General features: G+C 45.2%; 3 protein-coding genes and 1 non-coding gene across 4 annotated transcripts; 3 read left to right on the top strand and 1 right to left on the bottom strand.

The window, feature by feature from the left end:
• The first annotated feature begins 8,192 nt into the window (after positions 1–8,192).
• TRNAE-CUC (transfer RNA glutamic acid (anticodon CUC)) lies at positions 8,193–8,264 on the top strand. Its single transcript has one exon. It is a non-coding gene; the product is annotated as a tRNA-Glu (tRNA).
• A 1,523-nt stretch (positions 8,265–9,787) lies between these two features.
• On the top strand, positions 9,788–58,466 carry DNAJC5 (DnaJ heat shock protein family (Hsp40) member C5). Its single transcript, XM_028735477.2, has 6 exons — positions 9,788–9,973; positions 31,813–31,903; positions 46,246–46,363; positions 49,886–50,099; positions 51,851–52,022; positions 53,550–58,466. Exons 3-6 carry the CDS (start codon positions 46,257–46,259, stop codon positions 53,645–53,647), a joined length of 591 nt encoding a protein of 196 aa, XP_028591310.1. The 5' UTR covers positions 9,788–9,973; positions 31,813–31,903; positions 46,246–46,256; the 3' UTR covers positions 53,648–58,466.
• An 88-nt stretch (positions 58,467–58,554) lies between these two features.
• LOC114599774 (tripartite motif-containing protein 54-like) lies at positions 58,555–97,038 on the top strand. The gene is made up of 11 exons (XM_028735475.2): positions 58,555–62,488; positions 71,403–71,563; positions 76,159–76,324; positions 78,893–78,988; positions 81,133–81,366; positions 86,698–86,720; positions 87,857–87,981; positions 89,614–89,870; positions 92,224–92,466; positions 94,919–95,040; positions 96,770–97,038. The coding sequence occupies exons 1-10, from the start codon at positions 62,321–62,323 to the stop codon at positions 95,021–95,023; spliced, it is 1,578 nt and encodes a 525-aa protein (XP_028591308.2). The 5' UTR covers positions 58,555–62,320; the 3' UTR covers positions 95,024–95,040; positions 96,770–97,038.
• Positions 97,039–97,182: 144 nt separating this feature from the next.
• On the bottom strand, positions 97,183–102,577 carry LOC114599775 (uncharacterized). The gene is made up of 2 exons (XM_028735476.2): positions 102,437–102,577; positions 97,183–98,667 (listed from the first exon to the last, which is right to left on the bottom strand). Exon 2 carries the CDS (start codon positions 98,651–98,653, stop codon positions 98,216–98,218), a length of 438 nt encoding a protein of 145 aa, XP_028591309.1. The 5' UTR covers positions 98,654–98,667; positions 102,437–102,577; the 3' UTR covers positions 97,183–98,215.
• Positions 102,578–120,597: the final 18,020 nt, after the last annotated feature.

Below are 120,597 nucleotides of genomic sequence, written 5' to 3'. Positions count from 1 at the left end.
GATTTCCAGCATCTGCGCATGCACAGGCGCAATTTCTGGCACCACGGAAACGAGTCCCCGTGCCGCACTGTTGGTTTAGCACCGCGTGCGGGGACTCGCCAAGTGGGTGGCTTGGTTCGGGGGTGGCTTGGGGGCCTTTAAAACGACCCCCGTGGGCCACTTGTGCCCACAGGCCTTAGGTTCCCAATCCCTGTACAACGCTGTTGGGAACCAGCAGGGAGATGAGCACACAAGCATCTTCTCTAAGGGAAAAACAGTCAAATCTCTTAGTCTTTAAACAGTATTAGCTAGAGGCCACTTAAATGCATTTGACCATTTAATGTTGGACGATCAGAACAATGCTGTAGCAATGAGAAACAGCAACCATATTTACACCTGATGTTTGCACAGAAGGCCTGTTGCAAACCACCTGTACCTTTTGCATTTCATAGCTTTCTGACTCACCTGTGCATACTGCCTCTCCTATTTATCCTGCTGCCCCCCCCCCCCACTTCAAAGCTGAAGATATTTGTGTAATACAATCTGCCAACTGAGGATAACTCTTTATGCGTTGAATTTCTATACCACGCTTCATCCAAAGATCACAGGCTGGTTTACAATATAAAAACACAAAAATGCATACCATAACAAGAACAAAACCCTCCCCCCCCCCTTGCACACTTTAAAAGGCCGTAGATTTTTTAATTAGCCAAGTGTCTGGGAGAAGAGGAACGTTTTTGTCTGGTGTCTAAAGATACGTAACAAAGGTGCCAGGCATACAAATTAGCAACTGCAGAAAAGGACCGTTCTCTTGTTGCCACCCACTGGACCTCTGGTGGAGGAGGCACATGAAGAAGGGCCTCGGATGATGACCACAGGGTCTGGGTCGGTTCATATGGGGAGAGGCGGTCCTTGAGGTATCGTGGTCCTGAGCTGCTTAAGGCTGGTGGCGCTGTGGGTTAAACCACAGAGCCTAGGACTTGCCGATCAGAGGGTTGGCGGTTCAAATCCCGATGACGGGGTGAGCTCCCGTTGCTCGGTGCCTGCTCCTGCCAACCTAGCAGTTCAAAAGAACGTCAAAGTGCAAGTAGATAAATGGGTACCGCTCCGGCAGGAAGGTAAACGGCGTTTCCGTGCACTGCTTTGGTCCGCCAGAAGCGGCTTACTCATGCTGGCCACATGACCCGGAAGCTGTACACCGGCTCCCTTGGCCAGTAAAGTGAGATGAGCGCCGCAACCCCAGAGTCGGCCACAACTGGACCTAGTGGTCAGGGGTCCCTTTACCCTTTAGGTCAATGTCAGCACTTTGAATTGGGCCCTGAAATTTAATTGCTAGCCAGTGCAGTTGGGCCAGCATAGGTGTAATCTGCTCAAAAGAAGAAGAAGAAATATGCTCAAATCATCTTGCCCTGCAACCTGGCTGCTGAATTCTGCACCGGCTGAAGCTTCTGAACCATCTTCAGAGGCAGCCTTAAGTTTAACTTGTTGCTGTAATCCGTCCTAGTGGTTAGCAGAACATAGACAAACTATGGTTAGTTTGAACATGCAAGCATCATAAACAACAGTTTGAAGTTTGCTCAGGCAAACCATAGTTAAAACTAGCAACTTTTCTCCCATACCATAACATTCTGTGCTTAGTTGAAAATACGGGAAGCAGGTCCAATGTATCTTGTAGTGAGGTTCAAGGAGGAGGGGGTGTTAACCCATTATCTCTCCTGAAGTGCTAAAACTATGGACTGCCTACTTGGCACGAAACCAGTCTGTTACCCAAACAATGAATTGGATGCCAGAGTATTTAAAGGGCACAAGAATCACTGTTGCGCTTGGGTTCTACTTGAGGGGTTTCTCATGGGCACCTTGTTGGCCACTGTGAGAATAGGATGGTACACGAGGTAGTCTTTGAGCCTGATCCACCAGGGCTTTTACATCCTTAACTGTTTCGAAACATTTGCATTTGCAGAAAGGGAAGCAGGCAGTGAAAGCTAATTTTGCAATTAGCCTTTTTAACAGCCGAGGCTTTGAGGTTTAATCCCTGGCATGTTGGGTACAGATTGTTAGAACTTGTCCAGTAAAAGCACCTGTTCGCTGCAGCTGGAGAGTGGTTAAGTGCCTTGTTGATACTGCAGTGTGGATTTCCTTCAGATGAGAAAATTTCCTTTGGAAATGTGTGTTATCAGCATTATGATACAGACAAGAGATCAGTTTGGAATTCTCTTTCTGCACAGTGAACCAGGACTTGCTGAGATGAGTCACCGGGACAACAAAGAGAAAACAGCAAAAAGGTTTGCGTCCTCTGCCTCCTCTCTCTGATGCTCAAGGGACAATGCGATGCAGAATGCAAGACAATTAAAAACATCATGAAACGTGGAAAGCAGTCTGACTGGCTTCCTTGGCTCCTGAGATACTGTCACAAGCAGACACTTCAAGTAGCTGCTGTCTTAAGCTTGGGAAGGATTTTGCCTGTAAATTTAGGCACTGACCTTGAGTTCACTCTATATTAGAATTCTGGGTCCCACAGCAAAGCTAACTTGCCACACTGATCCAGGGTGCATAAAAGAAAATATGCAAGGTTTACTGAATTAAACAGGACTCACATGGTTAGGACTGCACTGTTAGATGACTTTAAACATGGTTGGACAAACTGATGGAGAATTGGTCTAGTTGTGCCATCATCACCACCATTTTTAATTTGTATACCGTCTTCCTATCTTACAATACTCAAGGCGGTTTGCAAGCTGAAGAAACAAAAAATGCACATCTTATAACAATCTAATGCAATACAAAAATGTGATAATAAAACAAAACTTTAAAATAAGCAACCTACATCAAAAAAGTAACATTCAACAATCATTAGGATAGTATATAATAATAATAATATCAACATAAAAAATGCAACATTAAAATGCATCCTCATTTCAGCAGAAACACAAAAACTTTTTTGGAGATGAAAACGTAAAGTCTTCACCAAGGCTAAATATCCAGACTGGTCCTACATGGACCAGAAAAAAAGCCAGGGAATCCCCAAATAGGAGTTCCATCACAGAAGTAAAAAGGAAAAAAGAAAGAGGGGGAGGGGATCAAGTTAATTCCAAGCTAAAAGCCAGGCAGAACAACTCTGTCTTACAGGCCCTGCAGAAAGAAATCAGATCCCGCAGGGTCCTGGTCTCATGAGACAGAGCGTTCCACCAGGCCGGGGCCAGTGTTGAGAAGGCCCTGGCTCTGGTTGAGGCTAATCTAACTTCCTTAGGGCCCGGGACCTCTAAGGTGTTGCTATTTATGGACCTTAAGGTCTTCTGCGGGGCATATTGGGAGAGGCGGTCCCGTAGGTACGAGGGTCCTAGGCCGTGAAGGGCTTTAAAGGTCAAAACCAGCACCTTAAATCTGACCCTGTACTCCACCGGAAGCCAGTGCAGCTGGAAAAGCACTGGAAAAGCTCTGCTCCCATGGCAGAGACCCCGTGAGGAGCCTCACTGCATAAAATAATACAATACAAATTGAGAAGCAGAGACCAGAGACTAGAGGGTGAAGCAAGGCAGGTGGAAGGTGGCCTTGCCTGAGGAAGTCTCTCCCCTCACAATTCTTCCCTCAAGACCAGCTCCGTCAAATAGAATGTCCATGTACAGCCAGGACAGCCAACATGTCCAAAGGCTCACCAAACCTTTGCATCTGCATTCAAAACTCATTTTTACAAATGAGAACAAATCTGAGGCATAATTGTCTTAACGGCTGAGGGTAATTAAAGCAGTTTGAATGGTTAAGGTATCTGTCTCAAGTATGTTTTAGAATAGAATAGAATAGAATAGAATAGAATAGAATAGAATAGAATAGAATAGAATAGAATAGAATAGAATTTATTATTTATACCCCGTCCATCTGGCTGGGTTTTCCCAGCCACTCTGGGCGGCTTCCAACAGAGTATTAAAATACAGTGGTCTGTTAAACATTAAAAGCTTCCCTAAAGAGGGCTGCCTTCAGATGTCTTCTAAAAGTCTGGTTTAAGTCTGGTTCTAAAAGTCTGGTTGTTTTAGACAAGGAAAGTACCGGTATATAGCCACAAATATTTCTTGCAGATGTTCTGCCTTGTGGCTTATTTGGAGCTGATGCCTTGGGCTCCTTTGGGAGAAAGGGTGAGATATAATTTTAATACATAGAATAATAAATAATGTGGTGCCCTTCAGATGTTGCTGGACTCTGATTGCGTCGGGCCTCAGCCGGCATAGCCAATGGCTCAAGGATGCTCACAGCTGTCACTCAAGAGCAGCTAGAGGCTGCCATGCTGACTACATTCGATGTGCAGAGACAGCATAGATGTGTGGACACATAAAAGGCAGCCAGCCTCCTCATGCCCTGTTTGTAATTGCCTGGGTCCCTCTGCACGACTGCATTTGGAGATGGCGTGCCAGACGAGACAAGGCTTTGATCTCTTCCAGCAGGACTGTTTCATATGATAAAGTAGCTCAGCAAGAGATGCTCTCATTAAGCAATGGGTGGGAGGGAAGGAGACACGCAGCCCGGAGAGGTGTCATCCTTATGGCTTTTCGTGCGGCGGAGATTTTGCATTCCAGAACATCCTGTCTCCTCTTCTTTACTAGATAAGATCCCAATTCCTGGACATCTTGGGAGGAGCATAATTAGCCAAAAACAAATCTGCAACTAATTCTGATTTTAGCTGCCTGCATGAAAAGTTGGCCCTAGGGCGAAGGAATGTAAATGGTGCCCCTTAAATCTCAAGTTCCTATTGCAATGCTCTTATGATATTTTTGAAGGCTAATGACATCACAACCTGAACTGCTAATTGAAAGAAAATTGGGAGCTTCCAAAAAGAGGCCAAACTAATTTGCTGTCATAACAAAACTGGTTGGCCTTATGTTCATAAGAGAAAGCAGTACTTTTCGAAAAAAGTGTGCAGGAGAGATCAGAAAGAGAAAAGCTGCTAGCCCCCATAACACTATAATCCAGGGACATCCAGGGTTGGATTTAGATGAAGAGAGACCCTAGGCTACTCCACCTGTGAGGCCCCGCCCCAATCCCCCACCCTCACGACTAGAAGAAAATGGAAATGTTATAAACAAAATTTAGTGAAGCCACGGATGATGATGGGTATTTAAAATTCTGCAATTCACAATTTCTCCTCTAAAGGACATCAGAAAACTTCATCAAAATTGGTTTGTCTAAGTTTGTCACTTTCAATGTGCAGAATGCTCAGTGTGCACAACATCTCTTGAGACATTGTGGCCCTTAATTCATTTTTAATTCTTTTGAGTCTTGAAAAACCCCTCTCTCCTGAGCAGTTAGTGACCATAAAGCTAAGAAATAGCCGCAAGATTGCTTCCACATTAGGAAAGGCCACCTGAATTTTTTCCTTGTATATAATTTGATAAAGGTCTGTATGAGACAGAGAGTGCTCTGCTGTAAGCCTATGGCTTTGTCTCACGTACAGGTGAAAGTGCAAAGTTAAATAAGTTTCAGGTCCATATCTTCTGGGTATGCTTCCATCAACAGTTCAACACCTTGCTGAATTTATTGTTTAGATGCTTTCAGAATAGCAAGAATGGAAACCAATTGTGCAGCATCACTGTACACGGCACTTCTTTTTAAATCGGCTGCAAGTGCATCTAATATAGAAATATAGGAATAAAGGATTTTATCCTAAACTTATCTCTTAAAGAAAGTGCATCTAAGGCCCTAGGCTTCAGTCTACTTAGCCTATACGTAAATCCAGCACTGGGGACATCCATTGAAGCTGGGTGCTGGAAGATTCAGGAGAAATAAACAAAAGTACTTATTCGCGTAGCGCATAGGTAAACTATTGTTAACGGAGAAATCTGAGGGCTCCCTTGGACAAAAAACAAGGACACCAGCCAGGAATACCAGAGCAAAACAGCAGCCAGTAGGCTTGGTCTTTATTGAAGATGGTCGCGACAGGACTCCCACCTGCCACAAGGTGGAACAAGATGGAAGCCCCGAACAAAAGAGAACCCAAACTTTTATTAACTGCTAATCCCCATGTTACACCCCCCCAAACTACATCACTCATACATCATGAAAGGGGAGGTCTGGTGGCAGTAATCTGAGCATCCTGGACCCTGCCCCATGGTTCTCCTTGCCCTCCACCAAACACCCATGAGCGTAACAAAAGAGATATTTACATTTCCCTGTTTCCCAGCCAAGTTAATCACACCCTTTTGTCTTCATCTGGGTTTGGTATTTCTGGAATGGCTACCTGTCTGGAACTCAGGTATCAAGATGCCAGGAATTATCACTCAGGCAGAGGGGCTGCTGAGTAGCTGAGGTCACATGTCTATGAATTTATGAAGTTTTCCAATGAGCCAGTACAGAGATACATTTATCAGTGAATTTTTACATTTGGTATCGTGCAGCAAAGGCCCTTTGAATAGATAGGAAGAAACTGTGATGAAGTGTTTTGTGGGGACAAATAACAGAAGTCACAAAAGTGATTGTGCTGATTTTGGTAGTGGGCTGCATGTGCAGGATATCTGCTGGAGGGGCACCCCCCCAACCTATACATAAATTCCTGCAACACTATGGAACTCACTCCCACCAGAGGCAGTTATAGCCACCAGCTTGAATTGCTTTAAAAGAGAATTAGATAAATTTGTAGAGGAGAGGCAACGCTTCTGAATGCCAGTTGTGGCAGCCACAGGAGGAAAGAGGTCTCTTGCGCTTGGGTCTTCCTTGTGGGTTTTCCACAGGCACCCGGTTGGCCACTGTGAGAACAGGAAACTCACAGCACAATCGTAAGCACTCAGAAGTCCAATTGAGCTCAAAAGGGGATTTCTAAGTATGCTTAGAAGTGCCACTGATTTTCATGCAATGACGATACGATATGATACTGTTATGTACTGAACAATAGGATCCAAAATGAAGCAGTCTGATTGGTCCCAGAACAATAGGATTCAGAATGCAGCAGTCTGATTGGTCCTAGAACAATGCAGCAGTATGATTGGTCCGCAGGAGCCACCCAATCCAGATGGAAGTGAATCCACAACCTGATTGGCCTACAGGAGAATCCCGGAATTAGCCAATCACATGCAGAGCATTGTGTAAATAATGTATATAAAGCAGATACTTTGGGGGAACTTTCATTCCTCCTCACCACTATGAGCTAAATAAAGAGCATGAAATCCACTCTCGACTCCGAGTATATTTCAGATATGATACAATAATCTTTATTGTCATTGTCCCATACAGAACAACGAAATTGAAAAAAAAAATCTACATCAGACATTCAAAAACCAACAAGCCTGCTATCCCAGCTATCCCAGCCTGGTTAGGTCCCTATAAACTCCGATACCCCATAATTAAATACAGTATAGTCCCATAGAGACTACCTTGCACTGCGTTTAAAACCCAAATCGCATTTGAATAGAAACTGTTTCTCAGGCAGCTAGTCCTAGTCTTTATAACCCTGGACCTTCTTCCAGAAGGCAGAAGCTGAAAGAGATAATTTCCGGGGTGCGCACTGTCCTGCAGCTTTCTTATGGCACCTGGAAGCGTAGATTTGATCCAAGGTGGGAAGAGTGCACCCAAATTATCCTCTCCGCAGTCTTTACAACCCTGGACAGCATTGTTTTTTCAGTGGCATTGTGTCGTACAGTGCACCATGCAGCCTACCTTACAAGGCTGTTGTCAAGATTACAAATATATTTGTAATGGTTGGACCATTAATCCTAATAAAAAAGAATGAGAAAGGCAAATGCTAAACACTGCTATGATTTTGATTAGCCTAGTCCAACAATGGCACCTCTCCAGATCCATGCTGGAAGGGCAATTGAATAGAATCATAGAATTATTGATATAGAAGGGAGTCATCTAAGCAACCGCCCCCCTGCAAAGCAAGAATCTCAACCGTGGTCTCCCATCCAATTTGAAACTACATTGGACCCTGCTTAGCTTTGACAAATGTGCTAGCTGTTCTTGTTTATTGCAGCAGGTTTGTCTCTTTACTGCTTTTGGCAATAATGTATCTGTTTAATTATTTGGTGGTGCTCACTGACTGCGTCCCAGTGGCCACGAGGTTCCTGGGGCCACGGCTGATGAATCCACGCATTCCAGAGGTCATGCGGTTGCAATATTTTTACTTGGAGCAGAGTGCACAATCCATATTTACTTTTCATTTCCAGGCTGGGGGAGGGGGGAAACTGACGTCATTTCACGAACATAAGCATGTCAGCCAACCTTTCTTTCAGCCTTCCCTGGTGGTCTAGTGGTTAGGATTCGGCGCTCTCACCGCCGCGGCCCGGGTTCGATTCCCGGTCAGGGAATGACATTTTTTAATTGGAAAAATTATTCTTAAATCCAGGTACATTTACAAAGGGCGGGGAGCTCGCTTTGATTTTAGCATTTGCCTTCTGCCCTAGCTGCTTTTCATTTCCTGAATGCAATACTTTGCAGGCCAGCCGCTTTTGCTTTCTTTTTTTGCATTTGGAAGTGTGCACCATCCGCTCGATGCACGCGCCCTGCTCTTTCCAAGGGAGGCCGCCGCCGCCGCCGGCTGCACCCTTCAAGCTCGCTCCGCGGCCGCGCGCACGCTTAAGAAGATTGCCGCCGCCGCCGCCATGAACGAGGCCGGCGAGCGCGCTTTGCAAAGGGGAAGCCCGCCCCGCGCGCCTCTGCAGCGCCAGGCTGCGATCCCGCGCCTCGTTGCTCCCGAGCAAGCCCGGCCGGACTCGGCGGACCTTGCTCCCGAGTAAACATGCCTAGTAAGGATCATTAGAAGCGGGGTGCCGGTGTGGGGGTCCCCGATCGAGGATGCGCGCTGCAAGGAGATGCTTCGGGGCAAAGATTTGCAAGAAGTGGGGCTACTACGCACGCCGCACATTGCACGGGGCGCGCCGAGACATTGCCTCCACCGGCCTCCTCCAGAAAAGCGCCTCCTTGCAATAATTAAATTATTATTATTGCAATTATTAAATTATTATTATTATTATTGCAATTATTAAATTATTATTATTGCAATTTGCGCGCGCTCGGGCACCCCGCATCGCATTCCGCACCTGAACGCGAACACGCCCACCCCTCTGATTTGTGCCGGCAACTTTACTCAAGCTTACACCTGACGTCTACTCAGAAGTAAAACAAAACAAAATACCCCATTGAGTATGTGTGCAATATGACACCCAAGTCAGAGGGTCTCCGGGACTGACGCCCCACCTTTCCTTGGGATTGCGGGTGGTTTAGGATTTCCAAGAAAATTAAAACCGACGGTTGTAGTATAATTATTATGATTATTATTAGCATGCACTGCGTCCCCCCTTCATTGATTTATTTGCAAAGCGCACGACCCCTCCTCCTCTTCCTGGAGATTCCTGCATTGCAGGGGGGGGGGGGTTGGACCAGACGACCCTCGGGGTGGTTGGGATCCAGCCCCCCCCCTTTCCCAGCTCCACAAGTTTTACGATTCCCAACTCCTTCCTCCCCACTCCTCTTTCCAATTTTTGCTGCATGCCCTCCCTTCCCCTCCTCTATTTTTCTCTCCCGGAGAACCAGACAGGCCTCCCTGCTGCCGGAGAAAGGGACGCGGACGGATTGACAGGCAGGCGCGCCCCCGCGCCCCCGCGCGCTCCCTTTCCCCGAGCCTCGCCTGCGCCAGGGCTGTCTTCCCCTGCGCGAGGGAGGGAGGGGGGACGGGAAGGTGAGGGAGGGAGAGCGCGCGCGCACGCGCACGCACGCACGCACGGAGCCAGGCGTACGGGAGCGAGCCCCCCGCGCGGAGCCTCCGGAACAGCCCGGCGCGTGCCCGAGCCTCCTCCTCCTCCTCCTCCTCCTCCGCGAGCGCGCACGCTGCTGGCTCGGGTCGGCGTCGTCGTCGTTCTGCTCTCTCTCGCCGGCCGCCGTCTCTCTCTCTCTGCTCGGTGCTGCTGCCGCCGCTGCCGGCCCCCTTCTCCCCCCGAGGAAGGAAGCTGCGCAGGATCCGACCCCCCGAGCCCAGCCGGCCGGGAGACGCCGACGGAGGAGGCGGAGGATCCGGCAGGTGAGGAGGGCGCAGCGGAGGCGGCGGCGGCGGCCCAGGCGGGGGAGGAGGAGGAGGAGGGAAGCGGCGGATTTTCTGTCAGCGCCTCACGGTCGGAGGAGGAGGAGGGAGGCCGTGAGGCGCGAGGGAGAAGCCATTGCGGGAGGGGCTCGGGGTCTCTGTGGCGCATTGGGTGGGGGAGCTGTGGGGAGGGGGGGCGTCGAAGAGGGGCGTGTGAGGAAATGGAGGGTGGGGGGGGATGACGAGGAATTGGGAGGGGTCGTTGAGGTTGGGGGGCAAGGGGTGACTGGGGAGGTGGGGGGTAAGGAGGAATGGAAGGGGAGTCATGGTGTGTTTGAGGGTGGGGGGAATGGGGAGGAATTGGGGGGTCGTTGAGGGTGGGGGGCAAGGGGCGACTGAGGGTGGGGGGGAATGAAGAAGGTTTGTGGGTGGGTGGGGGGGTAAGGAGGAATGGAAGGTGAGGAGTCATGGAGGGGTGTGTTTGAGGGTGGGGGCAATGAGGAGGAATTGGGAGGGGTCGTTGAGGGTGGGGGGGTGAGGAGGAATTGAGGGGAATCATGGAGGGTGGGGGGGATGAGGAGTGTGTGAAATGGGGAGGGGAGTGAGCGAAAGAGAGGGGAATCAGGGGAGAAATTGAGGCCCACCCCAGAGGTGGGGGGGGGGGTTGTGGGAAGAGGGAGAAGAAGATGGGTGTGTGTGTTTTTGGGGGGTGGGATGGAGTCAGATTGTGGTGGGTCAGAGGAGTGCAAGGAGGTGGGGTGGGGAATGGGGGTCGTTCATCCAGGGAAGTGGGGAGGGGAGAAGAAGGGATGAGGTGGGTTTGGGAAGGGCTGGCAAGAGAGGAGGAAGGGGAGATGGGGAGGGGAATTGGGGGGTCGCGTTTGCGCTGAGGAGGCCGGTGCAGTTGAAGGGCAGAGAGAGGGCTGCTGGTCGGGGTGGGGATGACAGAGGAAAGGGAGGCTGGAATTAGGTGGCTGTGGGCAGATCATGTATAGGGCCGTTGGTTGTTTGTGAAAGAGAAAGTGTTGGGGTCGGAAGCTTCTGTTTCTTCCTGCATGACATAACATCCTCTCTACGCCCCCCCTCCCTCGCCAGAGTCTGCCTGGTGATGAGGACAGCCCTGTTAATGCTGATGGACAGATTGCCAAGAAAAAGGCCTCAAGTCATTGGGAAGAAACTACTAGGGGGGCAAAAGAAAGCGAGGCTGGGCTCCTCCTGGGCTCTATTGCAAATGTATGTGTCTGCATGCATGTGCTCCTCCACATAATGTGGAGAATGGGGTTGGGTAGTTCCTGCAGGGGAGAGCTGGTGGTTTATTCTTGGGAACCTCTTTCATCCAAGGTAGGCTGGGGGAACTCCTCATCCCTTCACTGACGTACATATACTTTGTGCCAAGGGAAAGCTATTATCATAGGTCCCTTCTCATGCAGTTCCAAGATAATTAAAGGTTAAAAAGCTCACAGATTATATAAATAATGGTCTTAGATTTAGGATTGCTGTGTATTCACTGTGATTGATAATGGCAAGTGACATGGGTGGGAGAGAATCAAGAGGTCCTGTCTCCCTAATAGATGATTCCACAGAATCATTGAACATTTGAGTTTTTATGACGTGATGCATTAACTGCATCCGTGAAATGAGTTTGAGAGTTGAATTTGCGTTCTCCCTTGTCTGGTTTTGACTGGTGGCCACCAAATATTTTAGCCTACCCCACAGATAGTGCCTTTAAATGTTGCTGGATGAAATGAGCAAGGGCCGTGAGTCAGAGCAACACTTAGTTGTCTCTTCTGTGCTTTATCAATACCTTGCAGTCGTAGACATGGTGGAACAATTCATTTGACGTATTACTGGAGCATGTTATGTGGCTGGAGCCAGTTTTCCCCCTGAGGAAGAGGTGAAAGCCATCCATGCCAGCTGCTGGCGCTGTGACACAGAAGGGGCTTTAGAAGCTTTCACATCTTGCTTGCATTTTATCCACTGAAGTATCAGTTTGCAGTTAATGTGTACTGCTAGCTTTTGCTGTAGGTCTCTGCATTTTGTGCTGTGTCTCAGGCTGCGAGCTCTGTAGTATAATGTGTATTCAAGGGTAAAAGACAAAGTCAGTACATCATTTTGAACTAGTGTGAGATGAAATCTGCCTTATCTGTTCAAGCTGTTTTATTGCTTTAATTTTCTCCTTGGACTCTGAAAAGGTGAGGTTGCCTTTCATTTATGACACAGCAGTTGGTCACTGAAGCAAAGCAATGTAAGATAGAACTAGATTGGTCATCTACTGATGAGCTTGGCAACTATATAGCATTAAAGAAATTAAGCTCTGATTTGGGATGAGAATCAGAAAGGAGCTAATGGTTGTATTTATGCATTTTCAAGTCATGTAAAACTTGGCATCCGCCTTTAAGCTCAATGTTGGACCTAGGAGCTACTTTTAAATGATTTCTGAATACATGTCTTTTTCTGTTCCCTTTTCTTTAAAAGAGAAACAAAACAGAAAACCTCACAAATGTAAAGGTTAGGGAAGTAGCCAATGTGGAGCCCTCCAGAAATTGTTGGGCTATATTTCTCATCAGCCCAAACCAGTTTGGCCAGTAGTTCAGGCTGATGAGAGTTGTAGTATCTCAAAGGCACCACATCAGCTACCCCTGGGTTAGACTGTGCTCATTTGTGGGTCACAGGCCTCCAATTGGAGGCCAGTGCTGACAAACAGAATATTTGAGTGCAAGTGAATATTGCTAGTGATGCATGATTCATTTCTTTTACAGACACTCATAAAGCCAATTCAATTAACAAATGGTTATAGCACATTTTAATTTATTCTGTGCCTACTGAAAAGGGAGAATAAAATTGAGGAAGAAGCAGGGTGGGAAGTGAAGGTGTTGCTCTTAAATTTGCATCAACAGGATATGCTTTAATTCAGTAAACTGAAGCCATAGCTAAATTAATTTGCCCTTAATGGGAAAACCTTTGTGGGCTTCTGGGAGGTGGTGGGGGACTTATTCTGCACTTCTCTACAGTGTGGCATTTTCATTTGCAACTAAATTGCTTTACCACATTAAGCTCTGTAACTTCCCTTCCTTTCAAAATTGGGCCAGTTTGGAAATCAGTTGGGCAAGAAAATATGTACAAAATTGTAGGCAGCTCCTCAACTTTATTTGGTTCTCTGCTTCTCCAATGAAATGTTGGATTGTGGATGGAGTGGTGACCATTTGCGCATTAAGTCATGCTATTCTTGTGAGCGGAAGCTTCTCAGTTGCACAGCTGCTGGTTCCCAGTGATCTGGCTGCTTTATCACCAGCCTCTCTTATCTACCCATGTGTTGTCTGGTAAACTGAGACTATTCTATTGTATTTTGGAAACAGAGAGAGCTCTCATGCATACATATGACATATTTCCCTGTGCTATAGAAATGTAATCTGTGGGTAAATAAGAATCCAGGAAATATAACGTGTCAATTTCCTGCTGCCGTGGCCGCAGAAATTATTTCTGGTTTCCTGTCTTCAGTTATATATGTCATGGTTAATGGAAGCTGATGGCTCACACATGCCTTTGTCAATACGGAACAGAAGACTGATAACTGGTGCCTGAAAGAGAAGGGTAAGCCTTTCTAACACAGAGATGTCACAGGCTTTCAGTTCCATGTTTTTGAGGGTAGGGAAGAACATAGTTACTGGGCAAGAAAAGAATCTGATGCAAAACAGAAGTCAATGCCAGAACTAGAGAGTTAGAGATGGAAGCATGGAAGTGTCTTCCAATAAAAACACAGATTGGGTCGAGTAACCAGGGTACCATTTTTGGCTTTCTCACCAGTCTGTATACCTCAGGGATGTCTATCTATGCATGTGTACTCTATATTATTCAGATGTTGGCAGCCAATCATAAAATCACAGATCCTTAAACTGTGTAGCAGGCCCCCCTGATGGAGTGTGGGAGTAGGGGGCTGCTTTGTCTGTGGGAGTTAATATTATTATTTGTTAGGTTTTTATCCTGCCCTTCCATCCAGGGTTGGGGACGTCTGGAAATACGCATGTGCATTCTCTTCTTTCTTCCAGTTTGATCTCCTGGTTGGGACATAGCTAAGCAAGAGACTTGACAGGAAGCAGCAGACCTATTGGGGGAATGTTGTAGCTGGTGAATCCACCCCGAGGTACCACTGTAATCAGAGCCCTGCTGGATCAGCCGGGTGACCCATCTCATCCTGCATCCTGTACTCAAAGTGGCTCAACCAGATGCCTATGGACAGCACAAAAGCATGACTTGAGTACAGTGGTACCTCAGGTTACATACGCTTCAGGTTACAGACGCTTCAGGTTACAGACTCCGCTAACGCAGAAATAGTACCTCGGGTTAAGAACTTTGCTTCAGGATGAGAACAGAAATCTTGCTCTGGCGGCGCAGCAGCAGTAGGAGGCCCCATTAGCTAAAGTGGTGCTTCAGGTTAAGAACAGTTTCAGGTTAAGAACAGACCTCCGGAACGAATTAAGTACTTAACCCGAGGTACCACTGTATTCTACCCACTTGGGGTTCCCCAAACTGGTATTCAGAAGCATACTGTGACAGTAAAGGTTGAACATGGTCAGCATTTCCCAGCTTAGTGTGGAGGTGAATGTTATATGGGAAACATGAGGATTACCATCCTCAGTGATGATGATGTGGGGAGATTTGCAGGGGGAGTATCTGCCAGTTCTTATCCTTCTGGTCCGTGGTATACCTTCCCTAGGATGAGAATGAGTGATTTGCCCAGCTAAACTCGTACTGGAACTAAGCCAAACTGAGTGTGTGGGGGACAGTTTGGGGAACATTTGCAGGTGAGTAGTGGCGGCTAGGGGAAAAAAAGGCACATTTCACCCACTGTTCCCTATATCCCCATTATTTTAACAAATGTGGGTTGGGCAACAGGTGTTTGCGCAGTTCTGATTTTACGCAGTTTGTTCACTTGTTCATATGGTTAGGAAGTTGTTAATAAATTTAAGCTAAACCCAGCTTCCTCTGATTTAAACTGCTTGTTGCTTGTGCTGTCTTTCTTTTTAACATTGTTTTAACTTTTTTTAAAATTGGCAATATGCACCCTATACCTTTTCTCTAGGCTTAAAAATCCCCTGCTATTTGTCTTCTAATTTACAGCTTAGATTAGGCTTCAGTTTATATGTCGCCTTTCCAGAAGGAAATTGTGTTCCTGGCAGATCACACTATGCAAGCTAAAGAAATTGCAAAGCAGAAAAATAGTTAACAAGCATTTCTGACTTTATATTTATTTCTATCAACATGTATTTAAATCAAAGTTAAAGACACAACAGCACAAACTCTGCATACATATTCAAATTAAACTATGCAAATGCTTTTATAATGCATGTTTTCTCAAAGTTATTTTCGGATTGTCACTGTCCGTGCAAAAAATCCATCCAAAACAGTAGTCAAAATGAGTAAAAAGTAGGTCTGTTGCTTCCTGACTTGAACACATGTGATGACACTTCAATTCTCAGGAGTTATAGTGGCCGTTAACTTTTGTGCCATAGCATCCCATTTTTGACTAATTTTGATTTTATTAAATGGTACCTGAGAATATTTTCATTCTTATCAGTGCAATATCTTTGCAAGCTGCCCTAAGAGATTTGATTCATTAGTTTACAGTAGCATTTAATTGTGGTCCGGTGGGTTAATTGCCTTCTCTTATCTCTTAGATAACTCATAAGAGCAACCCCCCCCCCCCAAAAAAAAAACTTCCTAGTATGCTCCAGAAACAAAATGCATGCCAAGACCATTTAGGAACAGATGCTGGTTGTGTCTTATGGAAAGACTTGCTGTATAATAGTCATAAATTGGGGTGGGACTAAATATGACATTGTTCACTGGTGTGCTGCTGAAAATGACAGCCCCATGTTGAGTTTCTCTCACCACCTGTTATGTGTTGCCATACCTACGTGTTATGGAAAAGGTGTCACACGCAGCACTTACCCTTCTGTTCTGTGTGTTTCCTGTGTGTGTTGTTGCAACTACTTCCAGTCTAAACAGGCTGTTGAGTACATCAGAACATTTATTATTATTGTTTTTAAAAATTACATTTGGATATTTTCGTTTTGATGTTTGGAGCAGCATCTTGAAATTGAGGATGGTAAGCTGGTAACATCAAATCTCTGACTGCAGTCTTATAAGATTATTTACTCCAAAAAATGCAAATAGCTATTAACACATTTACCTCTGACATAGCTGATCGTGAAATGCTGACTTGCTGAATAAAGTAATTTTCTAAGTCATGTCTTGAGGCATCTGCAAATGTATCCATGGAAATGGTTGGTTGTTGGTTGCTTTTAGCTAATGACAAAAAGATGAAGTAAAGAATCAGAGTTTTTGTTACTTAAACTGTCAAACCAGTAGTTCTTTTTAAATTATGTATGCCAGTTAATCCATTTTATGCTCATTATTTTTGCTCACTTTTTGAGTAGTCTATAAAGAAGTCCAGGAGTTGGAAAGCACAAACACATTCTTGGTATGTTTAATTGAATCATGGTGGCATTTACTGTTGCATTCAGATTCAAAGCATTTGTGCCTCTGGAGCTCCATTTACTGTCTCTGCCATACTCACACAATGGCTTCTGACCTTGGGCTTGTGACCCACTAGTGCATTAGGACCAAGCTATGAAATTTCTTATAAAATGTAGAATTTGCAAGCAGTTTGTTGACCTGCTGGGGAATCTTTTGTAGGAGAAGGTGATGTAGGAGACATATAACTGCTTGGCAATATGTTCTCTTTGCAGTGGTGGTGCATGGAATGTCAGTTTTACACGCTTAGTAATTAGGATGAGAATTACGTTTCTCAACCATAGGTAGGTAGCCGTGTTGGTCTGCCGTAGTCGAAACAAAATGAAAAGATTCCTTCCAGTAGCACCTTAGAGGCCAACTAAGTTTGTTATTGGTATGAGCTTTCATGTGCATGCACACTTCTTCAAAGCTCATACCAATAACAAACTTAGTTGGTCTCTAAGGAAGGTATTTTAAAATTTTGTTTCTCAACTATGTAATACATTAATTTGCTTAAACTGTGAAACTTGACTCACCAGCAATCTCCAACATTGTTTTCTTTTTCATACCTTATGGGTTTCACCTGTACTTAATGTAGAAAGACTGTTTCAGTTAAGCCTGCGGAAACCTGTGTTCAGAAAACGTAGGGAATTCTCAATGCATATTAGTATACTCCTCTGGGAGCTGTCCAGCATGGAAAAATGAAATCTTGAGCTTGGTTTCCTTACGAGTGATAGACTCGTAATCTGGGGAACCGGGTTTGCCTCTCCGCTCCTCCACATGCAGCTGCTGAGTGACCTTGGACTAGTCGCACTTCTTTGAAGTCTCTCAGCCCCACTCACCTCACAGAGCGTTTGTCGTGGGGGAGGAAGGGAAAGGAGAATGTTAGCCGCTTTGAGACTCCTTTGGGTAGTGATAAAGCGGGATATCAAATCCAAATTCCTCCTCCTCCTCCTCCTCCTCCTCTTCTCTCTGAAGTGGAGTTTTAGGGTACCCAGACTCAAGAGTTACTGGATTCTACTCCTGATGGCCCCTTTATCTTTGAAAAATCAGCTTTGGGTGTGTGTGATGAAATAGGAGGGCAGAGAGGAGGTGTATAACCCATTCCCTACCTGCTGTGTTTCTTCTCCAGGTCACCCGCTCCCAGTCACATTTCCCTTGCAGGATATCAAATAGGTTTTGGGGGCAGTAAGCAGATGTTTGGAGCCTAGCTTGAAGGGTGGCCAGATTGGTGGGTGATTCAGAGCAGAAAAGTGGGTGGAGAAAAGATTAGTCTCTCTCCCCCCCCTCCCCTTGCTATTTCTCTGCTAGGCATGACTTCCTCATGGAGATCCTTTTTTGGGTGTTGGTGGTAGGAAACAGCCGTTATAATGAGTTACAAGCAAACATTTGTAATATGTAGCTCTGTCCTTTTCCAGACATGGACAGCCTTTTGAAAAGGTTTCCATTGAGAGGTGTGGATAAGACCCTATTACATTGAAATTAAAAAATTCACAGAGCAGGTTCAGAGTTAGTGTCAATTCTTGCTCTTCTCTCTTGCTTATCAGTGTGTTACCCCAGATTTGTTAGCCTTGGGGAAACAGGTTATTAAGGGAGGTTGGTGTTTTTCCTTGTTTGCTACATGCTCTCAGTACAGTGGGTACCTCGGGTTAAGAACTTAATTTGTTCTGGAGGTCCGTTCTTAACCTGAAACCGTTCTTAACCTGAAGCACCACTTTAGCTAATGGGCCCTCCCGCTGCTGCCACCTTGCCACCGCGCAATTTCAGTTCTCATCCTGAAGCAAAGTTCTTAACCCGAGGTACTATTTCTGGGTTAGCGGAGTCTGTAACCTGAAGCGTCTGTAACCTGAAGCATCTGTAACCCGAGGTACCGCTGTACAGTGTTGAGGATGCTAGCTTGAATACAATGCGTTGAGGAAGCAGGGCAGGAACAAGCCATACTTGTAGAGATAAATTTGAAAATGTGGTGGCAAACTTGCTGATATGTTAGTCTACATCTGTACTGGATTGGCTTTTAAGATTTTTTTAAATCACTTGTTTGCTGCTCTGGGCTCCTTTCGGAGGAAAAGTGGGATATCAATTTAATAAATAAATAAAACACCAAAAGCAAGGAACAGAGTAACAAAAAGAAGTATGTAGTCCATCTTTGAAGATTCTCATTATTTGTCTTTTTATCTTTCCCCGCCCCCCCAAAGGCTCATTTATGATTTCCGACAGTTGTGCGTAACTATATCAGATTTAAAGATCTTGTAGAAATGAGACATGTCCCAGTTTTCTTCGCCAGCTGCCAATTGAATGAAAGCAACAGGAAATCTGCTTGTTTTGTATACTTCACAGAATTGTAGAGTTAGTTGGAAGGGATCCCAAGGATCATCAAGTCCAGCACCCTGCAGAACCAGCAAAAATGACAGATAGACTAAGAAAAAAAGACAACAGAGACTTTGAAAAAGATTGGGAACCATTCATATTATATTTGCAGAAACAAAGAAAGCCAATAGACTTGATGGCAGGATTTAAATAAACATCCACATTATCAGCATCAGAAAATGTTTAGAAGATAGTGAAATAGGATGGTGTATTTACTTTTATTTTTATGTTTTTAGGTTTGATTTTATGTTATTAATAACTTTTTCTGTTGAGAGATAGCAAAGTGGGTGAAAATAGAAGAAAACCAGAAGCGGAAGTTGGGGGAAGCCTTGGAGGGGAGGGAGGGAGGGAGGAATATATAGTAAATGTTAAGAATTTGAGATGTATGTAATGAATGAAAAAGAAAAATGAATAAAATAAAATTTTTAAAAAGTCCAGCACCCTGCAATGCAGGAATCTCATCCATGTCAAATAGCCATCCAACCTCTGCTTTAAAACCTCCCAGGAAACAGAGTCTGCCACTTTCTGAGGAAGTCCATTCCATTGTCAAACGGCTCTTAGCCATCAGAACATTCCTCATGTTTAGTTGGAATTTCCTTTCTTTTAACTTGAAGCCATTGATTTGGGTCCTACCCTCTGGAGCAGAAGAAAACAAAGCTTGTTCCATCTTCCTTGTGACAGCGCTTTAGATATATTATCTTAGTCACCCTCCTCTAGACATGTTCAAGTTTATCAGTATCCTCACATTGTGGACACAGTACAAGTGTGGAGAACTGAGACTAGCCTTTATTTTTTTCAAATATGAAAGAAGGTCCTGTCTCTCCCACATGGTGTTATGGTTAATTTACAAACTAAAACCCTGTTGGTGAAATGTTGGCTTCCTGTTTCCTGTTGTACATGCTTTTTGTGTGTGGGGTGTGTGTGTTAGTAACATGTTTAAGGATGCCAAATGCAGGACTAACACTGTCTCGCTTATGTAACATAGTCTTTAATTCCAAAACTTTCCCAGATAAAATATCTTGCATAGTTGCCAGTCTAGTTACTAACGGGTTGCTAAAAAGCAAGTAAGCTAAAAATGGCCCATGAATCACCAGCTGTCCGAAGACCTGACAACCTGCTGAATGAAGCACTTTTGGGGAAATGAGCACCAAGGAGGGAGATGTCCTAGCATGGATATAGTCTGAGAACTGCTGCCGTAGAATATCGGTAGAATTGAGTTCACAGGCGATACTGTAATAGCACTTGCAAGGATGCTGATAAGATTGTGCCTAATAGTATAGTAGGTGCTTAAGGCATCCTAGCACTGAAGAATTTAAAAACTGCCAGTCTCAAAGCTTTAGACAGCCAGCTGAAATGAAAGTGATATTTCATAATTTAATTAAGATTTTGAGACCTCAATTTATCTTCAAGCTTTTAAATTTTGGACTAGACAGCTTTTGTATTCTGAATCCCATCAAATTTTGAATTGGAAGGTTTCATTTTAGCTTTCTTTCATAGTCACCACTCCTTTTTCTTAATTCACATTTTAATCTTATTTTGGTGGTGTTGCATAAACCCCTTGTCCAAAGCACTATGAGGTACTTGTAACTGGTCAGACATGAAAGTTCACTATAGGCACAGTTACTTCACACTTTGATACCGTGCATTAACTATAGCGTAAGTGGAAAAATAAACGAAATAAACTGTTTTAGAGTTGCAGTACTCCTGTCACTCAGGTAATTGATGCTTGTCTGAAACCTGGTAGTTTGTGTTTATTAAAAGCCTGGCAACAGTTATTCTTGCAGGCATAATGCTGAACTGTGGTTTATTTTTCTTGACTGCTGTTTATTCAATTTCTTACTTACCACATCAGGCCTCGGAGCAGGGTACAGCAATTTAAAATTCAATATTTAAAATCGTCTAAAATGAATTATAGCCACAAGAATAGGGTAGGCCCAAAAAATCTATATTTCAGGTATCAAGGCCAGATTAGATGTTTATTATACCTCAATAGAAAACCTAGGTTAAGGACTGCTTCCAAGTACCTCCCTTGAAGTGAATCTTCATGAAGTAATTAAGCATCTGCTTCATTGAGGGAAGTATGAAAAACTGTTGCCCCACTTACCCAGCCTCTATGCTTGCAGGTGACAAGTTTCATGGTTGACTTTTGTATGCTCTCAAGGGCAAGACTTAGCTCAGTAAAGTAACCAATGGCTTCCATGACCCAACTTGGATATAATGATAAACTGCAGTTTCGTGCTATGTGAGGGAGCCTTGGGCTTGCTCCTGTCTTTGGGGACTGGAAGAACCTGCTTCCTGTTTTTCCTCTAACCTCTGTTTATTGTTATAGCTGGAAAGGACAAACTATGGCCAGCTTTAATGGTGGTTTATTAAAAGAAGGAAGGATTGAAACTGATTTATGGTCTTGGCTTGTAATAAACTATTGCTTAATGCAGGGGTAGAAACTGTCAAGGAGTTCTACTCATTATTGATTCAGAGCAGAACTCCGATGTATAGTTAGCAGAGTAAAAACTTAAACTTGTTGCAGGATTCCCAAAAAAATAGACCAGAGGCAATTAATTTCATCCAGCAGAGCTTTACTGCTACTGAAGGCAAATGAGAATAATGGTCACAAATCCAATACATTCAGGATTGGCACTGTCCTTAAGAAATCCAGCTGCAGCAGATTTATCTTAAACTTAAATAACTTATTATGTCTACAGAACACCACACCAGAAGGAAAAGAGATAGAAAGAGAAAGTGAAACCCAGGCTCCTTCTGGCCTTATTATCATAGTCAGCAGGACCTTGCCGGAAAGAGATAACAGAACCAGCTTAAGCCAGCTGTACTCAGTTTCTCCAAAGGAGTAACCCAAACATCACGAACCTTCTGCTTGTTTCTTTCACACACAAAGCTTCCAGAACCTTCTTGAATTAATTAGAATAGGAAAGATTTCTACACATCAGATCAATACCTCCTGTACTAAGAAATGCAAACTAACAGGAACTTGTGGCGCTCCATAGGTTCTTGGATGCTCAGCTTCCATCAGGTCCTGCCAGCATGGATACTGGTTAGGTGTGATAGGAGTCCCTATATGTCCTCTCCAAAATACATTGTAAGTTTGGAGTCATCCAGGGTTAAGGCAACATCCAGGGTATTGGTACCATGGTTAAGTGTAACATTTGTACTGAGCTTCAGTGTTCCCTAGAAAATGCTGTATCCAGCGTGCTCATAAATCAGCAATGTATTATGTTAAGTACCCAAGGGAATATTGTTGCTACCACTTTCAAAATTCCTAAGGTGATATTTATTTATTTTACATATAGAGAGAAAGAAACTAAAAATAAGACTAAGTTGGCTATTACTGTTAATCTTACTTGACAGAAATTTGAAATATATTTGATCCCTAACATGGGCATTTCTGAATTCTCTGCTAACTTTTTCTGAGTGCAGCCATGTATTTAATGGTGTTTGTGTTTGTGTGGGGCCAGGCTGGAATAATCTCCGGGTTGTCCAGAAACTTGAAATATTTCCTCAGCCCTGCAGCCCTTGTTTTTTTGTTAAGCCTGGGTGGAGCGCTCTAAACCTGAATACAGTAGAACCTCTTCTTACGACCGCCTCTACTTGGGCCCAATCCAAGTTGTGACCACGGCCAACCTCGGAAGTAAATACCGGGTTTGCCGTGATTCACGCACACGCAGAAACTGCTTCTGCCATTTGCGCATGCGCAGAAGCGATTGCCGGATCGACTTACGGACGGACCTCCGGAACTGATTATGTCCATAAGTAAAGGTTCCACTGTACTCTGTTTCTAAGCCAAAGGAATGGAATAAAATGAAAGGAAAGAATATCTCTGTTGGCAGTACATGCAGTGCAGGACACTTTATCTCATTTATGAGCTTGCATTGCCTGGAAGTATTTGACCACAATGTACACTTTTCTTACTGGCATTGTAAAACTTGATGAAACTTGAAGTAGCAAAAAAAGCACAGCTAAGGTTAGAATCTTTTGAATGCCACACCCTTACAAAAATGCATGACCATTGCACTGTAGTGTGTGATTCAGTTTCCCTTGTGCAGAAGAAACTAAAACAGCTGGCAGGATGGGAACTGAGCTCCTCTTTCTCTGTGTGTACTTTGCCTAGACACATTCCTGCCTAAACACCCTCCTTCCCTTCTACCCAGTGCCACTTCAATTCACCTTCCTTTGTTTTGCAGTTGGAATGATGATCCAAGCTTTACCTCCTTGTATCCTGTCTTGACATGTCAAAATATACCGGTACCTTCTGACTTACGGCAGGACTAGAGATTCATGAACAGTTTGCTGTTTGTTTGGTTGGTTTTTTAAAAAAAGTTAATAGCACTTTGGGAAGTTCCAAATCGGATTGAAACAGTGGAGATGCGGGAGGAGTGTGAGTTTAACCCTCCCCTTCCAGTCATTTTACCAATTAAAATATATCCTCCCCAAGCTGCTGTTTGCCCCATGGCAGGTCACTTGGTGCGGACTGTGCCCCATTGATTGAGGAGAAAGCTATTTAGCACACAAACTGATAGCAATATAATATCTAAAATAGATGGTGTCCAACGCTTACCCTCCCATGAGATAAGCACTGGGGTAAACATTCAACTCAGTGGTCTTGTTCTTCTCAGTGACATGTAAGAAATTCTCAATTGTATTGTTCTCATAGGCAATACCAGGAACCAGAAGGAAAAAACCCTCTTGCACTCTGCGAAGAGTTTGACGTCTTCTAAACATAGTCTTTGAATCCTTTACTCTCAACCGCCTTCAGTCCCTATTTAGCATTAAGTGACTCCTCACTCTTTATTTCCGGAGCTGCCATCAAGTTTGACAGCATAACCTCATTCATAGTCTTATAGGAATACCCATTCTTCCTTGCAGGCCTGCACTCTATTCACTAAGGCTTAGTGACTAAGCAACTGATCTCCCACCATTCCAAATAAAGTTGGCTGGTTGAGATTCACCTTTGAGCAGCAACACTTTCATCTACCCCAGAGTATTTTGGGACTGACCCTCTTACAAACATGGGGTCCTTTTTATAGGTTGTGTGACAAGTAGTATTTGATACAGCTCCATACTTCTGTGTCATCCTTTTTAAAAGTCAGGATATGCTGGTGGTCTTTCCAACATCCTGTGATGAAGAATTCAATGAATTAAGCATGTGTTGTTTTCTGTCTTGAACCTCCCACAGGAACTTCTGTGTCCTTATCTGTCCTTTGCCTAGAGCTGGACCATCAAGGGATCAGTCACGTCATATTTTTCTTCTTGCAGATCTTATTTAGTGGTTTTATCTGTTTAAAGTAGTCATCCCCTTATGGTAGAGTAGAGAAGTTCCTGGTTGTAGAACAGAGGCAGACAGGCTTAAGGCTGCAGGACCTACTCTGCTTTTTTTTACTAGAATCCTGAGTTACATCCATGGGGGCATGGTACATAAAATATAAAATGTATGTTAAAGTTACTTATAAAAGTCAGAAGCTAAAAGCAAGTTAAACTAAAAACATATAAGTAAAACCAACAGTTTCAAATATATAATAAAATTGCATATTAAAATGCACGCCAGAATCACTTGTTAGCAACATGTGCTAACATGGTTGCTGTTCTGAAATCTCTCCCTTGGTCTTTTGCAGGTGGCTATAAGGAAACATTGCACATTAAATAGTATGATTCACACTTCCACCTAGCATCCTTGCCCTTTGTAAACAGCCTCCTTTCTCAAAAAACCAGCAAACCAAACTTAAGGAGTGTGTTTTTCTTTCACTCTTGTCTGGTGCATCTATAATAAAGGTAAAAGGTAAAGGTACCCCTGCCTGTACGGGCCAGTCTTGACAGACTCTAGGGTTGTGCGCCCATCTCACTCAAGAGGCCGGGGGCCAGCGCTGTCCGGAGACACTTCCGGGTCACGTGGCCAGCGTGACATTGCTGCTCTGGCGAGCCAGAGCCGCACACGGAAACGCCGTTTACCTTCCCGCTAGTAAGCGGTCCCTATTTATCTACTTGCACCCGGGGGTGCTTTAGAACTGCTAGGTTGGCAGGCGCTGGGACCGAGCAACAGGAGCGCACCCCGCTGCGGGGATTCGAACCGCCGACCTTTCGATCGGCAAGCCCTAGGCGCTGAGGCTTTTACCCACAGCGCCACCCGCGTGCATATAAATCATTGGCCCTACGTGTGCCTGAGATTCCGGGATTTTGAAGGTGTCCTAGTGAGTTAGAGGAAAAAGGGGGGTGGGGAAACTTCTAAGTTTTCCAAAAATGAAAACGTTGACTGCCATTTTAGTTGCTGGAGCTTATTCTTACCTTCACCGGAAGGGTCCCAAAACCCATTGGAACAGATTTTCGAGGGTGCATGGGAACGGGGAGCACAGAGGAGGGTGAAGTTCCATCGTAGAAGCAGACGTCTGCTTCCTTGTTTGCAGCTCATTGTCAGGAGATTTTGCTTCAAGACACTGTACACAGCCAGTTCTATTAATCACACCTTTGAAAAGGAAAAACCATCAACTACAGTATACATTGCTTTGCGTAGGCCCTGGCTGGATGTTTCCTTTGCTACTACATTTGGAAAGACTGCTCCGGTATTAGTGTAGCTTACCCACACTGGAGGCGCATCCTCTTGCGCACTTGACACCCTGCCAGGCCTCTCACTGCTGCCCGTGGTGCGCAGTCTCATGAAGTCACTCTGACTCTGCTGCTGCTGCTGCTGTCACAGCTTCTGAGCTCTGCTCTTAGCGCTCTCGTTTCACATTCATAATCTGGTATTCTAGGGCAGAATAAAGCATTAGGCTTTTTATGCGAGCAGGCGGGTTTCAGGATCACGTCAGTCAAATAGCTCTTGAGCAGCAGGCGCCTATCTGCTGTTTAGCTGATAGAATAAACAGTATATTGCTAATGTATTTTGACATGTTCGCATTGTAGTGGAGGTTTCAGCTTTAGATTTTATATATAATTCATATTTAGGTCAAATAACAACAGTTCTTCGTGTCTTTGTAGCTATAGTTGTTTCTTACCTTCCATCTTTAGGCTATTCCAAGTGGGTTTCTGCCGACTCTTTCTTTCTCAGTACATAGAAGTACTTTATTTCTTTTTCTCCTGACAGGATACTTTCCTTCGGAAGGATATGAACCATCTATGTTACCTTGGCACTGTTTTTTCATAACGTGGACTGTTTACATATTTAACTAGGTCCCAGCTTTTTTTGGATATTTAGCTACACTGTTTGAGGTGATAATATTCTGCCTTAACTCTTGCACAGTTTTGATATATTAAAAACTAGCCAGCATCCACTCAAAGCCACCTGCATGATATTAATGCCTGTCATTGCTGGGAGGCAACTGATGTTCGTTTTCTTTAGTTCCGTTTCTGCTTGCTTTTTATATTAGAATCCTAATGTAGTTTTTTTAAAAAAAATAAGAAATAAGTTTGTGTTTTTCTTTTAATAACTTTTCCCAAAAGAAAGGCTTCATTGGTTCTTTCATTTAACCAATTCAGTAATTTAGTCTGTGAAATGGAAGCATCCGGAGGTGCCACCATGGTTTGGCTACTGGATGGTGTCTGTAGCCAAACCATGGTGGCACCTCCGGATGCTGCACCCCCCTGCAATCCCTACACAGATCTGGCTGACACAGGCCACAAAACCACAGCTCGCCCCTATACACGAAGCCAAGCCAGAGCACAACTAAGTGCAGTACAGCCATCTTCTCAGAAAAACTCTTCACAAAGTTCAAGAGGTCAAGACACAAAGGCTTTAGCAACTAATCCACACCTAATGACCCACCTAAGTGGTACTCAGGATATCACTCAAGAAATCACTCAAGATATCCCTCAAGCAATTAAGGAACAAAAGAAGAAAAGGCACACTAGCCTGGGAACTTCCTCTCTGCCCAGAACCTCCTCAACAGTATTTATAGGAACTCAAACACTGAGATCCTGCTCTGTTCCAGTAACAAGAAGCCGAAAGCACCAGCCTGAAGATGACGAGTGAGACCTCGTCGAAACGTCGCCTAGACACCCCAACTTTTACACGGGAAGACACCCGAGGACACCAAAACCTGCATTCCTGTACCCGTGAAAATCTACGAAAGCATATATATATATATATATATATATATATATATATATATATATATTTCTACTGCGTCAGACCAACACGGCTACTTTAATTTATTTAACATCTTAATTTTGGTAGGGTCATATAAGAGTTTGAATGCTACTTGCTATGGTAACTGCTTTTCTGCCTTTGGTGAAAGCCCCCCCCCCAGGGGGGGTGAAGGGTGTTTGGGTTACTACTGAATCACTTCAGAGTGTGCATAAGGAGGGAGATTTTCATGCACAGCATGAGAGGTAACTAAACTCTCCACCTTGCATTGTTCGCTCCCTCAATGTTTTTTACCAGTATTTTCAGGGGGGTGGTGAGTTCACTCCTGAAAGGAGAGGCAATAGCTGTTTCAGGGGCAAAGTGCACTTGGAGGAGTCCCACCCCACCCCATGGTGTGGTTTAAATCATTCCGCCCCCAAAACATGACTCTGTGATGCCCCTCTTATGTCTACTTGTACTCAATATCAGTGTGTCATATGGACATGGAGTACAAGGTCACAGGCCTTTATAAGAAGTTGGTCAATTAGACTTAAATGGCTAAATTTTAATCCACTAAGCTTATTAGAGCAACAACATTTGGGCAGCGGTAGTTAAACTTGCCACAGGAGTCTGTGTAACCTGTGAAACAAGGTTAATGATGATGGTTAAAAATATTTCTTAGTGTGAGCTAGTTGGGGGCCATAATTAAGCTGGAAAATTGTGTGCATGTGTATGTACTAGATTGCTCCAATTAGGTGATGGAAACCTTTTACCTAATAAAAATGAGTTTAAACAACTCTGGATCCTTAGCTTCTCATAGTGTGTTTCTAGGCCAAGAGACCCACTAAACACACAGATTGGTCATGTTCATATATCACACTAAGCTGTACTATGGCTTAGTGTCTATGTACGCTGTTTCCTGTGAAGAAAGCAACAGCCATTTTGCTCATCTCTGGACTTTATAGGTTGGACTGGCAAATAATCCAAGGGTAGGCATACTGTGTCATCTGAACCCAGGATTGCCGTTAAATTATTTCCTCCTAAACCATGATTTGTAGCCAAGGTTGAGGAGGAGAAACTTTAAACGCAATCCTGGGTTTGCACAGCACTGTAAGCTAAATCTTAGTTGAGTTACCATCCTGTTCTGAACTAAAAATTCTGGGGGGAGCAAAGCAACTGCGGACTCTTTGTGGGGAGCCAGTGTGTTTATATGGTCATGATAAGACACACTCTCACACTTACTATGATGTGAAGACCTGGCCATTGCCTTTTCCCATGTGGATTTCTCAAAAGAGCTCAGCAACAGAGCACCCAGAAAGGAGTAAGGATGATTTGAATCAACCAAACAAATCTTTCTGTGTTGTGTCTCTCTCCATGTTATGATTTGACAGTACTTGATATGATTCAACAGTGTTATTTTCTCTGGGTGAAGGCAAGGTGGTTTAGGCTTGATACAAAGCTCCAAGGTCTGCTGAAAAATAGTTTTGAGGCAAACATTGCTCACTTGGGATCTATTCTGAAAGAGGTCGGCTAGCTGATGATGCTAGCAGTTTGCTTCTGATGCTGATGAACATGTCCATAATTTAAAACCTGGCATGCTGAAATTGGCTGTAGACCTGTCCAATATTTCCACTATACAGTGGTGCCCCGCAAGACGAATGCCTCGCAAGACGGAAAACCCGCTAGACGAAAGGGTTTTCCGTTTTTGAGTTGCTTCGCAAGACGAATTTCCCTATGGGCTTGCTTCGCAAGACGAAACGTCTTGCTAGTCTTGCGATTTTTTTCCGCTCCCCCCCTTTTTCTAAGCCGCTAAGCCACTAATAGCCTTTTAGCAGCTAAGCCGCTAAGCCTTTAATAGCTGCTAAACCGCTAATAGCGCTAATCTGCTAAACCGCTAATAGGGTTGCTTCGCAAGATGAAAAAACCGCTAGACGAAGAGAATCGCGGAATGGATTCTTTTCGTCTTGCGAGGCACCACTGTACAACAAGTTTGGGTCCTTGAAACAGGAAGGACAGCATTGCTAACTGGAATACTGGTATGCTGCTGATACCAGGTTACATCTCTGAATTTCATCTGAATCAGGAGAGACTATCCAAGTCCTAAGCTGGTGTCTGGGGGCAGTGACTGGCTTCATTAGGGCCAATAAACGGGGCAACAAAGTAGGATCACATAATGCCAATCTTGAAAGCATGGTACAGTGGTACCTTGGGTTACATACACTTCAGGTTACAGACTCCACTAACCCAGAAATAGTACCTCGGGTTAAGAACTTTGCTTCAGGATGAGAACAGAAATGGCGCGGCGGCAGCAGGAGGTCCCATTAGCTAAAGTGGTGCTTCAGGTTAAGAACAGTTTCAGGTTAAGAACAGACCTCTGGAACAAATTAAGTACATAACCAGAAGTACTACTGTACTGGTTGCCTCTGAGCTATTGGTTCCTGTTCAAGGTATTAGTATTAAAAGCCCTGGACAACTTAGAGCCTTAGTACTTATAGAAGCATCTTTTCCAATACTTGTTGACTTGTGCCTTAAGATCTGTGATGGAGGCCTTATTCATAGCCCCACCATTGGGCATGGCCTATTAAGTCACCGCCGCAGGGAACACCCTGACTTTGGACCTCTCCCCCTGTAGAATTGTGTTTATCTCCTATGGAGATGTAATTTCATTGACAGTTTAAAATGTACCTGTTTGCCTGGACCTTTGGCAAGGATGATTGGGGCTGATGACCTATTATTCATTGCTTTTTGTACTGCATATATAAACTCTCCTACTGATACCCACATAAAAATGCTTCTTAACAGTATTTTAATTAGATTGTTTTTATCTAATTTTGTACCACTCTGGGCTCCTATGGGAGGAGATGCAGGGTAAAAAATACAATAAAATACTTTCAGGTTTCAAAATTTATTATAGCAACTATTTAATGTTGTCATTGGGTTGTATCTATTGTTAGTCATACTTCGAGTAGATCCATTGAAATAAGTGGATGTGATTAACTTGGGACCACTAACTTTAATGTGTCTACTTGTGAGTAGAATTTAGTTTCCCCTCCATCTGTTAATAGCATCAGGCATAGCTGACAACAAATCAATCAGTGATTTAAAGGCCAAGTGTTGCTTTTAGCAACCTAAGATGACAATAATTTTTTCTGCATACCTACTGCCCCTCTAGCATATGAAGATATTTTATTAATTTCAAGGCAAGTAATATGAGTTTAAAGAAAAAAATGTGATTGTAGAACCTGCAGTTTTAGTGCAGTCAGAAATTCTGTGCAAATGGAGGAACTGAAGAAAAGTAGATTTCAAAGCATTAACGCTGAATTGTGATTTTTCTCCTCTCATTTGGATGTGTGTGGAGGGGAGGGACCAATCTCTTCACTGTATAAAATGCAGTTTATGAAAATATAGTCAGAGTATTTGAAACAACAAAAAGATTATTCAGTAAACACAGAGCTTTATTTTAATCCAAACCTCTGTCAGTAGGCTGGGATCCGAGACCGTTCCATCCTAGCAGGGAGGCTATGTGCTCCTTCCTTGCTGACATGTGCATGATGGTAAATAGACAAAAAACTGACATAAAAAAGGCCAATAGAAACCAGTAGGAGACCATTATAACCTCCCAGGAACACTGTTACCGACCTTAAGGTGGCTATTCTTGAGCACAGATACTTCAAAGGGAGACTCCAGTGTGAAACTCCTGAAATACAACTGATAATGAATTTCAGTTTAATCACCTGTGATCTGAATAGGAATAAATAGCCTTTTATCTCACTAAGGTGTTCATTATCTTACCAATTTCAAGATGTCAATGGGCACAGTCATGATTTTACATAAATACATGTAAGCTGTAACCTAAATGACAGTCTTGAGTTTCCTTCTTATCTCGCTACTAACATTTATTGTCCTTTACACCCATTTGCTGCCATTAAAAAAAATAATCTAGTTTTATTCCTTTTTAATTTTAGCTGGATGCCTAATTAATTACATCATCATGCATTCTCAACCATGAAAACAGAGAGAGAGAGCTGTCTGTGGCTCTGACAACCCACAGCATTGTTTTCTACAGTGAAACTAATGCATGGAACCTCATTGCACATTACAGATTTCACCACAAAACCTCATGGTGTATTACCTTTTGATGTAATTTGTTAACCAGCCATTTAATCTAAGTGTAACCAGAACAATGAAACACCATGGTGGATCTGCAGCAGCACAACCGGGCACCTTCAACTGCCCCAGCTGCAACAAAACTACAGCCACAGCAGGTGCTGCGACCTTTCAGCAGTTTGACTTCACCCCCAAAGGTGCACCCCTCTGCTGTCTACCGAGACAGACAGATGCCAACCACCAGAACAATGGGATACACTTGTTTTTTCTTGAAATGCCTTTTTCTTTAGGGTTATTTGTAAGAGTATTTCACGTGGCAAAGGCCAAAGGTTCTTGCCAAACCCTTTTAGTTCATGCTTTAAAATCTTTCATGGGATTTTGCTGAAAGGTTGCAGTCATTTCGCTCATCTGCTTGTTTTAATCAATTGCACAAATTAGCAGCTGCCGAACGGTATCACTGACCATATCGGAGTCTAGTGTTGTAAGAGGCTTCACATCAATGGGAAGTCCAAGTCACCCATCATTCCTAGTTGCCTGTAGAAATTTGCCTGCATTAGCTATGCAAACTGCAGTTCTTGGAGATTATATTTTTCTGTCAATGAGTAAAGTCATAAAACTGTCTTCTGGATCATTTAAATCAGTTATTATTAAGCAAGAAAAAATTAGATTAGTGTGGTTATAAACATTTGACATTGTTAAATATTCTCTGCCCCATCTCTGTTCTCCCAACGCACAGTGTACTATTAGCAATCTGATATATTGTTGTTTACCTGTGCTTTGTCCTTAGGAGAATCCTGTTCTGGAACCTGAAGGCTGAATTTTTAGGATCCCACATCTAGGATCTAGCTCGGCTGTTTCATAAGGACGGATTTGTTAAGGCAAGTGAAGCCTCTTAACCTCTGTTAAGAGTTTGAAAATCTCAGCTCTCTGGCAGATGATGTGGCAGGAGCAGAAAGCAGTTTGGTTCCCTTCAAATGCAGCAGGTAGAGAGATTCCATCATTGCTTTGTGGGAGTTGGTAGAAGTGGAGGATGAGAATTCTTTCTAGTTAGCACTAGTTGCAAGGACTGCATCTTGGATTAGCCTTATAAAGATATTGTACACGAGTTGAACTACTCTTGAAAATTGCCAGATTTTAACTTTTATTCTTAATTAACATTAAGCTGGTAGGCTGTATGTTTGATCCTGCACTGGCACTACAGGTTGGGAAAAAGCAATAGTTAGTAATCTGTCATATTATTGAGTCATTTTATTGATTAAATAGTTGACTGAAAGAGAAACAACCCTTTTAATTTCATTCTTGTAGCCATCCCTGTTTCAAAAGTTCAGGGTGGGCAACTGCAGTTTTACATAAGAGATTGAGTTGCATTGCCAGAGAGCTCTTATTCCTCAAAGGTGCAGTAAAAGAATATATTACAATAACAAAATGTGCATTGCAAAGTTAGGTTTTAATAGTAATGTGAGGTGAGAATATTCTCTGGAGAATGAGAATATTCTCGAGAATATTCTTTGCTAGAAAATTCTCCGGACAATATTCTCCACAAACTGTAAATTCTAATGTAAGAACCAGTTTTACAACCCACATTTTAAAAATCTAGTAAATAATAAGTCAAGCTGTGATATTGCCAGTGTAAGTAATGAATAATGATTTTTTTTGATCCAGTTATATTACTGGGCATTGTGTCATTCACCATTGGTAGTTCTGAAATGTGAGCTATATAATTTGATGAACATTTGAATTCATATGTATTTCAACTATCCATAATAGCCTCTCCCCCACATTTTGGTGTGACCTTATTCTTAGCAATTCTGTACCCTTGGCCATACAGTATGATTTTTTTTTACAGAAAGTAGCTTTCATGCTTTGCACATTTATAGTACCTAGGCCTGTACAATTATGTGTAGCATCATGTAAGGTGGCCTTGATTTAAACAGTTGACGTTTCTATATTTTTATTTAGTGTCAGTAACTGGTTTTTGTAGTGCCATTCAATGGTACAATATTCTCATTAATCGAGAATATTCTTGAGAATATTCTACAAAAGATTATTCTTGAGAATTTAACATCACTAGGTTTTAAATAGAATGATGATGATGATGATGATGATTTATTATTTATACCCCGCTTGTCTGGCTGGGTTTCCCCAGCCACTCTGGGCGGCTTCCAACGAAAGACTAAAAATACATTATAAACACCAGTCATTAAAAACTTCCATAACTAGATAAGACTAAGGAGTTCTGACATCTAATGTGACCTGAGTTCTGGAACAATAACCTTTGAATGCACAGGATTTAACAGGTGCTGGTGTGCAAGACTCATCCCTTGTTTCCACAACTACCATATTTTTCGCTCCATAAGATGTACCTGACCATATGATGCACCTAGTTTTAAGAGGAGGAAAACAAGAAAAAAACATTCTGAATCAAATGTTATACTAAACTGTTTAATAAACTACCGGTATATCAGAATAATATTTCAACCATGTAAAGTGAACAGCAGTCAACAGTGGCATTAAGAACCATAATCACTGTCATTAACAAATGAAGACAGACTTTATCCCCTAGTAAGGGGGGCAGGCAGTGGAAATATATGAGCTTCCCACATTGAGTCCCTTAGATCTAAGGACTGTATGGTATGGCCCTACACAATTATTTTAATAAAGTCAAAAGAAGTAGGACTTTCTTCCTTTTGGTTCATTGCAGAGAGCACTGGGGGCTTTCATATGAGGGAGGAATGAGGGATAAATCTGATTCAATTTCCATTTAAAGTTAAACCTACCTAATTCACACCTTTGTACACAACACAAGGACCAAACCACAGCCGCCCTTCAAATTTCACGCTTCTGCAAAGGAAGGCACTACTGTCCCGGCGAGACCAGTGGTGGAGGGAGGGTCTTGCGTGGCGGCACATCGCCTGTGGGGATGTGGTACGTTGCCCACAAGAGTATCATCCCAAGGGGGTGGCACTTGCACACCCATCCCAATGGGGTGGCTGAGTGCGGGGGCAGAGGGATTACAGAGGTCCCGCTGTGCTTGCTTTACACCTATGTAAGCGGCTCCTGTCCTGCTTTGCTGCTTTAAAGTGAGCTGTGGAGGAGGGACGGACAGGAACCATAGCTCCTCCGTGCAGCATTCGCTTCATAAGACACACAGACATTTTCCCTTACTTTTTAGGAGAAAAAAGTGTCTTATGGAGCGAAAAATATGGTAGTTGTCATGCATGCAGTTTGAGAAATCTGTAATGGAGTGCAAAGCTAGTTTTGAAGGGTAGTATGCTGCATTGGCATCTAAGTTCTCAAGAGTGATAGAGCAATAGAGAGTGACATGCACAACTAACTAATAGACATTGAAATAAGAGTCTAATAAAGTCAGGGTCCCTTCTAGTTTACCATTGATTAACATAGGCCTTTAGATGCTTTACCTATGGGCTCTTTTTCTCTCTTAACTCAAGCCCCCACCAGCCGTGGATCAGTATATGCTATCTTTTAGCTATGTCTATTAGCTATCTTTTAGCTAATGTATCTATGAGCTTTGCCTATTAGCTATCTTTTAGCTATGTCTGCAGAAATGATTTCAGGGAGGTCTAATGCACATCTGTCCCATGCAATTCACACATGATTGACTTCGAAACTACACTGGCCTTTTACCTGTTATCTCGAATGAGGGCATCTGGGACCTCTGTGGACTATTTCAGCCTGTACAGCTCAATGAACAGAGTTGGCACGGGTTTGTCCTGTGCTCTTTTTTAAAGGAATTGATGCAGCACTGTTGTGCTAAACTGGGAAGTGTGCCATACCAGTTTGCCCTTGGTGATCCCTCTGTAATGCTTCTTTAAAGAATCGGGCATACCTTCTGACATGGTTGATTTGGGCCTGGGAGCCGTTTCCCCCTCGGAATAATTCCTGGATGGTTGAGCCATGTACTTTCTTTGCTGGCTTCTTATTCATAGCCACCTGTGCATTTACAGGGAGCACTTTGTGCAGCATAATTCTGTATACCAGAGATTAGTGTGCTGCTATTTATGTGTGTAGCTACAAAACGAGCCACAAGGGATGCTAGCATTTTAAAAGTCGTTGGCATTTTATAAGAATATGCTATACCAGCAGAAATTAACAAAGCTATTACTTTGAGAGGTGAGAACGGAATCCCCTTCAGTCTCACAACCTTTCCTGCATGTATAGGCCAGCAGTTCTGCTTGCTGTGGCAAATGTTCCATCATACTCAGATGAGTGTAATGAACCCCTCCTCTTCTTCAGCTTTGGTGGTTGGGAGGAGAATGGTACAAGGGAATGCTGAGGCTACTGCTGAGCTGTCAAGGCACTTGAAACACCTCAGGGACATATGACAGAGCTTGCCATGCCCATAGCTCTCATGCAGGCCATCTTCCCATCATTATTAATCTCCATCTGCTTGTTTCCATCTATTGCATTTTGGTCGCTCCTTGTTTTGTAGGAGCACATGATTCTGCCTTACTCCGATTCATTTATCCCAATTGATCTAATCCAGTACAATCTGCTGTGGGGGTGGGCTGTTGTTTTCATTTGCTACTATTTTATGTATTTTTTGTGCCTCCATATTGTAAACCATCCTGTAATCCTCGGATGAAGGGTGGTATAGAAATTTAATACATCAAATAAAATAAATAAATTACTGATAGCAAGCTCTCAAGGTCTTAGGTAGAGAGATCTGTTTTGTTGCTTAGTTGAAAATGCTGGGGACTCAGCCTACGTCTTTTATGCATGCCAGTCATGTGCTGGGCCACTGAGCCATGGCTTCCACCCAAGGTAGCCCTTTCCCAATTACCCATTTCATTCTCTTCATTCTTTCCCAGTGCTTTTTTTCTAAATAAAATGTTTAGGGGTACTCTCATTTTCCTACTCATATTGAAATGCTGCCCCTCAAAGAGGCCAAACTTAGATTCACAAAAGGTTTAGGGATATGCTTACCCCTGTGTCCCCCCAGGAAAAAAGCACTGGTCCTCCTTGTATCTGACCTTCTCCCTATGCCGTATGAGCCCCACAGTTGATTTACCATCTTCCTTCTTGCTTCTTTTCTCTCTCCCCACCCCTATCATTAGTCAACTACTCTTCCCTGGCCAGTTCCCATATCTTTGGTCTTTAGCTACTTCCCCTTCCATTGCTAGCCATCCTTCTCACTCTACACCTGCCCTTTTCTCTCTCTCCCCCATCATTGACAAACCAATGTCAGTTGTGGGTACTTCTCCATTTTAGTTGTCACACACTCATTCTGGGCTTGGGGTACTAACCTTTTGGCACTGTCATCTCCAGTCAGTCTTTGCCTTTTGTTTCTGTGGTTCCTTTCCACATGGTCCGTGTCATAGCCTTCAGCCCTATAATCTTGCTGGGGCTTCATCACTTCTGAGCTACAGTTGTGCTGCCTCTCCTTTGCAGCCACCGATGTTCATTGCTCCTTCAAAATTTCTTTGGCTCTTCTGTTGCTTGTTCCATTTTGTGATGTCAACCAATTCATTGTGATATCAGAGCTCCCATTAAGTAGTTGACAGGTCTTTCAGCTTCATAAGAAAGGAAGTGTTTCACCCAACAGGCTTCTTAGCAGTTGGCAATGTTGAGGATGGTCACTGAATTGAAGTTCATTGATTTCACGTAGGTTTGTATTCTTATCATCAAGTGAGTGTGCATCTCTTGTGAACAAAGCCTCATGCAGGAACCGAAAATGCATTGTGGAATGGGCTTGTGTGTCTCTGCAGATCTAGTGCTGGCTGCTGTTGGAAGACAAGGGACTTGGGCAGGTGGGTGGTAGATATTTTGATGTTGCAGGAGGGTGAGAGTTGGCAACATGCAAAATGCCAAGTCCTGTAAGGCCATGTTGAAAATAAAGTCTCAAAAGATTTATTGTATTTGCAAGGTTTTGAAGCCACGTGCTACTAGAAAATACCAAAGTGGTGTACAGAAAAGAGAAAGTGCATAGCATAAAAGCAATATCAAAACAACATACAGGCGATAAAACTGCTGCCAGTGGACCAAATAAATAAATAATTGGAACGGATTTCCAAACTGATATTCCTAGATGGAATTCGGTTGATGCACCACACTATCAGTTTTGTAGGATTCGGTCATACTAAGTGGGCAAGCCTGGTACACAATGCACTGAAATAACATCAGCTTGGGGGGCTTTGTGCCACATACGCACCTGTCCATAAAGCTAAAGATGTCGCTAGTCTCAGACCACACGTTTGTGCAAAAGGGTAGGGAGACGTTACTGGACAGCTTTGAGATTGGACCATAGCCCAAGAATTGATGCATTTGACATAAAGAGATATTAAATTATTATTATTTACTGCATTTATAGCCCACATTTTTCTCTAAGGAGCTCAGGGGGGTGTACATGGCTGGCCCCCTCCCCAGTTACTGGCCCAAAGTCACCCAGTGAGCATTGTGGCTGAGCGGGGATTTGAACCCTGGTCACCCGGGTCCTAGCCCAACATTCTAACACTATACTGCATTGGCTCTATATTGAAGATCCCAGTGGCTGAAGATTTCAATCCATTGCCTAATTTCATGTCAGTGTGTAGGTGTTCTAGAGGTGGGCCTGGTCAATTGGCTTTGCAAATTCAGAGGAAGAAGTTTATCAGGCTCCTCATGTGCTGTACAAGCTGCACATAGAGGCCTGAATGTTCACAATCTGGGCATATTTGGCCTTCTTTTGCCTTAGCACTTTAGAAGACTAATGAAGTATGTCAGCTTGCTGGCTTCAGAGATGTGTTTTCATTGCCAAGGCAGAGTAAGCAACTTGGGATCAGTCACTCTTGCTAAGCCGCTTCAATTTGTTTAGTTAGACATGGGAAATACTCTTAAAATCAGCTGTAAAAGGAGGACTATTGTAAATGACAAAGCATATGTACCTTGCAGTTTCCTTACAGAGTTCTATGTTGGTGCTGATGTTCTGTCTCACAGATACTAATATATATCAGAGATTTTGAAGGTGTTGGATTGTTACTTTACAGTCATACCTTCTTATTTTCTTGAGGGGGCCGCATGAAAACAAGACTGACAGCTTTGTCCTTTTTTTTCTTTCCTCCCGCAGCGACCAAATTAGCTAGCATTGTGCAGTGTGATTCCACCATGAGGCTGGGTATTAAAATGAAGGCACAGATGTTCGCTGATAAAGGAGGGACTCTGAGTCACTGTAGTGATTCAATGAGCAGAGACGTTTGTTAATCTAAATTAAGTCTGACATGATACACTTAAACATTGGTTAAGATACATGAAAACAATGAAAGTAATGAAGAAATGTGGAGCATGATGGGGTTTAGCATATGTGCATGTCTGTTCCCCTCACCCCACTGCAATAGTACTAACTATAAACCCTTAGTGCTTGGTTTGTAGACGGTTAAGAGTGATGCTGTTTTAATCCAGGAGATTACCTTTCTTCATAGCCTTTGGAGAGAAACCACTTCAAGGGAACCCTCCCTGCCTCGAATGCATAACAGATGGCTGGTGAGTGTGTAGCAAGGCATGCTCTTTAAAGGTACAGAACATAAGTGGGACCCATGAAATAGGGCTACCCAAAAGGAAAAGATAGAGTGATATGGTGGTTCTCCAGAATATAAAATCTGAACACATTAGATAACCCATTACCCGTGAAAAGCAAACTTCTAAGTTTTCCATTACAGTCATACCTCTTGTTACATTTGCTTCAGGTTAAATCTTTTCAGGTTGCATCCCGCGGCAACCCAGAAGTACTGGAAAGGGTTACTTCTGGGTTTCGCCGCATGCGCAGACGTTCAAAATGACGTCACGCACATGCCCAGAAGCGGCAAATTGCAACCAGCACCTGCGCAGACGCGGGTTGCATTCTGCTCATGTTGCAAACGGGGCTCCGGAACAGATCCCGTTCGCAACCAGAGGTACCACTGTATATGGAAAATCTTTTGTCATCTCACATTTAAATTAGTTTTGCTTCCATTCTTGCACCTAACTTTTTTTTTTTAATGCTAGACCATCACGTTCAAAGCAGAATGAGGCTAAAACTACATGTTTGTTTGTAGATTTGGGGGTTCTGGAAGTTTATTGTTTGTAGCAAGGCAGAGATTTGCAGAAGAAAACTGGTGAGGCTAGGTTTAGATAATCAAACAAGCCATGGTGTTATAATAATAATAATAATAATAATAAATTTTATTTATATCCCGCCCTCCCCAGCCGAAGCCGGGCTCAGGGCGGCTAACAACACTAAAACAGTACAACATTATAAATACATTCTAAAAATTAATTAAAATACAAATTGATGGCAACCATAGACTAAAGCTTTGTAGAGATTGCCAAAGGAGGGAGTCAGGCTGCGCCCTGACCAAAGGCCTGGTGGAACAGCTCTGTCTTACAGGCCCTGCGAAAAGATGTCAAGTCCTGCAGGGCCCTTGTCTCTTGCGACAGGGCATTCCACCAGGTTGGAGCCGCAGTCGAAAAAGCTCTGGCTCTAGTTGAGGCCAGCCTAACCTCTCTGTGGCCTGGGACCTTCAAGATGTTTTTATTTGAAGACCGTAAGTTCCTCTGTGGGGCATACCAGGAGAGGCGGTCCCGTAGGTACGAGGGTCCTAGGCCGTATAGGGCTTTAAAGGTTAAAACCAGCACCTTAACCATGCCAATCTGTCCACTATCTGCAGAATCATGAGAGCTGCTGTGTTGAGATACGTGTTGCTTCTCCAGGTTACATTTGCTAATGGGATAAGATAGCTTTCATGCATTGAGAAATCCTCTGAGCAATGCTGGTGTAAGCCCATATTATTGGACCTTCCTATTTAACCGCTGTCTGAAACTGAAGGTGCCTAGATTCTAAAGTACCCCTGTCAGATTGACTAAAGTAGGTAGTTAGGTTTTGTCAGATTAGCATCATGTTGTGACAAGTTGAAAATACATTGCGGTATGACTGCTGATATTAATATCCTGTAGCAGTGGTGGCCAAACTTGGCCCTCCAGCTGTTTTTGGACTACAACTCCCATCATCCCTAGCTAACAGGACCACTGGCCAGGGATGATGGGAATTGTAGTCCCAAAACAGCTGGAGGGCCAAGTTTGGCCACCACTGTCCTATAGAAAACAACTGCAAGGGGAAAGATTTTATCCAGAAACGAGGACTGTTTGTTAATGGAAACAAAGTCTACCAGTTGAGAAACAAGGAAGGGACAGGACTCTTCTATAACTCTCAAAAATCCTTGTGGGTGCTCAGTGCTTAGAATTATAGAATTGCAGAGTTGGAATGCAGGATCTTGTCCACAGCAGTCCCTGGGGTGGGTTCAGACCACCAACCTTCTAGTTAACAGCCAGATCTATTGACCCATTGTGCCATGTTCTGTTCAATACAAAGGATATTCTTAGTGCTAATTAATTGTTTAGTAGTTACATTTTCTCAAGTATTGCCCACATATTCTCATGTTCTCTTTACCGGCATAAGAGCCAAAAACTTCATTTTTAAAATCTTAATATCCTTAAGATGCCAAATTGAGTTCTAGCTCCTATACTTTTGCAAGCACCCAGCAAAATACTTCGTCCACCCTACACAACAGTGAAAGTGTTAAAGTGTAAAGAGGACTGTCAGTGCCATCCAGCAAGGGAAAGAATTTGGTTTCTGAATTTCAGTTAATCTCAGATGAACATGCAGGGAATTTCATGCTGATGCAGCTCTGTGTTTTCATCCTGCGTTGCATTTGGGCCTTGGAGCTCAAGGCATAACTGCTTAATTTAAATAATATAAGGCATCTCAGTCAGAACTCTCAGAGCACAATGTTGTTGCAGTGCAAATGAAATTTAGCATTGAATGTGAATGTATTGGATACTCTGGCTTGTATCTAAGAAAGTCATAGAGCACTTGAAAACAATGAACTTAAGATGGTCATGTCCATTGATTTTAGTGGGTTCACTCTGAGCTCATAAATTAAACCCAGGTGCCCCTGTTTCAGTGGGTCTGCTGCATTTGAACAGTTGTGTTGCTGTAGAAAGTGCAGAAGTGGATTTCAGGCAGATATGCAAACCATCCTTACAGCTGGGATCATTATGCCCACTGAGTCACATAGCTTTCCCCCATCTTAACATGGCTGGGGGGGGGGGAAGGATTTGCAAAATATCTGCTGTTTTATTCTAGCTGTTGCAAGTCTTATTTCCTTGACACACTCACACACCCCGCGAAATTTCTTTACCCACCACCAGGATGGGAGCATGGTTTGCCTCTGGTATGCAATGCATCTAGTTCTTTGGAATCTTTGGAAGAGCCAGCCTTGAGAACCAAATAATGCTCAGTTTTGCTTTGTTTTTATAAGCATCTTTTGTTGAGACTAGATAGGCCCGTGCCACCAAAGAGAGAGAGAGAGAGAGAGAGAGAGAGAGAGAGTTAAGCTGGCTGAGAGCCACGTGCTTTAAAAATACCTCCTCCAAAGGCCTATTTAATCTAGTGTGGGCTAGCTGAAATGACCTAATCCAAAAATAGCCAGCAGCCTGTCTTTTCCCAACGTGTCTGCTGCTGAAGAATGGCAGCTCTTCGTTTTGTTAGCGGCATTGTTGTGTTGGACTTGGGCTTGATTTTGAGGGGTTTGGATGTGAAAATGTGAACCGAGGAGAAAACCCAAGCATAGGTTTTTTTTAAGTGCCTGTGTAAATCAATTTGCCTTTTTACTATAATGCCTCCAAAGGCTGAATTACATCCGGTGAATGTTGATAACATTGTGCTTGTCATCAAGGTATTAACTGGATTCTTTGGTTGGTTTTAAGCATTAATGTTCATGGAATCATAAGAGAACAACATTCATAGTGATCACATCACTTTGGTGCTCTTTCAACTGGGCTGGCTACCAATTTACTTCTGGGCTCACTCTGAAGCTCTTACTTTAACCTTTAAGGCCCTAAGCAGTCTGAGTCCATGATACCTTAAAGACTGCCTTCTTTTATATGAACCTGTCCAGGTGCTCCATTTTCAAGTGATGCTTTGTGGATGGTCTCCCTGCTGTCCAGTGTTTGAGATGCAGGCCATGGTCTTTTGCAGCCTTCCACACTCCACTGGGAGCCGGTAAACAATTTTTTCCACCCGGGCTCCACCGTAACCAGCAACCTCTCTCATCAACGCTGAGCTAGGCAAGCGTATTGGCAAGTCAGCTATAGCAGTGGCTCGCCCCTTCAGAAGGGTAAGGGAGTATGTGATGCTAATGACCAATACCAAGATGAAGGTCTACCAGGCTTGCATGTTGAGCATGCTATTTTATGGTAGTGAGATGTAGGCAGCTTGCACCTGCCAGGAGCAACGCCTTCCACATGCACTGCGTCAGGGAGGTTTGGGGCATCACATGGCAGGACAGAGTTTCAAACAAAGATGTGCTCTCCCAGCATATTCTATCTCAGCGATGTCTACGCTCGCTTGGTCATGTCCGCAGAATGGAAGAGGGCAGGATCCCCAAGGACATGCTGGTAGCTTTTGATAGCCATCTCCTCCATGAAGTTGGTGCCTCCCGTGGGAGCAAGTTCCAGAGTTTAACTGTGCTGCATAAAGAAGTTCTTTCTTTTATGTACTGCCAGTTATGTGGGTAGTAAAAAAGGTAGCTGAGAATCATTTTGCATTTCGATCATGCATTGGAATGTTTTAACATAGCATTTCCCAAATCTGTATGTGTGTACACACCCACCCACCCACCCACACATTATGTGTGTGGGTGTGTGTTTGTTTATGCTTCACTTCTTGGCCCTAAAAAGCCCCCTCCCATGATCAACGATAAAATACCAGAAACAGTAATATAATTAAATTAAATTTGAGATGGGGAGAGAGAATCCACACCAAAAGGGCAGACAAAATTAAAATGAACTTACCTCAGACAAAGGCAACCCAATGAGATGGGCAGGTTACAAATAAAATCATCATCATCATCAAGCACAGCTAGCACACAGTGACGCTGGCGGGGCCTTTTGAGAGTTGTAGTCTAAAACATCTGGAGAGCATCAGGTTGAGAAAGACAATGCTAACCTTTGGCGAGCATTGTGTCTAAGTGCATCTGGCGCGGCAGCATGAAGATCCAGCTCAGTATCAACAGTTAGTTTTGTAACTGGATAGCAAAGAGGTCAAGAAAGAGGTTAATTTATCTGTGAAGTGCTAAAGGAGTCTACGATAGAATCTGTAGAAATTGTTATATCTGGCTTCTGTCCTCAGGTTTATTGTCATGGAAGGTGTAAGAACTTATGAGTGTTTTGTTGTGGATGGCAGGAGGACGTTGTCATTTATTACCTTGAGGTTGTAAGAAGAATTATCTCTATTGTGCAGTCAGGTGACAATCCCGTATTACACTTCTAAACCTGTGGAATGCGTCCCAGCCAAACGGGACAGCTCGAAATGTCAGATGGGTTCTGCAGAATTTGAGTTTGCTTTTCAGACTCTATGAACATGCATGGCAGACTGCTTGGTCTGCTGTGAGTTTTGGAGCCTTGAGCCGTCTGACACTTCTTCTCTTACCTGACAACATGAACAACGTTTGTGGGTTTTGTTGCCCCTTAACCATTTGGACCCTGCGTGCTTAAAATTTTGACACCTCTTTTGGCTGTCATATAATACAGGCTCCTGAAGGTGGTGCTTAAAATATATTCTAATTATTGCCTTACCAGATGGCAGCAAGGCTTCACGTGTTTCTCACTGTGTCTCAACAGAAACTTACTTGCCTCACTCTAAAGTAAAGATTTTTTATTCTAGGTTTTAAAGTAATTGCCCATGTAGCAGCTTCTACCTGGTTTCCAATTTGCCATCTGGCTCCAACATATTCTGTGAACTGGAATTCTTTATCTGGGTGCCATGTGACCGGTGCTATAGTCTGGCAGAATTAAGTCAGGCCCTCAGTGCTGTTTTGAAAGAAAAAGTACCCTTCAAAAGCATTGAGCATTTCCTTTTCTTAATTGCTCTTTGCCATTATATATGATTATAATTATGTCCATCTTTAGAACATTGTACATAATACTGGCTATCCCACACTGAAATGATTAATCATTATTATATGGCCAGTGACATGGATTTTTGGAAAATATTCCTCTGCACACTGTGGTGTAATTTGCATTGGAACAATTTCTGATGCCCTGTTTACTTGTTTTTAGTAAAACTGCCAAGCTTGCCTATAATCTATTTGTGGTTCAACGCCATCCATAGTCACTGATGAACTTACAAAATAGAAAGTTTCCCCTGGGAAAATAAAGGACTGATTTTTTACCCCATTCTTTGTCACTGATCATGGCTGAGAGGAAGAAGGTGCTGAAAGGAGCGAATTAAGTGATGGGGTGGGCGGGTTTGTTCCATGAATATAGGTTGGTTGAGACACTATGGCTCTAAGCCTTCGAGAGAAGAGAAATGTTTGAGACCATGAGAAGTATGGACAGAAATGGATTCTCAAAATGTAAACGCCTGGAGTGCATCGACTGGAATGGAGAAGCAGCAGGTCTAAGACAATGAAGTGAATACTTCACGGAACATGTAACTTAACTAAAGGAATTCACTACCATAGGATGATATTGTGATCATTACCATAAAAAGAAAAAAAAATGTTTTGATTATTAAGCATGATGGTCATACCCTCCAAGTTCAGGAATAATATCTCTTGATTACCCATTGCAGGGAAATATCAGTAATGGTTAGATATAGTCATCATAAGATTTTTGTGAGCTTTTCTGGGCAGCATACTGTACTAGGTGGACCCATTATGCTAACTGGGTCCTTATTAGCTCCCCAGACCCCATTTGGCATTGATCTGCATCTAAAGCTAGACTACGAAGTGTTGCTTGGATTCTAACGGGCATTTTTAAGGTTACCAAAAACACATTGCTTATGTTCTGCGAGAGTTTTCTGTGACCCCTTTGTTGTGTACAGTGGTGCCCCGCAAGACGAATGCCTCGCAAGACGGAAAACCCGCTAGACGAAAGGGTTTTCCGTTTTGGAGGTGCTTCGCAAAACGAATTTCCTATGGGCTTGCTTCGCAAGACGAAAATATCTTGCGAGTTCCTGCAGGGTTTTTTTTCCTCCCCCCCCCCCTTTTCCCAAGCCGCTAAGCCGCTTATCAGCTGATCCGCTGAGCCGCTAAGCCGCTTAACAGCTGATCGCTAAGCCGCTTATCAGCTGATCCGCTAAGCCGCTTATCAGCTGATCCGCTAAGCCGCTAATAGCGCTAAGCCGCTAATGGGCTTGCTTCGCAAGACGAAGAGACTCGCGGAACGGATTCTTTTCGTCTTGCGAGGCACCACTGTACAGTTTTGATGGGCGGTTAATAGCTATACATAAACAGCAATTACGAACTGTGATATGGGATTTTTTGCTCCTCAAGTAGTGCAGGGGTCAAAGAAATAGTAGACTGGTTCACACACTGTGGCTAAGCGTGAACAAGCAAGCCTGTTCGGTACTCAGAGCAAAAATTGGTGCTCCTTTGCTGCTCCCCCATTTCTGCTGCTGCTGTGCAACTAGGAATTAAGTCATGGTTTGGCTTAGTGCTGCGTCCTAACCTGGTTTCGTGGGTTGCCTCACTTCAGACAAGCCACGAGGTGAAAGTAAAGTTTTCTCTTGGCTAATAATAATAATTTATTATTTATATCCCACCCATCTGGCTGGGTTTCCCCAGCCACTCTGGGCGGCTTTCAACAGAATATTAAAATACAATAGTCTATTAAACATTAAAAGCTTCCCTAAACAGGGCTGCCTTCAGATGTCTTCTAAAAGCCTGGCTTGCCACTCATGGTTTGTTTGGGGGAGAAAAACCACAAGTCCGGTTCAAACAGAATGCTTCACCAAACCATCACTTAGCTCTGTAGAGCAACAGCAGCAAAACTGTGGGTAGTGATTTTTGTTCTCAAGTTCCGGCGTGTTTGCTTGTCAATGCTTAGCCACAGTTTGGTGTAGTGTTACGTGCGAACTGGGCATAGGCATATCTTCAGAGATGTTAGATGCTTTTCTAAAGTTACCCTCTACAAAAGGGGGTTGGAAGAAGCTTGAGATTATAAACCAATTTTATCTTCTTTGTATCACGCCGTTCCTTCTGGAAGCTTAGAGTGGCATATATGGGTTTTCCTGACTGTTACTCTCAACACTCTTGTGAGTTTGGTCAGGCTGGGAGATGGTGATTTCCCCAAGGACACCAAATGAGTTTCATGACTGAGCAGGGCTATGAACCCTGGTACACCACCTAGTGTGAAATCCAGCACTCGGCCCAATTATGATTTTTGTCCTAAACTCTTTTCTCCCCAGGTTAGCTCAAGATGGGAGACCAGAGGCAACGCTCATTGTCTACGTCTGGGGAATCATTGTACCATGTTCTAGGACTGGACAAGAACGCCACCTCAGATGATATTAAAAAGTCATACAGGTAAGGAGGCCAAGAGCTCGCTCTGAACATAGCATACATTCTAACACAGCCAGCTTGCCTCATGATTATCGTTCCGAGGTGATTCTATTTACTCGTACTCTGTTTGGGTTATCTGAAACATAGATAACTACGGTTTCTATCTGGAAAAACCCCACAAAACATGGTAATAGGAATCTAACCCTTGTTCAAAGTAGTTGAGTAGAAGAAATCAGACAAATTTATATACTCCTTTTACACAGTACACTATTTGCTCTAGCTGTATCTTGTGATGATTTTTGAGATAAGTAGAACCAGAGATTGGTTCAGTTATATTTTCAGAACTTCACCTCTTTCAGTCATAGGTCATACCACTGAGTAATAAAATCTCTCCTAAAGTTTGGAACATAATAGGGCTTGAATCATGATCTACAGTTTTCTTGTCAGTCCACATAATGCTGCTTTTATAAAGTTGTGTCTTCATCACAGCTATTTTACTGGGCAGCAATGGAAAAAGGAAGGTCCAGTGACTCAGTGATGAGTCTTGTCTTGGGAATAAATCTTAGCTGTAGAGATCAGTCTGCTTTTCGCACCAAACTTTTAATCACATTTTTTTAAATAAAAAAACCCAAAACTTTTTATGCTCTTGCTTCAAAATTTTTGGGAACAGTGGAAGATAAAAGTCCATAGGCTAAATAGATGTGCTGGTGAACCAGCAGTAGTCTTCTAGGCATGCGTCTTCTTTACTCCACTTTTCCCAGGGAAAGCCACAGTTTACTGCTGAATTGGAACAAACGTCAATTGAGTTTTCTGCAGATTGACATATGTTTCAATTCAGCAGTAAACAGTGTTTTTTTCCTGGGGAAAGCAGCAGGCCAAAAGGAAAATCTCTCGGACCCATGTCTAGAAATCATGAGAAGAACAAGAAATCTCAGGACAAAGAAAGGGAAGCGAGGATGAGCACAGAGGTGAGTTCAGGGGGCATACTAGTGATAAACTGCAATGAACTGAATTAGACACTAGGGGTCAGCAGTAAACCTTTTCACAATGATAAGTGATTTAGTGAGCAAGCTACTTTTCCTGAGTTTGCACTAACTCAGGGCGGAAACGCTGGGTTCCAAATAATAAACTTTAATTGTATTCCCACTATTTCTCAGAACAGAAGCAAACAATAGGAGATTTGTGGAGATTCTGGCTGCAGGTATTCTTTTGTGAACAGAAATTTGTGGAAATGTATGTTAGCCTTCATTGTAACATCAATATAATGCATCTTCCTATGTTCTGCACCACAGTGAATCTTCCCTTTTTTTTTGGAAAAAAATTATATTATTCCTCGCCGTAAATGGGTAGCTGTGCATCTGTCTGGAAATATTAGTCTTTTGTTCCTCTTGATGTGGAAGAGTCAACCGGCAACTGCTTTGGGCAAACATCTGCTTGAAGTTGTATCTCTCTCATGTGACTTTTGAGACAAGGCGCTCTTTGCAGGATATTTATGTGCAGAAATTGACAGTCTCTACAGAGTAGCAGCTACTTGTCGTTTTCTAATGGGCTTTTGCTCTTCATATAAACCAGCCCTACATTGACTATGTTGGATGCTTTCTGCCATTACGGACTAAATGTGGGCACAAACAATTTTCCTTTTTTTGACTCGAGCAGCTGTACGCTGTAAAAATTTGGCAGTGTCGGAAACTGCTGCAGAAAATATTAGGAGGGGTAGGGTAGATTTGGGTTGTAGACCTATACATGTTTGGGAGTAAGTCCCATTGAATTCAGTAGGACTTGGGTAAACATGTATAGAATTGTACTTGTGTGTGTGTGCACGCATGTGCGTTTTACCTTGCATATCACAGCTTTTCCAAACAGAAACAAGCCTGCATTTCATATTGTGCGGCAGCTAAGAAAAAGGTAAATTCCATTCTAGAGAACATTAGGAAAGGAATTGAAAATAAAACTGATGCCATCATACAAATCTATGGTGCGGCCACACTTGGGATACTGTGTATAGTTCTGGTTGCCTCACCTCAAAAAGAATTTTGTAGCATTGGAAAAGGTTCAGAGAAAGGCAACCAAAATGACCAAGGGCAGAGGTTTTCAACCTTTTTGAGTTCATGGTTGTGGGATACCTGGTAAAAACACTATAAGTTCCCACCCAAACCCAGAGCCGGGCTTTTCAAGTGGCACAAAGTAGACCCAGGTCTGCCACCAAGTGCAGCCTGGGAGTTGCTGCACTCAGTTCTCAGATTCTGCCCCCAGCAAGAGCACCCACATGAGACTCGCGTCGGACACGTTCATACCTTACTTTTTTAAAAAAAGGAAAACAAGGTACACTCAGAAGCGTGAAGAGTCCCCCAAAGGAGGTGGGGCTTCAAGGCATCTTGTGGAATAAAGGCAGGGAGCCGACAGCACTGTCCTCCCCCACTTCTCTTACAAATGGGGCTTCCAGGTCAACTATCTCTATACCATGACAAGTGAAGGTTTGCTGAACCTCAGTATCCCAACTCTGAGATGCCTTGATGGACGCAGAGCATGCAACTTGTTTGAGTCCTCCTCCTTTTCAGTTTAGAGAAACAGTGAGTAAGGGGCAACATGTTGTTGTTTAGTCGTTTAGTCGTGTCCGACTCTTCGTGACTCCATGGACCAGAGCACCCCTGTCTTCCACTGCCTCCCGCAGTTTGGTCAGACTCATGTTTGTAGCTTCGAGAACACTGTCCAACCATCTCGTCCTCTGTCATCCCCTTCTCCTTGTGCCCTCCATCTTTCCCAACATCAGGGTCTTTTCCAGGGAGTCTTCTCTTCTCATGAGGTGGCCAAAGTATTGGAGCCTCAGCTTCAGGATCTGTCCTTCCAGTGAGCACTCAGGGCTGATTTCCTTCAGAATGGAGAGGTTTGATCTTCTTGCAGTCCATGGGACTTTCAAGAGTCTCCTCCAGCACCATAATTCAAAAGCATCAATTCTTTGGCCTTCTTTATGGTCCAGCACTCACTTCCATACAACACTACTGGGAAAGCCATGGCTTTAACTATACGGACCTTTGTTAGCAACATGTTAGAAGTTTATAAAATTACAGCATGGAGAAAGTGGATAGAGGTCCCCCCCCCCCACTTCCTGCCTCATAACACTAGAATTTATTGATACCCAGTGAAACAGGATTTTGGAAGATTCAGGACATACAAAACAAAGTACTTCTTTGCACAGCACATAGTTAAACTATGGAACTTGCTCCCACAAGGGACAGCGATGGCCACCAACTTGGATGGCTTTAAAAGAGGATTAGACAAATTCAAGGAGGCTATTAATCAGGCTATTAATAGCTGCTAACCAGGATTTCTGTGCTCTGCCTCCATTATCTGAAACAGTATGTTTCTGAATGCCAGTTGCTGGAAACCACAGGAGGGCTATAGAGTTTTGCTGTACCCAGATACTGCTTGTGTGTTTCCTATAGGCGTTTGGTTTAACCACTGTGAGAACAGGACGCTAGACTAGACGGACCTTTGCCCTGATCCAGAAGGCTTGTCATGTTCTTCTGTGGTTTCTTCTTTCCACAGGAAACTTGCATTAAAATATCACCCTGATAAGAACCCAGATAATCCGGAAGCTGCAGAGAAATTTAAAGAAATCAACAATGCACACGCGATATTAACTGATGCTACAAAACGAAATATTTATGATAAGTATGGCTCCTTGGGTCTGTATGTAGCAGAGCAGTTTGGAGAGGAGAATGTGAACACGTACTTTGTGCTGTCCAGCTGGTGGGCAAAGGTAAGCAACAGAGAGATTCTCCTCTGAACATGTTCTTTGTGCAGCACAATAATAATCCCATAGAGGATGACGTTTCTAGGAACCTTGAGAGATTCTGCTGCCTCCCCAGCAGGTATGTTAGTTTTTCAAGAGAACCATTGAACCACCGATTTGTGGAGGTGGAGGGGACCTTGAGGGTCATCGTGTCCAACCCCCTGCCGTGTAGGTATCACAACCAAAGAAACCTTGACAGTTGACCATCCAACCTCTGCTCAAAAACATCCAGTGAAGGAGAGTCTATACAGTACCAGTTTCCCAGGGAATTCGTTCCACTGTCAAACAGCTCTTACTGTCAGAAAGTTCTTTCTGATGCCCTAGGGGGTGCAACCTATTACAGAACTTCATTAATTAATTGAACGAAACTCATATAATCTATTGTTCAGATTTGTGTGTGGGTAAAAACGTTTCAGAAGCAAGAGACGTTGCTGCTCTTGTTTTTAGATGATGTGCATGTGCTGTCGTAGCAGACATATTTCTGTTTAGTTTACAATTAGTTTACAATTCTGTGATTCTGTATGGAGGAGACATTGCCTCCTGTATGAGAAAAAAAGCAGAATTCTCCTTTTAATGATAGCACTATCATAAATTTTGGCCTGTAGTGTCCAGTCATGGTTAAAAGTTTTAAGTGCAGCCATTAAAAAATATGGATTCTGGCTTAAAATGGCAACTGATTTAGAAATATTCCACAAGCAGCAGTCTCCGAAGCATTATCTCTTGAAATTCCTGGAATGCTTTTGTAGGATCCTTGTGGTTTGAAAGAAGATTGTTTTGACTCAAGTTTACAGTACAAAAAGGGTTGTGTGGTCTTTTATCAAAAGCTCAGTGTGTCATGTGGTGTCAGTTGTTGAAGTCGCTTAACTTGCTTTCTGAATGTGTTGGTTTCCTGTTTTGATGAATCACCCATTGGGATACTTTCTTTTCCTGCTTTCTCCTGACTACTTTGTCATGAGAGAGAAGCTTTTGAGCGCCATGGAGCAGATAACTGAGTGGCAAACTGAAACAGCTCCCTAATCTAGGAGTTTTGAAATGATTAGCTTTCTTGTAATTTTGTACAAATCAGGCATATTTTATTTATTTTATTTTATGCAATAGCTGGACTTCTTAGTGCTTGTTGGGGCTTATCTTGGATGTATTGGCTTGCATTTGGGGGAAATACAGGGTGGGATTCAACTAATCAGCCCCGACAGCCAAAGGTCTGTGGAAGGACTTCTGCAATGGGCTTCCTTCCCTCTCTTCCTTCTGCATGCCCTGCGCTCCCAGAGTTGGCTCCAGAACACAACATGAGGTCGTTCCACCTGGCAGTACTTGTGCAGACAGAATGATTGGAAGAGCTCATGGTTGAATTCCACCCACAGTAATTGATGAGAAGCCATAGGCTGGGACAGTCCATCAACTGCAATAGCATAAACTACAGCAGTGATTTGGGAGTGCTAGAGCAGAGGGGTTGGCCTTTGCTTCACCTCAAGACATAGTAACTTGCAATTGTACGACACATGGGCAGTTTTTCATGAGACCATCATAATGCGATTGTGAAGAGGGAAACCTTTGCCTGAGAGGTTCCCTTCCCATTTTAGATTTTATGCTACGTGTCAGGAGGGTGCGAGCTTTTTAAGTTCAAGAGGCTGTTTTTCTGCTGCTGATATCCCAAGCATGAGATCTAAGTTAAGTTGGCATTCGTTGGTTGGAGACACTTTCCCTTTTCCTCTGTGCAGGCGCTGTTTGTGTTCTGTGGACTCATCACGGGCTGCTACTGCTGTTGCTGTCTCTGCTGTTGCTGTAACTGTTGCTGTGGAAAGTGTAAACCGAAACCCCCTGAAGGTGAAGAGCAGGAATACTATGTCTCCCCTGAAGACTTGGAGGCACAGCTACAGTCAGATGAGAGGGGTAAGTCTTCTACACTCCAGGTCAGCCACACATGGAATGTCTCAAAATCACAGGGCTGAGTAGAGAGAGGAGGAGGAGGAGGAGAAGCTTCGTGTAGTTTCAACTTAAGCTTATCAGGGGGTGCCTAAAAAGCATATCTGTGCTGCAAATGTGTGTTTTTTTTCTGAAGACCTGGCTTCATGGAGATTCCTAAATATCTCCCTGAATGAAACCAAGGTTTGCTCATGTACAAAATGGTGAAGAGGTGAGCAAATTTGTTGATGATATCATTTAGAAGATTTTATAACTTGCCTGTCAGTGGAATGGCCCTTGAGCCAGCTCACAATACCTGTACACGAATTGCAAACATACATACAGCCATGCATCCCCTTTGTCCCCTGTCCAGTGGTTGGGGGACAGAGTGTGCTGCTTCTCACTTCCGCAGTTCCAGGGCTTGTGGCAATTGCACCCGGGGGTTCTTTCTGGCAGGGAGAGGGAAAGCCAAGCTTCTTGCAAGCTGTTCCTTCTCTGATCCATGGGTTTGGCCAGCCTGGGGGGCTCCTTGCTATAGGAGGCAGAGAGTGCAAACGTCCAGTAGCTCTTGACTCCTGGCTTGATGGCAGAAGCTGGAGAGTGCTGCCCTTCATCTTTGCAGTCCCATTCATGGAACGATGGTCTAAATGCACCCAGTGGGTATGCTTCTTTTGAAGCTAGTTGGTGTAGCCTTAAGAGGAAATGTGGATAACATTTGTTGACATGGTTAGCAGTTTATGGAGGAATTTCCCCTACCTTGCATATTACTCACTGTATGGACACCGTTAACTAGGAATATGGTGTTGAAATAATTAATTAAATACAACCCTTCTGTCTGTTTAACTGAAACTGATGGAAAAATAATGAAGCAAACCAACATCCTAAGAAGGAGGAACTTTTAAAAAATTAACGGCTGCACAGAAATCTTAAGTTGGCCTTGCAAACTTCCTGTTTCCCCCACAATCCTACGCTGGTCATTTATAGCTGCAATGAAGGGGGAAAAAATTAGATGCCCTTACCTGGTTACCTAGGGACGCGGGTGGCGCTGTGGGTTAAACCACAGAGCCTAGGACTTGCCGATCAGAAGGTCGGTGGTTCGAATCCCCGCAACAGGGTGAGCTCCCATTGTTCGGTCCCTGCTCCTGCCAACCTAGCAGTTCGAAAGCACGTCAGAGTGCAAGTAGATAAATAGGTACTGCTCCGGCAGGAAGGTAAACGGTGTTTCCATGTGCTGCTCTGGTTTGCCAGAAGCGGCTTAGTCATGCTGGCCACATGACCCGGAAGCTGTCTGTGGACAAACGCCGGCTCCCTCGGCCTATAGAGCGAGATTAGTGCGCAACCCCAGAGTCGGTCCCGACTGGACCTAATGGTCAGGGGTCCCTTTACCTTTACCTGGTTGCCTAGAAGCCCTTAGGGCTGGCAAGTTGCTTTTGACAAGCCAGGTCTTCATTGCGTCACTTCCTTTCAGCAGTTTTAGGAGGGAGCTGTCTAACCACGATTTCCTTTGATTTTCAGACACCTCAGATACACCTATTGTGATACAGCCAGTCTCAGAGACGACCCAGCTCACAGCGGACTCCCACCCCAGCTACCATACCGATGGATTTAACTAAGTTAAGGAAGCACTGTTAACTAGAATGGATAAGAATAAATAATATGGCCAATCCAGCACTAGAATCATGGACATTAGATAATAGAGTACGGGGAAGGGAGACGTCCTGCCACACTTAGAGGGCAGCCTCCAACCTGCTGAGAATATTTTGTAATCCCTTCGCCTTTTGTCACCTTCAGTGTCGTATCTTGATGATACATGGATGATACTGTAGCATGCAGTATTTAAAGCAGTTTAGCTTTTGGTCTTATTTCGTTTCCTTTTTTAAAAAAGAAAAAAAATTAGCATGTGTGGAGTTTTATGTTATAAATGTCTTTGTGTTGTAATGTATTGAGGAGTTATCACAACGAGTGTGATGGATACATTCTGCATTTTAAGCAGCGATACCAGCCAAAAAAACAATGAGCATTTTTCAAAGAGAATTTAAATTTGCCACAGAAGCCACCACACTTCCATACAGTTGAGCTACAAACATCACTTGAAGGCGGCTGTTGATCATCCATTTGATAGCAACTAAGATTTCCAGTATATCCCAACTGCCCCTTTGCTCCTAACACCCCTGTCTCAAGAGCTAACCTTGAAAATGGCTGATGTTGCATGGAAGGGATTTTTTTTTAAAAGGGAAAAAATGTTCCCTGCACATCTATTTCATCTTCTGAGTGTCAGTGGCTTTATAGTTAAGATGTTCTTGTATAGGAGAGGGCCAAAATGTTGGTTTTGTTATAAAACCAGACGTTACTTGAATTATCTCAAATTAAAGTGCACACTAGTTTTGTTTGAATTTAATCATTCCCCTGCACTATTTATGATCAGTTGCTGCCATTTTTTTTTTACTTGTGCATGAACATGGAAAACAGAAACTCATGTATGCTCTCACTGTCGCGTTTGAATGAAGTCTAAGCAAATAAATAGTCGAGCAAAGTTTAGATTTCTGTTGTTCGAATATGCATTGCTTTTTACATTTTTACAAGCACCTCTTAAAAAAGAAAACTAAGGCCACTTTACACATGCATTCTAGGTATGCATCTAAGAGTACTTAAAAAAACATTTCTAGGATAAATGCTGCAGGTACAGGCATACTTATCAGGGGACTGAGATTGGCTGTGGCTCCCTTTTGAGTGTTCACTGGGTGGCAAGCTTCAGTTTGCTGCTATGTGATGTAGGAAACAGATCTATGCTGACTGGCTCAGCAGACAAAACACAGCGTTTTGGAGCTGAGGCACCAAGTCTTCTATCTGTAGCTACAGCCATGTGGCTTCCTAGCACAAATTTGATTGCCTCTGTTCTACCTTGCTAAAATGGGATCAGTAAGTCTGATCTGCTCTAACCAGTGTGCAGTGCTTTACAAAATTGGAGCACTGCGTGGTTGATTAATTAGTATTGCTGAATGGTTGTCAAATAACTAATCACATCTGTTTCCTTGTGTGTTAACCCGTGAAATGATTTGCACGTGTTCTTTTTAAAGATAATGTTTATTTTGTTTGGGGTTTCCCTTACATCTCTCTTCATTGATAACTTTGTGATGGATATTCTGGAACGGTTTCCCTCTCTGCGGTAGAAAAAAAAATTATGAATGGAAATTGTGTGTGTGTTTGTGTGTGAATGTGGGGGCATCATGAGGCTTCCTTAGGTATCTCAGCAACTTATATTCTCTAATTCTCTGCTATTGTTTGTTTAGTCTCATTTTAGAAAATGTTCAATCCACTTAAAAATGCATCACCCAGGGACACTGAGCTTCAGGACTGCTGCTGCTGCTTTTGAATTTCAGAGCTCAGATCAGTCTGTTCTGTTCTCTTTTTCTCTGTCCCCCTGCCCCCCCAATTTTGTCTCTCCTCCTTTTTGGAATTAACTGTGGCTGTCTCTTCTTACGCACCATTCTGAGGTGGTACCTTTTCAGACTGCAAGTGGGAGATGCCAATATGAATATTCCCCAGGGCGTGTGGAGAAAAGCAAAGTCAATGCAAATAGAAAAATTAACACATAAGGGAAAGCGAGTCTGATTGAGCCCTTTGCCTGTTGCGCAAGTTTATTGGGGAGCATTGTAGAAATGTCTTGCCTTGTCTGCAGTCTGAAATGGTGCAGTCGGGCTCTGCCACCACCTCCTCAGCATCCCACAGTCTCGTAGTGCAGATTGTGTGGGATGAGGCCTGACTTTGTTCTACATGCGTTCTGCTTCCCCACAAGCAGGGTTTGCTTTCTTTGCAGGACTTCATCTTCCCTACACCTGACCTGAAATCTGTACTAAAGGAAAGATCTTTGAAAGCTTCTTAACCATATGGACCAAAACTGTCTTTTGAAAGCCGAGCCAGCTCTTTTCTTTCCTCTCCTGCCCTCTCCAGTCTTCTCCAAAGGTGCCCAATATGGCATGTTCACTTTACTTAGGCTAGGCAGAAGGGCAGTTCTTAACATTTGGGTGAGCTAACACATTGTTAACACTCGTTTTGATATTGCACCCTTAGTTTTCGGCTAAATACCCTGGACAGCTCAGTACTTTAATATTCCTTGAATCCACCTGCATGATTCAAAGTTAATATATTTCAGACTTGTATCTTTCTCTAGGCAAAAACAGGCTTATCATGCATTCCTAGTGCCTGTCACTGGTTTTTATTCAACGTCCCAAACCCAGGGGTTAGGGGACAACACACACACACAGATTTACATATCTAGACTTGAAAGCCTCATCCATCTTGTTGAGGGTTACATGGAGGGTGTAATATGGAGAATTTATAAAAGGTGACAGAGTTCTTTGCCTAAAAGTAAAGTATGATCTCAGCTGCGCTCCTGCTGCCCGGCTTCAGTCTTGATTTTAACATAACTAAAATTGCCAACTTGGACTGATTTCATGACCTAACAACATTGGCGCTCCAGAGCAAAACATCTAGTGAAGAACTTGGGCCATGATCCGGTGTCAGGCTGGATTTTACAAACATGTAATAACCCCTAAACAGTTTGCTGCCACTGGAAACAAGCTGCTTCAATCTCTAGCATAGTTAATTGTTTCAATAGAGTTTCAAGGCACTTTCCCCCCTCCCTTCTCCTTCTCAGTCTTGGAGTTCAGAGTACTGTATCGCTATTTGTGTTCACTTAAAGGAGATCAATTTATTAATCATTTTGCTGTTGGGCAATGATTTCATAATCATTCCAGTAGTGATTTGGGGGTAAAGCTGTAGTACTTCCTGTGTTTTCTTACGCCATTGTGTCCTTTAGATTTGCATCCCACTGAAGCTTGTTCTAAATATCCATTAATTGCTAAGCTAAAATGCCAGGATGAAGGTGCTTCACATAGTCTTAAACACAGTCTCTGCTCTCTGTTCCTAACGTTGTGCTGCTGGACACAGGGAACCGGGGCTCTTTCAAAGTCTGATTGCTGTTTGATATAAAGGAAAGTTTCTAATTCGAATTTCTAATAGCGCTATCTTCAACTGGAGGCAAACAAAGCTGAAAATGATTTGAGAGGAGTTTCACTTTCCATTGCGTTTGTGTACTTGCTGTAAGTCTTCTTGTTGCTGCCTCTGGATAAACAGGACTTAAGGGCTTTTGAGACCGTAACAAAGTCATTTAATAGAAGGTGAGAGTGGGGGTGAGCATACAGGATTCTGAGTGTGAGCCTTCTTTCAAGCTACCTTTAAAATTTCTGGAACAAAACCCACATCCATCTGTCTTCAGTCTTATTTATCAAGTCCACTACCTCATCCCCTTACAGCAGTTTTCCTTTAGACTGCCATGGCTCACCCTTTCTCATTTTTTCAAACCCATACTATGTTGTTAGAAGACTTGCAGAGGGTTGTCCTTCAGTCCTTTTTAACTGTGTCAAAACCAGTGGATCCGGCCAATTAAAGTGAGTTCCACATGGCTTTGTGATAGGCATATATAATGCACCAAGCCGCCACAAGCCCAGAAGTACCTGCTTTGCTTTGCATGGTGGCCAAACCACATCCTAGCTCTGGCTCTTTGGCTCAATTCAGCTCCCAGGGACTTGAATATGTGAGTCGCAGAGCATCTTTCCCCGCCCCCTCACTAAAACCAACACAGCTTTTTTTCATTTGGAGCTAGTGAGAATGAATCGAGAGATGAAAAATGGGCAATGAACTTTTTAAAAGTCCATTGGCACTGGCTTACACAAAGAACGTTCACTGCCAATGCATATGAAACTTTTGCACCATTTTTCTATGCTTAAATGTGTTGCCAGCCAATTAAATTAGTGTTTTCATTTTTACTTTAAGTGATGCTAGCATTCACAAGCATCTTCATGAACCTGCCCATTTTGCTCTCAGATTGCATTGAGGGAGCTGGCTGTGTTAGGAAGGCCTGTCGTTAACCTGCTCATTATTGCCCAATCATCAGACCACTTGTGCAGAGTCAGGGAGGATCTGTACAGCTTCCCGTGGTATGGAGAGCTTTGTAGGCTGCAGTTTTGATTACCTGGGAGATGCAATTTGGGGCTAATGCGACCTGAGGAAGGTTGGTAGCTTGCTGGTTGGACTTCCAAGCTTCTTACTAAATCATGCCAAGCCACAGGCTTGCACCCGGAAACTTGCTTTGAGCACTGATTCTCCATCCCTTTCCCAACACAGGAGTGACCCTGGGAGGCTTTCCCGTGTCTGAAAATGTACCATGGATACACTGATTAGATATAACTGCTGTGGAAAAGGCACACTGCTCTCAGAGCTACTAAGAACCAGATGTTACGTTTTCAGACACCAAAGTGCCAAGTCCTGATGTGTTCAGGAAAACTGTCGCTTGGGAAACTGGTCTTAATTTATTCTACATTCCAGATGAGCTCCAAATCCCCTCTGCAGCAGCTGCTGTTGAAGTGATAATTTTTTTTTTAAAAAAAATAGTCATTTGGTGCAATGAGCAATGCAGTCATCCTTGGTTTGGGGAGCCAAGGGGCATTGTACCTACGAATGCTAAATAAATTTCACAGGCTGTGTATGTATGAATCTGTTGTTTTTATCTGTATATACATGTATATATAAAACACTTACGTAAACATCCTTGTAGCACTTGTAGGTAGATTTCTGCCGTTTCTGATGTTACCAAGCGCTTTTTCTTTCAGCTTAGTAACTTCCAAACACCCTCCTTTTCTTTTAGCCCTCACAGTAGTCAATAAAATGTGATGCTCCATAACATTTCATTGCATAGTAGCCTATCATGAGAGCACCCCGCCCAAGCTTATTCAATGGCAGAGTTTCACATTATGTTCTCAGTGATGTGGTGGTGTTGCTGGGGGGTTTGCTGTTCGATCAGCAACCCTTGCGACAGTTTTTACCTACGTTACAGGTGGAGGTGGGAACTGTGCCCTGATTCTAGGAGCCTCCTGCAGCAATTGGGGCTCCTGCAAACAAACGCATCAAGAATGGACAGCGAATGCATGTCCTTAAAAAAACCAAAACCCTGAACATGTCGGCTTGATTCAAAGAGAAGGCAGCAATATCCTGAGAGGCAGAGAGTTCTTTCTGGGATGGTTGTCGTGGGTTGAAGTGGAGGGGAAGGTGGCTTCTGAAATAGTTGCAGGGCATGGCTCTTAAGCTCTTTCTAGCGGCAGCGTATTTAACAAAGTGGGGCATAGCATGGGAAATCGTAGGATGAGTGCTTGCATTGCTGTGGTTCTTTTCTGTTGGTAATTCAGCTTTGACTGTTAAGGAGATGAGTCGATGTGATTGTCTAAAGCAGGGGTTGGCCACCTGCAGCCCCCGGGCCACCTGCAGCCCACGGGGTCGTTTAAATGGCCCATGAGCCGCCCCTGAACCAAGCCGCCCACTCGGCAAGTCTCCACGCACTGTGCTAAACCGGCACAGCACGGAGTGGGGACTCGCTCCCGCGGTGCCAGAAATCACATCTGCGCAGACACAAATGCTGGAAATCGCATCTGCGCAGATGCGATCCAGCCCATGGAGTGATCTCCGCAGGAGTGAACTGGCCCAGGCGAGGTAAACCTTGCTGACCCCTGACCTAAAGACCCCAAAACTAGGCACGACAGAGACAGCCTCCCCCCTTCCCTGTTGGAAGAAGAAGACAGGGACCCTTCCTGTCTTTCCATTGTTTCTTTACCTCGCCCCGCAGTCCCGTTGCCTAATTCTTAGACTCTAATCTGTAGGCCAACCATAACACTTGACATTTGATTTTTGGTATTTTGCTGGAGGCAAGCCAACCCAAATTGTTTAATTGCACAGCGCAAGACCTGCAGCTTATTTTCGTTTCGATGTTTTGACTCAGCGATCTTATTTTCCTTTTTGGTACGCCTGTGTGTTGTGTGTCGATGGGTGGGCTGTGTGTGTGTGTGTAATGAACCTGGAGATTTGCCAAGCTGCAAAAGCTGTAGAAATTGCGTTTTCCACATTAGTCTTGTGTGAGTGTGTGTGTGCGTGTGTGTTGCGTCGTTCAGCTACTGCTGGTGTTCTATTAATTTTTGTATCATCATCTCCTCCTCCTGCTGCCCCTTCTCCTCTATTGGGGAACATGGTATGTGTTTTTTGTCTTGTGTAGCTATCACTCTATTCAAGGCAGCCTCTTCTTGCATATGAGTAAAAAAAGTTAGGATGAACTGTGGCCCAGTCAGCCATTGCTCCTCTCATGCCGTTCCTTTCAGTGAAGGTTTGCAAGCCCCATTGAAATGAACCATGGCTCCAGAAAGCAAAGTTTGGTAGATTCCATCATTCACTTGTTGATTTTTAGTAAGATTTGTTGTGGCCTCTCCTGAAGTCTGTGTGACCTGATGAAGATGTATCAAGAGTCTCATATTGCACTTGTACTTGCTGGAGAAAAGGGGAAATCCAGATTTTTTTTTTAAATTAAGAAAAATGTTAGTTGTAAAGAACAATCAAAAAGTATAAATGCATTTGAAAAGCAATTATATATATATACATATACATAGAAAATATATATATATATTTTGTTATGTTACTTAAAGGCTCATCCTTTAAATTGTATGTAAGTAGCTGTGGCTGTCCGAACTTTGTGGATTGTTAACACTCGCAAATACTGAGCTCCTGTACATACCTACAGTTCAAGCAGAAGGAATTTATTTTATGTTTTAGCATGTAATTTATGTATTGTATGTCTGAATAGGAACATAAAATTGAAAAAATAAAGACTGCTAAATTATCAGAAACCAAGGTTGTAAAATAAATGTTTTCAAGGCAAAAAAACCCACCCGAAGTGTTCTCTTGATCTGTTTTTTTTTTTTTTAATGTTTATTTTAAGGCTGGATTAGGGCCTTTTCTGCCATTAACCAAAATGCTGTGACTTAAAGGAGGAAGAAATCAAGCATGGAAGCCACCTTCCTTGGGTTCTTATCCTGAGCAACTGTGATGATAATCATAATTTATTATTTATACCCCACTCATCTGCGGCAGCCTTTGGACTCAAAGCTATCTTGTGTAGAGCAGCCACAGAAATTTCTGGGGAATTCTGAGGAGAAGTGGAAGTTTTCAAAAAGACCAGCCCATTTCCTTTTCCTCTAAGGGGCTCATATGGTTACAACAACCCTGTGACGCTGGTTAGGCCAAGAGGCAGAGACTGGCCCAAGGTCACCCAGTGAGCTTCATGACTGAGTGGGGATTCGAACCCTGGTCGTCTCCCAGATCCTAGTCTGACACACTAGCTAGACACTATCCCACCAGAGATAATAGCCACTGGCTGCATTCTGCATTAGCTGCTGTTTCCATGCAGTCTTCAAAGGGAGCCTCGTGTAGTGCCCCCATCCCAACCAAAAGTTGCTCCATAAGGTTCTTCCTTATCTATTTTCAAAGGAAGGGGTGGAGGTTTTAGCACTATGTTCTCATTTCTGGTTCTTTATAGTGTTGTGAAGATGGTGCTTTACACAGGAAAATGCTCACAAGGCAGGTCCCTGCCCCCAAGCAGATTACAATTAAAAGTTTAAATGAAACCATATATCCTTCTTCTTCTTTGGCGATCACTCATAGCCGAGTAAGATTGTTTTCCATAAACACGGTTTTAACAATGAGTCCGTAAGTGACTGTGGAGGCCAATTCTGGATCCACACGTCCTTCCACAGTGGGGACATTGGTTTCCGGGCGGGAGCTGATTACGGTGTGGATTTGCCAAGCGTGCCTTCCTCCTAGCACGTTTCTCCCTTGGGTCCTGAGTTCGAGTGTCTCCAAAGCCCATGACACCTTTGGTAAAGGCTGCTCTCCAACTGGAGCGCTCGCAGGCCAGTGTTTCCCAGTTGTCAGTGTTTATACTACATTTTTTTTAGATTTGCCTTGAGACAGACTTTAAACCTCTTTTGTTGACCACCAGCATTACGCTTTCCATATCCTAAAGACGCCACCGTCTCTGCTGGCCTTCATTCCTAAGGAAACCAAGTGCTGAAACCCCTGGAATCTCTCGCTGCTTGGAGATTGGGGTGGCACGTAACAGTATCTTCGATGCACGACGCCTGTGTCTGAGCAGGGATGCTGAGGCAGAATAAAAAAGCAAACTGTTCCCTGACGGCAGGAGAAAGAGAGTCTCCACCATCACATTCCTGGAGCAATTGAGCTGATCTTTTGCGGACCTCGGGGAAATCAGAGCAAACAGCTGCCTCCCACATGGAGGCGTTGGCAGTCATGAGCTGTTCCCCTTGCCCTTTCTCACCGCCGCACTCCAGGACTGGCGCGAGGGCACACAGGGAGCCCCGTCCAGATCGGCACTTGCCTCTTCCCTTGTCATGTCGACCCACATGGACTACAACTCCTGCCCTAGAGATTGCCCCACCATGGATAGCCTAGAAAGGCAGCTCATTTGCCCCATCTGTTTGGAGATGTTTACCAAGCCGGTGGTCATCCTGCCCTGCCAGCACAACCTGTGCAGGAAATGTGCCAACGACATCTTTCAGGTGAGCCGAGAACATGCCTGGGTTTGCAGCTTGGCTTGGTTTTCATTTTAGGGCTAAGCGCATAGTGTTCAAAGAGAGAAGGTGGCACCAGGGATACGGAATCACTAGCAAAATGCCCGTCGTCATTGCAGGTGGCGTGAGCTCTGGGGAAGGGCCTGTGTCTTGTAAGATCACGGGGGGATCTGCGTGGACTGACGGACACATGCTAAAAGCGACCCCTGTATGGTGGTGAGGGGGCACTCCTGGCTCCCTGTTTGGATTTTTAAAAAATAATTATGGAGTTACAAGAGGGCTGGGGAAGCTTTTGCAGACTGAGGGTTGCTTTTCCTTCTGGGGGGGCCACAGGCCAGACACAGGGCGAAGGTGGGCAGAACAAATAATGCCAATTTTACCTTTGTTAGTTACTTTTACCTGCACATCCCTCTGTATCCTACAACCAGACAAGTTAACAGGGAGAAATGTAAAGTATTTCACTTGGGCAAAAAAAATGAGAGGCACAAATACAAGATGGGTGACACCTGGCTTGAGAGCAGTACATGTGAAAAGGATCTAGGAGTCTTGGTTGACCACAAACTTGACATGAGCCAACAGTGTGACGCGGCAGCTAAAAAAGCCAATGCAATTCTGGGCTGCATCAATAGGAGTATAGCATCTAGATCAAGGGAAGTAATAGTGCCACTGTATTCTGCTCTGGTCAGACCTCACCTGGAGTACTGTGTCCAGTTCTGGGCACCACAGTTCAAGAAGGACACTGACAAACTGGAACGTGTCCAGAGGAGGGCAACCAAAATGGTCAAAGGCCTGGAAACGATGCCTTATGAGGAACGGCTAAGGGAGCTGGGCATGTTTAGCCTGGAGAAGAGGAGGTTAAGGGGTGATATGATAGCCATGTTCAAATATATAAAAGGATGTCATATAGAGGAGGGAGAAAGGTTGTTTTCTGCTGCTCCAGAGAAGCGGACACGGAGCAATGGATCCAAACTACAAGAAAGAAGATTCCACCTAAACATTAGGAAGAACTTCCTGACAGTAAGAGCTGTTCGACAGTGGAATTTGCTGCCAAGGAGTGTGGTGGAGTCTCCTTCTTTGGAGGTCTTTAAGCAGAGGCTTGACAACCATATGTCAGGAGTGCTCTGATGGTGTTTCCTGCTTGGCAGGGGGTTAGACTCGATGGCCCTAGTGGTCTATTCCAACTCTATGATTCTATTCTATGATTCTAAGTAACAGGTAACATCAGAGGACAAGGACACATTGAGAGCAGGCAAAAACACTCAGGGAAGGTGTGAAAGTGTTGAGGGGTGTGGCTTGGGAGTAATGGGTGTGGCCTGTGGGAGAAGGGGTGTGGCCTAGGGAGAGCTCAGGGGGCCAGGGATGATGACGACGACGACGACAACAACAACAACAACAACAACAACAACAACAACAACAATTTATTATTTGTACCCCGCCCATCTGGCTGGGTTTCCCCAGCCACTCTGGGCGGCTTGCAACAAAAATAAAAAATACATTAAAATGTCACACATTAAAAACTTCCCTGAACAGGGCTGCTTCCAGATGTCTTCTAAATGTTAGGTAGTTGTTTATCTCTTTGACATCTGGTGGGAGGGCGTTCCACAGGGCGGGTGCCACCACCGAGAAGGCCCTCTGCCTGGTTCCCTGTAGCTTTGCTTCTCGCAATGAGGGAACCGCCAGAAGGCCCTTGGCGCTGGATCTCAGTGTCCGGGCAGAACGATGGAGGTGGAGACGGTAGTGAGGCCTGAAGGGCTGCATTTGGCCCCCACCCCTGAGGTTCCCCACCCCTGTGCTGTAAGATGGCTAAGGTCATAGTACCTATTTATAGAACGGAATGATTTGCAAAAAGCAGAGAGGGAGAAATACTTATCCATAGCTCTAGAACTGGGGGGGGGGGGGCAGCTGATGAAACTGAATGTACTTCAGCCACAGTACTTGCTGCCTCGTGGGACATATTCGGGAGAAGAAAAGGCTAAAGAATAAACCTTGTGTAAATCTGGTGTGGAGTCCCTAAGACTGTTGGATGGTGCCTTGTACACCTCCTTCAGCCAAGCTGGTGCCAAACGTCTTGCTCTGCTTTCCTTTGGGCCCCATCAGTGAGGCCGAGAGGGTGGTCTTTTTTTATATATATATAAATTTTTTATTAAGGTTTTTACATTACAAAATAGAAAAAGAAAAAAGAAAAAATACAAAATAAAAACAGTTAAAAGCAATCAATCTTTTCATCACATTATTTTTCATTTACTTGTTTCCCGGACCTCCTCGTACCTCCCTTTTTTGTATTCCTGTTCAATTTATTAGCTCAGCAGTTTCTTTCCCTCTTTATTTTACCCAGATCTTTAATCTTAAATTATTATATCATTAAATTTTTACTTATAAAAAACCATTTTTTCATATTCTTTTATACCATTACAGCTAGAAGCCACCTAATTTCAATCCAACATCATTCTAACATTCATTAATTTTACAGTATCTCTGTAAATAGTCTTTAAATTTCTTCCAATCTTCTTCCACCGACTCTTCTCCCTGGTTGAGAGGGTGGTCTTGTCATCTGGGCAGCGCAAGACCTCCAGCCACACTGCCCAGGCTTGCCCCCCCCCCCCGACGTATCCTTGGTGCTGCTAAGGCACCAAAAACAATGCTGGAGGCAGCAGTTACGAGTTCCCGATCTATTCAGCCACAGCAGGCGCTGTGATTCTCCAGTGGTTTGACTTCACCCCCAGAGGTGCACTCCATTGTCTCTCGAGATAGACGGATGACGACGACTTCAGCTGCCATTCTCCACCCAGTGTGTGTGATTTCCTTGTCGGAATCCAGTCATTTGTTTAAAACCAAATGTCAGCGCCAAACACTAGAAAATTCAGTTGCCGATATAAAATATGTACCACATGGGACAAATCGAGAAACATTTGCTTAAGGTGTGTTTTCATCCTGGTATAATGCAGTGCTAGCAGTGTGCAACTGCCGCTGCCCAAGAGCAAAGGGCGCTCGATTGTTTGAACTGGCCCAAAATCAAAAATAAGAACCGCTCTTTTATCAGAAGGGGATTCACCAAGGAATCTTTCCCCCTTGGAACTTTATAGAGAGTGCTGCAAAGCATAAGGACCTGCGGGTTGCATCCAACTAAATTTTACCCCAGAGCTGAGCCTCTGAAATGAGTGTATTTAAGTTACCCATTCATTCCAGTGGGCCTGGGAATGCTTAGCATTGATTATCACCCTATGCCTTCCGCTGTGGGCCCCTCCCTACTGATGGGGATTTTTTGTGGGGTGGAGGATGGTTGTGGGTGCATTCTGCAACATGTCACTGACACAAGAATAGCCCATTAGTGGTGGATTTATAATGGACTGTCCACAAATCATTCCGCTTTGCTACTTGTTCTGTGATGCTTGCCCCAAAATTCTTGCATTATTGCCATCTTGAAGGGCACAATGAAAATGTGCCCACCCCTTGCCCCACAAAACACTTGTTTATTTATTCTATTTATATACTGCCCTTTAACCAAAGGTTTATTATTATTATTATTATTTGGTTTATTTCCACCTATATACAGCCTGAGCCTGTGATGGAGGGGTTCACAGCATTCACACCCCAAAAAGGGTGTTGTTTTCCCCCATAGATGCAGCCTTGTGCAGTCGTAATTTTGTTCTCCAACACCTTGTGACTCAAATGTTTTGGCTCCCAAATGCGGCAAACCCGGCAGTGAGTGTTCCGGTTTGCAAACGTTTTTTGGAAGCCAAATGCCCGACGTGGCTGATGCGGCTTCCGACTGAGTGCAGGAAGCTCCTGCAGCCAATCGGAAGCCGCGCCTTGGTTTTCAAACGTTTTTGGAAGTCAAATGGACTTCCGGAACGGATTCCGTTCGAGAACCAAGGTACGACTGTATTCAAGAGAGCCAGTGTGGTGTAGTGGTTAAGAGCAGTAGATTCGTAATCTGGGGAACTGGGTTCACTTCCCTGCTCCTCCACTTGCAGCTGCTGGGTGACTTTGGGCAAATCACACTTTTCTGAAGTCTCTCAGCCCCACTCACCTCACAGAGTGTTTGTTGTGGGGGAGGAAGGGAAAGGAGAATGTTAGCCGCTTTGAGACTCCTTTGGGTAGTAATAAAGCGGCATATCAAATCCAAACTCTTCTTCTACTCTTCTTCTTCAAACAGAAATCAGGCAGAGATATCTCTCTAGCTTCTCAGCCTGCTGGTTTTCCACTCCTAGCATCTAGCTGGCACCACTCCACTCTGGCCTGTGTCTGTCTAACTACCAGCCATTTGAGGGAGGGGTGCCTACCCATTTCCCATCTGGCACAGATCCACTACCTTTGTTTCCTTAATGGCCCATTAACTAAGCTATCACCTGACCAGGAATTTGAATCCTTGCTTCTGTTTTAACACTTGCTGGATCCAGGGGTTAGAAGGGTCCCAGCATACAGCCCACTTCCCCCACAAAAAAACTCATAACTATATATATGTTGTCAATTGCAGTTTTAAAATATCCAGGTAATTCAGGCATGATGTCCCTCTCAGGCAATGGGGAGGGTTGAGAAAGTGAAAGATAAATGAGCTGGAGTTTACAAGGGACCAAATTTACATTTTTGTATTTGGACCGATCCTTAAATTCATCTCTGATCATTCTGGAACAATAATAAGCCACTACATTGGCTCCCAGTATGTTTCTGAGCACAATTCAAAGTGTTGGTGTTGACCTTTAAAGCCCTAAACGGCCTCGGCCCAGTATACCTGAAGGAGCGTCTCCACCCCCATCGTTCTGCCCAGACACTGAGGTCCAGTGCTGAGGGCCTTCTGGGGGTTCCCTCGCTGCAAGAAGCCGAGTTACAGGGAACCAGGCAGAGGGCCTTCTCGGTGGTGGCACCCGCCCTGTGGAACGCCTTCCCACCAGATGTCAAAGAGATAAACAACTACCTGACATTTAGAAGACATCTGAAGGCAGCCCTGTTTAGGGAAGTTTTTAATGCGTGACATTTTAATGTATTTTTAATCTTTGTTAGAAGCCGCCCAGAGTGGCTGGGGAAACCCAGCCAGATGGGTGGGGTACTATTATTATTATTATTATTATTATTATTATTATTATTTATTATGTTATTCAGCGTTGCCTTTATTCTGACTGAGCCATGTTGAGCTTCATAAAAGGTGACTAAATTGTCCCAGTGAGTCTTCAAAAACACAGCTTTTGAAATATATCACAACTTCGGCTCAGAACAGGTGTTATAATGAAAGTCATCGCAGAAACCTCCAGAGAGGCTGCCAGGAAGCAGGCAAGTTACGTGGGCTGCTCAAGAAGGACTGCTGATATTTTTACAAGAAACCAAAGGCCAGAAGCCAAGAGCAAAACGCAAGACATTTAATCGTGTGAAGGCAGGTGTCGGGCATCTCTCAGGAGAACGGAAGGAGCTGGAAATTAGAACAGTCGCAATCCCCTAGCTATCCAAATCTGTCTGGACGTAGCCTGAGGAAGGAATCTAAGCACTGCAAAGCAAGCAAATGTCTTGGGGGAAATGTCAGGATTTGGTATCTTCTCACCCAAATGCTTCACAGTAAACTAGTCTTGAGAGTCCCATGGGCTGCAAGAAGATCAGACCTATCCATTCTTGAGGAAATCAGCCCTGAGTGCTCACTGGAAGGACAGATCCTGAAGCTGAGGCTCCAATACTTTGGCCCCCTCATGAGAAGAGAAGACTCCCTGGAAAAGACCCTGATGTTGGGAAAGATGGAGGGCACAAGGAGAAGGGGACGACAGAGGACGAGATGGCTGGGCAGTGTTCTCGAAGCTACCAGCATGAGCCTGACCAAACTGTGGGAGGCAGTAGAAGACAGGAGTGCCTGGCGTGCTCTGGTCCATGGGGTCACAAAGAGTTGGATACAACTAAACGACTAAACAACAACAACAAAAACTAGTCTTTGCCAACCTGGGGCCATCTAGATGTGCAGGACTACATCTCCCATCTGCCCCAGCCAGCATGGGCTGATGGGAGTTGTAGTCCAAGACATCAGGATGCCTCTGGCTTGGAGAAAGCCGAAGTAGATAGAGCCACGCCTTCAAGCTCAAGAGTTTGTTTTTGTTGACCGATGCTAAGATTTCTAACCTGCTTTCCCCCTCCAGCAGAGGCCAACAAAAACCTCACCTAAAATGATTAATTATAATAATCATACCAGTGCCACAGAAATCACAGAGCAAATAGCATGACACCACACCTAAAGCAGCGTAAGAAGAACTCAAGGAGCCAGCTAACAAATAACTACAATGCACACAGCAACAGTGTTAAACACCTGCAGGCAGAGGAGAAATGCTAATTGCTTCGGCTAATAGCTAATTTCCCTCTGGGGAGGAATCGCAGCTCAGTTCTGCAGAGCAGGCACTTTGCAAGCGAACCATCCCAGGTCCAACTTAGGACATCTCTCGTTAAAAGGATCAGATGGGGAGGAAAAGATGCCCGAGACCCTAGCCCAGTGGGTTCCCAAATTTTGGAGACCCACTGCCCCCTTATTTCCACAAACTCGTCCCCAGTGCTGGTGGCCCTACCCTATAAAAAGCGTTATTCAGAATAGTGGTTCGCACAACCAACTAAGGGAGATAACAGCACAATAACATTCAAAAGCAATAATGATGAATTGCACATTCGTTCAAAATCCCGTTATAGCTATTTGGCTAAATTAATACAACAAAGTGGATGGACTTGATACCAGCTTTTCAAAGACTAATGGTCATTTATACCTCTAGAGGCAGCCCCCTGTAAGCCCACCACTCACCTTAGGAACTGAATGGATGCCCCAAATAGTTACTGCGAGCCAGAGTAGAGAACACTGGCCTAGATCAGGGGTGAGGGGGTCCTTTTGGGGAAGTTTTTTGGGTGACGGGCACATGCCAGATGCTTTGAGCGGGGTCAAAGCCAAAGTGAGCAGAGCAAGATACATTTTACCTTATACAGTGGGCTAGTTTCTACACAGAGAGACACTTTCTGTTCTCCACCCAATGGATCCAAAGGCTCCATTGTCAGGGACATGGGTGGTGCTGTGGCCTAAACCACCAAGCCTCTTGGGCTTGCTGAAGTGTTGGAAAAGGCTGATCCGGTCCTGAATGGGGTAACTGTGCCCCTGAAGGACCAGGTGCGCAGCCTGGGAGTCATTCTGGACTCACAGCTGTCCATGGAGGCTCAGGTCATTTCTGTATCCAGGGCAGCTGTTTACCAGCTCCATCTGGTACGCGGGATGAGACCCTACCTGCCTGCGGACTGTCTCGCCAGAGTGGTGCATGCTCTGGTTATCTCCCGCTTGGATTACTGCAATGCGCTCTATGTGGGGCTACCTTTGAAGGTGACCCAGAAACTACAACTAATCCAGAATGCGGCAGCTAGACTGGTGACTGGGAGTGGCTGCCGAGACCACATAACACCGGTCTTGAAAGACCTACATTGGCTCCCAGTACGTTTCTGAGCACAATTCAAAGTGTTGGTGCTGACCTTTAAAGCCCTAAATTGCCTCAGTCCGGTATACCTGAAGGAGCGCCTCCACCCCCGTTGTTCTGCCTGGACACTGAGGTCCAGTGCTGAGGGCCTTCTGGCGGTTCCCTCCCTACGAGAAGCCAAGTTACAGGGAACCAGGCACTTGGTAGTGGCACCCGCCCTATGGAATGCCCTCCCATCAGATGTCAAGGAAATAAACAACGATCTGACTTTTAGAAGACATCTGAAGGCAGCCCTGTTTAGGGGAAGCTTTTAATGTTTGATGCATTACTGTATTTTAATATTGTGTTGGAAGCCGCCCAGATGGGCGGGTGGTATTATTATTATTATTATTATTATTATTATTATTATTATTATTATTATTATTATCTCCCCCTGAAATGCACCCTCAGCATAGCATGTTGTAGGGGGTTGGACTAGATAACTCTTAAGGTCCCTTTCCAACCCTACAATTCTGTGCTTCATAAGCAAGCCATTTAGTTGAAGCCTTAAAGGCAAAGCATTTTTTATGCTGACAGCAGCATTGTTTAAACTCGGCTGCTATCCAAGTGCCCTGGATTGATTCCAGGCAATGTGATAACTATAGGTCAGCAATCATTCTTTTCAATATCATTACCTCTAAGCACTTCCCCACTGGGTTTCCCCTCATGCTTTCCTCTTAATGGAATAATGATGATGATGATGAATCTGCATGTGCACAGTTTGGATTAGTACCACGCTATGTTTGCAGCCAGTCCCACAACAGCTGCAGGGTCAGACGCAGGATAAGGGCCACTTCTGAGCTGGCAATTCCTGTGCAGAACCGAGAGATGGTGCATTGGGTTCCTGGTCCATCTCTCCATTGTGTACCAGCAGAGCTGGGGCGCTGGCATCTCAGTACAAGAACACTACTGTCCATTGCAGAGGGCTAGGAGGCACCTCCCCGTTTAGGGCACAGTATCCTGTGCGAGAGGGACGTGGGTGGCGCTGCGGGTTAAACAACAGAGGTTCGAATCCCTGCGATGGGGTGAGCTCCCATTGCTCGGTCCCTGCTCCTGCACACCTAGCAGTTCAAAAGCACGTCAAAGTGCAAGTAGATAAATAGGTACCACTCTGGCGGGAAGGTGAACGGCGTTTCCGTGCGCTGCTCTGGTTTGCCAGAAGCGGCTTAGTCATGCTGGCCACATGACCCGGAAGCTGTACGCCAACTACCTTGGCCAGTAAAGCGAGATGAGCGCCGCAACCCCAGAGTCTTCCGCAACTGGACCTAATGGCCAGGGGTCACTTTACCTTAAACCAAATATCATAAAGACACCACATTCTCTGATGTGCTTTGTTTCCAAAAGGAAACAGGAATGCTAGATAAGCGCCTGAAATCCTGCAATAATACACACAAACACACGGGTTTGAGAGGTGTCCCTGCCTCCAAAACATCTCTTCTGTGTTTCAGTCTCGAGGAACGACCTTGGGTTCTGCGGGGAGGTTTCGCTGCCCGTCTTGCCGCCATGAAGTGGTCCTCGACAGACATGGCATCTACGGACTGCAAAGGAACCTTCTGGTTGAAAACATCATTGATATTTATAAGCAAGCATCAGCCAGGGGGCCAGAGAGGTATGTGATACCCAACAGTCATTGTGTATGTTTGTGGGTGGGCAGGTGTGTCTTGCACACCCCAAAATGTGGGCAAGTGTGGACTTGTAAAAGGATAAAAGAGTATTGGGAAATGATCTATAATGAATTGAAAAAAGTGTTTAAAAGTACTTTACCAAAAAAAAACCAAGAGTCCTTTCTGTTGGGGATAATTTAAACTGAAATTCCCAGGTGTCAAAAACGATTATTTATGTATGCTGCAACTGCGGTCCGTGTTTCGTTAGCCCAAAAATGCAAAACGAGTGAAGTCCCAACCAAAGAAGAATGGCAACTTAAGTTGACAAATATGCACAACTCGCAGACTTAACATATAGAGTAAGAGAACAAGAAGAACATACGTTTAGAGAAGATTGGAAAACGTTTATTGAATGTGTGGGAAATAATTGTGTACAGCTGAAAACATTGGCAGAATTAAGATAAATTAAACAAGTATAAACAAGTATCGATGGATGTAATAATGGGATGCTGATTGGTATGGTTTTTATAAAATATGCAGGAATTTAGGATATGTAAAAAGAACCATGGAAAGAGAAGAAGGGAAGTCATGGATCTGTTAAGGATTTAAAATGAGTGTTTTAAATTGTAAAACAGAATATATATAGGGGGGGGGAAATGTTTCATCTCGCCCCCCCCCCCGATATTTCATAGAATCATATAATTGTAAGGTTTGGAAAGGACCCCAAGGATCTTTTAGTCCAACCCCCCCCCCCCCTGCAATGCAGGAATCTCAACTAAAGCATCCATGACGGATGTCTATCCATCCTCTGTTTAAAAACCCCCAAGGAAGGACAGTTCACCACCTTCTGAGTCAGTTTGTTCCACTGTCAAACGCCTCTTACCATTGGAAAGTTCTTGCTAACGTTTCATCGGAGTCACCTATTTTGTAATTTGAACCCATCAGTTCGAGCAGCAGAGAACATGTTTGCCCCATCTTGCGTGTGGCAGTCTTTGAGATATTTGAAGGCGGCAACATAAATTTTTTGAAATGATTGAATTGGCAAAAATGACGGCAACAGTTAGAATGCAATCTAATCAAAATCTCAAACAGGAATGGAAAAGTGTAGAGGAATACATGACCAAAAGATGCTCCAACAAGAATTTATTGATATGTAATAGACTGATTTCACAAATTTAAGCTAAGCAGATATATAAGATTGAATGTTTAATTATTAAGGTACAAAATTACAATCTCAATAATAAAGTTACAAAATAATAAGAAGGAAGACACAGGGCAAGAAATAAGAAATGGATAAATGTTGGTACATAATGAAATGTGAAAATGTGAATTTACGAATATAATGTATATGTATCATTATTTAAAGATTTCATATATGTAATAATAAATAAATAAATGGGGAAAATAAAAAAATAAAAAAGAGATATTTGAAGATGGCTCTCATATCACCCCTCAGTCTTCTCTTACCCAAAATAAACACACCCAGCTCTTTCAACCACCAGGCACTTATTTGATTAGATGCCTACATCCAATGTAGAGAGCGTGGGAAGAAATTTAGAGAGAGAGAGAGAGAGAGAGAGAGAGAGAGAGAGAGAGGGAGAGAGAGCACTCAATGTTTGTTTTTTAAATAACTTTTTCAAAAATAAACTTTTTCAAATTCTTTTGAACAACCATCCAAATAAATCTCTCATATCCGTTGACTTCCCACCCACCTTTCCATGCTGTTCTTTCCTTATAAAGCTGCTATATTACTTAAATTTTACCCATTATATATGTTAATTATAAATGATTCTCATCTGCTGCTATTCTTCAAATCCTGCATACATTTTAAACTCCTGCATAATGTTTTTTTTTTTAAAAAAAGATCAGGGTCGTGAAATGTTCCAGCTGGCCACTAGAGGTCTCTGTATGCCACAGAAAAATAGATTTTAACCAACATTTCAGACCCCTCTCCCCCTCCCTTCATGTAGCTGGTGAATTTTGCTATAGGAGGGAAGTAAAAGGGCGCCCAGGTGACCAAGGGCAGCCTTGTAGCAGGATGAGACCAAAGGCCTATCAGATGGAGCATCGTTTGTTGCTGACAGTGGACAACCAGACAATCCACAAGCAAGATAGGAGGGCAATGGGCGCCACTTTTGCTGCTGGCCCAGCAACTGGTAATTCAGAGGCATGCTGCCTCTGACCATGGACAGAGAGCATATAGCTGTGGTGAGACTAGTAGCCACAAAGAGGGCCTTTGAATCCCCTTTAAAGCCACCGCAGTTGAGAGCAGTCAGTTTCCTGCCGTGTGAATAAGAGATCCCTTCGTTTTTGCTGGTTCTGAATCTCCGGCCAGCCAGAAAGGAGACTGAGGGTGTTGAAGGGGGCAGAAATTGAGCCCCCACCCAAACTGAAATGGAAAGAGTTCAATTTACACTCGAGTAGGACCCTGGCAGAGACACATGCCCGACTGGCATGTACTCTCACTCCTGGTCAATCGTTCGGGAACTTCATAAGCTTTCTTCAGCCCGAACATCACAGCGACCGATGCCAGCCGACACCAGCACACTTAGGGATCCGTAGAGTTTGCACAACTTGCGTGACAGACCTCAGCAATTCAGCATTTTGGCTAATCTACTTTATTTACTGGGACACGGGTGACGCTGTGGGTTAAACCACAGAGCCTAGGACTTGCCGATCAGAAGGTCAGCGGTTCGAATCCCTGCCACGGGGTGAGCTCCCGTTGCTCAGTCCCTGCTCCTGCCAACCTAGCAGTTCGAAAGCACATCAAAGTGCAAGTAGATAAATAGGTACCGCTCCGGCGGGAAGGTTTCCGTGCGCTGCTCTGGTTCACCAGAAGCGGCTTAGTCATGCTGGCCACATGACCCGGAAGCTGTACACCGGCTCCCTCGGCCAGTAAAGTGAGATGAGTGCCGCAACCCCACAGTCGTCTGCGACTGGACCTAATGGTCAGGGGTCCCTTTGCCTTGCTTTATTTACATATAAACACACACAGAGCACTGCAACATGGCTCCCTCTCTCTCTAGCATCAGGCAGCAAAGAGAAAAAGAACAAAGGGCAATAGTCCCACTTCACGGAATACGGTAAAACAAACATCTTGTCTCTGTCACTTCCCACTCTGTGGAGTCAAAACATACACCGTCATGAGATAGACAACAATCCCATGACTGCAATCATGGAGCAGGAATTCTAACAGGGGGCATAAATTGAGCCCCACCCAAACTGAAATGGAAAGAACAGGTTGTGATGGAAGCAAAATGGTGATAGCCAGGAATAGCCAGTGGGGTGACTTCCAGGTGAGTTTGAACTCCAGCTCCCATCATCCCCAGGTGTCTTGCCCAGGAAGATGGGTGTTGGAGTCCAATATCAGGTGGGCACCGTGTTGACTACCTTGGCTTAAGCCCTTTTCCCAGGGGCTTAGCTTTCCCCATTATAACTAGAGCTCCCGAGACTCTAAAAACAGTTCGCCTTTATAAATGCTAACTAGCCGAAGCGTCCAGGTCTGTTTTTCACTGTAGCCACAATATGTAATAATAATAATAATAATAATAATAATAATAATAATAATAATAATAATAATAAAAAATTATACCCCGCCCATCTGGCTGGGTTTCCCCAGCCACTTTGGGCTACTTCCAACTGAATATTAAAAACAATACAGCATCAGACATTAAAAACTTCCCTAAACAGGGCCGCCTTCAGTTGCCTTGACATCTGCTGGGAGGGCGTTCCACAGGGCAGGTGCCACCACCAAGAAGGCCCTCTTCCTGGTTCACTGTAACCTCACTTTTCGCAGCGAGGGAACCACCAGAAGGCCTTTGGTGCTGGACCTCAGTGTCTGGGCAGAACGATGGGGGTGGAGACGCTCCTTCAGGTATACTGGACCGAGGCTGTTTAGGGCTTTAAAGGTCAGCACCGACACTCTGAATTGTGCTCGGAAACGTCCTGGGAGCCAATGTAGCTCTTTCAAGACCGGTGTTATGTGGTCTCGGCGGCCGCCCCCAGTCACCAGTCTAGCTGCCGCATTCTGGATTAGTTGTAGTTTCCGGGTCACCTTCAAAGGTAGCCCCACGTAGAGCGCATTGCAGTAGTCGAAGTGGGAGATAACTAGAGCATGCACGACTCTGGCCAGACAGTCCACAGGCAGGTAGGGTCTCACCCTGCGTACCAGATGGAGCTGGTAGACAGCTGCCCTGGATACAGAATTAACCTGCACCTCCATGGACATCTGTGAGTCCAAAATGACTCCCAGGCTGCGCACCTGGTCCTTCAGGGGCACAGTTGCCCCATTCAGGACCAGGGAGTCCTCCACACCCGCCCGCCCCCTATCCCCCAAGAACAGCACTTCTGTCTTGTCAGGATTCAACCTCGATTGAAAGCACCCTCCCCCCCCAAAAAAAGAATCATGAGAACTGTGGTTTCCTGCTCACAAAGCTACAAATCCCAGCACCCTTAGCAAACTGTGGTTCCCGGGATTCTGTGCTGCAACACTGTATTGTCTCTCCTGGCTGGTGGCTACTTTTCTTGGCTTATGTGTCTTGTCTCTGTCTCTCCTTACCTTATAAGCTCATTTCCCTCTCTTGTTTCCTCCCCCCCAAAGACCCCCTTTAAAAACCGAACACCCGATTTGCGAAGAGCATGAAGAAGAAAGGATCAACATCTATTGCGTGACCTGCGGGGTCCCCACCTGCTCCCTCTGCAAGGTCTTTGGGGAGCACAAGGATTGCGAAGTGGCGCCTCTCTCTGACATCTACATGCAACAAAAGGTTGGCTTCTCGCTGATGGCTCAGATTTCCCAGGGTCCTCCACTGTTTCCATTTCTGTTCCGTGACTTTGGCAGAAGGACCTGTCCTTTAGCTGGAGACACCACTAGGCAGTGTTGGATTTATGTATAAGCTGAACAAGCTATAGCTTAGGGCTCCACATTTTTGGGGGCCCCCAAAAAAATTAAAAGGAAAAAAGCTGGATGTACATTTCCAAAATAGAAGATAAAAAACAAATAAAATAAAACCAACATGCAGCAACAGTGATTTGTGCTGTGTAGGCTCCCATGATGTAAGTCATGGGCCCCGCCTGCTAGCCTGCTCCCTAAAAGATCACTGGTTTGCTCATTTCTATATATAGGGTGCCTACATTCTGCTATTTATCATTATTAGTGGTTTGCATCATATTTCATGTTATAGCAAGTTTCTAGAGACTAGATTATGAGTCTTTGTAAATTGTGTTTCCGAAGGAACTTTTGTTATTGCCAAATGCCAGCCTGTTTGCATTATTTACCATAGTTTGTTATGCATTAAAAAATCATTTTAAGTTAGAGCTTAATAATTATTTCACTATTAATGTACTTCTTCTTAACTGCATTTCACTATTAATATACTTCTTAATTGTATTTCACTATTAATATACTTCTTAATTGTATTTCAGTTCAACAATTACTTTGATAGAATACATATTTTGTTATGTGCAAATGGCTTGAGATACCTATTAGGTTCGTAAATTACCATATAGCATATATTCAACACACAAAAACAGCGACCATTTGTTGTTAACAAAGAACAGCTGGACATATAAAGGGCCCCATTACCTTCAGTAGCTTAGAGCCTCATCAAACCTAAATCCAGCCCTGCTACTAGGGTAGAGGTGTGGCATCCTGTACCCTGGGGAGGGGGGCACACATGCCTCATTTTATCAGACCCCCAACACCTCCCCAAACTGTCTCATTCTTCCAGCTCATCAGAGCTCCTTCCTTCCTCTCCATTTCCTCCTCCGTTCAGGAGGAGAGGGCTATTGTAAAGTGCTTTCCCTTCTTCCTACGTAGTTTCAGAACAAGCAATGTTTTATTTGAGAAAAACAAATTGATGGATTATGTATGTATGTATGTATGTATGTATGTATGTATGTGATGCGGGTGGCGCTGTGGTCTAAACCACTGAGCCTCTTGGGCTTGCTGATCAGAAGGTCAGTGGTTCAAATCCCCACGACAGGGTGAGCTCCTGTTGCTCGGTCCCTGCTCCTGCCAACCTAGCAGTTCAGAAGCACTTCAAAGTGCAAGTAGATAAATAGGTACCGCTCCGGCAGGAAGGTAAACGGCGTTTCCGTGTGCTGCTCTGGTTTCGGTGCTCCGTTGTGCCAGAAGCAGCTTAGTCATGCTGGCACATGACCCGGAAAAACTGTCTGCAGACAAACGCCTGCTCCCTCAAGCTGTAAAGCAAGATGAGCGCCGCAACTCCAGAGTCTCCTCTAGTTCCGAGTTCGAGTCCAAGTCCCAGGCCATCCCACCCACTCTCTGGAATTGGAGGTGGGGAGAGGGATGCTACACTTGGGTCCTGCTTGTGGGCTTGCCCATGCGGCATCTGGCTGGGCAAGTTGAGTACAGTATGTTGGACAGGGTGGACCATTGGCCTGGTCCAGGCGCAGGGCTCTTCTGATGCACCAAGACCTCCCCCACCAAGTGGGACCTGTTGGATCTTACAGCACAGGTGACATCGCAAATCGCTATGAGAAATTTGGTTATTGGATGGTGCGGCCAATCAATAACCAAATGCCTTTGGGGTCTGCATGAACGAAGAACGTCTCCTTGAAGCCATTTCCTTCTCCTTTGCATGTTGCTGGCTCTGCAGCATTTTGTGTTTAGCGGTGGCATAGCGTGGGGGGTGCAGGGGGGCCGGCCACACCGGGCTCAACATCGGGGGGGGGGGGGCGCGCTTGCACTCGCAGCTCTCTGCCCCTACCTGCGCCCCCTACCCCCACGGGTTAGGGGGCACAAATTACTTGCCTTGCCCCGGGTGCTGACAACCCACGCTACGCCACTGGTGTTTAGGGTGGCCTGAAGTTGGGTGCAAGGCATGGGGAGTGATCCTGTGCTCATAAGGAGGATCCCTTCTGTATCTCACTTTGAAATTGACTCGTTTGGATGGATGTGGCCGTCTGAAACACTGCCTGCTTCCGGGAGCATTAGGGGAGCAGACTGAGCAGCAGGGCTGTCTTAAGCATATGCGGCACCAGGGTGCAAAAATCTGCTGGGTGTGCTCTCCCTGGTTGCTCAGTCCCAAGCATGCAGGAGGGCAGAACCGGCTGGCCACCTCAGTGTCTTGCTGGCTCGGTTGCCCCCGAACTCACGGTGCAGAGCCGCCTGCAGCAGAAGAGCCTGCCACGGCGCTCCGACAGGTGGGTATGCTCTTCCCCGGACTCAACTCTTGGGCCCCGGACTCTCGCCCTGGTGCCCTGAGAGCCCGGTGCCCGGGTGCCCTGCACCCCTAGTGCCTCTGGGTAAGACGGCCCTGCTGAGCAGTGTCGTTGGCAAATCAGTCTAATTTGGGTCCTCTCCTTTCCAGGCAGAGCTGACTGGTGGGATTGGTGCCCTTGTGGCTGCGAACGACAGGATCCAAGCCTACGTTGGAGATTTGCAAGGCTCCTGCAGGAACGTTGAGGTAGGACTCCTCAACATTTCGTTCTTTTTTATTTTCGCAATCTCTCCACTTATCTGTGTCAGGTCACAGTGTTCAAAGGACCAGTGACATTTCCTTTGGTGTCTATGTCACAGTGCTCACCACATCAGAATGATTGTTGAGATCAGGGGTGGTATGGTATTTTTTAAAAAGTCAATTTCAGTGGAGATGAACGATTTTGTTTTGTTTTGTTAATTTGCTCTAAGACTTTGGTAAAAAGTTTCCCTGACAACTAAGCCAGAGGATTTGTCTGATGGAAGTGCAATAACTGGGTGTTCAGATAAGGACTCGCCATTTAAGAACTTTTGCTGAGATGGTTGCATTGCGTTAAGATCTATGTCATTAAATACTGTGGGGAGGGGGAGTTAGCTTTGCAATTCCCCCTCCCTCATATCACCTTCTCAACTGACTGTAGGTAAATGCCTTTCTGTCAAAAACCAAGGAAATTAAGCAGAATAGATTCGGGGGAGAAGGTGGGTGAGATTCATATACTTTAGAAAAAACAAAAACAAGTGCTGGCGCTAATGGATTTTTATGTATGAAAAAAAGCAAAGAACAACAACTTTTTTTCCTGGAGGAAATCTGTCATCGTTTTAAAAGTATCTCACCTATTTCTGCAGGGAGTTTTTTTGTTTTTTTTTAAAGTCAGTTTTGGAGAGGAGATGAATAAATATTGTTAATTTGCTCAAATGTGATAAAGGTAAGAAATGTTGCCCTCATTATAGTTTTTTTTTTGCCTTAGAGAAGCTGTGGAGCCAAATTAACAGTATAAACATTTATTAGATAGGTTGATCTCAGCCTTTACCCAATTCATAAGCAATTTTGATTTTTCCCCCTGTGTATGTGTATGACTGTATACACGTGTATACAGGTGGGATGCGGGTGGTGCTGTGATCTAAACCACTGAGCCTCTTGGGCTTGCTGATCAGAAGGTCGGCAGTTCGAATCCTCACAATGGGGTGAGCTCCCATTGCTCTGTCCCAGCTCCTGCCAACCTGGCAGTTTGACTGGACTTAACCATCCAGGGGTCCTTTACCTTTACCTTTTTATATATATTTATATATTGGAGCAGATATGGTGAGGGCATGGGGTGTGCATAGGGAGAGGAGAAAGGGTGAAGTTCCATTGCACATGGAGAATTCCTTATGGTGATGGATTGAAAGAGTTGGATACGAATATATATTGCCCAGTTTTTTAGTCATCAGAAGTAAAACAGTCAGTTCCTTGCTGTTTGTACAATCAAGGTTTCCAGTGGTTCCTGAGTGAGGCTGATAATTTTGATCGATATTCCTTTTTGTGCCCTCAGGTTCAGACATAACAACAGACTGTGGCTGGCAGTTAGGAGAATGAGGCTTCTCTTCCTGCTCCTCCTCCTCCTCCTCGAGGGGCATAAACTAAACAAGTTTCAGTTTTGAACTAGCCATGTTTTCCCTATACATATGTTCCAACAAAGGGACGTGGGTGACACTGTGGGTTAAACCACAGAGCCTAGGACTTGCCGATCAGAAGGTCAGCGGTTTGGATCCCCACAACGGGGTGAGCTCCTGTTGCTCGGTCCCAGCTATTGCCAACCTAGCAGTTCGAAAGCACGTCAAAGTGCAAGTAGATAAATAGGTACCGCTCCGGCGGGAAGGTAATCGGTGTTTCCGTATGCTGCTCTGGTTCGCCAGAAGCGGCTTAGTCATGCTGGCCACATGACCCGGAAGCTGTACGCCGGCTCCCTCGGGCAATAAAGCGAGATGAGCGCCGCAACCCCAGAGTCGGCCATGACTGGACCTAATGGTCAGGAGTCCCTTTACCCTTTACCTTTATGTTCCAACAAACTGGCGTTAGAACAAATTAGCATTCCTTGAGTCTGGATATCCTCTAGAGCAGGGGTGTCCAAACTTTGAACATGCTTGCTCTAGAGTTTCCATAACATCCTCAGAAACTGTGGTTAGTTCAAAACTGAGAGCGGGAGGTTTGGATCTCAAGCCACATAGGAAGAGGTGGGAGGGAGTGCAGAAGACGTGAACCTGTTCTCAGAACAACAAACCACCTTTTGTTAAATCTGACATGGACCGTTTTAGTAGTAAGAGACCAATTTCAGTTTAAGCTTTCTACCCCCCCCCCCGTTTTTTGAGCAGCACAACTGCAAAGCCCAGAAGCAGGCCCTGTGCGAGAAGTTTGACCGCATGTGCGCCATTTTGGAAGAGAGGCGGAAGATCATGTTGCAGAGGATCACCTACGAGCAGGAGGAAAAGATCCAGCACCTGAAATCCATCTGCAAAACATGTGGCGACCATATTGACTCTTCTTCCAAACTGGTGGACACAGCCTTGCAGTCCATGGAGGAGCCGCAGATGGCTGTATTTGTGCAGGTTAAGTAACCGAAAACCACTCTGCTTCCACACTCCATCCAACAAACAAGGCAGTAGACTCAGGTGGAATCTACACACATATAAAAAAAATGTTTTGAAAATATTTTTTTTTAAAAAAACAACACATTGAATTTTCCATAAGGCTCACCATCGCCATCTAGTGTCACATTGTATATTGCACTTAAAAACACTTGAAACGTTTTATTTACAGCTGTATAGCTGAGTCCTTGGAGTGGTTCAGGTCTTCCTGGGCTGTTTCACTTCTGACTACAAGTGTGCGAATGCTGTCCCACAAAAACAGCTCCCTGTTGAAAGAAATGTAGCATGTAAGGAGGCAACCATTTCCCTGAAAAACTGGGTTTCTATGTGCAGGAAGAGTCTCTCTCTCTTCCCCTCCCTCCCTCCTTCTCTCTCTCTCTCTCTCTCTCTCTTTCTCTCTCTCTCTCTCTCTCTCTCTGTAGGCAAGCAATCAAACAGGTCCTAGGACAAGGGTCAGCAAACTTTTTCAGCAGGGGGCCGGTCCACTGTCCCTCAGACCTTGTGGGGTGCCGGACTATATTTTGGGGAAAAAATAATGAAGGAATTCCTATGCCCCACAAATAACCCAGAGCTGCATTTTAAATAATAGCACACAATCTACTTGTGTAAAAACACCAGGCAGACCCCACAAATAACCCAGAGATGCATTTTTAATCAAAGGACACATTCTACTCATGTAAAAACACGCTGATTCCCGGACCGTCCGCGGGCTGGATTTAGAAGGCGATTGGTCCGGATCCGGCCCCCAGGCCTTAGTTTGCCATGATGTAAGGCAACCATCTCCCTGAAAAACTGGTTTTCTCTGTGCAGGAAGAGTCTCTCTTTTGGTAGGCAAGCATTCAAACGTGTCCTAGGAACATAGGAAACTGCCTTATATTGAGCCAGAACATTGGTCCATTCAGTTCAGTATTGTCTACACTCCTTGGCAGCATCTCTCCAGTGTCTGAGACAGGGGAAATTTAGGAGACGTTTTGTTAATGTGGATGGCATTGCCATGTTGCCGGGTGTATCTGGACTTTTGGATCCATTCCAGTATTAAGATTCTAATAAGTTCTGAGATGGACCTGTGAAACTCACGGCGATGGGAACAGCTCAACAGTATTGCCCCAGATTTGGCTGCTGGAACAGTTTTCCTCTGCAAGTGCAATGAACCTGATTTAAAGAAACCCTAACATTGTATTTGGGACGTGGGTGGCGCTCTGGGTTAAACCACAGAGCCTAGGACTTGCTGATCAGAAGGTCGGCGCTTCTGATCCCTGTGACGGGGTGAGCTCCTGTTGCTCGGTCCCTGCTCCTGCCAACCTAGCAGTTCGAAAGCACGTCAAAGTGCAAGTAGATAAATAGGTACCGCTCTGGCGGGAAGGTAAACGGCGTTTCTGTGTGCTGCTCTGGTTCGCCAGAAGTGGCTTAGTCATGCTGGCCACATGACCCGGAAGCTGTACGCTGGCTCCCTCGGCCAATGAAGCGAGATGAGCAACACAACCCCAGAGTCGGCCACGACTGGACCTAATGGTCAGGGGTCCCTTTACCTTTACCTAACATTGTATTTAAGTAGCCCAAGGAAGCTGAATTGGGGGACCTGTACACATTACACAAACTAAGCCCATATTTGCAAGTTTTGCATGATTTGTTGGGGTTCCCTCCTTGCAGCAAGGCGCAAACAGCTATGGAGGGGAATGAAGCCGTTCCTAGGTGACAAGTTAAAATCTTGCTCAGACCTTGGGGAAAAGCCATAGAGCAGTGGTAGAACACACCCTTTGTCCAAATGCTCTTCAATTCCCAGCTCCTTTCAGCGCCAGCCAGCAAAGCCAATGGCTTTCACTGGATTGATTTCTTTCACCGATTTCATAGCCTGCCCTCCTTCCTCCCAAAGGGAGCTCAGGGTGACTCACAAGATGTTGCGTGTGGGTGTGGGGAAGAATCTGAGAACATTTCTTAGATTTGGAATCACAACCAGCTTCTAAAGCAGCAGAAATTAATATAGATAGCCTAGTTTTCCTTTGCAAAGGGAAAAGCAAGTCTCCCTAGGCTGGAGAGGGTTTGTTGTGAGGGCGGGGGAGAGAGCCTCACAGGTCTCCCCTCTGCCTGATGTAGACAATACAGAGCTAAATGGAGCAGTGGTATGACTTGGGGGTGAAGCAACCGTATGAGCCTATAGCTACAAAGGTAAGGATGGGACCCTGGCTCTGTGACAGAGCTTTTCTGCAGGTAGTTACAGGAGTCCAGTCCAGCGCCAGATTCATATATAAGCTAAACAATTAGATTAGAGTTATATATAAGCTAAACAAGGGACGCGGGTGGCGCTGTGGGTAAAACCTCAGCGCCTAGGACTTGCCGATCGTATGGTTGGCAGTTCGAATCCCCGCGGCAGGGTGAGCTCCCATCATTCGGTCCCAGCTCCTGCCCACCTAGCAGTTCGAAAGCACAATTAAGTGCAAGTAGATAAATAGGTACCGCTTTATAGCGGGAAGTTAAACGGCGTTTCCGTGTGCTGCTCTGGTGCCGGTTCGCCAGAGCAGCTTCATCACGCTGGCCACGTGACCCGGAAGTGTCTTCGGACAGCGCTGGCTCCCGGCCTCTAGAGTGAGATGAGCGCACAACCCTAGAGTCTGTCAAGACTGGCCCGTACGGGCAGGGGTACCTTTACCTTTACTAAACAAGCTATAGCTTAGGGCCCCACTCTCTTGGGGGCCCCAATTTTTATTTATATTTTTAAAAATCATTTTTATTAAGTTTTCCATTTTAACAATCCAATCAAGTCACATTAAATATTCCAAATTATACATATACATATTAAATAATCCAAATATTCTGCCAAATTATATATTTTTTGTTGGGGCTTCCCATGCTTCACGTTCGGAGGGGGGCGGGCTCTGATCATCTCATATCTCTACTGCTTTTGATAGTCATTTCTAATAGTTCCTTTAAATCTTCCTGTTGTTAACCTTCCTTCTTTCACGGCCTCTGAGTTGTTTCCACAAGCGAGTTGAAGTAAATTGATGTGTTTTTAGGGCCCACCAAAAAATTAAAGGGAAAAACCCCCTGGATGTACATTTCCAAAATACAGTGGTACCTTGGTTTATGAACTCCATCCGTTCCAGAAGTCCGTTCTTAAACCAAAGCATTCTTAAACCAAGGCATGCTTTCCCATAGCAGCGGGGGACTCAATTTACAAATGGAACACACTCAACATGTTCTGCTTCCAAGGCAAAGTTCACAAACCAAAACACCTACTTCCGGGTTTGCAGCGTTCTTAATCCAAGTTGTTCTTAAACCAAGGTAGCACTGTATAAGATAAAAAACAAATAAAATAAAACCTACATACAGTGACAGTGTTTGTGTGTTGCGTAGGCTCCTATGATGTAATTAATGGGCCCTGCCTGCTAGCCTGCTCCCTAAAATATCACTGGTTTGCTCATTTCTATATATATGTTGGGAAAGATGGAGAGCACAAGGAGAAGGGGACGACAGAGGATGAGATGGTTGGATAGTGTTCTCAAAGCTACAAACATGAGCCTGACCAAACTGCGGGAGGCGGTGGAAGACAGGAGTGCCTGGCGTGCTCTGGTCCATGGGGTCACGAAGAGTCGGACACGACTAAACGACTAAACAACAACAATATATAGGGTGCCTACATTCTGCATGGACTGGTTGCACGGCAACATGTGCAAATGCCTTTAGAAACCTATTAGGTCCATAAATTACCATATAGCATATATTCAACACAGAAAACAGCGACAATTTGTTGTTGACAATGGACAGCTGGACATATAAAGGGCCCCATTCCCTTCAGTAGCTTAGGGCCTCATCAAACCTAAATCCGGCCCTGGTCCAGTTCCTGGAGTCTCTGGGAAAAGTCCTGTGCTTGCAAACCCAGATTGCTGCTGGTGGTCAGTGCAGACCAGGGGTTCTCAAAGGGTGGGGTACAGGAGAGGATGACGAGTGTAACAGGAAGATTCAAGGACAATGAAATAAACATTGAAACATTTCAGTGTGGTGTATACAGGCAACGGCCAATTAAGACGCGGCTGATTAATGCGTGATCACGCATGCACACTGAACCCAGAAGTGACCCCCAAATCTCATGGAAAGGGCAGAACAGAATGGAACACTTTATGTGGGCCCCACGCACGCATGCAGGGGTCCAGAACATAACCCCCTCACAAAAAGACGATTGCTTGGAGTGTAGTATAGTATCAAAACAATTTTGTTTGGATATAAAACCAGAAACAGTATTGGTGCATCTCTTTACAAGAGCATTCTCTTGCAGTTGTCCACGACATATTGCTGTCAACGGGGATTTTCAACTCTGGCAAATACGAAAGATCAGAAAAGAGAAAGGCTTCTTTGCATTGATGAGGAGATGAAAGTTTGTCTCAAATTAGGCCTAATATAAACTAGATTATGTGGCAAAAGCCAGCACACACCCCTCATTGAGTGTGTACACGTACGTAAGTTACATATGTAAGAGGCTCGTTTATAATTATATTTTGGGAAGGATGTGCGTTCTTATGCAGTTGCATCCTTTTCTCCTTTATAATGTGGTCCCATGATCATTTTATAAAGTAGTTGTGTTCTGTGTTATATAAACCAAGGAGTTGTTTCTTTTTGTTTTCCAATAAGAATTTCGGTGCGGCAATGGCAAAATCCTGAAAGTGTGGCCCAGGGGGGAAAGTCTGAGAGCCACTGGTGTGCTGATCTTGATGAACCCAGAGGTCTGCTTCAGCAAGCCAGGCACCTCTATACGTTCATGTCCTCACTGGCCACCTTCTGAGATTTTGCCAGGTATTATTAGGGACGCGGGTGGCGCTGTGGGTAAAACCTCAGTGCCTAGGACTTGCCGATCGCATGGTCGGCGGTTCGAATCCCCGCGGCGGGGTGAGCTCCCGTCTTTCGGTCCCAGCTCCTGCCCACCTAGCAGTTCGAAAGCACCCTTAAGTGCAAGTAGATAAATAGGTACTGCTTTATAGCGGGAAGGTAAACGGCGTTCCGTGTGCTGCGCTGGCTCACCACAGCAGCTTCGTCACGCTGGCCACGTGACCCGGAAGTGTCTCCGGACAGCGCTGGCCCCCTGGCCTCTTAAGTGAGATGGGCGCACAACCCTAGAGTTGGATACGACTGGCCCGTACGGGCAGGGGTACCTTTACCTTTATTAGCTATTGCAGTCAAGTGTTTTCTCGCACAGAGTTGATTCACGGACGTGGAAATGAGGATTGGCTCTTCTCTTGCTTTGTCATCTGCTCTTAACAAATCCCAATTTTTCCATTTGTGTCCTTTCTCCTCCTGCATCAGAACGCCAAAGTTCTCATCCAGAAGTAAGTATCATTCCTTGCCTTTTGCCTTGGCATATCTACCCTCTTCATAGCTGTCAACCGTCCCTTATTTGGCGGGAAACTTCCTTATCCCAGCGCCTTGTCCCTCTGCTGTCCCTTGTTTATGATGTCCCTTAAATTTCCCGGGTTTCATGTTCGCCCGGGAAGCAGCGGCTCAGGGTCCTCCGCCGTGAGAGAGAGTGTGCGCACGAGCTGCCGCGTCTCCGTCTCTCCCTTTCCCCCCTCAGGGGCGCGTCGTGAGGAGACGGGTGGTGGTGAGTGGGCAGGCAGCCCCTCTCTTGTGAGACTTCCACCGTGCTGCCAGGGGAAGCCGGAGGCGGCAGCGGTGGCGGCGGCTGAGGAGGTGGCCTGAGGGAGGAGGAGGAAGAGGAGGGGATGGGGAGGGATGCAGAAGGGCGACACTTCAGCGGCTGCGGCGCCGCCGCAACTGCCTCATGCCGGGCTCGTGGACAGCATGGGCGAGAGTCTCTCTCCCTCCCCCCCCCCTCGGGCGGGGAAGGTCCGATGGAACTCCTTGCGCCAGGACGATGGCAGCCCCGACGTGCTGCTTAGCATCCCCTCCAACCAGTGCAGCATCTTAATGTAGTGATTTCCCCCTCTGCATCCCTTTCATAACTCTATGTTTATAAATCATTTGTCCATCCATAGTTCAAATTTTTACTACAAGCTTTCTGTCAATCCTACCAATGTATGTAACTACTTACAATAGCTTTTCAACTAAATTATAAACTTTCCCCATTCTTTATTAAAGAGGTCCTCTTCCTGGTTTCTAATTCTGCCTGTAAGCTTTGCCATCTCGATGTCGTTGTTCAGTTTTGTCTGCCACTCTTCTTTGGTGGGAGCTGTAGACCCTTAGGATCATCTAGTCCAACCCCCTGCAAAACACAGTCAGTGGCAGCCAAAGCAGCATGGCTCCATCAGTGCCGGATTTCTGTATAAGCTAAGCCAAAATCCCTTATTTTTGCTGCTGATCCCTTATTTTTGAGGCTGCTGGTCCCTTATTTTCAAATCTGTAAGTTGACAGCTATGACCCTCTTCCTTCCTCTCCTCTCGAGTTTTTGGGTTTGAAAAGATGGAAGCTCTCCACCCGGGACCTGTGATTGCTTTCCCTCCTGCAGGATCTCTGATATGTCTCAGAGCTGCAAACCTGAGAAGCTGGAGTCAGGCTATGACAACATGGATCACTACACAGTCGATTTCAATGCGGAAGAACGACTTCTCTACCAGCTGGATTTTATCAAAGGTGGGGGAGGGAAGCACCCCTAGGTGCCCCCATTCAAGTTATTGAAGGATTTGGACCAGGATTTGATTGATTGATTTCACATTTTTTTTTTATTAGCTCACTCTTCATTAAGAACAACCCCATGCATTTATTTTTACTTATTTAGTTCATAAAATTTATACACCACTTCATTATAACAAAATAATAATAATAAAAGAGGTTTACAAAAAAAGAAGAAAACAATAAACTTATCAGTAAACATGGTTTTAAAAAAGCTGTTTAAAACATTCCAAAATAATTAAGACCGACAAGCTAAAAACAGATTAAAACACATGTAAACATTCTACATATCTGGGTAAACAGAAGTGTTTTTAGCAGATGCAGAAAAGAGTACAGTGGTACCTTGGTTCTTGAAGTTAATCCATTCCAGGAGTCGGTTCAACTCCCAAAATGGTTCAACAACTGAGGCAAGGCTTCCAATTGGCTGCAGGAACTCAAGCAGAAGCCATGTTGGAGGTTTGGCTTCTGAAAAATGTTCACAAACCGGAACACTTACTTCCGAGTTTGCGGCATTCAGGAGCCAATTTGTTCGGCAATTAAGCTGTTCAGAAACCAAGCCCCATGTCAATAGGCAGGGAGTTCCAAAGTGAATATAAATCCTCAATACACAATAAAACCCAAGTACATGAAACCAGAAGTAGGGATGGATCAAGAGTTCCTCTTCTGGAGTCCAAAGTCCATGCTGGGATTTTGATGGAGCATGTGGATCCAGATATCTAAGTCCGCACAAGTCAAAAGCAGTCTTCAGATTGCAGTGGCTAATTTTGTGCCTTGAGGATGTTGAACAGCAGCTCCTGCCACCATGGCCATGTCAGTGTTTGAAAAAGAAAAGGTTCTGACCTCCTTTTTACTCCTTTGCCTAGAGCCAGTGTAGTGTAGTGGTTAAGGGCGGTAGACTCGTAATCTGGTGAACCGGGTTCGCGTCACCGCTCCTCCACATGCAGCTGCTGGGTGACCTTGGGCCAGTCACACTTCCCTGAAGTCTCTCAGTCTCACTCACCTCACAGAGTGTTTGTTGTTGGGGAGGAAGGGAAAGGAGATTGTTAGCTGCTTTGAGACTCCTTCGGGTAGTGATAAAGCGGGATATCAAATCCAAACTCTTCTTCTTCTTCTTTGCCTAGTCCTCAGACCTTAGTTGGCACAAAAGGTCTCAAAGACCTTAGTTGGTCTTTGAGAAAGAGTATACTTGCAGAGTATTGCTGCTTTTATTTTTAAAAAAGTCTCCTTCTCCAACCCTGACCGACAGCTTTTACACACCAAACACAACCAGCTTTCTACCATCCAACCAACCCATACCCAACACTAACATTGACCACTCTATATATACAGGTACAATTTGGTGAATGGTTGCATGAGTCATTGTAGGCCGCTGACTCATGCTGACTTAGTTCTTTTAGCTTTAAAGAAACAGCGGCCAATTTTTAGCCGTGACAGGCGAATGGTCAGTGATGATGGCAGTTGCAGTCCAAGAGTGTTTGGGGTGTAGAGCATCGGGACAGGAGTATGCTACCTTAGACGAAACTTCTGTGCAAGCACTGTGTGCCACCAGCGCCTTAACCTTTAGGCTGCCTTTTTTTAAAATCCCATTTCTAGTTGAAGAAGAGTCTGAGCCAATGGCGGAGGAAGATGGCGCCTCTGCCGAGGCTGAAGATGCTTTGGCAGAGTACGGGGCAGCAGCTGGCGAGGGACGAGAGGACCCTGAGGACTTCTTCGCTCCTGGAAAGGAAGAACAGGCTCAGGGAAGAGCTCCAACGACAAACGAGATGCTGAGCAGTGCGGTGAAAGCTACACCACAGGCCGGGACAGAAGGCCTGGCTGGCAAAGAGGACAATTTATGGGGTGGCCAGCAGGTGAGATCCAGGTCTAGGTTCCTTAAGTGCGAAGTGGGGCTGCTCTCGGGAGGCAAGAAGGGGGACTTGGGAGGTTCAGACTCCTTTGTCTCCTTGGGCTGCGTGCTTGACTTGCAGCATTTCTGCTTTTCTCATAAAGGGTTAGGATTGATAGAAAGACTAGCTGGTTTTGTGGGAATGTCAAAGATAGTAGGGAAGGATATATTGAATAAGTATTATTCTTCCTTCACTCACACTAGTGAAGTGATGTAGCAGAGCAGATTCCCCTCACTATATCTGGAAGCTAGTTTGCAGGTTTGTTTGACTCTATTGTTGTTGTTTAGTCATTTAGTCGTGTCCGACTCTTCGTGACCCCCTGGACCAGAGCACGCCAGACACTCCTGTCTTCCACTGCCTCCCGCAGCTTGGTCAAACTCATGCTGGTAGCTTCGAGAACACTGTCCCACCATCTCGTCCTCTGTTGTCCCTCTTCTCCTTGTGCCCTCCATCTTTCCCAACATCAGGGTCTTTTCCAGGGAGTCTTCTCTTCTCATGAGGTGGCCAAAGTCTTGGAGCCTCAGCTTCAGGATCTGTCCTTCCAGTGAGCACTCAGGGCTGATTTCCTTCAGAATGGATAGGTTTGATCTTCTTGCAGTCCATTTCCCTTTTGATCCCTCTTAAAAGAATAAAGACGCAAGAGTCTTTCTGAGCAAAGTAACAAAAAGTTTACTCACATTTCAGTTCACAGTTTGATCCCTGAAAGGCAGGCTTTACTTAGTGGTTACACAACAAAGTGTGAGTTCATCTCATATGGAAACTGAACTCATGTGCTGCTGGCTGAGATCCAGCAGACAGCAGAATTTACATGAAGACAACACTGGAACAAGACAACTTCAAGACTGAGAAAATGCATGACTCGGCTCTTTTTTGGAGTCAGCCAGAGCCATGTCCATCTCCCAGGTCACATGCAGGGGGAGGATGCTCCAGACCAGCGGAACAGGAAGTTACCATGACTGGATGTCCCCCTGCCTGTGTCCACTCTAAGGAAATAAGGAATGTTGAATTGGCTGTACCAATGGATTACATCCCACAAGTTTTCCATGGCATTTTGTTCTGACATCTCAAGGTAGGGATAATGAACCAGTGCACCCCAGGTGTGGTCAAGTTATAGGTCCCACAACCTCTGACCATGTTGACTGGCACTGATGGGGGTCCACCAAACATTTGGAAGGACATATGTCCCCCTTGCCTGTTCTTAAGTCATGCAGAGGTTCATGTTGCTAGACCCTCCTCTAATTCCCCGTGCCCCTAAAGTGAAGCAAGGACTGCTCCTTTACGGAATGAGCACACTCTATATTTCAGAAGCTTTAAAAAGCTTCTGAGTCCTCCTCTGACAGGGAAAGACCATCATCGTTCAGTGGCAGAGCATCTACTTTGCATGCAGAAGGTCCAGGTTCAATTCCTGGCATCGCCAGGTGGGACCAAGAAAGATCCTCTCTGCAGTCCTGGAGGACCACTCATTGTGGACAAGACAAAACTAGATGGACCAGGGTTCATAAGAGCTAAGGAGCATAGGAAGGCAGGGCTGTTACCTTCAGCTGTGCTCCACCTTCAGAAACCAAAGCAAAATCCAGTTTTCACTTTGAGGTGGTGGCCCTGCAGCAAACGGCCTCTGTTCCTATCTGGAGAAAATGCCGGAGACCTCCTTACACAGAAGGAGCTTGAGTTAAGTTGCCCTCCACCCTTCCATCATCTTCCCATGGTGTCAATCCATTGCATTCCATGTCTTTGCAGTACTGTCCCTTAGGACAGGTGTGGGAAATTTCAGGCCTGGGGGTCCAATGTGGCCCTATAGTCCTCTCTGTTTGGCCCTCAGGACTCTTCCCAGGCCTCACCCCTCAATGGCTCTGCTTCACATCCTGGGTATTTTTGCCTAGATGGGGATGGGGGTATGTGGATGTGTGAGTGTGCATAGATAAAAAAAAATTAACTTTTTTGCTCCACCCAATTTGCCTCCGGCCCCTTCCACTACTGCCATGCGGCCCTTAGAACATTGACCAGAAAGCAACGTGACCCTCAAGCCAAAAATGGTTCCCCCTTGCCCGTCTTTCTCATTTGAAAGGAAACAGAACAGCATGACCAAATAAAAGAGGCAAATGATGGCATATACAGGCAATTATCACAACAATTCATTTTGTTTCCCTTTGAGTTTTTAAAATGAGATGGCTAATGAGTAAAAATTGAACTTGTTTAATGAGCTTTGTAATTGTTTTTAAAGGTGTTGCAGAGTTTTTGAACTCAAGAGTTGGGCAGAAGCTTAGGTTTCATTGTAGCCTTTCATCTTCTCCTGATTTTTTCTTTCTTTCGGAGTCAGCTGGATGCAGAGCTCCATCTGACCGGCTCCAGTCCCTCAGCAACCTTGCCAGAATGCGATTTACAGGGTAATGTCCTCAGCCAAGACATGGGGCAGCCCAAAGTGGAGGTAGCCTCTGGCGAAGCCTTCAGCACCACGGACAGCTCAGCAGAGACCGAGGAGAGCAGAGGCCTGGGCAACGGTAGGGAATGCGAAGCTGGTCACGCCCATCTTCTGAACGGGATGGCACCTGCCACCAGCCAGGTCAGTAGCAACATGAAGCTAGACTTGTGTTGGTTGTCATGTTGCCCAACTTTCTCTGCTCATTTTGTGGGGAAGCTGTAAGCATTCTCAACTGGCAAGGCTCTGCTTTGGTGGGAGGAGTCTAATATGTAGCCAGGCTCAGAACTGTTGGTTCCTGTTCAACTGTGGACCTTCAACCATTCATCCTCATTAGATGTCCCCAGACATACGAGAACGAGAGAGAGAAGCTTTCCTCTTTCTATATATGCACCAGTCCTAAGCCTCTTCCATGTGCCTCTCCTCATCTCCCCAACCCCTTGTCTTTCTTTTAAAGTAAAATAAGCACCAAGATAAAAGGGACGCGGGTGGCGCTGTAGGTTAAACCACAGAGCCTAGGACTTGCTGATCAGAAGGTTAGCGGGCCGACTCTGGGGTTGCGGCGCTCATCTCTCTTTACTGGCCCAGGGAGCCGGCGTACAGCTTCCGGGTCATGTGGCCAGCATGACTAAGCCGCTTCTGGTGAACAAGAGCAGCACACGGAAACACCGTTTACCTTCCCGCTGGAGTGGTACCTATTTATCTACTTGCACTTTGACAAGCTTTCGAACTGCTGGGTTGGCAGGAGCAGGGATCGAGCAATGGGAGCTCACCCTGTCGCGGGGATTCGAACCACTGACCTTCTGATTGGCAAGTTCTAGGCTCTGTGGTTTAATCCACAGCGCCACCCGCATCCCCAAGCTGTGGCAGTGGGAAGGGTTAAATCAACCTTTTTGGGTCCACGGCTCCCTTGACCAACTACATTCTTTCTGTGGCCCCTGTGGGGCTCAGGGGTCCAGTTATGTCACCCCTTGCCTGCAGAGCTGGCAGCCCCTCACCCTTTTTCAAACACCCTCCCTTGTGGAGCTTTCCCTCAGCGTCCTGTCCTCTCCCCTTTCCTTGGGAGTCCTCTGAACAGCTGCAGCTGCTGTCCCTGGCCTCTGAGCTGCCCCCACTGCCCCACAGAGAGGTGCCCCATCACACTGCCCCACAGGGGCCTGGGAAGCACCCCCTGGCCAGCCCCAGATGCACTATTCACCTGGGGAGCTTGTAGCCAGGGCTGCTGCAACAAACAGCTGTACAAGCCTTTGGGAGGCAGAGACGCAAGAGGGAGGGAAGGGAAGGAAAGAGAGTCAGGGGCCAGTGTTGCCCACAGCACCCCTGACCACCATTCAAGGCACACCAAGGTGCCACGGTACACTGTTTGAAAACCACAGGGTTAAATGATCAAGCCACGGCTTGGCTTCCGCAAAGCGAGTGCAAAGTGGCCTTGCTTCTGAGAACAGCTCTCTCTTCTCTCTTCCTCCAGCAGGCATTGTTGAAGTGGGGCATTTATTTGGCTGTTATATATTAGCAACAGGGAGCAGGTGTCCTAGAATGGTGCCCATAATTGCATGCGGGGCGGGGGCCCTTCTGCTCCTCCAGACCCCATTGAGAGTGAAACCTTGATGCCTCTCGCAGCGATGATTAAACTCATCCCTCCCTTCACTTGCTTCAAAGAGCTGCCTGGGCCGCCTGGCCTTGCAACGGACTCTTGGCGAGTCTATTCTTAGCTTCTCTTGTTCTGTCCTTCCTCGCTTAACAATACCTCAAGTATGAGCCACACGTTTCATCTGCGAGAGCTTTCACTGAGGTAGGAGCTGGGGCTAAGAGGGAGAAGAGGGAAGCTCAGTTTCTGGAGGTGTTTGCACCTGGGTTGATGGGCCCAGAGGATGGTGCCGGGTGTCATTTGAAGCATGTTACCTGCATGACATGTATTCCAAGAGTGGAAAGAATGCTGTTGCCTTCAGCTCCTGTTTATGGGTTCCCATAGGCACCTGGTTGGCTGTGAAATGGATGCTGGACTAGATTGGGCCTTTGGCCTGATCCAGCAGCCGGGCTCTTCTTTCCAAGCTCAATTCAAAGTGTTGGTGCTGACCTTAAAGCCCTAAACTGCCTCGGCTGAGAATATCTGAAGGAGTGTCTCCACCCCCATTGTTCTGCCCGGACACAGAGGTCCAGTGCCAAGGGCCTTCTGGAAGTTCCCTCACTGTGAGAAGTGAGGTTGCAGGGAAGCAGGCAGAGGGCCTTCTCAGTAGTGGCACCCGCCCTGTGGAACGCCCTCCCAGCAGATGTCAAGGAAATAAGCAACTATCTGACTCTTAGAAGACATCTGAAGGCAGCCCTGTTTAGGGAAGTTTTTAATGACTGATTTTTATTGCCTTTTTAATATTCTGTTGGGAGCCTCCAGCCAGATGGGTGGGGTATAAATATATTATTATTATTATTATTATTATTATTATTATTATTATTATTATTATTATTTTCTTGGTTTCTATGTACTCTGCATGCATTGGTTGCCTCTATGTTCCTAGAAGCGCACACTCCAAAACTCTCTTCCTCCATCCTTGTCCTTTGAAGCTGCTTTTAACTCCCTGAATACCCATCTTTTTCCCAGGTTCCTGAATCCAGTCCCACCGCTGAGAGATGGAGAAGCGAGGAGATTACTGAACCTCTCCTCAGCAGCTTCTTCAACCCGACTACCCTTTGGCTACACGATTAAGGAGAGTTAGTGCAGAGGTGAGGACAGAACTGGAGGACATCTCACTCCATGCTGGCAGTTTCCATGCTTTCTGCCATGCAGTCGCTAAAATACAGGAAGGGAGCTTGGAAGGGAGGTCATCAGACTGGACTCTCCTCCAGCAACACAAATGCAACAGAGAAAATAAAAAAAATCCTTCCAGTAGCACCTTAGAGACCAACTGTTTCTGAAGCCTTAAGTCAGGGGTGGGCAGAAGGTCAACTGGGATCTCCTGGCTGAACGTCTGAGTGATTTGAACTCAATCCACAAGGGTTTTTGGTGTCCAATTGTTTAACAGTGGCAACAATAAAATGCCCCCCCCCCCAATCCTGCTGAAATGAAGAAGCCAGTGGTGGGGGAAAGGACTTTGAGAGCAGTTCATTTCTGGCCCTAAGAACAAATTATTCATTGCATCAGTTATATTCCACCTTTTCCTGCAATGAGAGCCAGTGTGGTGTAGTGGTTAAGAGCGGTAGACTCGTAATCTGGTGAACTGGGTTCGCTTCCCCGCTCCTCCACATGCAGCTGCTGGGTGACCTTGGGCTAGTCACACTTCTCTGAAGTCTCTCAGCCCCACTCACCTCACAGAGTGTTTGTTGTGGGGGAGGAAGGGAAAGGAGAATGTTAGCCGCTTTGAGACTCCTTCGGGTAGTGATAAAGCGGGATATCAAATCCAAACTCTTCTTCTTCTAGGTGGTGTGCATGGTTCTCCCCGCCTCCTCTAATCCCAACAACAGCCCTGTGAGGTAGGTTAGGCTGAGAGGCACTGACTGGCCAAGGTGACTCAGCAAGGCTCATGGCTGAGGGGGGGGGGATTTGAACCCTGGTCTCCCAGGTCCTAGTCCAGCACCCTGACCACTACACCATTCTTGGGCTCAAAATTCTCCTGCAGTTTCTGCCATCAAAACTTGGCTTAGATTGGTGCATCTCTGGGTTTGAGTGAAAGCCAACGTCGGTGCCCAAACCCTTGAAGTCTTCCCACCGTAAGATCACAACGTCCATGATTCAGTGTCTCTGAATGTTGCAGTGAGAATGCAGGGCAGTATCAGGGGATGTCATTCTGCCTGGCGTTCTAAGACCTCGCCACTGCCATCTCTGCAGAATGTGTGCAATATCTGGAGGATTGTGAATTGATGGTTGTGTCAATGGAAGGAGTGAAGGAATCTGGAGCAGGGTTTTGGAAACCTCAGCTTTGGGGACCAAATGTGGCCCTCCAGGGCTTCTTTGGCCCCTGAGGCTCTTCCTGGGCCATGCTTCATCCAATTGCTCTGCCTTCTCCTCGAGAGATTTTGCCTATGATAATGACATTTGTTTGTTGGGGTGGAAGGTGGAGAGATGCAGGGGGGTGTAGAAACATCTGGCTTTTGCGTGGCTGGAATGTAGCTTCCTGAATGAGGTAAGAGGCATATCTCTTGCTATGCCTGTTTTCACCTCTGGCCCTTCCCTGCATTAGCATGCGGCCCTGGAAGGTTCTCCATAAGGGAATGTGGCCCTTGAAAAATGTTCCCCACCCCTGCTCTGGCTAGTGAATGAAACTATTGCAGATGGATCCATTTTGGACTGACTAGAATCCAGACTAGGGTCTGAGCCCGAGCACAGATGCTTAAAACCCACTACCTGCTCCTCTCTCCACCTTGACGTTTTCCATATATCATCACAAGATGCTCCCTTGCATCCTAATACATGTTCTCCTGGTGTTTGATCTCTTGGTGTTTTCTTAACCATCAGGTCCAACTGCACCCTTCAAGAGAATCTGTCACTCAGCACACCCGTTGGCCTAACCTACTTCATGATCAGCAAGGAGGGAGACGCGCCAGTTCAGAGCTCAAGCAAGTGAGCCAGACCACGTACTCAAAAGGACAGCACCCCCTTGGCACTCCTCGGCATTCCCATTTCCTCTCCTTTGACTGTCACCCCCCCCCAACCACATTCTCACCTTATTTCTCTCCCACTTTGGTGCTTTCCAAAGAGGATTATTAAATTCAGGATGGTGCAAAGTGTGTCCCCACTGGTTGAATTTGTTCAGAACCTGTGATTTGCAGAGGTCGACGGCTCCACCTGTGTTTGACCCCAGCTCTAGAAGGAAGCAGCCTTATTAAAAAATAAAGTTTATTCCGGACACTTCAGTGTACAGTTGGGTGGTTGCTTTAGTAATCCATTGGGGACTGAGAGATAACAACATCTGTACATGACTAAATCAGGCAGGGCACATTTGGATCAGGAGGTTTGAACTGCTGGGTATTGGCTAGAGAAGCCGCAATGTGTTCGGCACTCTGAACACACACACACACACACACACACACACACACACACACACACACACACGTTTTGCCGTGATCACATCCTCATGATCCCAAAGCTGTAGAAAAGATACAAGACATGCTTATAGCACCCCACCCCCAAGAACACTCAATAAGCTGTACATTTTTGGCAGGATTTAATCACAGGCTTGACGATGAACAGTTTAAGAACCTCTGCTTCTAGCTGAGTTCCAGCACAGGAAAAATTCTCCCCATCCCACCCCCTTTATTTGAAATTAAAAAATGACCTCCTTCCTTATCAGGAAAGAGTAGGAGACTAGATTCCCCTTGACTCTTCTTCAAAGATCTGCTTGCAGAAATCACCGTGGCTTTTCAGTTCTTAAAAAATTCTGTACGAACCTCTGCAGGTTTCCTGCCTTTCGAACAAGCACTTCAAATTTTGTGTTGTACCTGCGAATGCAACACTAGAAAAAACTCTGCACAACGTTCTAGGAGAGCATTTTCACTCATGTTTGAAGCCTGATAGCCTTGCTCAACTCATACCCCCCACTCCTTCTGCCATCTCAAATTTGGAACACCTTTTGCTCGGAAACTGCCCTTTCCCCCCTTATGCCCCTCTGTCAAAGAGGGCTGGCGTGTATTGACAGCACTATAGAAAGTATATTAACAATGTGAATTAGAAACTTTCTGGGAGTTGTAGCAAAACACATTGTCCTCTTTTGTTGCTGGGCAGAAGAGTCCAATATAACACACACACACACACATACAAGTGTAGGAAAAATTGACAGAGCAGACCCAAGATTAAGGGATATCACATCATTCCCACCCCCCAAAAAAGAACACCGAACTGCACAATTGAAAGAATAAATGTTAAGCTTTACAGTTATGCCCAGTCCCTCCATTCAATCCCTGTTCACTTGCCAATATTATGCAGCAATATTTTGTTACTCCGAGCTTTCTGGGCCAGTCTCTCTTCGCGGGACATCTCCAGGAACTCCCGGAGGAGGTGAAAGGTCAAGTCTAGGGAGTTTGGGCGGCCATCGCGTCTTTTGCTGGAGGCGGCAGACCGCTCAGCTCTCTGCTGCTGATGCCGGGACCCCGATCTGGCCTCTGGTGGTTTGCAGGACCCGGGAGATCTTTGGTCTTGGAAGAGTCCCTCTTCTGAACCGGCCGGGGGTCTTGGGGGGTTGTCTTCCCACTCTGGGCGGCTAAGCCACTGCTCCCAGCTCAGGCTGCTTACTGGGAGCAGATGGGACATGGCTGGCCTGGGCCACTCTGAAGGGAGGCAGGATTTCAGGGGGAGAAACAGGAGCAGGAGGCAAAAGGCAGCCGAGACCATCTGTGCCATCATCAAACGTCCTTTGTCTAGGAGAGATAGATAGATAGATAATTTATTACGGTCAAAGACCAGCTCACATAACACAACAAAAACAGCGTTCATAAAGATAAAATATACAATTGGATCAGATTGCAGCAATAGCTCATGAGTTAAAATTGAGATACAGTGGTACCTTGGGTTAAGTACTTAATTCGTTCCGGAGGTCTGTTCTTAACCTGAAACTGTTCTTAACCTGAAGCACCACTTTAGCTAATGGGGCCTCCTGCTGCTGCCGTGCCGTCGGAGCACGATTTCTGTTCTTATCCTGAAGCAAAGTTCTTAACCCGCGGTGCTATTTCTGGGTTAGCGGAGTCTGTAACCTGAAGCGTATGTAACCTGAAGCATATGTAACCCGAGGTACCACTGTATATACATATACCCATACAACTGAGATTTGGGCTACCATAAAAAACTGACCCTTAGACGCCCCAAAGGGCAACTTCAGCATTTCCCTAGTAAGCTATTTTATTCTAGAGGATGATCTGTGCCTACAAATCTGGGCGCAGAATCTGGCTACCAGCCAGGTCGACTTATGATCTTTGCCCAAGAGGAGAGAATTCAGTTTAGACTTGTCTGAAAGATCAGTGATCTAGGAGAGAATGCAGCATCTGAGTTAACTCTGGGCTCGGCAGGAATGGATTTACTTCAAAGCACCTCCCCACCCCCACACTCCAAAAAGCCCCAAAGGGGCTAACAATGTAAACAGCATCAAAACAAGAATGAAAAACAAGCTAGCTGCTTAAACACTGGAGAACTGTGAACATGCAAGGGTTGCCATTAGCATAATGAGACTTTTCTCCCTCTCTCTTCATCCATGCCCCCCCCCAATTGGTTCAGGAGGTTGGGGAAAACCCCAGAACACCATGTGAGGAGTGGAGAGGGGAGAATCATTCCACCCGGCCAGCTGAAAATCTTGCACTGGTGGAATGAGGGTCATAGTGCTACAATTATTTACTCCCTAGGTTTTTTAGGGGGGGTCTGGGGGTGAGTGGCCGTAGCTTGGTTATAGAGCAGTACAATCAAGCAGTGCATCAATTGAAATCAATTAATAAGATAGCAGATCTGTCTGAGAACTTTGAGGGTTGCTGCCAGCCTGAGTAAGCAATATTGAGCTAGGTGGATGTGCTTTAAAGCATCATCAGAGTCTCTCTCTCTCTGTCTCTAGTGAAGGGGCTGTCTCTCTCTTAAACCAAGTGAATAGTTGAATAATTGCAAGCGTGGTTTGGTAACAGAGGGCAGGCTGTCTTTCAGAGATGCTTCTCCATGTTGCAGAGAACCATGGTATCACAGAATTACAGTGTTGGGAGGGAATCAAAGAATCATCTGGTCTAACCCCCTACAGCGCAAGAATTTCTACATCTTACTGTCAAGGAAGCCCAGCCTTCACCCAAACACAGTTTAAAGACTCCTGCAACTAGCTCAGGGCACTTTGCATTCAACTCAATTCATTTGTGCCACCTGATAATGTTTCAGGAACACCCCAGGAAGCAGCCTTAAAACCGGTCAGTCTAAACTCAGCCTGCTGACTCTGATTGGCAGCAGCTCTCCAGGGTCGCTCCTGTCACCTGCTATATCTGATGCTTCTCACTGCAGGTGCCAGGGGCTAAATTTCAGATTACCCAGGTGCAGTTAGAAATGTCTCCATTCTGAAAGCTTGGAGAGCCACTGCCAGTCAGTGCTGGCATACTGAGCTAGATTGAACCAAAGATCTGATTCAATAGAAGGCATCTTCCTGTTGCTGTTTGCCTGAGGTGGAGGAGGTGGTGCGTCTTGTTGATAACAGAACATACTTTGCATGTACAGAGTCCCGTCTTAAATCCCTAGCACTAATGCATTTCCCATAGGATAAATCGTTTTGTGTATTCACAGAATCTTTGAGTTGGGACCCAAGGGTCATCTAGTCCAACCCCCTGCAGTGAAGGAATCTCAGCTAAAAATTCTCTGGCTGATGGCCATCCAACCTCTGCTTAAAAACCTCCCAGGAAGGAGAGTTCATTACCTTCCAAAGGCTGTCAAACAGCTCTTACCACCAGAAAGTTCTTCCTGATGTTTAGTGGGAATCTCCTAACTTGAATCCATTGGTTTGAATCCATTCTCCTGCCTCCAGAGCTGGAGAAAACAAGCTTGCTCCATCTTCCAGCTGACAGCCCTTCAGATACCTGAAGATGGCTATCATAACACCTCTCAGAACACACCTGGAATGGCAAGGCACTGCACTACGACCCACTGCCTCATGAGAACCATCAAATTAGCTGCTTTCTCTTATTTCCCCAGATGTAAAATCTATGCCTAGGACAGCTGCATAGCAAACATTCAACAAGTGTCATTTTTATCATGCTACCCTGTGAACCTATGCTGGGCTAAGCCATGCTGCTGAATTTGGTTAATGTGTGTCAGCACAGGACAAAGAACCATTGCGGCATTTACTCCGTGCCACAGCAGATTTAAAGGTAATTCTGGCATTAAATGGATCTAAAAGCACTACTGATGTTGAAAGAGTTGGACTGTGCCCAGAAAAGCACCAGAACACTTTAAAAAAAAAGAAGAAGAATGGGGGGGGGGTCATCAAAACTTTATTACCCCCAATCAAAGAGCCGTCCCTGTGCTGCAGATGGCCATGTACAAGAAAGATTTGAGCAACACGATGGGGCTGGCTTAAGTAAATGAGCCAAGCTGCACACTACAAAAGGAAAAGCATGGAATAAAGGAAATAGATGAAAAACCAATGTGACTTGGAATAATAACACTTTCCTAACACCCTATATTCGTACCTTGGCCATGAAGCTCGTGTTAATTCACCCTGATTTACTGGGAACCAAACATTATTGGCGCCCCCAGAAATGATCACCCACATCCAAAAACCTGTCTTACATTCTCTGCTTGTAAGGAGATCCCTGCTGAACCATATTATGGGTCTAGCACCTGATTTCTAATGGTGTGGACCAAATTCCTTGGGGGAAGTCCCTGTCATTTGCCTGTCCTGAGTCTGCCTTCCAGAGTTATACTGCTACAGACCATGGAGGCTCCAGTCTATTTAGCTATAAAAACTACTACCTGCCAATACATTTTCCTCTTCCATGAATGGTGTAAGCCCTCTTCAAACCCATCTACATGAAAATTAGGAGGTCCTGCTGTGGATTAGAGGAATGAATGAGTTAAATAGGCTTAACTGGTTTTAAACTTGTCATTTATATTGCCTTAACCTGCCCTGGGACCTTACAGGGGAGGGTGGAATGATGATAATTAATAATATTAGATTGGAAAGAATAACAAGAATAGCAGCAGCCTTTCAAGTGCTGGTGAGGGCATACTCTTCCTTCCTCAAGACGTAGAAAATGATATCCAAGCATTTAATATTTCATTAATAAATATTTAACAAATAAGCACATGTTTGCTCTCCAGGGAGCTCTTTGCTCCTGTCCCTGTTCTGTGGAGGTAAACACAGAAACGCCACTTCATAGCTGATCTTTCACCTCCGTCTCACCTGGTGAAGAGGTTGCACCTACAATCTTTCTGCACCTGTAGCTTCCCGGTTCCTTGGATTAATTACAAAGGAGCTTCTTCCCTTCACCCCTCACCCCTCCCTCACCTGAAAACCCAAGAACAGCTCACCTGCCTCTTTGCTTCAGAATTATAACCCCGCACCTTAGGACCCCCCTTGGCATGTAATCACACCCAACTCCTCGCTCCAGATGCTACATCCCAGGTGCGCTAGCAGGGTCTACCTGAGAGGAGGGCTTGGTCCTTGCAACTCACCTTGCGCAGCCTTCAAGAGGTTTCGGTCTTTTGCCCTACAACTCTTGCCTGGCGCTGCTGACACCCCCAATCTTTATCAGACTCCTGTCTGCAAGAAGCCAGCAGACCTATTTATAGTGGGGAGACTCCTTCCACCCCTCCCGGCTCCTTCCACCCCCTTCTTCCCCAGCAGGAGCGGGAGAGAGAGAGAAAGAGAGAGAGATGGGGTGGGGGCTCCCTAGCACCGGGAACTGTGACGTAGTCTCCTCCAGCCCCGGGAAGGGAAGAGGAACGAGAGAGCGGAGTCCTTTTCTAAAGAGATTGCATTAGACATGCACACATATAAAATTGCTGGGGTTGAATTAGCGCAGATACGGCAAGGCAGGCACGGGCGCTGTCCGAGGTGCTGAAATCGCCGGCGCTGCCTGGACGCAACGGGGCTGAAGTTGGTTCCTAGTTTCGAGTTCCTTATCAAACATAGAGTTGAATGAACGGGATGCGAAGGGTCTCAGTTCCTTCTTCTATGCTTTCCAGTTACCCGGGCTGGAGACGTGGGGATGGGGAGAAGGAGGGTGCTGGGTGAATGAAAGTCCTGCTGCAGCTTTGGGGGTTCAGTCTGCACCATGTCGTGAGTCCTTCCTAGTTCAAATAACAAAGGAAGGTAAGAATGAATAGTTGGGTCAGGCCAATGGCTCATATAGTCCCGCAGCCTGTTCTCACATTGGCCAACCAGATGCCTGGGGAGAAACCAGGGGGCAGAAAATGAGCATAAGAGTCCTCTCACCTCCTGTGGTTTCCAGCAACTCATATCCCAACACATTGCTGCCTCCAACTATGGAAGCAGAGCTCAGCCATTGTAGCTAATAGCCCTCAATTTGTTGTTGTTTAGTCGTTTGGTCATGTCCGACTCTTTGTGACCCCATGGTCCCGAGCACTCCAGGCACTCCTGTCTTCCACTGCCTCCCACAGTTTGGTCAAACTCATGCTGGTAGCTTCCAGAACACTGTCCAACCATCTCGTCCTCTGTCGTCCCCTTCTCCTTGTGCCCTCCATCATTCCCAACATCAGGGTCTTTTCCAGGGAGGTGGCCAAAGTATTGGAGTCTCAGCTTCAGGATCTGTCCTTCCAGTGAGCACTCAGGACTGATTTCCTTAAGGATGGATAGGTTTGATCTTCTTGCAGTCCATGGGACTCTCAAGAGTCTCCTCCAGCACCATAATTCAAAAGCATAAATTCTTCGGCGATCAGCCTTCTTTATGGTCCAGCTCTCACTTCCATACATCACTACTGGGAAAACCATAGCTTTAACTATACGGACCTTTGTCGGCAAGGTGATGTCTCTGCTTTCAATAAATTTGTCCAATCCTTTTGGGTTCCTATATCTGTGGGGACAGAAGCTATGAGAAGAAACTTGACAAACTAGTCCCTTTGTCTAGGCCAGGGGTAGTCAACCTTTTTATACCTACCACCCACTAATGCATCTTTCTTGATGGTAAAATTTCCTTACTGCCCACCAGTGCTCAATGGAAGGAGGATTCAGCTTGTGCTATAGAACCCCTTCCCGCCCACCTAGAATCCTGAAACGCCCACTAGTGGGCGGAAGGGACCAGGTTGACAACCCCTGGCCTAGGCAAGGGTTGTGGCTGGCTAATTATGCACCATGATTAGCATAACCAAAGAAGTTGCTCTGTGCCACAGAATGAATGGGTGGGTCTTGCCCTCCCTTCTCCCCTAAATATTAGGGGAAAGAGCAATAGGAGAGTAGTGCGAGTGAGTGAGCTGGAAGCTGGCTGGGAGCTGGACACAGAGACATGTTTGCTCTGGGCTGGATCCAAACTTGTGATGAATGAAGAAGCACAATCGATGGGGGTGCTAATCCTGTGAGGCATCTTATGCTCAGGTTGTATGTAGGTGCAAATAAAACCATATATCCCAAAGACACCACAGTTGCCACGGACCTTCCTTCCAAGGAAGCCAAACCTGGGTAAACACCTGGAACCACTGGACTCTCTCACTGCTCAGAGATTGGGGTGGTGTGTAACAATACTGTAGCAGTTTGGGCTTGGTTAGTAGCAATAGCAACCACCACAAGGCAATATAGATAGGGGTAGCAGGACTCATTCCACTGTTCCACATCCCCAGTTTCCTCTCCTGCGGAGTCATAAAGTTTGGGTTTCTAGTATTTACAAAGTCCTATTCCTTGTTTAGGAGGGGGCAGTGCTGGGAGTGAAGCGTGAGTATTTTATGGATTATTTTTGTGTGTGCATATTCAAAGCTCAGCTCCTTCCAGACCTGAGAGGTATATTTGACAATATTTCCTCATCTCTTTTATTCTCACAACATCCTTGTAAGACACAGGAGATCATTACCCTTATTTTACAGATGATGAATTGAGGCTGATGTAGAAGCTATCCTGTATGCCTATGGTTCTCTTACACTTCTGAACTAATTGTCCATTTTATCTTGCTCCAGCATAATGGGGGAACTCCGTTTAGATATTTTGAGCAGCCAGTACACTTGCACAGCCTTTATGAAGATCTGCTTTGTAGCTATGAAGGTTCCTTCCACCCTTCCATTTATTTGCTGCTTCCAGTAAAAAATAAAGGATGCCTCATCCCTGCATTGCATTGAAAATACTCATAAATTCAGTTCCGCCCCCCTCATTTTAAAAAGCACTATGTTTTCTGCATAGGTGCAATTACTTCTGCAAGGCCTTCTTTCCTTAAGTAGACTCTTTTATACTGCTTTGATCCAGCCAGAGTACATGAGCACTGATCTAACCAAAGCTAATAATTGGGTACCACTAATTGGAATAGGGCACATTTAAGCATGCACTCACTTTCCCCCACTAAAATCCACAGATGTTAAATTCACCTAACTTGGCCTTTATTAGGCACTCGCAACATAACCCAAACCCAAGATATGGGTTTGGTAGAGTATGACCTTTCCTAAGCTGAGCTGCAGCTCAGAAGGGGATACACTGGTCTGAGTCCCTTACCTTGGGATTCAGCAGGCAGAATTTTGTTGTTGTTTAGTCATTTAGTCATGTCTGATTCTTCGTGACCCCATGGACCAGAGCACGCCAGGCACTCCTGTCTTCCACTGCCTCCCGCAGTTTGGTCAAACTCATGTTTGTAGCTTCGAGAACACTGTCCAACCATCTTGTCCTCTGTCGTCCCCTTCTCCTTGTGCCCTCCATCTTTCCCAGCATCAGTGTCTTCTCCAGGGAGTCTTCTCTTCTCATGAGGGGGCCAAAGTATTGGAGCCTCAGCTTCAGGATCTGTCCTTCCAGTGAGCACTCAGGGCTGATTTCCTTCAGAATGGAGAGGTTTGATCTTTTTGCAGTCCATGGGAGTCTCCTCCAGCACCATAATTCAAAAGCATCAATTCTTCAGTGATCAGCTTTCTTTATGGCAGAATTTAAGCTGGCATAATTTACCCTGGGGTAAGTCCCCCAAGTGAGCTATTCTGAACCCGTTTCAGCTCAGTCACGTGACCCAGTAATGCAGGAGGAAAAGACTGACAAAAAGGTCGTATAAATCAAACTCCTCCTGAATGGTGTTTGGAATAGGAGTAACTTATGCTAGTGTAAATTAGGCCAGAATAAGTATCACCCACTTTTTATAGGTAGGATTGGTCTTTTAGACACTTTCTCCCATTGTTTATTGTGCTGCTATTTTGTTTCTGTTTTTAATTCTCTTCATTTGCTTAGATAACCGCTTCTCATCGGGTGTAGCGTCCCACATTGGTGTGGCAGGAGAGGACAGTAAGTGTGGTAGGAAAACTCCAGGACAATCAGAGAAACATTTAAACATTTGTATAGAATTATATAGTATCAATTTTCATTTATTTATTTGCAGAATATGGAAGAATGGCAGATGAAGTTGATGGACTATATGGAACTGGCGGAAATGACTGGCAGAATCCGAGACCAGGGAGAAGAGTTGGTGGAAGAAGACTGGAAAAAGTTTAAAGACTATTTACAGAAACATTGTAAAATTAATGAATGTTAGAAGAATGTTGGAATGAAGTGATATGGCTTTAGTAGAAATGTTATAAGGAATTAAGTATAAATAGATTAATAGAGTATTAAAGGAAAAATAAGGTTAAAATGTGTTAAGATAATTATAGGATAGAAAACAGGGGAAGATGGAAAGGAATTGCTGAAATAATTAATAGAAGTGGAATACAAAAAGGGAGGTGTGAGGGGGTCGTGGAAATATGTGAAAGAAAGATAAGATATTGAAAAAAAAATTCTTTTTTTTTGGGATGTGTTTTTAAATTGTTTTTGTTTTGTCTTGTTAATTTAATATTTTAGCGTTATGTAGTGTTTTTGTATTGTACTGTATTGTTTTTTGTTTTTTTCTGTAGTGTTTAAATTGTCGTAAAAGTAATAAATATTATTTTAAAAAAATAATGGATAGATACCTTTTGAAAATGAGAGCAAGAGCATCGATTGAGGACAATCCTAGCTGTGATCCAGAATCTCCATTTGAACTGAGTGCTGGAGAAGACTTGTTTATAATTAATGATTTATGTTCTTATGTAGCTGTATCATTTTATACTTTCTGTATGCACCATGGCCATATTATAAAGCAGTTGTGTTCTACGCTATAAATCAAGCACCATTAGGAGTTGGTTTTTTTTTCATTTTCCAGTGTATTTCTTGCGAACGAGAAAGCTGGTGTGGTGTGAGCAAATTTTTATTCTGAAAGTGTGGCGCAGAGAAAAAAAGTTTGAGAACCACTGGCTTGGATGAAAACTGATCTTCCGGAGTTGACCTCCTTTGGCTCCACAGCCATCTCATGAGTGAAAAACCCAAACTTTGATATTCCCAGGCCAGCTAAAAGAGTTAGGAACGTGTTCCAACTTCTGGAGAAGTCAGGGAATCCAGTCTCACTTTGCACCTGTGCGTATGGGGTGAAGCTTACTGAACCCCTCAAACTTACCTGCTTCTGGTAAGACCCTGAATTTGTTCCTGATGGGAATCACAAATTCGCTCCCAGACTCTGGACTTTCCCATCATGCAGTGGGGACTCTAAAGTAAAGGTAAAGTGACCCCTGACCATTAGGTCCAGTCATGGCCGACTCTGGGGTTACGGCACTCATCTCGCTTTACTGGCTGAGGGAGCCAGTGTACAGCTTCCGGGTCATGTGGCCAACATGACTAAGCCGTTTCTGGTGAACCAGAGCAGCACACGGAAATGCTGTTTAACTTCCCACCGGAGTGGTACCTATTTATCTACTTGCACTTTGACATGCTTTCGAACTGCTAGGTTGGTAGGAGCAGGGACCGAGCAACGGGAGCTCACCCTGTCGCGGGGATTCGAACCGCTGACCTTCTGATCGGCAAGCCCTAGGCTCTGTGGTTTAACCCACAGCGCCACCCGCGTCCCAGTGGGGACTCTAGTTTCAAGGAAATGTCAAGAAGCCCAGAGCTTGGGGGCAAAATGATCACCTTTTTCACCACCGTTGATTTTATTGCTTTACTGTGCATAGCACTTAATAATAATAATATCTTTATTGTCATTGCCCCCTCTTGGGGACAACAAAATTACTTAACACAGTGCTTCCTCCATCCCAGCCAAATGTAGAGAGAAGGCAAGGTTTTTTGGGGGAGCGTGGGGGGCCAAAAAGACAAGACAGTTGGACAACTCACTGCTCAGCTAACATGTGCACTATTTATCCAAGGTTACATTGACTTAGGTTGGAGGGAGCAAACCTGGGTAATTTAGATGTTTCAGATAACTGGCATTCAGATAATGGGACTGTCTCTACTGTCATTTTTAAAATATTCTAATTGGCAATTTATAGGGACCTTTGTGTGAAGGGTTGGACTTTGATAGCTTCCTCTCATAACTAGATTATTTTTCCAGGCTACCATTTCATGCATTAAAAATAAGGAATATTTCTCTAGGTGCTTTGTGCGTGATTCATTTCGTGATCTCATGCAGTTTAAGACACCACTTAAGAAGCCCAGATAGTACTCTTGAAAGCAATTTTCTTCCCTTAGTTGAGTACGGAGGAAGCATGCTTTTCTTTGTCTAATCACAAATAAGTGGACCCCCCAAGTATTAACGTAAATTGGAGCTGTAGTTTACTTCACACACTCATCTATGGGGTTTCTTCTCTTTTTTATGGCATCATTCAGCATTTAGGACGGGAATGAGTTATCTATTGTGAGGCTGAGAGTTTAACATTCCATTCACAAGGCATGTAAATTTCTCAAAAGAACAGATAATTCGTGGAACTTTGCCTGCATGCAAACGACTTCCTCCCATCTTTTCCATGCTGGATCTTTAAGGTGAGCCACTGAGAGCCACAATGATACCCTGGTCCCCATCAATGAGTGAGTGGACATTGTAAGTCTACAGAGCACTGAAGAGACCTCCCTGGGGTGCAAGTCTGGGCAGTGTTCATGGAGGTCCTGGGCTGCCTAGACAACAAGACCCCCCTCTCTCAGCCTTGCTGATGGGGTCCAAAGGAAAGCGAGCAAGACGTTTGGCACCAGCTTGGCTGCAGAAGTTGCTGGAAGGAGGCAAACAAGATGCTATCTAACCATCTTAGGGACTCCATTCTAGATTTGTGCCATGTTTGCTCCTTAGCCCTTTCTTCTCCCAAAGATATCCCTCAAGGCAGAGGAAGTTTAGGATCAGTGTTTTCCTTCTCCTGGATGGGCTACCAGGAGTATGCCCCACGGAGAGCCTCAAGGTCCATAAATAGCAACACCCTAGAGGTCCCGGGCCCTAAGGAAGTCAGATTAGCCTCAACCAGAGCCAGGACTTTTTCAACACTGGCTCCAGCCTCTTGGAACGCTCTGTCTCATGAGACCAGGGCCCTGCGGGATCTGATTTCTTTCTGCAGGGCCTGTAAGACAGAGTTGTTCCGCCTGGCCTTTGGCTTGGAATCAACTTGATCCCCTTCCCCTCTTTCCTTTTTCCTTTCTCCTTCTGTGATGGAACTCCTATTTGGGGACTTCCCTGGCTTTTTTCTGGCCCATGTAGGACCAGTCTGGATAGTTGGCCTTGGTGAAGATTTGACGATTTCACCCCCTCAAAAGTTTTTGATTTGAGTTTCTACTGAAATGAGGCTGCATTTTAATATTGTACTTAATCTTGTTTTTAAGTTGTATTTTAATCCATTGTTTTTAAACCTGGTGTTAGCTGCCCTGAGCCCAGTCTTGGCTGGGGAGGGCGGGGTATAAATATTATTATTATTATTATTATTATTATTATTATTATTATTACTTTCCCAGGACAATGAGTCCCATCTGCTCCTCACTTCCCTCTTCTACCCCTCCACTAACACTAATAATAATAATAATAATAATAATAATAATAATAATAATAATTCCTTAGAAACATCACCTCTTGGCTTTCTTCTGAAACCGGAGTCTCTTTTGAAGCCCTCCTTAACGCTGAATGAGTGACCACTTTTACCTTTCTGGGCTCTGTTGTGCTCGGACACTGGGACAAAGGAGATTGAAACATCTCATTCAGAGACAAAGAGCAGAAGCTGCCAATTGCCAGTAATCAAAGCCTTCATCTTTTTGTAAGATGGAGTCTCATGAAACTCCATCATTTCTAATAATGTGCAATGATAACTCTTGCCATTGTGTGGGAAAGCGCAACCCAGCAGTAGGTTTGTGGCTCCCTCCCCTTTGCTTACTTTTCTTGTGGATTTGGAACGGGGAGGCTGCATTACGTGATGGGATACAGCGTCTATATTACAAGTTTATGGCATTGTGGGCAGGGGCAGAGGGAGGGGTGTGTGGTGGGGGCAGGATGCCCCGGGTGTCACCACTGAGGCGGGTGACAAAATGGCGCGTCGCACTCACCGCGGGGCCTGCAGCACGCCCGAGCCATGTGTCTCTCCTGGGAGTGACGCAGTGGCTTGGGTGCCCGCAGGCTCCACACTGCCCCAAACGGTCCGCCCGCTGCCTCCCCCTCAGCTGTAGGGCATCTGAGTGGGAGGAGGCAGGCAGACTCCTCAGAGGCCCCATGGAGCATCCTGCCCCAGCTCGCCCCGCCCCGGGCGCAGGACACATGCGCTGCCCCAGGCGCCCGATCGGCTTGCTCCGCCGCTGATTGTGGAGCATTTGATGTTGCAAATGGCAGCGGAGAAATGGGAAGTTTATCAGGATATGCAAACAGAGTGTGACATCATCTATGGGCTCATCCGCACTTCCGCTTGTCCCGTGATATCTACGCCCAGCTCTGAGAGATTTTTCTTTTGTTCCTGCATTCCCCAGGAAAACCTGCTGTTTACTGCTGAAGTGGAACCGACGTCCATCTGCAAAAGTAAAACCTCTCAGACCTGTGCCTAGAATTGCGGGACGAGTGGAAGGAGAAGAAGAAGAAGAGTTTGGATTTGATATCCCGCTTTATCACTCCCCTTCAGGAGTCTCAAAGCGGCTAACATTCTCCTTTTCCTTCCTCCCCCACAACAAACACTCTGTGAGGTAAGTGGGGCTGAGAGACTTCAGAGAAGTATGACTGACCCAAGGTCACCCAGCAGCTGCATGTGGAGGAGTGGGGAAGCGAACCCAGTTCCCCAGATTACGAGTCTACCGCTCTTAACCACTGCACCACACTGGAAGTGTGCCTGAGCCCATTTCACTAATTCACACAACTCATTTCCAAGCTCATATTTGTTTGCATTGCAGGCAACAAAGACAGACAGATAAATATGCTTTGCCTCAATGATTAGGGGCAGCAACGCTTTTGAATACTGGAAACTGCAGTGGGGGGAGACAGCTCTTGGGCCCAATCCTGCTTGTAGGTTTCCCATGGGCATCTGGTTGGACACTGTAAGAACAGGATGCTGGACCAGATGGGCCTGATCCAGCATACTCTTCTTCTATCCTTATGTCCTTAAGTGGCACTGTGGCGTTTGCCCTCCTAGGTGTGTTACATCATACTGGGTTCATAAGGAAAGGGTTAAATAATTGTAAAATGACTAACCAATGGGAACCCAGGGAGCAGAGTTAACGGTGTATAAGGTTTAAGCACAGAGTTAGAGTTGTTGAGAAGACATTCTGGAGTTAGAAGAGACAGAGAAGATAAGTCTGTGGGTTGGGCTAGACTGGTGTGAGAGAGGGAGAGAATTTGTTAAGAGGAGCCAGTCAAACAGTTGAGATAATCAGTCAGAAGGTATTAGGAAGGTATAGGCTGGAAAAGAAACTAAAGTTAAGATACTGACAGGAATATTATCTGAGAAACCATAAACTTGTCAATGTTTGTAAAATAAACTTGTTTTTTTGGGTTCACTTTTAACAACGGATTGGACTCAGTGTTTTACCAGAGAGTAACTGGTTGGTTGGACCATAAAGAAGGCTGAAGGCTGATCGCCGAAGAATTGATGCTTTTGAATTATGGTGCTGGAGGAGACTCTTGAGAGTCCCATGGACTGCAAGAAGATCAAACCTATCCATTCTGAAGGAAATCAGCCCTGAGTGCTCACTGGAAGGACAGATTGTGAAGCTGAGGCTCCAATACTTTGGCCACCTCATGAGAAGAGAAGACTCCCTGGAAAAGACCCTGATGTTGGGAAAGATGGAGGGCACAAGGAGAAGGGGACGACAGAGGATGAGATGGTTGGATAGTGTTCTCAAAGCTACCAGCATGAGTTTGACCAAACTGCGGGAGGCAGTGGAAGACAGAAGTGCCTGGCGTGCTCTGGTCCATGGGGTCATGAAATGTCAGACACAACTAAACGACTAAACAACAACAACTGGTTGGTGGCAGCGGGGAAGTGATCACAGTGGTGACACAGGGATCAATAGACCGTTAAACATCCGGGGACCCTGTGTGATCGCCACAGGCACCATCTATGTATGGGACACTTTGCAGCAGCTTCTGCCAACCTGGGCATCTTCAGGAATTTTGGACCACAACACCCACCCATCCCAGCAGGACTGGGCAATGCTCAAGGATGATAGGAGTTGTAGTTCACAACATCTGGGCAGTCACAGACACCCAAACCCTGCTCTAGAAGATCTTACGGACCGTGGGCAAACAGAGATTCTCAACAGACGGAAGGGCAAAGGGGCAGTCTATGGCAACCCTCTTTGGGGAAGCCAGATCGACTAAACCAGGCATCCCCAAACTTGGCCCTCCAGATGTTCTGGGACTACAACTCCCACCATCCCTAGCTAACAGGACCAGTGGTCAGGGATGATAGGAATTATAGTCCCAAAACATCTGGAGGGCCGAGTTTGAGGATGCCTGGACTAAACTGTCAGTTTGGGACCAGTAGCTTCCATTCCTGGTGAACCCAGAAGGCTCACCGAATTCTGTGCAAGGAGGGTGGGAGGAAATGACATTCATCCTGCATTTTTGCACCGTTGCTCTCCTTTCACAGCAGTCTCAGTCCATTTCCTCCCCATTGTGCGTGGGAGAAATTTCAGCAATTGCAGACGTATTATATTAAATCTGAAAGCATATATTGCCAAGGGATATATTAGGAGGCCTTTGATCCTACAAGCGGTAAAGATCTTGGCACCTTCACAGAGCCTCACTGAAGCCAAAGGAAATTTGATTGCCGGACCGGGATGTTCATTTGTTCATTGATTGGGAGCTGGGGGTGAGGTGGGGAGGAGCGAGGTAGAAAAATTCATACTTTGAAGGAGTTCCGTTGACTCATGCAATCCAACCCTCTTTTCATTAATAAAACACTTGTGATATCTCAAGTAGTGTCTAATGAATTGGGAGATGAGTTGTTTATATAACATGAAGAACATAAGAAAAGCTCTGCAAGATCAGACCACTGCTGGCCTCCCAGTGGTTGGCCAAAGGTCTATGGGAAGCCCATAATGTAAGGGCCTGGACAGAGGAGGAATGGTGGAGACTGTCTCCCCAGCCTGACCCTTCCAGAGAAGAGGAAGACAGTATAGATTTACAACAGATTTATAGATTTACATCTGAAGGCAGCCCTGTTTAGGGAAGTTTTTTATGTTTGATGTTTTATTGTGTTTTTAATATTCTGTTGGGAGCCGCCTGGAGTGGCTGGGGAAACCCAGCCAGGTGGGTGGGGTATAAATAAATTATTATTATTATTATTAACAGTGGTTTGCCAGAGGTCCCAGCTCAGAGGCAGATGAGGGGGGAAGCTGGGAAATAGGGGGAGAGGAGGAAGAGGAGGAAGAGGCAGAGTCAGAGCAGCTGGCTGACATGCTATCTCTAGAAAGCATTCCAGACCCCCTTCTCCTAGAACTTGGGAAGCGCTGAAAGTAGGAGAGCATTGAGAGATTTTACTTTCTTGGGCTCCATGATCACTGCAGATGGTGACAGCAGTCATGAAATTAAAAGACTCCTGCTTCTTGGGAGAAAAGCAATGACAAACCTAGACAGCATCTTAAAAAGCAGATACATCACCTTGCCAACAAAGGTCCGTATAGTTAAAGCTATGGTTTCCCCAGTAGTGATGTATGGAAGTGAGAGCTGGACCATAAAGAAGGCTTATCACCAAAGAATTGATGCTTTTGAATTATGGTGCTGGAGGAGACTCTTGAGGGCCCCATGGACTGCAAGAAGATCAAACATATCCATTCTGAAGGAAATCAGCCCTGAGTGCTCACTGGAAGGACAGATCCTGAAGCTGAGGCTCCAAGACTTTGGCCACCTCATGAGAAGAGAAGACTCCCTGGAAAAGACCCTGATGTTGGGAAAGATTGAGGGCACAAGGAGAAGGGGATGACAGAGGATGAGATGGTTGGACAGTGTTATCGAAGCTACCAGCATGAGTTTGACCAAACTGCAGGAGGCAGTGGAAGGGAGGAGTGCCTGGCATGCTCTGGTCCATGGGGTCACGAAGAGTTGGACATGACTAAACGACTAAACAACAACAACCACTTGTTACTGAGCTCATTTTGGGGGGGGAGGGGAAATCTGTACTCACAGTGCAGGTGATTGTCTCAGAAACTGTAGCCTGGGATGGAAGAAATACTTTGGTCAAGAAGCTCTGCTTTATTACAGAAGTAGGCCTGAATATCTTTCCTGAGGAAAGGAAGGCTTTTGTCAAGCAGGGCAATACAGAAGTGCAATGAAGTCACAAGATTTGTTACTCCATGCAGCTAATAACATGCCCTGGGGGGTGTTTGGAGGCCTTCCTGTAAGGCTTAGGGTTGCATTAACCCCTAAAACAGGCCTCCCCAACCTGCGGCCCGCCAGATATTTTGGCCTACAACTCCCATGATCCCTAGCTAACAGGACCAGTGGTCAGGGATGATGGGAATTGTAGACCAAAACACCTGGAGGGCCGAAGGATGGGGATGCCTGTCCTAAAAAAACAGAAAACTTTTTCTGTGTGTGTTTTGTCTTTACCAATAGAGAGCAAGTTTGTGAACAAAGGCAAAGTTAAAGGAGCCAATCAGCAAGCAGGAAAAGGTTTTGGAAATGTTGGGGAGCAGAGAGAAGGTTCATTTTCTTCCCTGGATACCATAATAGCTTCAGATCTCATCCAAAGAGGTTTCCCCCCTGTCATTTTGGGCTACAACTTGTCTCTTATCTGGAACACACACAGAGAGAAGAAAACTTTTTTGTATATAGTCTGTTCTTACTGCTTGCGCAAAGTTAGGTTTTTCTGTGTTGATTAATTTATCTTACTTGTTTGGGGGAGATTTTACTTTGCTCTTTTCAGAAATCTTTTTGATTATTACACTGAACTAGACTTTTCCTGAGCTTTGGCCTATAAATAGCTTTGAATACTCCTTTGACAGCTTTGCAGAGATTTAACTGATTTATAGATTATCTTGTTTCCAGGCAATGTTCCGTATTATATTTTCTAAACATTTTCTATTTGGATTTTTCTAGATCCTATGTTCTGGACACCAGATTGACCTCTAGCAAAAGGTAAAGGACCCCTGTACAGTTAATCACGTCAAAGGCGACTATGGGGTTGTGGCTCTCATCTTGCTTTCAGGCCAAGGGAGCCGGCGTTTGTCCACAGACATCTTTCCGGGTCATGTGGCCAGCATGACTAAACCACTTCTGGTGCAACAGGACATCGTGACAGATACCAGAGCAGCGCACAGAAACACAGTTTACCTTCCTGCTGGAGTGGTACCTATTTATCTACTTGTATTTCGTGCTTTCGAACTGCTAGGTTGGCAGGAGCAGGAACCGAGCAACGGGAGCTCACCCCTTCACGGGGATTCGAACCGCTGACCTTCTGATCGGCAAGTCCTAGGCTCTGTGGTTTGACCCACAGCCCCACCCACCCACAGCCCCACCCTAGTAACCTGCATCTAAGACCACAGGAGCCTGTTTCCTAGAATTCCACTCTGGATTTGTAGCCTTGCAGGTGTTTACGTGGGTCAGGGTAGGATTCAGCAGTGGTTAAATCATTAATTTTAACCTGACATATTTTAATCATTTCATGTAATAATGGTTTTATTGTTTATTAGACTTTTCGCTCCCCAAGATTTATCTCTGCGTAATCTGCTGTTGATTTCCCTTGGGTACTATTATTAAGCTTATATCTTTGATAAACGGAAACGCATCTACTGGTCTCCTGCTGGTGCATTTAAAACAAATCTTTTCCAAGCGGATTATTACCTATCAGGCCTTGCTTGGTCATCACCACCCCCTCGCCCACTGGGACAAACAAACAACTTCACTTTCAGAATCCGCCCCCCTCCCAATGCTTAGTTTGCTCTACCCAAAAAGCTTAGTGGGACATTATAGGATGTCGACTTTTCACTGAGCTCCTATTCTGATTTGTTTGTGGGAGGTTACATGACATCAAGTCCAGCACTTTCCAGAGGATCCCTTCCCATGCCACAAAAAGTTGTGGAAGTTTTTCCCAAATCCACTTTAATTGCACAGCCTGAATTGGCCACGAGGAAGCTGAATCCCACATGGAAAAGAGCAACAGCCTAGAAGCAGCCCAAGAACATGCTTTGTTTCCTCAAAAGGTGGCTACACCAGCCACCCTGAAATATACTCGGAGTCAAGAGTGGATTTCAAGCTTTTTATTCAGCTCATAGTGGTGAGGAGGAATGGAAGTTCCCCCAGGATGTCTGCTTTATATACATTATTTACACAATGGGCCCCCTGTGATTGGCTAATTCTGGAATTCACCTGTAGGCCAATCAGGTGGCGGATTCACTTCCACCTGGAGATGGATTGGGTGGCTCCTGTGGACCAATCAGACTGCTGCATTCTGGACCCTATTGTTCTAGGGCCAGTCAGACTGCTGCATTTTGAATCCTATTGTTCTAGGACCAATCAGACTGCTGCCTTTTGGATCCTATTCAACTCAGTACATAACACCCCCCCAACCTGCTACTCTCCAGATGTTTTGGGGTACAATTCCGACCAGCTCCAGCCTTGGCTGCTGGGAGTTCAGTCCCAAACATCTGAAGGGGGCACCGGGTTGGGGATGCCTGGGTTTGTGGATAATGGTGCAGTTTCCCATCTCAAAAGAATTTCAGAAGCCTTTTATGTGGGAAATGTATTCGATAGAACCAGCTGTAACCTGGAGGTGGGTGTTTTGATTTGATTTGCGCAGCTACAACGCACCAAGTCTATTTTAGGAAACCCCCTTCCGGCATTTCCATTCTCTTGGGGCTTCTCAGAAACTCTGGGTCGAAAAAACTGCAGAGAATCTTCTCCAATCTCTTCAGAGTCTGAGTCACAAAGACCTTGAGCAGCGAGTCATCCCTCGCCTGAGCCTCTTCCCCATTACAGGCCTGAATGCCGGCTGGTGTCTCTGTGCGAAGAAGACCAGGTTTCGAGTGCGTAGCATAGCGCATCGCAGAGCCAGGGACCCAGGTGGGGAATGCAGTTCGTTTGCGGAGGACAATGCATTCTTGCAGGGCACAGTGACATGTTGAAAGAACATGGCTCTGCCAGCGAAAGCAGAAACCTTGAGCCCCATTCACTGCTCTGCATCATCCACTCGCTGCCCTTTATTTAGAAATGAGAATTCCAGCTAAACTTTAAGAAGGACTTTCTGGAGTTTGACGGTGTTTGACGGTGGAGCGGAAAGCGGTGGGCTCCTTCCTTCCTTGGAGGTTTTTAAGCAAAGGTTGGGTGGCCACCTGGCATGGGTTCTTTAGCTGCGATTCCTGCGTCGCAGGGGGGTTGGACTAGATGACCCTCGGGGTCCCTTCCAACTTTATGATTCTATGGCTTTATGATTTAACGTTGTTGTTTTTTCCATAACACTAGAACTCACAGACACCCAGTGAAGCTGAATGCTGGAAGATTCAGGAAAGCCACTTCTGCCCTTCGGAGGAGGTGGAGTTGCAGGCTTCACGGCCCCATCACACGTGCGGCGGCTGGAACCCAGCCCCCACACGATTAGGGGGGATTGTTGGCCGCATCACACCCTGGCCAGCCAATCGGCTGGTTCTGGGGGTGTGGCCTGCTTTATTTAAAGCAGGACATGGCCGGGGATCTCCCTCTTTGCCGCCTGCCAGCTGTTCCTGCTTTTCCCGCCCTATAAGGTTTTCATTCCTTGACCTTGCTATGGACCTCAGTTGGTCCCCGTTGAGGGGCCTGGTAGGAATTTTTCCATTGGCAAATTGGCACCAGCCACTTGGTTTTCGCCTACATCGTCACAACTTTCTTGGTATTGGCGGTTAGGCATTGGTATAGTTCTGTAGATGGAAGAGGGGAGGTAGCGCCATCACCTGCCCCGCATATTGAAGGGTAGTCCATTAATGGATTCCGGGGGGCGTGGCCCTGTCTGAAGCCTAAGGGGGTGAGGGCCTAAGGCACGCCCCCGAGCGGTGACCCCGGGGGAGTTCCTAGTTGATGTGCATCAGCAGGACTCCCCTTACTGGTGGTTAACCCTTCCCGGACTTCAAGCGGACGGGCTGAAGTCGGATATAGTTGGTTAGGACCAATGCCTAAGCCAATACCGCTTAACACCTGTAACCAATAAAGTTGTGGCCTTAATAATTAACCTTAATAATTGTGCCCATTAATAATTGTGTCATGATTTCCACTGGGGGGGGGCAGGAACTCGCCACGCAAAGATAAAAAGAAAGTACTTCTCCACACTGCATGTAGTTAAACGACCAACCTCGATGGCTTTGAAAGACGAATTCATGGAGGAGGGGGCTATCAGTGGCCACTAGCCACAATGGCTACATTCTCCCTCCACTGCCAGAGGCAGCAGGGCATCTGCTAGGAACTGCCAGGGTTTGCGTACTTATTTTTATTTTAGCAAATGTACAGTGGTGCCCCGCAAGACGAATGCCTTGCAAGACGAAAAACTCGCTAGACGAAAGGGTTTTCCGTTTTTTTAGTTGTTCCGCAAGACGAATTTCCCTATGGGCTTGCTTCGCAAGATGAAACGTCTTGTGAGTTCTTGCGAGTTTGTTTCCTTTTTCTTAAAGCCACTAAGCCGTTAATAGCCGCTAAGCTGCTAATAGCCGCTAAGCCGCTAATAGCCATGCTTCGCAAGACGAAAAAACCGCAAGACGAAGAGACTCGCGGAACGGATTAATTTCGTCTTGCGAGGCACCACTGTATATCCTGTCTTCCCATTTAAGGATGTCCAAGGCAAGTAACAATATAATTCAAGGCAGGCCAAAGAAAGTGCTTCTTCACACAGTTAACCTATGGAACTCTCTTCCACAGGAGGCTGTGCTGGTCACCAAACTAGATAGCTTTAAAAGAGGATTGGAGAAATTCATGGAGCAGAGGGTCATCAATGGCTGCAAGCGAGGATGTCTCTGGGTGCTGTCAAAAATACTGCTCACTGTGCATGCCCAGCGCTGGGCTTTTAATCTACGTTCACACATTATCATCAGAAAGGCCTATGCATCCTGCACTTTGTTGTAAAATACTGTTGTCTGCGTGGTGGTGTTTCTCAAACCAGCTCCACATTGACTGGAGTCCTTAAGCTGTTACTATAATTCAGCTCTAGTCAAGGTTTGAAGACCATTGCATGGGGGTAAAGATATTGGGGCCCCATCAGTGCTCCCTGGTGTGTACACAAAGAGCAACTGATCTGACACTAATGAAGCTGTGCTGATGTGAACAGCCTGGAGGGCAAAGGGCTGTGAAATGCATTCTTCTTCTTTGGCGATCCCTCGTAGCCAAGTAAGATTGTCTTCCATAAACACGGTTTCAACAATGAGCCCGAAAGTGACTGTGGAGGCCAATTCTGGATCCACATGTCCTTCCACAGTGGGAACATAGGTTTCTGGGCGGGAGTTGATCACGGTGTGGATTTGCCAAGCGTGCCTTCCTCCTAGCACGTTTCTCCCTTGCGTCCTGAGTTCGAGTGTCTTCAAAGCCCATGACACCTTTGGTAAAGGCTGTTCTCCAACTGGAGCGCTCACAGGCCAGTGTTTCCCAGTTGTCAGTGTTTATACTACATTTTTAAAGATTTGCCTTGAGACAGTCTTTGAACCTCTTTTGTTGACCACCAGCATTACGCTTTCCATTTTTAAGTTTGGAATAGAGTAGTTGCTTTGGAAGACGATCATCAGGCATCCGCACAACCTGACCAGTCCAATGAAGTTGAACTGAATCATTGCTTCAACACTGGTGATCTTTGCTTCTTCCAGTACACTGATATTAGTTTGCCTGTCTTCCCAAGTGATGTGTAAAATTTTTCGGAGACACCACTGATGGAATCTTTCAAGGAGTTGGAGATGGCAACCAACATTTCCCAACGTTACACCATTGAGTTTGATTTGTGGCGCTGCAGTGGGATTATTTTGTACTTGTTGGTGCAGCACTTTGGTTTTTGGGATGTTGAGTGATAGGCCAAGCTTTTCGTAAGCTTCTGCAAAGATATTTAGGATGGTTTGGAGGTCATCCTCTGAGCGTGCACACACTACGTTGTCATCTACTGATGGAAGTTACAGTAACCTTACTCTTTGCTTTCAGCCGGCTCAGATAGAAGAGTTTTCCATATATGATTTCTACTCCAGTGGGGAGTTTCCCTCTGACAAATTGTAGGATCATGGCAATGAAAATAATGAATATAGTTGGAGCAATAACACAACCCTGTTTAACACCTGATCCCACTGTGAATGGTTCACTTTGAGAGCCATTGTTATCTGTGATTGTTGCTGTCATATTATCATGGAGGAGCCAAATGATGTTCACAAATTCATCTGGGCAGCCAATTTTCAGAAGGACGGTTCACAGGACATTACGATTTACAGTGTCGAAAGCCTTAGTCAGGTGGATAAACGCCATGTACAGGGGTTGGTT

The sequence above is a fragment of the Podarcis muralis genome, chromosome 5 (assembly GCF_964188315.1).
Source record: "Podarcis muralis chromosome 5, rPodMur119.hap1.1, whole genome shotgun sequence".
NCBI lineage: Eukaryota > Metazoa > Chordata > Lepidosauria > Squamata > Lacertidae > Podarcis > Podarcis muralis.
The sequence above is the reverse complement of the archived record's forward strand: the minus strand, read 5'-3'. Positions and strand labels throughout refer to the sequence as shown.

Excerpts from the sequence above, each read along its gene's own strand:
- LOC114599774 (XM_028735475.2), top strand. The coding sequence starts at position 62,321 with ATGTCGACCCACATGGACTACAACTCCTGCCCTAGAGATTGCCCCACC. Across the intron at positions 62,489-71,402 it reads GTGCCAACGACATCTTTCAG|TCTCGAGGAACGACCTTGGG; the intron begins GTGAGCCGAGAA and ends TCTGTGTTTCAG. Across the intron at positions 86,721-87,856 it reads GCCAAAGTTCTCATCCAGAA|GATCTCTGATATGTCTCAGA; the intron begins GTAAGTATCATT and ends TCCCTCCTGCAG.
- DNAJC5 (XM_028735477.2), top strand. The coding sequence starts at position 46,257 with ATGGGAGACCAGAGGCAACGCTCATTGTCTACGTCTGGGGAATCATTG. Across the intron at positions 46,364-49,885 it reads GATATTAAAAAGTCATACAG|GAAACTTGCATTAAAATATC; the intron begins GTAAGGAGGCCA and ends TTCTTTCCACAG. Across the intron at positions 50,100-51,850 it reads TGTCCAGCTGGTGGGCAAAG|GCGCTGTTTGTGTTCTGTGG; the intron begins GTAAGCAACAGA and ends TCCTCTGTGCAG.
- LOC114599775 (XM_028735476.2), bottom strand. The coding sequence starts at position 98,653 with ATGATGGCACAGATGGTCTCGGCTGCCTTTTGCCTCCTGCTCCTGTTT.